The sequence below is a fragment of the Oncorhynchus kisutch genome, linkage group LG21 (genome assembly GCF_002021735.2).
Source record: "Oncorhynchus kisutch isolate 150728-3 linkage group LG21, Okis_V2, whole genome shotgun sequence".
Taxonomy (NCBI): domain Eukaryota; kingdom Metazoa; phylum Chordata; class Actinopteri; order Salmoniformes; family Salmonidae; genus Oncorhynchus; species Oncorhynchus kisutch.
In genome coordinates, this window is record NC_034194.2 from 7,258,828 (window position 1) to 7,378,763 (window position 119,936).

The 119,936-nt window shown below is 41.6% G+C and overlaps 3 protein-coding genes and 1 pseudogene across 7 annotated transcripts; 1 reads left to right on the forward strand and 3 right to left on the reverse strand.

The window, feature by feature from the left end:
* Nucleotides 1-1,141: 1,141 nt before the first annotated feature.
* On the forward strand, nucleotides 1,142-10,492 carry LOC109866163 (vitellogenin-like; annotated as a pseudogene).
* Nucleotides 10,493-24,606: 14,114 nt separating this feature from the next.
* On the reverse strand, nucleotides 24,607-54,372 carry LOC109866691 (afadin- and alpha-actinin-binding protein). 4 transcript variants are annotated; one of them, XM_020455482.2, is made up of 14 exons: nucleotides 54,244-54,372; nucleotides 49,936-50,074; nucleotides 37,165-37,337; nucleotides 36,811-37,014; nucleotides 36,490-36,600; nucleotides 36,237-36,372; nucleotides 36,021-36,096; nucleotides 32,460-32,640; nucleotides 29,776-29,920; nucleotides 29,146-29,276; nucleotides 26,188-26,358; nucleotides 25,965-26,082; nucleotides 25,551-25,734; nucleotides 24,607-25,292 (listed from the first exon to the last, which is right to left on the reverse strand). In XM_020455482.2, the coding sequence occupies exons 2-14, from the start codon at nucleotides 49,952-49,954 to the stop codon at nucleotides 25,157-25,159; spliced, it is 1,785 nt and encodes a 594-aa protein (XP_020311071.1). In that variant the 5' UTR covers nucleotides 49,955-50,074; nucleotides 54,244-54,372; the 3' UTR covers nucleotides 24,607-25,156. The 4 variants fall into 4 exon arrangements, with proteins under 4 accessions (XP_020311071.1, XP_020311070.1, XP_031656511.1 ...); XM_020455481.2 differs by having other exon boundaries at nucleotides 26,188-26,361; nucleotides 54,244-54,371; XM_031800651.1 differs by having other exon boundaries at nucleotides 25,584-25,734; nucleotides 54,244-54,370.
* Nucleotides 54,373-55,246: 874 nt separating this feature from the next.
* Nucleotides 55,247-81,723, reverse strand: LOC109866679 (atrial natriuretic peptide receptor 2). The gene is made up of 23 exons (XM_020455461.2): nucleotides 81,542-81,723; nucleotides 80,676-80,766; nucleotides 77,997-78,129; nucleotides 77,393-77,516; nucleotides 75,856-75,960; nucleotides 75,484-75,586; nucleotides 74,891-75,036; nucleotides 74,649-74,721; nucleotides 72,698-72,842; nucleotides 72,253-72,339; nucleotides 70,570-70,713; nucleotides 70,214-70,335; nucleotides 68,139-68,283; nucleotides 67,650-67,698; nucleotides 67,443-67,550; nucleotides 67,099-67,218; nucleotides 65,084-65,177; nucleotides 63,641-63,728; nucleotides 63,242-63,381; nucleotides 62,916-63,068; nucleotides 62,491-62,589; nucleotides 61,811-61,902; nucleotides 55,247-56,000 (listed from the first exon to the last, which is right to left on the reverse strand). Exons 1-23 carry the CDS (start codon nucleotides 81,704-81,706, stop codon nucleotides 55,890-55,892), a joined length of 2,637 nt encoding a protein of 878 aa, XP_020311050.2. The 5' UTR covers nucleotides 81,707-81,723; the 3' UTR covers nucleotides 55,247-55,889.
* Nucleotides 81,724-83,738: 2,015 nt separating this feature from the next.
* Nucleotides 83,739-99,525, reverse strand: lpar3 (lysophosphatidic acid receptor 3). Of its 2 annotated transcripts, none has more exons than XM_020454858.2 (3): nucleotides 99,323-99,525; nucleotides 97,708-98,465; nucleotides 83,739-86,975 (listed from the first exon to the last, which is right to left on the reverse strand). In XM_020454858.2, exons 2-3 carry the CDS (start codon nucleotides 98,447-98,449, stop codon nucleotides 86,635-86,637), a joined length of 1,083 nt encoding a protein of 360 aa, XP_020310447.1. In that variant the 5' UTR covers nucleotides 98,450-98,465; nucleotides 99,323-99,525; the 3' UTR covers nucleotides 83,739-86,634. The 2 variants fall into 2 exon arrangements, with proteins under 2 accessions (XP_020310447.1, XP_020310446.1); XM_020454857.2 differs by having other exon boundaries at nucleotides 97,708-98,462; nucleotides 99,323-99,524.
* Nucleotides 99,526-119,936: the final 20,411 nt, after the last annotated feature.

Sequence of the window (119,936 nt, forward strand, 5' to 3'; positions counted from 1 at the left end):
CTGCGTCACCATTCCCAGGGGAATGGTAGCCTCACTAATCAACCCGGACCCTAGTGGTCGACTGTCCAGAGCGTGAACTGGGAAAGGCCTAACCACTGGAACAATAGGGATCCCTAACCTATGGGCGAATGCTCTGTCGATAAAATTCCCAGCTGCACCTGAATCGACAAGCGCCTTATGCTGGGAATGCGGGGAAAACTCAGGAAAGTAAACATGCACAAACAGGTGTACAACAGAGGGCTCTGGATGAGAGTGGTGCAGGCTCACCTGGGGCGACGCCAGAGTGCCCTGTCTGCTGCCTCGACTCCTAAAGGAACCAACCCGGCACCGACCAGCAGTGTGACCTCTGCAGTCACAGATGGTACACGTGAAAGCCCCTCCTCCGGCCTCCCTGAGCCCAGCACCTCCCAGCTCTATAGGGCAGTGGTGCTGGGAGGGGGTATCGACAGAGCCCTCTCTGGACGTCCACGGGTGGCCAGCAGGTTATCCAACCGGATGGACAGGTCCACCAGCTGGTCGAAGGTGAGGGTGGTATCCCTGCAGGCCAACTCCCGATGGACATCCTCGCGCAGGCTGCAGCGGTAGTGGTCGATAAGGGCCCTGTCATTCCATCCCGCTCCTGCGACCAGACATTCCAGGGCGAACTTCTGGGCGCTCCTCGTCCCCTGCCTCAGGTGGAAGAGACGTTCACCCGCCGCTCTACCCTCGGGAGGGTGGTCGAAGACTGTCCGGAAGCGGCGGGTGAACTCCTCGAAGTGGCCCAACACCACATCTTCTTCTCCCCACACGGCGTTAGCCCACTCCAGAGCTCTCCCCGAGAGGCACGAGCCGAGGGCGGACACCCTCTCACTTCCCGAGGGAGCCGGGTAAACGGTGCCCAGGTATAAGTCCAGCTGTAGCAGGAAACCCTGGCACCGTGCCGCCGTCCCATCATACTCCCTGGGAAGGGCGAGACGCATCCCACTGGGACTGGATCCAGGAGGGACGAGTTGTGGTAACCCCTGTTGTGCTGGTGGAGGCGCCTGAACGACGTGGTCCATTGCGACGCCGAGATGTTGTAGCATCGCCGCGTGTTCTCTGACGGTGTTCTCTGACGCACTCCTCGACTCCTATAACCGGGGTACCTGCTCCTGCTGACTCCATGGTTAGGTGTGGAATTCTGTTAGGTATGCGTAACTGGCTATAAGGGAGTCAGGCGCAGGAGAGCAGAAGTTGGGTAGCCAAAGGAGCCTTTTATTTTCGGCTAACAAAACACAAGGCACTAAGAACACTAAACACAATATGGGTTGACATAACCCAGTCTAGCGTGCACATACATGAAACAACAAACAATTCCACACACAGACATGGGGGGGAACAGAGGGTTATATACACGTCTAATACTGAGGGAATTGAAACCAGGTGTGATGGAAAACAAGACAAGACAAATGGAAAAATTAAAGGTTGATCTGCGGTGGCTAGAAAACCGGTGACGTCGACCGCCGAACGCCGCCCGAACATGGAGAGGAACCGACTTCGGCGGAAGTCGTGACACATAGAGCCATGACTACATGGAACTCTATTCCACATCAAGTAACTGATGCAGCAGTAGAATCAGATAAAAAAACAGGTAAAAATACACCTTATGGAACAACGGGGACTGTGAAGAGACACACACAAAGGTACAGACATACGCATGCATTGTGATATTGTTGAATAGTGGTATCAAACATTTTGTATTGTATATCCGTATGTAGTAGTGTAATAATGTTGTATGATGTGCTGTTTATTCTTTTGATTTCATGTCATATTGTCACGCCCTGACCGTCGATTGCTTTGTATGTTTCTATTTTTTGTTTGGTCAGGGTGTGATGTGGGTGGGCATTCTATGTTTTTATGTCTAGGTTGTGTATTTCTATGTTTTGGCCGGGTATGGTTCTCAATCAGGGACAGCTGTCTTTCGTTGTCTCTGATTGAGAACCACACTTAAGTAGCCTGTTTTCCCACTGTTAGTTGTGGGTGGTTATTTTTTGTTTAGTGTTGGTTAAACCTTGCAGAACTGTTTCGGATATTCTTTTTTGTTATTTTGTATTCAGTGTTCAGTCAGTTAAGCTAATAAAGATGAACACGTACCCCGCTGCATTTTGGTCCAATAACTCTTCTTCCGACGAAAGCCGTGACACATAATGTAATTGCTTCAATATATTGTGCCCCAGGAAGAGTGGGGATCCCTAATAAATACAAATTATGCTGTTTTTACTGTACACTGAGAATACAAAACATTAAGAACATCTGACATGACAGTCTGACCATATGAATCCAGGTGAAGTATATGATCCCTTATTGAGGTCACTTGTTAAATCCACTTCAATCAGAGTAGATGAAGGGGAGGAGACAGGTTAAAAAAATATTAGTAAGCTTTCAGACAATTGAGACATGGATTGTGTATGTGTGCCATTCAATGTGAAATATTCATGTCAATGGAGTGCTAATGTTTAGAGGGTCTACACCAGAAGTTAATTAAGGGTTATAGGAGGACGGTATGTAGCATGTGCAACTAAGCTTGGAATGTGTTGAGTGTAGGAAAGCGATTTACATGTGGCAGACATTGATAAGGGGAGACGGGTGGAGATCTTAGACCCTAACAATGTCACTGAGGGAGAGGGGGGGAATGTATAACGTTTACATTATGTCAGGATATGTTATTGTTAGCCATCAGGGATCCTCTGAGAGAAGAGATACAGTCTGGTACCAATCACCATGACAGCCTTGAGTTGGGAAGGAGTGAGCACTTTGGGGTAGAGGTCAGGTTAGATGAAGTGAGGAAGAACAGATATCACTAAGGTTCTGTCGAACAACAGCGATGCATTGGCTGTTCAGATGTGGAGGAGAAGACTCAGCCTAGGAGAAAGGGATAAATATCAGTGTCGTTCCTCTGAATTACAGCTGTATCAACCCTTTGGGAAGAATTAAACATGGTTAAGCTTCTCTAGTGTCCATGAGTTATTTACTACGAATATTAGAACACTTTGAACAGGGTATGGTAGTAGGTGCCAGGCACACTGGTTGGTGTCAAGAACTGCAACGCTGCTGAGTTTTTCATGCTCAACAGCCGTGTGTATCAAGAATAGTCCACCACCCACAGGACATCTAGCCAACTTGACACAACGGTTTGAAGCATTGGAGTCAACATGTGCTAGCATCCCTGTCGAACGCTTTCGACACCTTGTAGAGTCCAAGCCCTGACGAATTGAGGCTGTTCTGAGGGCAACTTAATATTAGGAATGTGTTGCTAATGTTTGGTATACTCAGTGTATAAGTTGACCCTCAATAATCAAATGGATAGGTGTAAGCAATTATGTCCAGCTTCCCTTAGCTAGGTGTCTTACCTAGACAGGGAGAAAGTGAAAGGTAGAAGTTGAAAGAAAGAGGAATAAAGTGAGAGTGGATTAGAGGGATAGTTGGAGAGAGAGAATGGCAGAGTGAAAAGAAAGATAGCAGTGTAGATTTACTGTATTAAGAAAATATAAACTGTCTAAGAAAACCAACCAGCTCTGAAAATCTAGCTAAATGTGAGTTTGAGCTAATGAGGAAGACTTGAAGTATGGAACACTGACTGACGCTTGCTTATGTTTATTTTTTTTTACATTTTCTTTTATTTCACCTTTATCTTGGCGACCTGGCCAAAATAAAGCAAAGTAGTGCGACACAAACAACATAGTTCCACATGGAATAAATAAACATACAGTCAATATCACAATATAAAATTCTATATACAGTGTGTGCAAATGAGGTAAGATAAGGGAGGTAAGGCAATAAATAGGCCAGAGTGGCAAAATAATTACAATTTAGCAATTCAACACTGGAGTGATAGATGTGCAGAAGATGAATGTGCAAGTAGAGAAACTGGGGGCAAAGGAGCAAAAAAAATTATAATAGTGTGAGGTAGTTGGATGGGCTATTTACAGATGGGCTATGTACAGGTGCAGTGATCCGTGAGCTGCTCTGACAGCTGGTGCTTAACGTTAGAGAGGGAGATATGAGACTTCAGCTTCAGTTTTTTTTCTTTTTTTTTCTCCAATTCGTTGCAATCATTGGCAGCAGAGAACTGGAAGGAAAGGTGGCCAAAGCAGGAATTGGCTTTGGGGGTGACCAGTGAAATATACCTGCTGGAGCGCTTGCTACGGGTGGGTGCTGCTCTTGTGACCAGTGAGCTAAGGTGGGGCTTTACCTAGCGAAGACTTATAGATGACCTGGTGCCAGTGGGTTTGGCGACGAATATGAAGCGAGGGCCAGCCAACGAGAGCATACAGGTCGCAGTGGTGGGTAGTATATGTGGCTTTGGTGACAATGGGGCTTTGGTGACAGTGTTGGAGGCTATTTTGTAATTGACATTGCTGAAGTCAAGGATCGGTAGGATAGTCAGTTTTATGAGGGTACGTTTGGCAGCATGAGTGAAGGATGCTTTGTTGCGAAATAGGAAGCCAATTCTAGATTTAATTTTGGATTGGAGCTTAACATGAGTCTAGAAGGAGAGTTTACAGTCTAACCAGACACCCAGGTATTTGTAGTCAGAACTGTCCAGAGTGGTGATGCTGGACGGGAGGGCAGGTGCGGGCAGCAATCAGTTGAGCATGCATTTATTTTTACTTTCATTTAAGAGCAGTTAAATGGAGGCCACGGAAGGAGAGTTGTATGGCATTGAAGCTCGTCTGGAGGTTAGCTAACAGTGTCCAAAGAAGGGACAGAAGTATACAGAATCGTGTCTGCGTAGAGGTGGATCAGAGAATCACCAGCAGCAAGAGCAACAACATTGATGTATACAGAGAGAAGAGTCGGCCCGAGAATTGAACCCTGTGCACCCCCATAGAGACGTCCAGAGGTCCGGACAACAGGCTCTCTGATTTTACACACTGAACTCTGTCTGAAGTAGTTTGTGAACCAGGTGAGGCAGTCATTTGAGAAACCAAGGCTGTTGAGTCTGCCGATAAGAATGTGGCGATTGACCGAGTTGAAAACCTTGGTCAGGTTGAATACAGTATTGTCTCTTGACGATGGCGGTTGGGATATCGTTTAGGACCTTGAGCATGACTGAGGTGCACCAATGACCAGCTCAGAAACCAGATTGCATATCGGAGAAGGTACGATGGGATTCAATATGGTCGGTGATCTGTTTGTTAACTTGGTTTTCGAAGACCTTAGAAAGGCAGGGTAGGGTAGCTATAGGTCTGTAACAGTTTGGGTCTAGAGTGCCTCTCCCTTTGAAGAGGGGGATGACCGCGGCAGCTTTCCAATCTTTGGGGATCTCAGACGATATGAAAGAGGTTGAACAGGCTAGTAATAGGGGTTGCAACAATTGTGGCGGATAATTTGAAAGGGTCCAGATTGCCTTGCCCGGCTGATTTGCAGGGGTCCAGATTTTGCAGCTCTTTCAGAACATTGGCTATCTGGATTTGGGTGAAGGAGAAATGGGGGAGGCTTGGGCAAGTTGCTGTGGGGGCTACAGGGCTATTGACCGGGGTAGACAGGTGTAAAGAATGGCCAGCCGTAGAAAAATGCTCAATTATCATGGATTTATCGGTGGTGACAGTTTCCTAGCCTCAGTGCAGTGGGCAGCTGGGAGGAGGTGCTCTTATTCTCCATGGACTTTACAATGTCCCAGAACTGGTTGGAGTTTGTGCTACAGGGTGCAAATTTCTGTTTGAAAAAGCTAGCCTTTTCTTTCCTAACTGTCTGTGTATATTGGTTCCTAACTTCCCTGAAAAGTTTCATATCACGGGAGCTATTCGATGCTAATGCAGTACGCCACAGGATATTTTTGTGTTGATCAAGGGCAGTCAGGTCTAGAGTGAACCAAGGGCTATATCTGTTCCTGGTTCTACATTTTTTTGAATGGGGCATGCTTATTTAAGATGGTGAGGAAAGCACTTTTAAAGAATAACCAAGCATCATCTACTGACGGAATGAGGTCAATATCCTTCCAGGATACCCGGGCCAAGTCGATTAGAAAGGCCTGCTCGCTGAAGTGTTTTCGGGAGCGTTTGACAGTGACAGTGATGCAGGCAATGAGGCAGTGATCACTGAGATCCTGGTTGAAGACAGCAGAGGTGTATTTGGAGGACAGGTTGGTTAGGATAGTATCAATGAGGGTGCCCATGTTTACAGATTTGGGGTTGTACCTGGTAGGTTTATTGATCACTTGTGTGAGATTGAGGGCAATGTCCCACTTTATAGGTCCCCTAACAGTATGAGCTCTGACGATAGCTGGGGGGCAATCAATTTAACAATCTAACCCAACCGTATCAATCTAACCCAACCGTAGCAACAGAACATATGATGCAACAAATGCATCTAAACAGCATTGTCTGAAAAGCATCTAAACAATACTGCTGGGAAATAAAGGTCTTCACTTTTATTTATTCCTCAATTTCATCATCACTGAACACATCCACAGCCAAACTCATTCCATAAACCAGTCTAAATAACAGGTTGCACTGTCAAAATACAAGTTAGTGGCTAAACAGCTAGACTTGTTTACAATGTACCACATCTCTGGTGAGCATAAGGCAGTATATGTAATATTGTTTAGAAAAGAGACGTGTGTCAGCTAAGCTAACAGTACCTAAATTCATTACTCTAAATTCAGCCATGTTTGTTTGACAAGCGTGAACTCCCTAATCCCAGAATGCCATTCACTATAAGACGCACATAAACAAAGTCAGATGTCTGCGCCCATTGCCTGAAAAATGTTAACTTAGTTTGGCCACTTCAGCACATTACAAATCTTGTATACACTGTAATAAGTACATACAAGAACCGGGGCACATGACTTGACAAGTCGTTTACCATTTTTGACAAATCACGAAGCAAATAAAATGTTATCAGCTCACAGATCTTCACCCCAAATACAAGCCTACTGTTTAGCCTAACCATAGCACGAAAGCTAAACCTGGATGACTAAAGCAAACTGGATGAAATATGGGGAAAAATCCACCAAAATCTGTTTTAATCTTCAACATTGAAATGGTATCAAAAATAATTTAAGCATGTTTTCATTTGTCTCCTCCATATCCTCTAACTGAAGCTAATTGTATGCATTTCTTTTCTATTAATAATGTACAATTAACAGCAATACAAAGACTCACGTGAAGGTAATTACAGAGGATGAACTTCTTGACGCAATTGAAGCCTGTAAGTCTGGGACAACTCCAGGGCTGGATGGCATACCAAACACTTTTTGATATACTCAGAGGACCGTTATTAGCATGTTTTAACCACTCCTATCTAAATGGTAGATTATCAGACACTCAACAAGTAAGTCTGATTTCATTATTAATGAAACGGGATACCAGTGGGAAATATTACGATCCAGTCCGTTTAAAAAAATTGGAGTGTTGTGATGCAAAATGTATAGCGCATAGAATTAAAAGGTATTGTCGCGTATTATTAATTATAATCAGACAGGTTTTTTACATGGACGATACATTGGAGATAATATAAGGCATGTACTGGAAACAATAGAACACTAATGTAAAATCTGGGACACCAGGCATGCTTTTCATAGCTGACTTTGAAAAGGCTTTTGATAAGTACGACTGGAGTTTATATAGAAATGCATGGATCACTTCAATTTTGGATAATCTCTTATCAAATGGGTTACAGTTATGTATAGTAACCCTATGTGTAAAATAGTAAATAATGGCTAATTCTCAAAGTTTTAAAGTAAAACAAGGTTGTCCACTATTGGCATATTTATTATGGCTATTAAAATCAGCTCCAACAATATCAAGGGATTAGAAATGCAGGGCTTAAAAACAAAGGTGTCATTGTACGCTGATTAATGTTCTCTTTAAAATCCACAACTTGGATCCCTCCAGACCCTCATAGAGGATCTAGATCATTTGGTTGTAATCCAGAGGTTATAAAAATTATGATAAGTGATATTACGTATTGGATCACAAAAGTTTACTTTTGCATTACCATGTAGTTTACCAATGTTCTTATGGTTATGGAGATATACTTAGTATACATATCCCGAAATAAATAAATGATCTCACTCCAATAAATTAATAGAAAATCAGCAAAAATAGATATTACCCGCAAAACACCAGTCTCAACAGTGAAGACTCCGGGATGCTGGCCTTCTAGGCAGAGTTGTAAAAGAAAAAGCCTTAGCTCAGACTGGCCAATAAAAATATTAAGATGGGCAAAAGAACAGACACTGGTCAGTGAAGTTATGCCTAGAAGGCCAGCAGCCCGGAGTCTTCACTGTTGACATTGAGAACGGTGTTTTACGGGTACGATTTAATGAAGCTGCCAGTTGAGGACTAGTGTGGCATCTGTTTCTCAAACTAGACACACTAATGTACTTGTCCTCTTGTTCAGTTGTGCACCAGGGCCTCCCACTCTTTCTATTCATGTTAGAACCAGTTTGCGCTGTTCTGTGACGGGAGTAGTACACCACGTTGTAAGAGATGTTCCGTTTCTTGGTAATGTCTTGCATGGAATAGCCTTCATTTCTCAGAACAAGAATAGACTGAGTTTCAGAAAGTCTTTGTTTCTGGACATTTTGAGCCTGTAATTGAACCCACAAATGCTGATGCTCCAGATACTCAACTAGTCTAAAGAAGGCCCGTTTTATTGCTCCTTTAATCAGGACAACAGTTTTCAGCTGTGCTAACATAATTGCAAAAGGGTTTTCTTATGATCAATTAGCCATTTAAAATGATAAACTTTGCTTAGCTAACACAACACGTATTGGAACACAGGAGTGATGGTTGCTGGTAATGGGCCTGTGTAGATATTCCATTTAAAAAAATCAACCGTTTCCAGCTACAATAGTAATTTACAACATTAACAATGTCAACACTGTATTTCTGATCGATTTGATGTTATTTAATGGACAAAAACAAGGACATTTCTAAGTGAACCCAAACTTTTGACTGGGTGTGTATTTGAACTTTTGAATGGGGGATTGGAAGTGACTCAGACGATTACATTGAGGAAGCTACAATCGATCTGCAATATTAAAGCTGATCTAGTCCTAATAAAAGAAATGGGGATGAAACCATTTAGGGGGGTTTTATTTATTTATTTTACTCCATGGGAGGTTGAAATCGGCGACGGTATGATATTAGGAAATATTCCTATGATGGGGGATTTATCAATAAATGGGTTGCAAGTTTATACGCTAAATAAAATCCCTGGAAAGGAGGGGGGTCTGAGCTGACAACCCTGAGGTACCCTAGTTACAATCTGATGAAGGTTCAAAACAACCGGGAAATGGGAAGTCTTGGATGTCTTCATACTTGATCTGGAGAAACGTCTGGAGAAGTGCTGGGGCTCTTGTTGAAGTGAAGTTGTCTGGCTCAGTAAAGCCTTAAACATAAATTGTCCACAACAGTGAAATGGGCTACATATGTGAATTAATGAGGCGGAACACACCACAATTCAAACTTTTTTTAGTAAAACTTGTTAGAAAATCATTTGAACTTCACAATTTGAAACTACCTATAGATACCGGTACCCTCTGTATATAGCCTCACTGTTATGTAATTTTGTTACTTTAGTTTATATAGTAAATATTTTCTTAACTCTTTTTCTTGAACTGCATTAAATGTTTAGGGCTTTCACGGTTAGGTATACACATGTTGTATTCGGCGCGTGTGACAAATACAATTTGATTACTTTTTTGAAATCCAGTGTATTTTCCAAGTAGATTCCATGTCACATTACGTTGATTCAACCAGTGTGTTCCCAGTGGGAAGTGTTTTATAAAGGAGGGCCAACACATGAAATAGAGCCTGGCTAATTCCCTGTTTGATCCTTGGCACTCCTTGCCATCAACAATCAATCCAACAATCAACAATTCAAGTTGTGGACTAGATGAAGGGACAGATATGGGGAAGTCAGACAGGAATACCATACACCCAGTGGACGCCTGACCAATAGCCCAGTCAGCTTCGCCCATTCCTGTGTGCTTCCTTCCGAAAACTGCCGTGACAAGTCTTGTAAGTCTTAGCCTACTGCCTATGCTGCATCACTTTTACAAATGTCAGTTAATTTAGTTAACATATTACTGCACCTATCTACCCCAGAATGTCGCATGAAGATCGAGTCTGTAAAGCTGGAGAAGCAGGTGATTGTTGATGGCAAGGAGTCCAAATGCTACTGAGTATGTGATGCGCTGTCTGCCTGGCTGCCTCACAGTGAGGACCATCCCTGTCACAATTGGTTTCCACTGCCTCCCCACCGGTAAGTCTACAGAACTGTTTTACTGAAGATGTCAAACAGTATCTGATGTAGTCAATGAACACATCTGCAAATCCTAATTCCTCATTTTCTTTCCTATTCAAGATTTCAACTTGAATGGGTCTGAGCAACATCTATGATAAGTGTGGACCTGAGGGAGACTGCAAAAGACCATTTGGTTTGTCGCTGCACTGAACAGTGCTTAATCTCATTGTCATCTTTGCCACAAACACAGTTCTCTTTTATTTCACCAATATTCTGAATGACTGTTCCTAATATAAATTTGAATACATTTCAAGCAGCATTGCAAAACCCATTGTTTTCTTAAAATAATAAAAAAGAAATGGTGGGACTATATGAAACATAATAATTTAAGACTTCAGAAAGTATGTGCCTTCAGAAAGTATTCGCACCCCTTTGCTTTCTCCCGAATTCTGTGTTATGGCCTGAATGTAACATTTATTAAATTTAGATTTTGTCACTGATCTACACATGATACCGCATAATATCAAAGTGGAATTTTGTTTGTAGAACATTTTGCAGTAAAAAAAAAAAGCTGAAACGTCTTGAGTCGATGTATTCAACCCATTTGCTATGGCAAGCCTAAATAAGTTAAGGAGTAAAAATGTGCTTAACAAATCACATAAGATGCATGGACTCATTCCGTGTTCAACAATAGTGGTTAACGTGATAAAAAAAAAAAAAATACCCAATCTCTGTACCCCACACATACAGATAATTATGTGTGTGTGTATATATATATATATATATATACAGTGCCTTGCGAAAGTATTCGGCCCCCTTGAACTTTGCGACCTTTTGCCACATTTCAGGCTTCAAACATAAAGATATATGATACAGTCGCTTTTAATGGACCTCTGAGACTATCACAGTGCAGGTGCATTTATACGGAGACTTGATTACACACAGGTGGATTGTATTTATCATCATTAGTCATTTAGGTCAACATTGGATCATTCAGAGATCCTCACTGAACTTCTGGAGAGAGTTTGCTGCACTGAAAGTAAAGGGGCTGAATAATTTTGCACGCCCAATTTTTCAGTTTTTGATTTGTAAAAAAAAATATATCACACAATTATCTGTAAGGTCCCTCAATCGAGTATTGCATTTCAAGCAAAGATACAACCACAAAGCTCAGTGAGGTTTTTCAATGCTTCGCACCAAGGGCACAGTTTGGTAAAAAAGAAAAGAAAACGCTTAATATCCCTTTGAGCATGGTGACATTATCAATTAGGCTTTGGCTAGTGTATCAATACACTCAGTCACTAGAAAGATACAGGTGTCCTTCATAACTGTTGCCGGAGAGGAAGGAAACTACTCAGGGATTTCACCATGAGGCCAATGGTGATTTTAAAACAGTTTCAGAGTTTAATTGTTGTGATTTGAGGATGGATCAACAATGTAGTTACTCCACAATACTAACCTAAATGAAAGAGTGTAAAAAAGGAAGCTTGTATATAGTACAAATATTCCAAAACATGCATCCTGTTGGCAACAAGGCACTTAAGTAATACTGCAAAAAATGTGGTATGCTTGTCATCGGCAAGGACTAAGGAGTTTTTTTTCGGATAAAAACATGAAACACAGCTACAGTTGAGGTCGGAAGTTTACATACACCTTAGCCAACTACATTTAAACTCAGTTTTTCACAATTCCTGACATTTAATCCTAGTAAAAAAATCCCTGTTTTAGGTCAGTTAGGATCACCACTTCATTTTAAGAATGTGAAATGTCAGAATAATAGTAGTGATTAATTTCAGCTTTTATTTAATTGATCACATTCCCAGTGGGTCAGAAGTTTACATACAATCAATTAGTATTTGGTAGCATTGCCTTTTAAATTGTTTAACTTGGGTCAAATGTTTCGGGTAGCCTTCTTACAAGCTTCCCACAAGAAGTTGGGTGAATTTTGGCTCATTCCTGACAGAGCTGGTGTAACTGAGTCAGGTTTGTTGGCCTCCTTGCTCGCACACACTTTTTTAGTTCTGCCTACAAATGTTCTATAGGATTGAGGTCAGGGCTTTGTGATGGCCACTCCAATAACTTGACTTTGTTGTCCTTAAGCCATTTTGCCGCAACTTTGGAAGTATGCTTGGGGTCATTGTCCATTTGGAAGACCCATTTGCGACCAAGCTTTAACTTTTTGACTGATGTCTTGAGATGCTGCTTCAATTTATCCTTATGATGCCATCTAATTTGTGAAGTGCACCAGTCCCACCTGCAGCAAAGCACCCCCACAACATGATGCTGCGACCCTCGTGCCTCACGGTTGGTATGGTGTTCTTCGGCTTGCAAGCATCAAGCACCTTTTTTGTTTCATCAGACCAGAGGACATTTCTCCAAATAGTACGATTTTTCTACCCATGTGCAGTTGCAAACCGTAGTCTGGCTTTTTTTATGACGGTTTTGGAGCAGTGTATTCCTTGCTGAGCAGCCTTTCAGGTTACTTTTACCTTTTAACTAGGCAAGTCGGTTAATAAAAATTCTTATTTTCAATGGTGGCCTAGGAACAGTGGGTTAACTGCCTTGTTCAGGGGCAGAACAACAGATTTGGACCTTGTCAGCTTGGTGATTTGAACTTGCAACCTTTCGGTTACTAGTCCAACGCTCTAACCACTAGGCTACGCTGCCGACGTTATGTCGAGATAGGACTTGTTTTACTGTGGATATAGTTACTTTTGTACCCGTTTCCTCCAGCATCTTCATACGGTCCTTTGCTGCTGTTCTGGGATTGATTTGCAGTTTTTTGCGATTTAAAGTACTTCAACTCTAGGAGACAGAATGAGTCTCTGTCCTGAATGGTATTTTTTATCTGTTATTTTACCAGGTAAGTTGACTGAGAACAAGTAAGTTGACTGGGGATTGTTAGATGACCATGATGGTTTGAGAGCCAGGTTGAGAATTTAGGCAGGACACCGGGGTTAACACCCCTACTCTTACGATAAGTGCCATGGGATCTTTAATGACAGTCAGGACACCCATTTAACGTCCCATCCGGTATGATGGCTGTGTGGTCCCATGTTGTTTATACCTGCGTACTATTGTTTGTACAGCTAAATGTGGTACCTTCAGGCATTTTGAAATTGTTCCCAAGGATGAACCAGACTTGGAGTTTGACAATTTTTTTCTTAGGTCTTGGTTGATTTCTTTTGATTTTCCCATGATGTCAAGCAAAGAGGCACTGCGTTTTGAAGGTAGTCTTTGAAATACATCCACAGGTACACCTCCAATTGACTCAAATGATGTCAATTAGCCTCAGAAGCTTCTAAAGTCATGCCGCCATTTTCTGGAATCTTCCAAGCTGTTTATTTAAAGGCAAAGTCAACTTACAGTACTTAAACTTATGACCCACTAGGATAGTGATACAGTGAAATAATCTGTCTGTAAGCAATTTTTGGTAACATTACTTGTGTCATGCACAAAGTAGATGTCCTAACGGACTTGCCAAAACTATAGTTTGTTAACAAGAAATTTGTGGAGTGGTTGAAGAAAAAAGTCTTATTGACTCCAATCTAAGTGTATGTAACCTTCCGACTTCAACTGTATAAGCACAGGCAATTCCTAGAGGAAAACCTGGTTTCGTCTGCTTTCCATCCGACACTGAGACAAATTCACCTTTCAGCAGTACAATAACTTAAAACACAAAGCCAAGTCTACACTGAAGTTGCTTACCAAGACGACATTGAATGTGTTGCTTAGCCAGAACACATTAACTTAACACATTGGCTCCATAGTCGCCGTCCAAAAAGGTGAGCCTCTATGCACCTCCACATTTCAGGACAGTGACTGGGCATCTTATTTGCCCTGCAGTCTTTGACCTCACGTGGAGGGTGAGACCCCATCGGCCCCTCTACGCACGCATGGCCATGGCAGCCAGTAACAATGTAACCTGTTTGTTTTGTAACTAACAATTTCAAAGAAAATAAGTGAGGACATACTGTAAAACATTTTATTGTCAAGAATATTAAGATACAAGTAACAGGTAAATGGAAAGGTGAGCGACACACTTTTTTGTAGGTTGGACACTGATCATTTGAACACAGAGAAGCAGATATGAAAAGCTGGGTTAACCTAACCCTATGGGGTTGTGATCTCTCTCTCATCCTGTTCCTCAGTCAGATAGAGATTTCAGTTAGAAGCATAAATATCATACCCCCCAAAAATGCTAACCTCTGCTGATATTTACATTTTTCATTTAACCTTTATTTGACTAGGCAAGTCAGTTAAGAATACATTATTTTTTACAATGATGGCCTTGCTATGTTTGTGCTTCCGAGTGGCGCAGCGGTCTAAGGCACTGCATCTCAGTGCTAGAGGCATCACTACAGACCCTGGTTTGATTCCAGGCTGTATCACAACCGGCTGTAATTGGGATTACCATAGGGCAACGCATAATTGACCCAGTGTCGTTAGGGTTTGGCAGGGGTAGGCCTTCATTGTAAATAAGAATTTGTTCTTAACTGACTTGCCTAGTTAAATAAATAGATATCTTGTGGCAGTGTGGAAATTGTCACAAATGAATGCAGGAAATTATTTTTGATTGAAGTTGAATTGAACAGGAAAACAATCAGAATGGAGAAAGACCCATTGAAATCACTTAGAATGTTTGCGTTGCCACCCTAGGGTCACGCACTACTCACAAAACATAAAATGCTGTCAAACCGGCAATAAAAAAAAAAACGTGATATGATACTTTGGCCCAGCCCTATTTTAAACTCCCCCTGGCCCAGAGGAAGCTGCTGGTGTATCTGACCAGTGATGGTGGAAAAAAAAATCTATATTTTAAAAAAAAACAATTACTAACATTTGCTACTGTAGGTAGCGTTAGCTAGCGCTAGTCGGCTGTACCTGAGCCGAAACTCCAGTTTGTTTTATCCTATATCTTCTTTTTAAATAGTGAGCCAACATCTCTTCAGTACTTTTATTTCTCTGACTGATCAAAATTAGTTTTCTCTTCTCTCCGCAGCAGACAGTGCGCAATAGCGAATTGCAATACATATAAAATGGTGAGAATCGCAATAACTATCGTATCGGCATCTAAGGATCATGATAGTATCGCATCAGGAGGTCACCGGCAATTCCCAGCCCTACCAGTGACCATGGAACACACAATGAAAGTGCATCATTACTGGCCACAGGCCCAGTGTTGTTTGTCCCAACATAGTGCCACTGAACTAAACTAGGGCACATTTGTGTACATATGCACCCATCGAAAATAATGGACAACAGTTTGGTTTGTGGGGCGAAGCATTTCATTTTCACCCTAGTTCAACCCCTTGGCAGGGAGAAAAAAAGTGTTGACTGGCATGGCTTTACCTTTCTATATAGAGAGTAAGAGCTTGATGATAAGCTGCCAAGTTGAATCAGGTATGTTAGCGCTGAGGGGACAGTGGTTTTCAAACCTCTCCTCGGGGAACCCCCCCAGAGCTAGCACACCTGATTCAACTTGGCAACTTATCGTCATCAAGCCCTTAACTGGTGAATTGTAAAACATCTGGGGATCCCCGAGGAGAGGTTTAAGAACCACTATGCGTTCGGATGGGCCAGGTGGAGATACATTTACAGTTTAATGGGAGTAAATGGGGTAAAGGCCCTACCTGTCCCCCCAGCTGTTTCATGAGAGGTTGTAGTTCACTGAAGAGGTCGTAACCCTGGTGGAAGAAGGTCAGGTGGGCGTACATGAAGGACAGCATCTACGGACAGGAACGTACCAATCAGAGACGTCGTACACGAGGCAAAAGACATGGGAATAACAGTTAAGTTCATATGGTTATTTTCATAGAAAACGATATTTACCGATTTGAGGATTTCCGATCTTCTCTTAGACTGGAGTACATTGATCTGTGTGGGTAGAAGGAAAGGCTCACAGTTAGATTGGGTCACTACTGTGTGTAAGTGCGTGTGTGTGCGTGCGTGCGTGCGTGTGTATGAGAAAAACAGAGCACTGTACTAATGAAATGATCGAATCAAATACTCATCCCAGTTCACACCAATGAACTTCAAATGCATTTAAAGTCCATCGGTTCCCATTAAATGGGCATCATGAATAGTGTATAATTAAACAGAATTACATCACTGTAGATGTGGTAGGAACTGGATAGGTAGAAGCAGGCCGTAGGAATGGGATAGGTTTATTGCATCTACTCAATTCTATTATCCTCGCTTCTACTATGTTATTGCTTTTTCTTTCTTTCATACATCTGCAAAAGCTTAAGGGTTTGAGACTAGTGGAAGGTTCTAGCCTGCTGGTTGTTCTCAGACTGGGCAGTTGAGAGGACATTGAGCAATTTAAAAGAACTGTGCCTGTGTCCATTGGTAAACATCTAAATGTTCCACTATAGCTGCTAAGGAAGGTGATGTTGATGTAACAGTTTAACTTTAGTCCGTCCCCTCGCCGGGCTCGAACCAGGGACCCTCTGCACCCAGACAACAGCCACTCACAAAGCATCGTTACTCATTGCTCCTCAAAAGCCACGGCCCTTGCAGAGCAAGGGGAACCACTACTTCAAGGTCTCAGAGCGAGTGACGTCACCAATTGAAATGCTATTAGCGCGCACCACCGCTAACTAGCTAGCCATTTCACATCGGTTACATTGACATGCTGCTGACTCTCATGTGGAAAAGAACAACATATTAAAATGTGTACCTTCAATGGAATGCCCCTTTAAAATCAGCTTTGCCCTCCGGCTTATAGATTTTCGGAGAGCTTGATAGCAGGCGAGCTCGATACCGCTCGAAGGCTTTGATAAAGTATTGGTCAGCCCTTGCAGAATGCTGCTGTTATTGGAAAACGTGCGTGCTATTAAATGAAGTCCACTTCCCCATTCACAGCAACAATATGAAACCCAAGCTATAGCTAATGCTAAGCTGTCTGGCCCCATTATCCGCCGACATGGCCCATTCATCATCATTGCAGCAGCCCAGGAGAAGACCAGGCAATGAAGGCATGGCTGTATACATGACTGATTTTGGTAATGGTGAGAGATTAGCATGTCATAGGGGATCTTTGAGCCTCTAACTTTCTCATCAGAGAAGCTTTAACAAGTTTAGTCCTTCCCAAAGGTTCTGTACAGCTGTATTCAGACAACCCAACATTTGTCCCATCCAGATATTTACATCCCACTTAAGACACTCCCCCTTCTCTCCAATCCTTACATCTTATGCTCAACAGGAAGAAGGTAACCAGATACTAAACCCGGATTACTCCCTTAAGGGGATTAAGGGGAACTGACCTCACCTCCTGACCTCAACCGCTCCTTCCCGTAGTCCACAGATGTCCATCTGTCTCCCTTATCTCAACCGTTGCTCTACTTCTTCCCTATCATTTATTTAATATCTCAATGTTCAAAATGTAAAATCCAACAGTAGCATCCACAGACGTGTTCTATTCTTTTTTGACAATACATCTGTTTACATCATTAAACCTTTATGTGTGTGTTATGAATGACCAAAGGTGTCTGAATTTATAGTAAGTACAGCGTCATATGATACAATGCATTTATGTATGTGTTATACATGACAGAAGTGGTCTGATTTGAACTGTTAGGGAGTTGCAGCAATGAAACAAGATCGTAATCACAAAATTGGGAAGAAAAAGGGGGTAAAATTTACTTAAATAAAACAATAAGAAATGGATTGATGGATCTGCAAAGTTTGCATTTGTGTGGGTGTGTCAGAACCAAGATTATTTGGAGTTGTCCAACCTGAGACTTCCGCACCAGCTATTCCTCTTCTGTCCCCATGATGGAGACCAGGGTTGATTACAACCTGTTACATTGTGTCAAAGACCTGACTGGGCCGAGCACCGTGCGGTATGGCTGGTTTTTGTTGTGTGCATGTTTGTGTACTGAGGAACATGTAACTTGGTTCCAGAAGAAAGACACACTCAATTTCTCTAGGTTGGGGGCATTCATCAAGATAAGTGTTTCTTGGTGGAACATCATCTCCACACATGGCACATATAAGCCTGGGATATCAACCATTCAAAGTTGGCCTTAGTGGGAGTGACGACAGAATTCTATAGGAGTGACCTTACCAAGTAAAGTATTTGTCATCACTACTTAACACAGTCAAAAAGTCATAATTATTGCTAAACCCTGCCCATTTACACAATTTATCTTCTTAAATAGTCATGTTAAACCTAACCTTAACTAATGAAGGCCAGGTTTAATGTGTTGGTCCACCAGACCTTCTGCACATCTGAGCGAAAGTGTCTGGGAATGAGATTAGGTGTAATGTGACTAACATGACTTCACTTTAGGGGCGGCAGGGTAGCCTAGTGGTTAGAGCGTTGGACTAGTAACTGGAAGGTTGACAAGCTGACAAGGTACAAATCTGTCGTTCTGACCCTGAACAGGCAGTTAACCCACTGTTCCTAGGCCGTCATTGAAAATAAGAATTTGTTCTTAACTGACTTGCCTAGTTAAATATAGGTAAAATAAAAAATAAATTAGCTCTGACAAATTGAAAACCCCAGTCATTGGTGACTCCATTACCTGCAGTATTAGACTTGAAATGAATCATCCAGCGATCATACACTGTTTACCAGGGGGCAGGGCTACCGATGTTAAGGCTAATCTGAAGATGGTGCTGGCTAAAGCTAAAACTGGTGAGTGTAGAGAGATATTGTTATCCACGTTGGCACCAACAATGTTAGGATGAAACAGTCAGAGGTCACCAAGCGCAACATAGCTTCAGTGTGTAAATCAGCTTGAAAGATGTCGGCATCGAGTAATTGTCTCTGGCCCCCTCCCAATTTGGGGGAGTGATGAGCTCCACAGCAGAGTCTCACAACTCAATCTCTGGTTAAAAACTGTTTTCTACCCCTCCCAAAAGATAGAATTTGTAGATAATTGGACCAAGCCTGGCCTGTTGAGGAGTGATGGACTCCATCCTAGCTGGAGGGGTGCTCTCATCTTATCTACGAACATAGACAGGGCTTTAACTCCCCTAAACATGGCGGTGTCCACTTTAGCATTCTCACTAGAATAAAGACCTCCTCCATTCCTGCAATTATTGAAAGACATCACACATCTCAAAATAGGGCTACTTAATGTTAGATCCCTCACTTCCAAGGCAGTTATAGTCAATGAACTAATCACTGATCATAATCTTGATGTGATTGGCCTGACTGAAACATGGCTTAAGCCTGATGAATTTACTGTGTTAAATGAGGCCTCAACTCCTGGTTACACTAGTGACCATATCGCCGTGCATCCCGCAAAGGCGGAGGTGTTGCTAACATTTACGATAACAAATTTCAATTTACAAAAAAACCATAATGTTTTCATATTTTGAGCTTCTAGTCATGAAATCTATGCAGCCTACTCAATCACTTTTTATAGCTACTGTTTACAGGCCCCCTGGGCCATATACAGCGTTCCTCACTGAGTTCCTATCGGACCTTGTAGTCATAGCAGACAATATTCTAATTTTTGGTGACTAATATTCACATGGAAAAGCCCACAGACCCACTCCAAAAGGCTTTCGGAGCCATCAAAACCACTCAGTGGGTTTTGTCCAACATGTCTCCGGACCTACTCACTGCCACAGTCATACTCTGGACCTAGTTTTGTCTCATGGAATAAATGTTGTGGATCTTTTTCCTCATAATCCTGGACTATCGGACCACCATTTTATTACGTGGTTACGTGGACCAACAAATAATCTGCTCAGACCCCAACCAAGGATCATCAAAAGTCAGGCTATAAATTCTCAGACAACCCAAAGATTCCTTGATGCCCTTCCAGACTCCCTCTGCCTACCCAAGGACGTCAGAAGACAAAAATCAATTAACCACCTAACTGCGCAATACCCTAGAAGCAGTCTGACCTCTAAAAATGAAAAACATTTGTCATAAGAAACTAGCTCCCTGGTATACGAAAAAACCCGAGCTCTGAAGCAAGCTTCCAGAAAATTGGAACGGAAATGGCACCACACCAAACTGGAAGTCTTCCGTCTAGCTTGGAATGACAGTACCGTGCAGTATCAAAGAGCCATCACTGCTGCTCGATCATCCTATTTTTCCAACTTAACTGACGAAAATAAGAACAATCTGACATTTATTTCAGATACTGTCACAAAGCTTACTAAAAAGCAACATTCCCCAAGTGAGGATGGCTTTCAGTTCAGCAGTAATACATTCATGAACTTCTTTGAGGAAAAGCTCATGATCATTAGAAAGCAAATTCCGGACTCCTCTTTAAATCTGCGTATTCCTCCAAAGCTCAGGTTGTCCTGAGTCTGCACAACTCTGCCAGAACCTAGGATCAAGGGAGACACTCAAAAGTTTGAGTACTATATCTCTTGACACAATGATGAAAATAATCATGGCCTCTAAACCTTCAAGCTGCATATTGGACCCTACTCCAACTAAACTACTAAAAGAGCTGCTTCCTGTGCTTGGCCCTCCTATGTCGAACATAATAAACGGCTCTCTATCCACCGAAGGGAGGTGTACCAAACTCACTAAAAGTGGAAAGTAGTAAAGCCTCTCTTGAAAAAGCCAAACCTTTGTCCAGTGTCACAGCTTTCGTCAGAAGAAGAGTCATTGGACCAAAGTGCAGCGGGGTACGTGTTAATCTTTAATAGCTTAACTGACTGAACACTGAATACAAAATAACAAAAAATAATAGCCGAAACAGTTCTGCAAGGTGCAACCAACACTAAACAGAAAATAACCACCCACAACTAACAGTGGGAAAACAGGCTACCTAAGTATGGTTCTCGATCAGAGACAACGAAAGACAGCTGTCCCTGATTGAGAACCATACCCGGCAAATACATAGAAATACAAAACCTAGACATACAAACATAGAATGCCCACCCACATCAGACCCTGATCAAACAAAAAATAGAAACATACAAAGCAATCTACGATCAGGGCGTGACACCCAGAATTTTTTTTTTTTAACTATCGGCCTATATCGAATCACCCATTCCTCTCAAAAATGTTAGAAAAATATGTTGCGCAGCAACTCACTGCCTTCCTGAAGACAAACAATGTATATGAAATGCTTCAGTCTGGTTTTAGACCCCATCATAGCACTGAGACTGCACTTGTGAAGGTGGTAAATTACCTTTTAATGGCTACACACCGAGGCTCTGCATCTGTCCTCGTGCTCCTAGACCTAGGTGCTGCTTTTGATACCATCGATCACCACATTCTTTTGGAGAGATTGGAAACCCAAATTGGTCTACGCAGACAAGTTCTGGCCTGGTTTAGATCTTATCTGTAGGAAAGATATCAGTTTGTCTCTGTGGATGGTTTGATAAACAACTGGAAATGTCGGTGTTCCTCAAGGTTCAGTTTTAGGACCACTATTGTTTTCACTTTTTATTTTACCTCTTGGGGATGTCATTCGAAAACATAATGTTAACTTTCACTGTTATGTGGATGACACACAGCTGTACATTTCAATGAAACATGGTGAAGCCCTAAAATTGCCCTCGCTGGAAGCCTGTGTTTCAGACATAAGGAAGTGGATGGCTGCAAACTTTCTACTTTTAAACTCGGACAATACAGAGATGCTTGTTCTAGGTCCCAAGAAACAAAGAGATATTCTGTTGAATCTGACAATTAATCTTGATGGGTTGTATTGTCATCTCAAATAAAACTGTGAAGGACCTCGGCGTTACTCTGGACCCTGATCTCTCTTTTGACGAACATATCAAGACTGTTTCAAGGACAGCTTTTTTCCATCTACGTAACATTGCAAAAATCAGAAACTTTCTGTCCAGAAATAATGCAGAAATATTAATCAATGCTTTTGATACTTCTTGGTTAGACTACTGCAATGCTCTACTTTCTGGCTACCCAGACAAAGCACTCAAACTTCAGTTAGTGCTAAATAGAATGCTAGAATCTTGACTAGAACCCCAAAAAATATCATATTACTCCAGTAATACGCTATGGTCACAAGATGCAGGCCACCTAATTGTCCCTAGAATTTCTAAGCAAACAGCTGGAGGCAGGGCTTTCTCCTATAGAGCTAAATTTTTATGGAATGGTCTGCCTACTCATGTGAGAGACGCAGACTCGGTCTCACCCTTTAAGTCTTTATTGAAGACTCATCTCTTCAGTAGGTCCTATGATTGAGTGTAGTCTGGTCCAGGAGTGTGAAGGAGAACGGAAAGGCACTGGGGCAACGAACCGCCCTTGCTGTCTCTGCATGGCTGGTTCCCCTCTCTCCACTGGGATTCTCTGCCTCTAACCCTATTACAGGGGCTAAGTCACTGGCTTGCTGGTGCTCTTCCGTGCCGTCCTTAGGAGGGGTGCGTCACTTGAGTGGTTTGAGTCACTGATGTGGTCTTCCTGTCTGGGTTGGCGCTCCCCCGTGGGTTGTGCTGTGGCGGAGATCTTTGTGGGCTATACTCAGCCATGTCTCAGGATGGTAAGTTGGTTGTTGAAGATATCCCTCTAGTGGTGTGGGGGCTGTGCTTTGGCAAAGTGAGTGGGGTTATATCCTGCCTGTTTGGCCCGGTCCGGGGGTATCATTGGATGGGGCCACCTGACCCCTCCTGTCTCAGCCTCCAGTATTTATGCTGCAGTAGTTTATGTGTCGGGGGGCTAGGGTCAGTCTGTTATATCTGGAGTACTTATCCGGTGTCCTGTGTGAATTTAAGTATGCTCTCTCTAATTCTCTCTTTCTCTCTCTCTGTGGACCTGAGCCCTAGGACCATGCCTCAGGATTACCTGGCATGATGACCTCTAGCTGTTCCCAGTCCACCTGGCCGTGCTGCTGCTTCAGTTTCAACTGTTATGCCTGCGGCTATGGAACCCTGACCTGTTCACCGGATGTGCTACCTGTCGTAAACCTGCTGTTTTCAACTCTAGAGACAGCAGGAGTGGTTGAGATACTCTCAATGATCGGCTATGAAAAGTCAACTGACATTTACTCCTGAGGTGCTGACCTGTTGCACCCTCGACAACTACTGTGATTATTATTATTTGACCATGCTGGTCATTTATGAACATATGCACATCTTGCCCATGTTGTTAAAATCTCCACAGCCAGAGGAGGACTGGCCACCCCTCATAGCCTGGTTTCTATCTAGGTGTATTCCTAGGTTTTGGCCTTTCTAGGGAGTTTTTCTTAGCCACCGTGCTTCTACACATGCATTGCTTGCTGTTTGGGGTTTTAGGCTGGGTTTTTGTACAGCACTTTGAGATATCAGCTGATGTAAGAAGGGCTATATAAATACATTTAATTGCATGCAGATGTAGAAGCACGGTGGCTAGGAAAAACTCCATAGAAAGGAAGGAACCAAGGAAGAAACCTAGGATTCAAATGTGAAACTAAAACATCTCCGCCCCACGGCAAAATAGAATTGCAGAAAATTCACTTTAAAACTAGGTGAAGTGCCCCCCAACCAAATGTCACCAAAAGGTTAGTGCTTTTAAAGGGTACTAAAACATAAGCTAGAGAAGTTTTAAATTGCATGATTTTGGCACTCAGTTTCAAGTTGTGGACTGGATGAAGGGACAGACCTGTTGAATCTGTGGAAAGGCTGATGGGGAAGTCAGACAGGAGTACGGAACACCTAGTGGCCTCCAGAGCCCAATCAGCTTTTCCCATTCTTGGGTACTTTCTTCCGAGAACTGCCGATGTTGCATCACTTTAACAAATGTCAGTTCATTTAGTTAACATTATTACTGTACCTCTCTATCCCAGAATGTCACATGAATCCTGAGTCTGAAGCTGGAGAAGCAGGTGATTGTTGATGGCAAGAAGTCCAAATGCTACTGTTAAGCATGTCCTGCACTGTCTGCCTCCCAGTGAGGACCACCTACACAATTCCACTGCCTGGCAGTCTGTGAATCTAGAATGGACAACTGTTTCACTTAAGACACCATACTGTATGTGATGTATTAAAAAAATACTGATTTCTTACTTTCTTTCATATTACAGATTCCAACCTGAACCGCTCTGAAGGTCTGAGCAGCATCTATGATTAGAGTGTGGACCTGAGGGAGAAGGCAGAAGTCCATGTGGCCTGTTGCTGCTCTGAGCAGTGTGCTTAGAGTTCTGGTGGAGCAGATACTATGTAACCTTTCTAACAGAAAATACATAATTTCACATCACTGAGATCTTGACCATTCAAATTGTAATAAATCCAACTGTGCATTCAAAGATGGTCTCTGATACATTATAGCCCTCTAACAACAGCAATCTAATGGCAATCACTTTTCATGGTGAATTGTAAAATAAGAAATCAATGCAGAAAACACTTTCAAAGTGATATATGCAGTTATAAAGTGCATCCGCCTCGCTGTGACTGTTCCTTGCGCTGCATCAACAACAATAAACACAATAGCCTTGAGCAATATTGTTTTGTCATCATCACCACAATCACTTCAAGGGGAAAGACACAATTTAAATGTATTTATGAAATTGACAGAACTAATATATCTTATTGCCTTTGGTGTATCAGCAGCATTGAAATAAAAGTACATTCTAAGATGCTATCAAATATTTAAGGGGGAAACAATTGTGACCATTATAAATACATTACGCTGTCTTACAGAGTGCCTACGGATAAACATTCAACTTTATAAAACTACATGACCTTAACAAAAAGGTAATACAACAAAGACATTTGACATTAAATATATAAAAAACGACTTCTACAAACACCAATATTACATTAAAAACCACACTAATTTGTCCCTGCCATTTACAATGAGCCACTCAGCAGCCAAAATATTATGGCTCTATCAAAACACAGACAGGGGCCTCGTCTGTCCGGGTCCTTTTTGTCTAGTTAAATTATAGATTTTTATTTTATAAAGTTCTACAAACAAGAACTAAATATATTTTGTGTTTTGCGTTTCCATTTAAGTGTGTCTGACTACCTTTGATACTACACTTGATATTGAATAGTTTAAGAGCATGGACACCTGTGTTTAAATGGAGCCAATTCTATCTCCCGTGAATGTGTATGCTCTGCAATTTGCTCCTCCATTCACGTGTCGGAGCTGGGCAGGAACATCATCATTGCGAAGGATGCTGGAGTCTTGCTTTGGGTGGATTGTGCTTGGGCTGGAAAGAACATTTTATACAGCATTACGTCTTCATCCCCATTCGAGAGCAAAGTCTTGAATTCTTGACATTATAGTTATTTAGCTAGCAGTTCCTCTAAACCAGAGCAACAAACAGTCAGTGCATACAGAGGACATCAATCTACATATGTATGAGACGGTTGCTTCAATTGATTTAAGCTCTGCTTTGTTAGTTTCCTTTTGCAATTAGTTTGTTTTTGTTTTGCAATTGTGTTGAGTGCTGCACTGTAACGTGTACCTGTTATGAATATCTAAATCATGTGTAGGGTACCTTTTTTCTGGGATAAGGCGGTGTGTGCGATACAGATCTGCCGTGGATGGCGTCTTCGCTGGAGAGGCTCTGGATGTGGAGAAAGCCGTGTGGGATAGTGATTTATTTAACTTTGCTGGAGTCGACATGGGCCTAACCTCTGACTCAGCCCCTGGCAAAAGATATTAAATGAGTCATGATGTGTCAACAACCAGACAAAACAGTTTTCACCAATTCCACCAATGTGCCCTACAGTAGACTTTCTCTTTTGGGAATTTCGGTGCAGGTCGCTTTATGAAATGTTCAGAGACAAATGCTTTCTATTTGATTTGACTGATATGAAGGAAGAGCCATGTCCTCCAGCTTGGTGCTGATGGTATTCAGGAGGAGCTAATTACTTACATCCTGATAAGGCACTTTGAGACTTTGACATCTGTGGTTTCATTTGGTCTCCAAATGGAGTCAAGTTTAAAAACTGATGTTTGAGCCATGTGGCGCGGTCCTCTTCAAATGCTTTTCTCTGCAGGACAAATGTTTGAATATTAGCCTGAATAATTCACTTTGAAATAAAATAATTCATGAAATTGCAGGTAATCAAATTTCCAAGTTATCTGCCCTATTGTACCTCGTGGCTCAGTCTTATGGCTGCCTCTGTGAAGTTCCTCCTTTCCGCCTCAAAGTTCTTCCTTTTTTCTTCGAAGGACTTCCAATCCTCCTTGAGGCGCTCCTTCTCCTCCTGCATGTAGCAGTCGTTGAGCAGCGAGGCTGTCTCATCGTCACATGGGGAGTTCAGCTGCTGCTGTGAGAACAGAACACACAGAGTAGTGGAGACTGAGGATTAGGAGGGAGAATTACAGACAACTGATTATTACTGACAAGTGAGGTAGCAGTTCGTGACCTTGGGACTATAGTGTTCTATCGGTGCAAAGCAAAGTTCTGAGATATTAAAGCATCAATGTTTTCACATCCCAGATCTGTTTTGTAGTGGATTCTTCTTTCATAACCCATAAAGGTCCTAAAGTTGCAGAGTATAAAAATCCTGAGACTCACATTAAGCATCTCCAATCCAAAATTAAATCTAGAATCAGCTTCCTATTTCGCAACACGCTTCCTTCACTTACGCTGCTAAACATACCCTCGTAAAACTGACTATCCTACCGATCCTTGACTTCGGCGATGGCATTTACAAAACAGCCTCCAACACGCTACTCAGAAAATTGGATGTAGTCTATCACAGTGCCATCTGTGGTGTCACTAAAGCCCCATATACACCCCACCACTGCGTATGCACTGTATGCTCTTGTTGGCTGGCCCTCGCTTCATATTTGTCGCCAAACCCACTGGCCCCGCCTTATCTTAGCTCACTGGTCACAATAGCAGCACCCACCCATAGCACGTTCACCAGCAGGTACATTTCACTGGTCATCCCCAAAGCCAACTCCTGCTTTGGCCGCCTTTCCTTCCAGTTCTCTGCTGCCAATGACTGGAACAAACTACAAAAATCACTGAAGCTAGAGACTTATATCTCCCTCACTAACTTGAAGAATTAGCTTACCGATCATTGCACCTGTACACAGCCCATCTGTAAATAGCCCACCCAACTACCTCATCCCCATATTGTTATTTATTTTTGCTCTTTTGCACCACAGTATCTCTACTTAACCCTTCTTGGGTAGGGGGCAGTATTTTCACGTCCGGATCAAAAGTGTGTCCAAAGTAAACTGCTAGTTACTCAGGCCCAGAAGCTAGGATATGCATATAATTGGTAGATTTGGATAACACTCTAAAGTTTCTAAAACTGTCTGTGAGTATAACATATTCAAATTCAGCCTACCACTATTTTCAATGGCTGTCACTTTTATTATAAGGCGAAGTCCTCCCAGATTGCAGTTCCTATGGTTCCACTAGAACAGTCTTTAGAAAGAGTTTCAGGCTGTTTTTTGGAAAAATGAGCCAGAAATTGTAGTTTTTCTAGGTGGCTCCCATCTTGGCTGTAGTGTTTCCAAGTGCGTGAATGAGAGCGCGTTCTTTGGTATTTTCCTCCGGTAAAGACAATAACGATTCTCAGTCTTAAATTTGATTGTTTATTTAAGTATTAGGGTTTGATTATAAACTTTGTTTGACTTGATTGGAAAAGTTTATTAGTAACATTTGGGATTCATTTTGTATGCATTTTGATGGAGGGAAACTGGGTGGATCATTGACTGAAGCGCGCCAGCTAAACTGAGTTTTTATGGATATAAAGAAGGACATTATCGAACAAAAGGACCATTTATGATGTAATTGGGACCTTTTGGAGTGCCAACAGAAGAAGATCATCAAAGGTAAGGCATTTATTATATTGCTGTTTCGGACTTTCGTGTCGCACCTGCCTGGTTGAAATAGGTTTTTCATGGTTTTGTATGAAGGGGCGCTGTCCTCAGATAATCGCATGGTGTGCTTTCGCCGTAAAGCCTTTTGAAATCTGACACAGCGGCTAAATTAACAAGAAGTTAAGATTTATTTTTATGTTTTACACTTGTGATTTTATGAACATTTAATTTGTATAATTCTGTAGTTTGAATTTCGCGCTCTGCAATTTTACCGGAAGTTAAACATCATCATCTGTACATCTATCACTCCAGTGTTAATGCTAATTGTAATTATTTCGCCACTATGGCCTATTTATTGCCTTACCTCCCTAATCTTATTACATTTGCACACACTGTATATAGATTTTTTCTATTGTGTTATTGACTGTACGTTTGTTTATCCAATGTGTAACTCTGTGTTGTTTTTGTCGCACTGCTTTGCTTTATCTTGGCCAGGTCGCAGTTGTAAATGAGAACTTGTTCTCAACTGGTTAAACGAAGGTGAAAAAAATAATAATAATTTTGTTGGTTGCAATCGCAGTAGAACCTTACGCCTCTGAAATGTCCATTTGAGTTTAGCCATAAGGTTCTATCTGACACTTCTGAATTACACATGTTCAGTTAAGAAAACAAACTATTTAAATACGTAAATGATAGTCAGAACACATCAAATACAATAAACATTTCTGATCAAACGAATTACTGTCACCAGACAACATCATTTACTTTAAGATTTCTGACAAGTGTTTTTTTTTGCTTTCCGTGCCATTATTACTGACTAGACAAGACCATAATAGAAGGAGATAGCAAAGACGTGTTCTGATTGGTCCGTTTGAATTTGTTCAGGCTTGTGATTGGATTGCAGACAGAACCTCATAATTTTGTAGTTTGTCATTTTTTCCCACTTAAAATGCACTCTTTCTAAAATCTAACTTCACAGACATATGAACACATCTAAAAGATCAATTATATGTGAACTCATTTTTGACAAAAATGTAAAATAGAACCTTATAGTCCCAAGATCTCGAGTTGTTAATAAGTATTTTCCATTTACTTTAATGTCTATGCTGATAGATCAATCTATTGAGGCAATAGGTAGACAGATTTACAGGTCTGCTAGAATTAGGTAGATAAGACACTGTAGGTGTAATAGCCAGAATAATTCAAAACAAACAAGGCTGAATAAGTATTGAACTCAAGCAGCATCATAGAGAAGAGAGTTAAGTGTATACCTGCAGGAGCTGCTGCTGCGTGTGGATGAAGTCTTTATACTGCTGGATCTCCAGTTTCAGCCTGTCCATCTCCTCTTCATGGACCTCTTTGGGGATGGCGTTCATGTTGGCTCTCTCCCCTACCAAGGATGCTGGACAGGAATCACATCACAACATTACCAGTGATTCTGAGATGGTTTATTGTTTATGATTACGGTAATAATAGGTTTAACTAATGGATTTTAAAAAATCAAGGTCTGGGTTTGAAAAATATACAAATAAAAAACTGCTTCTCCTCAAAGAACCACTAGAGGTGTCTGTTGGTTCATGTTTCACAGACAGTGGCTACCACTTTTATTGGACTCTTTTCATTTGATTTGGCTGATAACAGAGTAAAGTGACCACCCATCTACTGACATTACTTATAACAAGCGATTTGTATCACTGTTCAGTTGAGCTTTAAGTGGACATTTAATCAACTCAAAGTCCGGTAGTCGTTCATGTTATTTATAACAAAACTATAATACCACAGACAATAAAACTGAGCATCCTGAGTGACCTCTTTCTCCGGTGGTAAGCAAACAAGGCTAACAAAACCTCACAAGTGGCTACCCTCTAGAGATGATGCGAGTAGTATGTGACAAAGAATACCTTGGCTGTCCAGTCTCTCCACGTGGCTCTTTAGTCTCCTCCACTGCTGGCGAATGCTATTGGTGAGCTGTTCCCTTGCATGCTCACAGGACAGCTCCAGGCTCTCTCTACTTGAGTCACACACCTCATCCTCTTCTGAGCTGGTCTGTTGCAGAAAGATGTCGTGACAACAGGCATAGACTATTAATTGGTTAATTTATTTAATTAAGCAGTCACCTTTATATAGTGTGCTATTTTTGTGTGCAGATGGTTTTAAAACTATGCCGGAGTAATTTCAGTTGTGAACTATTTTATACGACATACATGATTTTTTGTTAACTGGTAAATAGTAACCTACAGCAAAGTGTGTTTAAATCATTTCTAACTTGTTAACAATTTCTGCTAGTTAGTTTTTGCTACCATGTGGGTTTTTAGCTTGCTTGAGCCTATTAACTGAGGAGTGTTTATTCACATGTTTCCATACATGTTTCATTTAAAACATTTCTCTTACAAAGGAGTTGTTTATTCTAACTGCTTAACTATTTATCTGTACATGGAATTGTATTTGTTTGTTTTTTAAAACTAATTTTCTTCCAATTTTTACAGGAATTTGCAGCTAATGTAGAAGGAAAAGCTGTATACAAATACTGTGCCGAATCACATGTGAAGAATGCAACAAAGAAGCAGAATCATCTGGCCAAGTGCATAAAGTTCCCTAAGCGCTCACAACAAGCAATCTAGAATAGAAGTAGAGGGACTTTGGTCAGAGGTGAAAATTATGAATCAGACACCTTATCGATAGCAACAGCTCATGGTCCTCCTGGAATGAGAAGTTTTTTTGACTCAATGGAGGAACGTATTCAGAGAATGGCTGATGAATGTATTGGAAGAGATTTTTGAATGTTCTTCCCCCAGCACACACCACTCCAACCAGACATGCTTTATCTACTCATATGCTGGATGCAGATTTCAAGTGAAGGTCAAGCAAATCAAACCATCTCTGATGGGTGGTAAACTGTTCGAGGGCCAAAGATTAATTAACTACATCTCCATCCCTCAACCAGTATTCTACAAGAGCACAGACACAAGGGACAACAGACACACCGGTCTCTACATTGCAGAAGTTATTTGCACTGGTGACCGACAATGCGGCGAACATGAAGGCTGATTGGTCTAAAGTGGAGGAGTCCTACCCTTACATCACACCCATTGGCTGTGCTGCTCATGCATTGAATCTGCTCCTCAAGGACATCATGGCACTGAAAACAGTGGATACACTCTACAAGAGAGTCAAGGAAATGGTTAGGTTTGTGAAGGGTCATCAAGTTAGAGCAGCAATCTACCTCACCAAGCAAAGTGAGAAGAATAAGTGCAGCACATTGAAGCTGCCCAGCAACACCCATGGGGGGAGGGCGGGTTAACCCACTGTTCCTAGGCCGTGAAGACTTCTGCCTGAAGCCCATACACGCCGCAGCGTATATGTTGGACCCCAAGTATGCTGGCAGGAGCATCCTGTCTGGTGCAGAGATCAATGGTGTCATCACTACTGTGTCTCGCCGCCTGGATGAGCCCAAGGTTCTTTGCAGTCTGGTGAGGACTTTGGGATGGAAATGCAATATGGCAGTCGTGCCAACATATCTCATCAGCCACCTGGTGGAAGGGACTTTGTGGATCTGAGGCTCTTTTTCCTGTTGCCTCATCAGCCGCCTCAGAGCGCAACTGGTCCTTGTTTGGGAACACACACAAAACCACGCAACAGGCTGACCAATACAAGGGTTGAAAAATTGGTGGCCATCTGGGCAAATTTGAGCCTGACAACGAAAGTGACAGTGAAGACGAGGCCTCAGTATGATGTTCAAGAGGTGGACATTGAGGAGGTCCAGGGAGAAGACATGGAGGCCTGAGAGGAAGACAACCAAAGCTTTAGTTTCTAGACTATAATTTTACAGACGTATGATGAAAACGTTTTTGGGAGATATGATGGATCATTGGGGATCATTCAATATTCCCTTTCTTTTGTTGTTCAGTGAAATCATCCCATGCAAAGAGTCAACTTATTTAAATAAATTTCAATTCGTAACAATTATATATATTTTTTTCTATTGGAAGGATTTAATAATTTGCAATTATGTCTACTTATGATAAATATATCCAATGCAAAGAAATGCAAAAAAATCTACATTTAAATGGTATTAATATAAATTTGCATATATCCTTGTTAATTCCCATATATTCCCGTTAATTCCCACGGAAAGTTTCCACCCCTGAATATTCCCCAAAATGTGCAACCCTAGTCGCATCCTGTTTCCATTGGTCATCCTTGAGAGGTTTCTACAATTTGACATAACCCAAAACATAACAAAAACAAACTGCAAATGCATCCAACGAGTTTGTTGAGTCATAGTGAATTTGCCCAAATAGTTATGACTTCATATAGGGGGACTAGATACCTCATGTGCTTCATTTCGAAATGGTAAATCAGATGTGTGAAAATACCCTCAAATAAATAGGTGACATTCTGTACTGTTGCCTCAAATGAAACAAAATGCGGGAGTATAGAGCCAAATGAAAAATGTTAGCTTAGACCATTTAAAAATGTTAACCTCACTGTCCACACACATATGGAGGGGACAGTAGATACCAAATACACCATCCGGTACAGCATATTGGGTACCCTTGACAAAAGACAATACTACTAGACAAACCTGTTCTAGACTGTCATCATGTTTCTCGCCACTTTGGCTAGGTTTCCTGGGGCTCAAAATGGTGACCATATCCCTTTTCATCTGCTGTAATACTTTCTTTAACTCTGCGTTCTCCATCAATAGGTCCTTATGGCGACTGTCGTAGTCGTTCAGTAGAGTCTTATACATCTCTCCCTCATGTCTGAAAAATAAAGAAATTCACCTGTGTTTAGTCTTTTCTCAGTGCATGTGATGATGGGGGCTTCCAAGTGGCGCAGGGGTCTAAGGCATCACAACCAGACACCCTGGTTCGAATCCAAGCAATATCACAACCAGCCGTGATTGGGAGTCCCATAGGGAGGCGCACAATTGGCTCAGAGTCGTCTGGGTTTGGCCGGTGTAGGACGTCATTGCAAATACGAATTTGCTCTTAACTGACTTGCCTAGTTAAATAAAGGTTTAAAATATATATATATATATACATACAGTTGAAGTCGGAAGTTTACATACACTTAGGTTGGAGTCATTAAAACTCGTTTTTCAACCACCACAAATTTCTTGTTAACAAACAATAGTTTTGGCAAGTCGGTTAGGACATCTACTTTGTGCATGACACAAGTAATTTTTCCAACAATTGTTTACAGACAGATTATTTCACTTATAATACATTGTTTTACAATTCCAGTGGGTCAGAAGATTACATACATTAAGTTGACTGTGCCTTTAAACAGCTTGGAAAATTCCAGAAAATGACATCATGGCTTTAGAAGCTTCTGATAGGCTAACTGACATCACTTGAGTCAATTGGAGCTGTACTTGTGGATGTATTTCAAGGCCTACCTTCAAACTCAGTTCCTCTTTGCTTGACGTCATGGGAAAATCAAAAGAAATCAGCCAAGACCTTAGAAAAAAGTCTGGTTCATCCTTGGGAGCAATTTCCAAACACCTGAAGGGACCATGTTCATCTGTCCAAACAATAGTCTGCAAGTATAAACACCATGGGACCACGCAGCCATCATACCGCTCAGGAAGGAGACGCGTTCCGTCTCCTAGAGATGAACGTACTTTGGTGCAAAAAGTGCAAATCCATTCCAAAGCAACAGCAAAGGACCTTGTGAAGATGCTGGAGGACACAGGTACAAAAGTATCTTCATCCACAGTAAATGAGTCCTATATCGACAAAATTGCTTAAGGAAAATAAAGTCAAGGTATTGGAGTGGCCACTACAAAGTCCTGACCTAAATCCTTTAAAAAAATTGTGAGCTGAACTGAAAAAGTGTGTGCGAGCAAGGAGGCCTACAATCCTGATTCAGTTACACCAGCTCTGTCAGGAGGAATGTGCCAAAATCCACCCAACTTAGAAATGTTTGACCTAAGTTAAACAATTTAAAGGCAATGCTACCAAATACTAATTGAGTGTATGTAAACTTCTGACCCACTGGGAATGTGATGAAAGAAATAAAAGCTGAAATAAATTATTCTCTCTACTATTATTCTGACATTTTACATTCTTAAAATAAAGTGGTGATCGTAACTGACCTAAAACGGGGCATTTTTACTAGGATTGTAAAAAACTGAGTTTAAATGTATTTGAGGTGTATTTAAACTTCCGACTTCAACTCTATCTATCTATCTATCTATCTATCTATCTATCTATCTATCTATATATAGATGTATGGCAGTTTCAATAAGATTTACATCTTGAAGCATATTGAAGGTTTCTATACACTATCCCAGATCCTATGCTTAAAATGCTAAACAAGACAAGCTAACAATCACATACCAAGCAATAGTTTCTAAAGTATTGGGACAGCGACACATTTTTTGTTATTTTGGCACTGTACTCCAGCACTTTGGATTTGAAATGTTACAATGACTGAGGTTAAAGTGCAGACTATCAGCTTTAATTTGAGGTTATTTTCATCCAAATCGGGTGAACCGTTTAGAAATTACAGCACTTTTTGTGCATAGTCCCATCCCTTTTAGGGGACCAAAAGTATCATGACAAATTCACTTGTGTGTTTTAAAGTAGTAAAAAGTTAAGTATTTGCAATGACTACTAGAATGACGACTAGAAATAAATGGTAAATAATGGCGTGTGATTTTGCAGTCACTTTTATTGTAAATAAGAATAGAATATATTTCTAAACACTTCTACATTAATGATTACGGATAATCCTGAATGAGTCGTGAATAATGATGAGTGAGAAAGTTAGACACATGAATATTATACCCCCAAGACATACTTATCTCTCACCATTACAATAACAGTGGTTAGCATTTTGGGGAGGGTATGATATTTGTGCGTCTAACTTTCTCACTCATCATTATTCACGATTCATTCAGGATTATCCGTAATCATGGTAGCATCCACATGAATGTAGATGTGTTTAGAAACATAATCGACTCTTATTTACAATAAAGGTGACTCCAAAATGACAATACATTATTTACCATTCATTTCCATTGGGCACAAAAAATCTGGAACACATCCAAAGAAAACTGCAAACGCATCAAACAAATTTGTCAGTCACAAGCTTGATGCACTTTAATACACAAGTGAATTTGTCACAATACTTTTGGTCCCCTAAAATGTGTGTGTGGGGGGGGGGGCTACGTACAAAAAGCGCTAATTTGGTAGAAAATAACCTCAAATTAAAGCCGACAGTCTGCACTTTAACCTCATTGTCAAATCCAAAGTGCTGGAGTACAGAGCAAAAACAACAAACACTGTCCCTGTCCCAATACATTTGGAGCTCACTGTAGATGGAAGTAATTGGTAATGTCATGAGTGCCAGTATGAGACAAAAAAAACACAACATGTAAAGTATTTGTCCCATGTTTCATGAGCTGAAATAAAAGATCACAGAAATGTTCCATATGTACAAAAAGCGTATTTCTCTCATATTTTATGCACAAATGTATTTATATCCCTGTTAGTGAGCATTTCTCCTTTGCCAAGATAATCCATCCACCTGACAGGTGTGGCATATCAAGAAGCCGATTAAACAGCATGATCATTACACAGGTGCACCTTATGCTGGGGACAATAAAATGCCACTCTAAAATGGGCCATTTTGTCACATAACACAATGTCACAAATGTCTCAGGTTTTGAGGGAGTATGCAATTGGCATGCTGACTGCAGGAATGTCCCCAGAGTTGTTGCCAGAGAATGTTATGTTAATTTCTCTACTATAAGCCGCCTCCAACATTGTTTTAGAGAACTAGGCAGTACGTCCAACTTTGCTCACAACCGCAGACCATGTGTAACCATGTCAACCCAGGACCTCCACATCCGGCTTCTTCACCTGCAGGATCGTCTGAAACCAGTCACGCGGACAACTGATGAAACTGACATGCATTTCTGTCTGTAATAAAGCCCTTTTGTTGGAAAAAAACTTGTTTTGATTGGCTGGGCCTGGCTCCCAAGTGGGTGGGCCTATACCCTCCCAGGCTCACACATGGCTGCGCCCTTGCCCAGTCATGTAAAATTCATAGATTAGGGTCTAATTTATTTATTTAAATTGACTGATTTGAAATGATTACATAATTTATATTTTGGTTCAGTATACATAGTTACCTGGCCTCAGTCTTCCCAGTTTTCCAAAGGCTTCTCTTCCCATCCGATCTTCCCACGTAGTTCAATACTTCAAACGCTAGAATAGAGAAATTACACATAGGTCAACTTCCATCACAGTATCAACTGTATGATGCATAGCATTTGGTGAAAAGGAAAATATTAACGTATTAAATAAAAATGGGCGATCAGAGGATGAAGCATAACTTGAATGATTACTTTGTTTCTTATCCTTTTTGTCGATCAGAAGCTGATTCAGGCGCTCCTTTAGTTTGCCGAACTCCCTTTCTTTCCTCTTCATGTCATGATTGTACTGAGTGGCACGGCTTGCTATGATGCTTTGAAGTTTCTGTACCTGGCACGAAAACAATACAAGTAGGCTATTACATGATAATCCTTTCTAGGAATAAATAGACTGGTACTAGATATTCTAATCTTATCTCAAGTTTCCATATAAATCAACGAAGCGTACCTCTTCTTTTTCATTTTTCAGGCAGTTATGTAAGCTCTTCACTTTCAGCTGTAGCTGACGTTCTCTCTCAAGAAGTCCAGTGTTTTCCCTCTTGGAGAGTTCAAGTTGATCCTATAAGGATTCATATAAAAACAAATATATACAAAACTGTGGTTTTAATTACAAAGCTAGAATTCCTAATAAAACTACATGTCCATGCTTTACGTGTTTGCGTAAGGATAAATCACGTTTGAACAGCAATTGATGTGCAGACAGGACTAAGAGAATAAATAAAGGATAATAAACTAAGAAGGTTAGCGAGTGAGTAAGTCAAGGCCAAACCTTCAGTCTAGTGTTGCTGAGCTGCAGATAATCCATGTTGCTGTTGGACTTGACCTGCTCCACTTCAATGTCCTCCACTGTCTGCAGGCACCGGCGGTGCAGCTGGAGCAGGTTGTACACGTTATTCAGCACGGCCACCAGATTCAGTTCAGGACCGTTGTTAGACTCTGTGCAAAGCAATGGAAAGCCAAGAGAGGATACCTCCTGCAGAGGCAAATCAGGGATAGGATCAGACATGCAGCTTAGCGGTTAGCTACTGGCATCTAACACATGAAAGCAAGCATGAACCCAGCAGGCAACAAAGTGACATCATTGTGACATCTTTTATGAATTAAAACATTTGAGGTCTCTTACCCGATTGATGTATGAGATACATTCTGACACATTGTCCTCTGTACAGAAGGCACTTATTGTAGGCATGGTGTAGGGGTTTCTGGTCATTGGCAGAGGGAGCACTGATGATTGGCTGTACTGCCTCAGAGATGACATTCTGTATCTTGAAGAGCTGCAGGAAGTGTCCTTGATTTCTGTGCAGGAATAATAGAACAAAAGGATTGCCATTACTAGTTAGGTCAAAATCAATTCATTGCAAACTGTCTTTCAAAGTGGACAAAGAGAATAGAATCCTCATGTATGTGATTCAAAGAAGCGCAGCAATCTTGCTTTAGTGTTGAAATGAAATGTCCAATGAAAATTATTGGAGGTCAAGCCATCCAACCACAAAACGGTTAAGATACATTATGTTGGAGTGAATGGAGAATTTCACTATTTAGGACCCTAATCTGTATTTTTGATGTAAATGGCATGTTATAGAAGGGTGCAGAAATTTTGGGGGGAATTTCACTTGGTTTTGAAAAACTTACCCCACCAGCAATTGACATCCTCAGCCTCATTCTGGAGTTCCGGGGCATCCAAAAACATGAACAAATGCTCTATTGCTCCAGTATAGTCTTTAGATGTTGTACACATGAAATTATGTCATACCGAACATTATAATCCATTTAGTTGAATTCGAGCGATAATTTACAGCTCAAGCATATTCGCTACCATGCATGTACTTCTTCAATCCAATTCCTCTCGCTACTGCGAGTGTGTAAATAGGGGGCACGCTACTGGCACAGATACAGTACTAGGTACCTAGCTAGCTACGTTGATAGTCAGTCATGAGATCAGCCAGGCGATGAAAACGGGACAGAAGTAGTTTTTGTTAGGTTAATAGCTGAATATTGTTGAAAATGGTTTGCAGATGTGAAATCCCAACATGTGACAACGCAAAGACAAAACACAGTCCGATATCTTCTCACGGACTTCCTTTGGACCCAGATTTACTGAGGATTTGGTTAGTTGTCCTGCAAAGATGCATAAACACTCCCATCTAAAGACTGGATCTACGGTTTTGTAGTGAGCATTTCTCAGGTGACGACCTCTGAAAACCACAACCAACAAGAAAAATCATTGGTAAAAATATAAATATATATTTGAAGAAAACAACTATACTGTTAGGTTCTAATTTTCAGAGGAAATAACTCACGGACACTAGTGAAGCTTAAGCTAGTTTAATTCTTCCCAAAGGGTCGATACAGCTGTAAATCAGACACAGACATGGCTTCCCCTGTTGTGGGGGAAGCAAGAAAAAGCAAGAAATTACTTATAAATGAACAAAAAATGATAACGAAAATGAATAAATAAAAAATAAATAAAACATGATTATAAATGAACGAACAATGATTAAAAAAAACATTCACCACCGGGAGGCTTACAAACTCGGAGAGTTATGGCCTGGTCTATTATCACACCATACACAATCTTATTTCCATCTCTAATCACACAACAAAATGACATTTCAGCTGAATCCGCTGTCTTGTTCCATGTCAGTTGGAGCTGCTTTTTGTTTCTCCACTCTCTCCTTCTGTTACCTACGAGAGTTGGTAAGCAACAAAAACACACAAAACATAACAGTATTAACAATGTGATAAGCTATACATTATTATATATGCATGAAAACCAAAGACTGAGACCATGACAATTCCCACTCCCTCTTCACCTGACTCTATGTCTCCAGGATACTTTTCTGCTGGATTCCACAAAAATGAAATCCCTAAAAAGCCTCCTCATGCTTTCGCCCAGTCTTCCCCTTTCCGGCCCCAGGTTCCGAGAGGTGTTCCCAAGCCATGTCATTTTCACTTTGTTCCCAATTCTCCTCCATTGCAACAATCCTACATCCTCTTATTAAAGTAACTCAGTACTGTATATGCTTTCACATCAATGCCTTAAACATGTTGTTTAGAGTACAATTACACCAACATCTATCCTCTTTCATATGATGCATTAACCAATAAAGCAGCTAACCCAACCCAAACTATGATGCCCAGACCCAACCCATCTGCATGTCTTACAGTGGAATCTAGTCTCGCTCCCTCTCTTTCGCTCCATTTGCTCTGCCATGGTGTCTTCAAGCTCACCCATTATGCAGCTGGACCTCACTTCTCGTGAGAACAATGCACCCACCAAGGAGAGACATGACAATCTTTACTGCTGCAGGTGCTGTAAGGAGTACTGTGTGTGGACCAAACCAATGCTGTACCAACACCCCCTGGTGTATCTTGATGTACACTCATTCTCCAGAATTCAGCTATGCCCTTGGTTATCTCTGCTTTCACCTAAGGATATACACACTGCAACACATGGGTCATTTCCTGACAAGATAGACTCTCCTCTTATGGCACGATCACTAATTTGTGACATTTGAATAACAGCCTCCCCTGTACTCCCATCGGTCTCCCAGTTACCAAGCCATGTGACATTAGTCCTCATAAACTGATATCCCAACAATGCTACTAAAGTATCCCCTGCTACTACTAACATGGCCCATGCCTATAATCTCCTTCAATTTTACGCTACTGCTACTCTCTGTTCATCATATATGCATAGTCACTTTAACCATATCTACATGTACGTGCTACCTCAATCAGCCTGACTAACCGGTGTCTGTATGTAGCCTTGCTACTTTTATAGCCTCGCTACTGTATATAGCCGTCTTTTTACTGTTGTTTTATTTCTTCACCTACCTATTTTTCACATAATACCTTTTTTGCACTATTCGTTAGAGCCTGTAAGTAAGCATTTCACTGTAACCTGTCAAGTGTTCACCGGCTGTTAGAAATTGGGAAAAAGATCAATTAGTCGGGAAGAATATCCAACCTAACAAAACTGAGTCACTGTCACGGTCGTCCTCCTCTTCATCTGAAGAGGAGAGGCGAGAAGGATCGGACCAAAATGCGGCGTCGTAAGTGTCCATGGTAAATCTTTAATACCGAAAGTACTGACAGCTACAAAACAATAAACAAATGACGACCGTGAAGCTACAACATAGACAATCACCCACAAACAAACAGTGCAACCCAGGCTACCTAAGTATGATTCTCAATCAGAGACAACTAATGACACCTGCCTCGGCATGACACCATACTAGGCCGAAACATAGAAATACCCAAATCATAGAAAAACAAACATAGACTGCCCACCCAACTCACGCCCTGACCATACTAAATAAATACAAAACAAAGGAAATAAAGGTCAGAACGTGACAGTACCCCCCCCAAAAGGTGCGGACTCCGGCCGCAAAACCTTGACCTATAGGGGAGGGTCTGGGTGGGCGTCTGTCCGCGGTGGCGGCTCTGGCGCGGGACGCGGACCCCACTTAACCATTGTCTTTGTCCGCCTTATTGTCCGCCTCCGTGGCTTTCTAACCATGACCACCCCTCTCAATGACCCCACTGGACAGAGGGGTGGAAGCTCTGGACAGAGGGGCGGAAGCTCTGGACAGAGGGGCGGAAGCTCTGGCGCCTCTGGGCTGAGGGGCTCTGGCGCCGGAGACTCCGGCAGCAGCGCCGGACAGGCGGGAGACTCCGGCAGCAGCGCCGGACAGGCGGGAGACTCCGGCAGCAGCGCCGGACAGGCGGGAGGCTCCGGCAGCGGCGCCGGACAAGCGGGAGGCTCCGGACAGGCGGGAGGCTCCGGCAGCGGCGCCGGACAGGCAGGAGGCTCCGGCAGCAGCGCCGGACAGGCGGGAGACTCCGGCAGCAGCGCCGGACAGGCGGGAGACTCCGGACAGGCGGGAGGCTCCGGACAGGCGGGAGGCTCCGGCAGCGGCGCCGGACAGGCAGGAGGCTCCGGCAGCAGCGCCGGACAGGCGGGAGGCTCCGACAGCGGCGCCGGACAGGCGGGACCACCTGCAGGGAGGAGACAGAGAGACAGCCTGGTGCGTGGGGCTGCCACAGGAGCCACCAGGCTGGGGAGACCCTCAGGAGGCTTGGTGTTAGGAGGAGGCACCTGAAGGACCGGGCTGTGGGGGAGCACTGGAGCTCTGGTGCGCAACCTTGGCACCACTTCCCCAGGCTGGACAACTACTCTAGCCCGGACCCTCCAGAGTGCAGGCACAGCTTGAACCGGGCTGTGGGTAAGCACGGGAGATCTAGTGCTTACTACACGCACCTCTCCCTTAGGCTCCACTCCCACATTCGCCCGGCACGAGCGGAGCGCAGGCAGAGGACGCACTGCACCCTCCCAGCGCCCCGGAGACACAGCACGCAGAGCCGGCGCAGGATAACCTGGACCAAAACTGCGTACCGGCGACCAGACCCGCTGAGCAGGCACCATACACCCTGGCTCGATGCCCACACTCTCACGGCACTTTCGGGGGGCTGCCCTATAGCGCACCGGGCTATGGGCACGCACTGGCGACACAGTGCGCTTAACCGCATAACACGGTGCCTGACCAGTAATGCGCTGCTTATAATAAGCACGAGGAGTGAGCTCAGGTCTGCTACCTGGCTTACTACCACACCTCGTCTGCCCCCCCCAAAACATTTTTGGGGCTGCCTCTCGTACCTGTCGCACTGCCGTGCTGCCTCCTCATATCGCCGCCGCTCAGCTTTCGCTGCCTCCAGCTCTGCTTTGGGGCGGCGATATTCCCCAGCCTGTGCCCAGGGTCCTTTCCCGTCTAGAATCTCCTCCCATGTCCAGGAGTCCTGTGATGCTGGCCGCTGTTTTTGCTGTTGCTGCTGCTGTCGTCGCTGCTGTTTACCACGCCGCTTGGTCCTTGGTTGGTGGGTGATTCTGTCACGGTCGTCCTCCTCTTCATCTGAAGAGGAGAGGCGAGAAGGATCGGACCAAAATGCGGCGTCGTAAGTGTCCATGGTAAATCTTTAATACCGAAAGTACTGACACTGTATACAAAACAATAAACAAATGACGACCGTGAAGCTACAACATAGACAATCACCCACAAACAAACAGTGCAACCCAGGCTACCTAAGTATGATTCTCAATCAGAGACAACTAATGACACCTGCCTCTGATTGAGAACCATACTAGGCCGAAACATAGAAATACCCAAATCATAGAAAAACAAACATAGACTGCCCACCCAACTCACGCCCTGACCATACTAAATAAATACAAAACAAAGGAAATAAAGGTCAGAACGTGACAGTCACAGGTTTCTTGAACGCTTACCATAGTGTCTGAAATGCCACCACTATCTCTTCTACTCTCACCATGATCTGGGTATGTGTAATGTTCAATTAAATCCCCATATTGTGTACAGTTAGCTGTCCTCCCTCTCCTATGAGCTATCTCCTGTAACAATATACAGTCTCTGGGGATGATACTCCTCTATCATTCCATCTAACCCATAACACACTAGTTACTACTCCTAATGCATTTCTACAGTTATAAACATACTAAAACATTCCCAAATCATTAGTCAATATACATCAGTCCCTCCTCTGGAACAATGATCACTCTTATGTTCGAAGAAACCTAAAAACATAAATGAAAGTACATGTTTAATAACTTAGCACCACCCATTGATGCGATTTAACATAAACATTTTGACTACATGGTAACAAAACTTTCACGGTTGACACTTAGAAATAAGGTTTATGGAGCCTCCCTCGGTCAAATACATTTTAGTAATGGCCCCACGCTTCACCGTTCTGTAGCAACTCTCTCTCGCTGTGTCCAAATCATAACTAAAACATTCTATAAATCATTTAAACCAAATTTAAAATTACATTCCTTAGTGCTTACTTTAAGAATAGGACTTGAATCCCAGCTTCTCAACTTAGCACACATCATCCCTATTAGAATGTACATTTATAAACAAAACCTTTTTATTGCCAGTAATAACTGTTCTCATTAGATACCCCCACTTATAATGGATATCCCCACTTATCATTCTAGCGTGTCTTTTTCAGATATCGTTTACAGCTCATCTTCCCAGTGACACAAGTAACTCTTGCCTGTCTTGCCTCTGCTTTGTCTTCTTTCTTCAGCCGGTTAGGGGGGGTTTTGAGGTTCACATACACACACTGTTTGTGGTCAAATGATTCCTACCATCCATTAAGACACGTTCTGACGTCACCTTCCATGATAACTCCCTTATTCTACTGACGACCTCTCCGAAAAGTTACCAGATCACGAAGTTAGCACCCTAACCCCTCGAAGAATCCCACACTCCAGTATCCCAATCTGGTGAAATTTGTATTAGAACAAAAACACAAAATGAAATCAGCAATACACATATCACAATCCATTTGAAGTAACGGTCATCCCTTATTAACCTATATTTTCCCTTCTATATGCATCTTTACCCAAAGACCAGGACCTCAGGGAACTGGTCATTTTCCCATCTGAACATGTGACTCAAAAACAACATGTTAAATCAAAAGTAAACAAATTCAAATAACTAATCAACTTAGAATTACAACTCTTTTATAACTCCTTACAGAAATAATAATGATCTCATAAAGTAATGGCACAATTTGAATAGAGACTGGTGTTTCTCATTCATTTTATAATGGAATCCCCCTTGTTCTGATCATTTCTAGTGGAGATGATCAGGCATTTGACACCATTAAAATATTTCTTCTCCCTTTTCTTTCCCTGTCCTTCAGAATCCATTTAAATATCTTTCAAAACATTCCCATCCAACAACATACCCAATTTAAAACTTAATTGAAAAGACCCTATCCAAAATGAACCCCACAGTATACTTAAAACTGACCAATATCACTAACTGCCTGCCCAGAGTCTCTGGGGACCTTCCAACGAAAAATAATGAAACCCCCTCTTTTCGTTAGCATTCACTATGCTACATTTTAATCAGCAATCCAAAAGTATTAACTATACCTGATAATTGTAAATCCACTGTCCTTACTCCTATCATTAAATGTTTGTTTCAATCCACCACAATGTACATGAACTAACAAAAAAATAAATATTAAGTTAATTGTAGGTTTAGTACCTCCTTTGCTAATTCCTTGTTACCACCCTGTCATATATTCTAGAAATCTATTTCAGAATTAGACAACATAAAACATAAATCTATTTAAAAATAAAACCACATAAAATGTCTCATGATATCAACCCCCCCCCCCCCCAAGGCTTTCTGAGTTTACAAGGAGTGTTTGGCCATATAATTTACATTTGTTACCTTTAAAATCCATTCCCCTGGCATTTCGCCTAGATTCTTCAACCCAAAATATGTTTTCCTGTGGCAAATTTAGCAAATTTCTCATCGTAAGGAATCCGCAATATTTGATCTCTGGCCTCTACTAAAAAGTTTGGTAAAACGTGATCTCACACGTCTTCCTTCACATAGAAACTGTAATCTCTATGAACCACTATCGATCGAACTCAGGCTATACACCAACAATTCCTCTCCTTCTAATCTCAAAACGATTTGTTGTTGCTCTTTTGAAAAAGATGCAAACGCTTGTATTTCCTTCGAATGCAGCAGGTTCCAGTATCACCTTACACTCATTCTTCCAATGTCCGACAGTCCCACATTTAAAACAGGGAGCTATCCTTACACTTTGAAGTTTTTCCGCTACGTTTCTGTGTCTTACCTTGGCCATTGAAACTATCGTTAGTGATTTTCTCTAAGGCCCTATTAACCACTCCCACGTCTGCAAAGTGAGCAGAGTTATATTCCACTCTCAAAACATCCTTTTGAATAAAATCCACTACCCCCACAATTACCGTTTTTATCACAGGGTTCAAGCCTGCCATCAAAGCAGAAGAGCAAATTCTATCAATGCACTCTCATACCCAGTCTTTCTGTGGCAGTGTACTGGTACTCATTCCGGGTTTATCGTGATGCATTTTTTGTTGATAGTATGCTAACATCAAAACGCTGGTATATTGAGCTTTTGATTCTGGTTTTATGTCTTTGTGCAAATTGCCTCCCTGAATTCTTTATTTGATTTGAATTACTCAGGGACATGTTGTCCAATTTTATCCAGTTTGCTAAATTTTCCCATATTCGAGCCGAATTGTTAGAATGCTCGTGTTCTTCTTTCAGCACCTCCATGGCTTTATTAAAATCCTTTAGCTCCATATGACAGGGAGAATCGGGGCCGTTTGTCGCCATATCAATAGTTATTATTCCCTAACCTCTCCCGACGGTGTTAAGTGTGTTTTGGATTTCTTCACTCCCATCTAAAATACACAACTATTATTCGCGCTACACACTTCCCCGGACAACAATTAATAGGTCACGGCAATTAATACCTTGTTTTAGAACCGATACCATAGCGTCTGGAAATGTATTACTGGAGAACAAGGATGACTTAATGGATTTTTCCCGTATTCACTAATATTGAGCACTTCACAACAAAATTATTCACACTTGTCTTCCTATTTCCACATAATCTGCCATGGTTCACTACCCCAACAGGGCATAAAATGAACCTCTCTTTCACACACACACTCACACCCTGCGCTGTCACGGACACTGCGACTCCCTTCTTACGGGTCTGGACAATATACCGTTACACTAGGTTTTTACCCTCCACAGGTTACCCTATTCAGGACTTCCCCTCCACAGGCTTTCTGCTTGGGACTTTATTTATGAAATGTTACCCTCTACAGGAACTATCCTGCTTGGGACTTACACTCTTGAAAGCAATGAGACTTACCCTTCACAGGATCTATCCTGCTCAAGACTTACTCTCTTTAAAGGTATGAGACTTACCCTCCACAGGATCTATCCTGCTCAGGACTTTACGGTACTAGCATATACCACAAAGCTACAACCGGTCGTTACACTGGGCCTACCGAATTAAACTCAGGCTCTCCCATAATTTGTTCATCCTATGATTCTCATCTCCCCAAGATGTCAAAATGAGTGGAAACAGGTATAGGAACTTGCCTACCTTGCTTTTGCCAGCTCTGCTCCACTGATATGGACTCTTTGGTTTGACTATAAATTGTGGTGAATCCTGCCGACAACGCCAACTGTTAGGTTATAATTTTCAGAGTAAATTACTCACGGACACTAGAGAAGCTTAACCAAGTTTAACTATCCCCAAAGGGTCGATACAGCTGTAATTTAGACACAGACATGGCTTCCCCGTGGTGGTATTCATACACCACTTTAAGTGGAGTCTCCTCCTCATCTCTAAACATTGCATTATTCTTGCTAAGCAGGGAACTAAGTGATATGAGACTTTAACGGTTTCTCCCCTTATCAGTACTGTCACATGCGATTGTTTTCCCTGCATTCAGCCCCTCCCAAGCTTCATTATGGCACCCCTCATGTCTCTTTTGTAACTAATGTTCCTATACTTCTGAATATAACAATGTTCCAAGTTTAACCCCGAATCCAACAATATCAACCGTTGAAAGACGTTGCGGGGCCTGTCTAGGAGCAGCAGAAATTTAAATTGAGGTAAGAGATATGTTAGCTACCTACCTAATAAAGTAACATCACTGATGAAAGGTGAAACACTGAGTCTGCTCTTATTTACAGTGCATTTGGAAAGCATTCAGACCCCTTGACTTTTTCCACATTTTGTTATGTTACAGCCTTGCTCTAAAATTGATTAATTATTTTTTTCCCTCCATCCACACACACCATAATGACAAAGCGAAAACAGGTTTAAAGATATTTTTGCAAATATACTAAAAATAAAAAACGTAAATACCTTATTTACATAAGTATTCAGACCATTTGCTTTGAGACGTGAAATTGAGCTCAGGTGCATCCTGTTTCCATAATCATCCTTGAGATGTTTCTACAACTTGATTGGAGTCAGGCTCTGGTAAATTCTATTGATTGGAAAGGCACACCTGTCTATATAAGGTCCAGTGGTGTAAAGTGCTTAAGTAAAAATACTTTAAAGTACTTTTAAGTAGATTTTTGTGGCATCTCTACCTTAAGATTTATATTTTTACTTTTACTCCGCTACATTCCCTTGGAAAATAACGTACGTTTTACTCCATACATTTTCCCTGACACCCAAAAGTACTCGTTACATTTCGAATGCTTAGCAGGATAGGAAAATAGTTCAATTCACACACTTATCAAGAGAGAACCCCTGTTCATCCCTACTGCCTCAGAGCTCAGAGTTTGGAACCTCCTAAAGCTGGTCGCCCGGCCAAACTGAGCAATCAGGGGATAAGGGCCTTCGTCAGGGAGGTGTCCAAGAACCTGATGATCACTCTAACAGAGCTCCAGAGTTCCTCTGTGGAGATGGGAGAAACTTCCAGAAGGACAACCATCTCTGCAGCACTGCACCAATCAGGCCTTTATGTGGCCAGACGGAAGCCACTCCTCAGTAAAAAAAAAGGCACATGACAGCCCGCTTGGAGTTTGCCAAATGGCACCTAAAGGACTCCCAGACCATGAGAAACAAGATTCTCTGGTCTGATGAAACCAAGATTGAACACTTTGGCCTGAATGCCAAGCGTCACGTCTGGAGGAAACCTGACACCATCCCTACGGTGAAGCATGGTGGTGGCAGCATCATGCTTTGGGGATGTTTTTCCATCGGCAGGGATTGGGAGACAAGTCAGGATCGAGGGAAAGATGAATTTACCACAGGTGGAATACAATAAAGTTGAAAAAACATCTCAAGGATGTTCAATGGAACCAGGATGCACCTGGGCTCAATTTTGAGTCTCATAGCAAATGGTATGATACTTATGTAAATAGGTATCTGTTTTTTATTTTCAAAAAGGTCTAAAAAACTGTTTTCACTTTGTCATTATGGGGTATTGTTTGTAGATTGATGAGGGAAAACAATGATTTAATCAATTTTAGAATAAGGCTGTAATGTAGCAAGAAATGTGGAAAAAGTCAAGGGGTCTGAATACTTTCCGAATACACTAGTATAGAAGGGGAAAGGATATGAGCCATCGGTTGAAGATTGTGCAAAGGATTCTGAAGGCTTCACCTGCCTCCTTGAATCCAACGTAGACACCGGTGGGTGAAGGGTACTTGTTGCAGATGATTCTGACGATGCAACTGAGTAACACTCGTCTCTGGCCAACGCCAAGTCATTTGCTTTTCAATCCCCATTCCAAGACCACAAGTCTATATTGCCTAGAAAATTAATAAATATAAATATCTGTGTGAAAGCAGAATAACACTAGGTAGGCCTGCTGATGAGCATTTGGGTGAGGGATGACATTTGACGCAGCCTATGAATACTGTAATGCTGGGAAGTCTATTTATCACTTAAAACTACCGGTACTTACTTTATTGACAGGTGGACATTTGGTCCCCCTGGCCGAGGTCTCTTCTTCCAGCTTATTTTTCGCACATGGAAAAAGTTTCTACAACTGCCGGGTTAATGAGGGCTGGAAAGTTATTGTCACTGGTTACACAGAGTAGAGTGGGCTCGCGGGTCAACGTTCTCTCGTCGCCAGACACATCGATTTTCCAAGGGTGGCATAAGCAGGTCCCAATCTGGGCAGCAAAGACACTAGTTCTCAGTGGGCATCGCTTGGCATTGCCCTCAGGTACAGCACCAGTCCCCAGATGTCCTGAGTCGGGCCTCGGATGCTTGATGATTATAAGCCTGAGCTCCTGCCTGCTCTGTCTCTCTCCTTTCTCGGTCATCCTCCATCTGTTGAAGCTCCTCGTCTGTGTATTCCGGTTCAAAGAAATAAGGTACACCTGCAAATTCAATTTCATCCTCGTATTCATAGTCAGAAATGTTCGTGAGAGCTTTGCCGTTTGTAAAATTACGTATTCGGGTGTTTTTGAAGCCTTTGTTCATGTTTTGGATGCCCTGAACTCCAGAATGAGTTTGAGGAAGTCAATTGCTGACGGGGTAAGATTCAGGACCCTTCTTTAATATACATTAAAAATACAGATTAAAGCCCTAAATAGTCCAATTCTCCTTCAACATGGTTGAAACACCCAATAGGCTACAGTATAAAAACTGAGTGAAAATCCAGGGCTATTAGAAACACTTGAATTCCAACCTTATTGTCAGTCTAAATTTGAATCATTAGCATGAAATAAATACAAAATTCTGGGAACAGAAAACGACATTGAGTACAACAGTATGAGTCATAAAACCCAGAAAATGTTTCAATAGTTTTTTCACTATTACATTTTTCCATCTGTGATTTTAGAACTACTTCATGTAGGGTTACCCTGGCGCGACATTTTGATAACCGCAAAAATCTCTCTCGGACAAGGTAACTTATCAATAATTAGCATTGCACATTTTTTGGAGTAAATTGAGGTGAATATATTGATAGAACTCACATTGTTCGAGAGAGAATTACACAAATTACAAAACGTTGCGCCAAGGTAAGCCTGCACCAAACACACAATAAAAAAATATCTATGTTTTATTGCAATGTAAAAATTTTATGCAAAAAAATAAACACTAGAACCATTTCGGTGTTTTTCTGGGTATTATGGACGCGTCTACTGTGGTGGACTATTGGGAAGCAAAATAGTATGCATAGATAGTATAATATCTTCGCGATAACAGAAAGGCAATGAGGCATTCCTTTTACGAGTGAATTTTGGAATTGAGGTTACTATGGGCACACAACCTTAAAATAGCATTAATCTGCTATTTCTGTCAATTTAATCTTCTCCTTTACACATGAGGCTTTAGTTTATGTAGAGCACCAGAAAAATGAGACAGTAGCAGCCTAGCTACTCATCACTGCATCTTTAACTAAGTAGGCTAGCTCTATACTACTAGTGGAGTGACAAATGGAGAATCATAATCAAAATAAACAAAGCTGAAAAAGTGCATCACAATTTCAATGAAAACCACAAGCGGTACATAAGGTCAATGTAATACTCACCAAGTGAAGATTCTGGCATTGCTGCAGTCCTCCAGACTCCCTCAGGGCAGCGGTGCTTCAGAACACACCGAATGTGTCTGGATCATCCGCTACCTCCCAGGATACATGCAGCTCACGGAATGGCCAACGCAGACAGCTCCTGAAATAGAGGGGCAGATAATAGATTAGCAGTGCACATTCAACAAGTGGACGCGGGATTACTAGGGACGAAGGACGTCTACAAGGAGGGATGGAAACATGCAATAGCCTAAAGAACAGGGGAGTGTGGAGAGCTTATTAGGAAGGGACAAAGCCAAATCCTTTATCTCAGCAGGCACCAGTTCTACAGCAACACAGGCCGGGATTCATATCGTCATTGTAAGAATCCAAAGGTTGAATTGCAGTTTAAGGCACTGATGGTTTTTGCACATCAAATAAACCTACATATTAGTATTTTATATTAGCATGTTATAGCATATGATTTGTACAACTACAAATGTGGTTGAGGAAAGAAGGAACCACCAAGTCAGAGCAAAGAAACTCGGCAATACACAATTTTAACAATGAAGTTAAGCTATTAACAAATGGAATAGCTACATACTATCTCCTCATACTCTTATCACCAGCCTAATCCAAGAGACATCATATGGTATTTTATCTAAAGAAACAGACAGTCCCTTGTGCAATTAAAACAACCAATGGCTTGTAGGCTACCCTTTCAAAAACAGTTGACCAGACAAGCACTGAGGAAATGAATAATTGTAGGGTTAGCCTAGGGCTATAAAATGTAGGCTTTGTTAAATTTGAAATGGGTCAACAAAATGAAATTGAAGTAAACAAAATCACAATAACAAAACAAAAAATACAATTTTAGGAAGTGGGAAAACAATTTATGCATGTTGGGATTGTTTCAATAATTTATATTGCTTTACCACCCAAACCATTCAGGACCTTCTGGTGACACTTAATCTAATTGAATCTACTGGACAGATGGTGAACCTACCAAGCTTATTAAGGCTAGTCAGACACTTAATAAACTGACTGTTAATTAACTTGATAAATCCTGCCCACTGGGCACAGACTTCCGTTCAATGTCTAGTTTTGATTTACAATTGGTTGAGTTGTCAACTAACGTGGATTCAACGTCATTGGATTTAGGCCTAGGTTAAAAGTTGGGTGAAAAAAAAGTCTAAATGCCCTTATGTTGATGACTTCTTGCAAATCAAATTCATTTTTCACGTTGATTCAACGCCGTCACATATTTTGGGGTTTGAAATTACGTGGAAACACAGTTGATTCAATCAGGTTTTTGCCCAGTGGTTTAGGTATAACTGCACAGCCAAATTCCTTCCATCTGATTGAGTTATCCCACTGGGCACAAACTGGTTGAATTAATGTTGTGGCCGAATTCAAGTTTTCATAACAATCGGTATTCGGTATTTTTGGGCGCCGATTTTGCAGATGTAAAAAAAAATATGTTTTACATTTTTATTTGATTTTAGACCTTTATTTAACTGGGCAAGTCAGTTAAGAACACATTTTTATTTTCAATGATGGCCTAGGAACGATGGGTTAACTGCCTTGTCAGCTCGGGGGATCCAATCTTGCAACCTTAGTTAACTAGTCCAACGCACTAACCACCTGCCTCTCATTGCACTCCACGAGGAGCCTGCCTGTTACGCGAATGCAGTAGAAGCCAAGGTAAGTTGCTAGCTAGCATTAAACTTATCTTATAAAAAACAATCAATCATAATCACTAGTTATAACTACACATGGTTGATGATATTACTCGTTTATCTAGCGTGTCCTGCGTTGCATATAATTGATGCAACGCTGGGTGATGATTTAACAAAAGAGCATTTGTGAAAAAAGCACAATCGTTGGACGACTGTACCTAACCTTAAACACCAATGCCTTTCTTAAAATCAATACACAGAAGTATATATTTTTAAGCCTGCATATTTAGCTAAAATAAATCCAGGTTGGCAGGCAATATTAACCAGATGAAATTGTGTCACTTCTCTTGCGTTCATTGCACGCAGAGTCAGGGTATATGCAACAGTTTGGGCAGCCTGGCTCATTGCGAATTAATTTTCCAGAATTTTACATAATTATGATTAAGTTAAAGTAAGTGTTCATTCAGTATGGTTGTAATTGTCATTATTACAAATAAATAAAATTAAAATTGTCCGATTAATCGGTATCGGCCTTTTTGATCCTCCAATAATCTGTATTGGCGTTGAAAAATCATAATCCTTCGACCTCTATTTGTTTTAAAGTAATTTGTCCCTGCAGTGTTATTTGACGTGTCAAATCGTGTTGACAAGCAAAGACCCAAATGGCATTCCTAAGACCCAAACGGCAAGTCGGTTAGGACACCTACTTTGTGCATGACACCGTAAATGGTCACCGTGTCTAAACACATATAGGACACAATTTGAGGGATTTTAAATTATATTATTAGTAACCAATCAGATCAGTGAAGCTAAAAGCAGTGGCGCTATTACTGTGTAACTACGGTAGGGCAACATCTCAACAATAGCGCACTTGATAACGATAGTGTGTACCGGTGCTCGACCAGTCGCTAAGGCCAACATCACCCACGACAGAGAATGGTTGATTGTCAACAAGGGCAATGAATTCCATTGTCTTGGAGTTAATGGATTTCGCCTTTGAGTTGTCTCGCTGAAATGTTCTTACTCTTTCAAATGACTGCTCGAATCACACAGCAGACATTGTGGGCTGGGTTAAGAATGCTGTGTTGAACATGTAGCGCAAAAATGTACGTGGCGTCATTACTTCGTGTACCTATAGAGGCATGCACGTCAGCTTTGACATCGGTTTTTTACATCGGCTTTAAACTAGACACCAGGCAGATAACGGCGTTAGCATTTTTAGCTAATATCGTCTGATTCTGATATGTTCACCGATATATCGTGCATCCCTAGCTATTAGGCCTAGATTAAGCACAGAGATAAAACATTAAGTTGTTGTATAAATACAACACATCTGACATTGTATTCCCATTTGAACTTTGTTGTATCTTTTAAAAAAAATGAAAGTGCAGTGATAACACATTTAGATGGCAACTAAATCAACAATCTGACATTGTTTTTCCATTGGAATTTGATTGTGCTTTTAGATTGTTTAAAGTATAGTGATAACACACTGGGAATTTAACAAACGTTATGCAGTCTTTATGAGTGTGAATAAAGGTTGATATCAATATTACACATATGTCCACATTGAAATTACGTTGTGTGCCAGGTTGAATGTGTGATTAGAAATCCACTTCCAATACCAGATTAAGTTCATGATACAGTCTCACACTACCATCATCGAGTTTGAAACAGAGAGCCAGACTAAAAAAAAGTGGGACCAGTTGGTGAATGGTGGAAGGCTCGAGCTCCCCGAGGACTTGTTATTGATAGACTGGTTAGGGATAATTTAGCACATTATTGGACTAAAGGAGCCTAAAGTTACTCCTTAGTCCATGGACCTTACATGTTCTGTTCAAAGAGCGAATTGGCCCTGGAAGCCAAATACTCTATCTAAACGTGAATCGAGTCTCAATTGCCGTACGGTCCTAGAAACAATTCCCTTTACTTTCCTATCACATCAAAATAATAAAAAATAAAAAGCTAAATACACACTTACTATACATGTTTTAACAGTTGCAGCCGGCAGAATGTTTCTGTGACAACACGTTTGTGTCATTTACACACAGGCGTTCATTAACACAAGCAGTCCACTTTCTTCCGTCTGTTCTCCTAAAGAAACGCCGAAATATGGACATGTGGGAACCTTAACTCTATAAAGTTGTGTATTAATTTAACATTTTGTTTTAGGAAAATACAATTTCGCCAGTATGAAAGGTCTTCCAAAACCGTGGCGCAAGCGATGCGTGTATATTTAGACAGAGCGTCTAAATATACACAAACTCCTCACCACAAGACACCTGTGCTAAACATTTTAAAAAACATAGATATATTAAAAACTGTGCTAAACATATGGACGCGTCTTAACCAAACACAGATGCTTGTTTTCACCACCCCGTTGTAGAACAATGGGCAAGGGGTAGCTAGCAAGACAACAAGGTGGAGCACTCATATATAGCTCGTCTAACAGCGCAGTTAATATCGTTTGCAGGACAGATTTTAACGCTTCAGTAGCTAGCTCGCTAACGATGACTTGTTTGAATGGTCAAACCAGGTACAGTAGAGTTAACATGCTAGCTACTAACATAACGCCAATATCTAGACCAAGGGATATGCGAATGTCTCCTACATAGAACATTCTACAGGTGACGTGTAATAAAACTTAACCTACGTGTTATGTCATCATGAAGGTACCCTCGGAAAAAAACGCATAACCCGCCTGACGAGCTTGCTTGGCCTGTAGACTCCGGAGCTGACTCACCAAACACCTCAGGGATTGGCTACTGCGTTGTCAGGCAACCAACACCTTCTTACTCGATTGGTTGCAAACCTATAATATTTTCGACAAATTCCCAAACCACACTTTTAGCAAGCAATCGCATGTTTGAAGACGTTTGAAGCATGATTTCAAAAGGTTGCAATGACATGGCCTGCTTTTGCTCTTTCACTGAACCATATCACAACCCTGTTCCTGGAGAGCTACTTTCCTGTAGGACTTTGGAGTGAAAACCTATAGGACAGTAGCTCTCCAGGAACAGGGCTGGTGTAGAAACACATTTTCCATGAATTTACTAATACAAAAAATATCACTGCATGTGAATGGCAGGCTGTTGAAGCTAGATTAGTGCAATGCTTTTCACTGAGAGTGAGGGTGCATAGTGGTGCATCACCACTATTGTATCTGCAATGTCGCAACAGTTCATCACACAGGCAATGTCTGTTTTTTTTTGTTCTGGGTCAAGCAGGCATGTAGCTGCCATCAGGAGAGAAACCTTAAATGTAATGGGTCAAGTTTCAATTGTAGTAACATTGTAAATAACACATACTTTTGTCATATATTTTGAATGGTTTATTTAAGCAATAAGTCATGAGGGGTTGTGGTATATGGCTAATATACCACGACTAAGGGTTGTTCTTAGATACAGCCCTTAGCCCTGGTATATTGGCCATATACCCCAACCCCCGAGGTGCCTTATTGCTATTATAAACTGGTTACCAACGTAATTAGAGCAGTAAAAATAAACGTTTTGTCATACCTGTGGTATACGATCGGATGTACCACAGCTGTCAGCCAATCAGCATTCAGGGCTCAAACTACCCAGTTTATAATGCCAAATTATGTATTATTTGTGTTTGCACCAGATGAGAAACATGTTATAAAGAAGTGAAGAAACTCAGAAGGATCACAGTTTAATTCTTATTTTGGTAGCAATGAGGTGTGTGGGAAATGCAGCAGAAAACACAACCTCCCTACCAACAAAAGGCGCTACATAGCAATACAGAACAATAACGTGCTTACAGTATTTTACACATGGAATCAAATCAGGTAAAGATAATATCAGAATATATTATATGCTACAACACTGTGCATTTCAATTCATCATATTGGACTATGTGGACAATTAGACCACCTCTCTGCAATGGATTATTTTCCAGATATCCTATGGCATTTAGGGTGTGATTCTGGTGGTCATTAGACTTGTTGGTGGCAATGTTAGAGACGCAAGAAAAAAATCATGTGACTTGTGGTTTGAATTCCACACTGGCTAATCTAATTTTGTGCTTATTCCTTCTCCCCCATCCATCTCCATTACAATATATAATATGAGTGCACATATCAAGTATATATCCACCATATGGATATGAATAAATACAATAACTGCCAGAACATAAAATCACTGTACAAAGTCACAATACAGCTCCAAGACTCTCGGGCAGTATAGAAATATATTTGATATCAATTGCACAATACAGCTGTTAAACACAAACTGTGGTCCATATATTATGCAGACAGAGACTATGAAGGCTAGTAGTTGGCTAGTTGCTAACTGGCACAGGGACTCCTCTGAACTCGGTGGATCTGAGGAGTGGGTCAGAGGATTCTTCTTTCTTTGCTTCCAGCCACCAAGTCGTCATTTCACCTTTTCCCTTTACAAACAAAGAGCAGTATCGTTGATACAAAGAAATGGAGGCTAAACTTGTAGGTCATACACCATCCAAAAGCAGCATACTGTATGTCTGACATGTCTGACAGCCTATCAAGACCAATGAATGTTTTGCTTTTCTCTCTCCTGAGAAAGGGGCTGTATTTGGGGAGCATGTGTGTGTCATTGTAAATACTAAATGAGGGCCATTAGGGCAGCTGAGGCCGCTCCCTTATGGAGACATGCAGTCTTTCAATGAGTATGAAGGTTGGGCCCCATCCACTTGCCCCCCCCCCCTCTCTGTCCACCCTCTAATAACCCCCTCCCTTCAAATCAAAGGTCTTCGTGACTGCATGTGTAACAGGGTTATATTGGTGATTCCCCTTGCCACTTTATTGTTAAGCCAATGGGTTTTTGGTTTGAGTTTGTCTTGCCTTCACCTACTCAACATGGCATCTTATTGGCTGGTTTGCGTAGCTTGCTTACGAGGGGGGATGTTCCAGTTAGAATCGTCCCAGTGAACAAGCACCAAACCAGCGGTAAGTTGTTGGTTGCAAAGCACTGTACATCAAAAGTGATTTTTATACTCTCAAGTGATGATTTAAATGTACAATTTATATCAAATTGTTTGTAAATGTTATTCGAACATCACACATAAGATGCAGTGGTTTTTGGAGAATATTTGTTGTGCATTTTGTTGTAGAGAATTCACGCCAGTACTAGCTAGCAACTTACCGTGTCTGGTGGGGGGGGTTTCATATATTTTGTACAGTGCGTGAGTGCAGAGTTGGATGGTGAGACGTGCATTGCATGACGTGCAATTTTGTGTCGTTCTTATCAGGTACATTGTTAACGATATTATATTGTAATTGTATTATTTTAGTAACTTCCCAGTGAACAAGCACCAAACCAGCGTGCGTGAGTGCAGAGTTGGATGGTGAGACGTGCATTGCATGACGTGCAATTTTGTGTCGTTCTTATCAGAATAAAGCTACATGACTGGTGCTACATGTTGGAGTTCCGTGTCGATGACTGATTGTACACAACGCAAGACGAGTACTGTTACAATCTTTATGAGGATGATGCTAAACATCTTTGGGGATCAGAACTTTCTTAGCCTGCTGTGTTACCTTGACGATGTCTTGGTCTATGCGCCCACTGAAGATCTGGCTATACAGCGCCTGGAAATGGTTTTTGAGCATCTCAAGGCTCACAACCTGAAGTTGGCGCCAAAAAAGTGTAACTTTCTGCAGACGTCTGTGAAGTTTCTGGGGCATATCATTAGTGCGGATGGTGTAGCTACAGACCCTGAGAAGGTGAGGGCCATTACAGGAGTAACAGAAGCTGATCTGATAAAAGATGGCACTGACATTCCATCTCAGAAGAAATTGAGGTCATTCCTTGGGATGGTGGTGTATTATCAACAGTTCATTGAAGGTTGTTCGACCATTGCAAAGCCTCTCTTTGGATTGACTACTGGACACAAGGCTCCACGCTGGAAAAAGAAGCGAAGCTCACCTGTCAGGAAGTTGACGGCTGCCGACTGGACAACAGAATGCAGACAGGCCTTATTCCAGCTAAAGCAAGCCTTACTGGACCAGGTTTTGTTGGCCCACCCCAACTTCGAAAAACCCTTTCTACTCTCGGTGGATGCATCCAGCAATGGCTTAGGTGCTGTGCTATCTCAGGTGCAGGAACTGGGAGCTACAGCGAGACCTATAGCCTTCGCGAGCAAGTCCCTCAGTTATGCACAGTCGAGGTATCCTGCGCACAGGCTCGAGTTCTTTGCCATGAAATGGGCTATCTGTGACAAGTTCCACCACTGGCTACGGGGTCAGCAGTTCACGGTATGGACGGATAATAATCCCTTGACATACATTCTGACCAAAGCAAAGCTTGATGCTTGTGAACAGAGATGGGTCGCCAAGCTGGCACCGTACGAGTTTGACATTAAGTACATCCCTGGAAAAATGAATGTTGTTGCAGATGCTTTGAGCAGAGAGCCCTTCGTACGACCCAGTGCACTCCATCGCCTGACAAGGGTCCCGTACGAGATCTTACTAGCTGAAGCCGACGCTGTGCGCACAGACAGAGTGCAAGATGTGTTTCGCTGGTCCAGCCACCCCTTTGACAAAGCCTCTGACTCCAACGAAGTGGTCATTAGCTGTCAGGCTACTGTTGACCCCCCATCTGGTGCTTTATCAAGACATGAAGTTGCAGCTGTTCTTCATTCACACAGGTGCTGGGTGGGTGAAGTGGGCTCACATGCACTGCTGTTGCCACAGCTCCCACAGGCTGTTATGCCATCAGAGCAGACCGATGTCGATGTTCTGCCACACGACCTACTGATGAGTAAGCAGCGTGATGACAACGTGAGCAGCAAAGTCATCTTCTTTGTGGAGAGGGGGAGAAGACCATCCCGGAGAGAGCGTGCCCATGAAAGTGTTGAGGTTTTGTGTCTTCTCAGAAGTTGGGACAAGTTGACTATGAAGATGGGTGTACTGTATCGTGTTTCGAAGAATGTGGTTACAAAGAGGAAAATGTATCTGTATGTGGTTCCAGCCTCCATGAAAGCAATGGTGTTGAAGGGTGTCCATGATGAAGCTGGCCACCAGGGCCAACAGAGGACAGTCTACCTGACAAGACAGAGGTTTTTCTGGCATGGCCTGGAGAGGGAGGTAAAAGCTTATGTGAAGTGCTGCAGGAGATGCGTGGTGAGCAAGACTCCTGATCCGGAAGCAAGAGCTCCTCTTGAGAGCATAATAACGACTGAGCCTCTTGAACTTCAAACTGAGCCTCTCAAACAAATCCTTGGATGTGCTCGTTGTTACTGACCATTTTACCAAATTGGCTCATGCCTTCTTGTGTCCGAACCAGTCTGCTAAGTCAGTAGCTCATCAGTTGTGGAATAACTATTTCTGTGTCTACGGGATGCCTCGCCGTATACACTCAGATCGGGGAGCCAACTTTGAGAGCTCTTTAATAGCCGAACTGTTGAGTGTTGCAGGCGTTCAGAAGTCTCACACCACGCCGTACCATCCGATGGGGAACGGGTCCTGTGAAAGGATGAATAGGACTTTGGGAAACATGATCCGGGCCCTGCCAACGAGAGCAAAGCACAGATGGCCTCAGGCGCTGAAGTCCCTTACGTTTGCATACAATTGTACAATCCACGAGACCACAGGCTTTGCCCCGTTCCTGCTAATGTTTGGGAGGACGCCAAGACTGCCTGTTGACATAGTCTTTGGCTCTGTCATAGAGAACCCAGAAGTTGTCGACTATGACCAGTTTGTTCAGTCTTTGAGGAGAGATCTGAAAGAAGCCATGAATGCAGCACAGGCATCTGCAGCGAAGCAGTTGAAGAGGCATGCTGACCTTTATGACAGAAGAGTCAGAGGAGCACCAGTGGAGATTGGGGATCGAGTATTGCTGGCTAACAAGGGGGAGCGGGGAAAGCGGAAGCTCGCTGACCGTTGGGAGGATACTGTCTACCTTGTCACTGGATTGAATGCTGACAGTCACACTTTTAAGATTCAGAACAGCTCCACTGGACGGGAGAAGACGGTACATCGCAACCTGATAATGCCAGTCAACTTTCTTCCTCTTCCCCATGCTGCGGTTGAGGAGGGAACAGACATGTCTGGATTAACAGAGTCTGAGGACATGAATGACAGCCTTGTGGTCTCAGCTGCCATGGACACTGCAGTAAATGATGGTGCTGAGTACAGAACCAGAGTGTGGGTGTCAGAGTTGTCTTCTGAAGGAACAGGTGACACAAGCCTGGAGGGTGATGTGCGATCCTTGGATGCTCAGGATATTCCACCTTTGGATTCCGTGGATGATATACTGCAGTTGGAAGGTCTGCCTCAATCAGAGAGTCTTCAAGAATCTGACCGAGACTGTAACAGTGTAGTGAGTGAGCTAATTGACCAGTCTGCTTACGATATCCGTACTGACCTACCAAATGCGGACCATTCCTTACCTGATCAGTTACGTACTGACTGTGTTGACGGACACACTATTGCAACAGTACACAACACTGTTACCCCTTATGCAGTTGAAGGTAGTCGGGGTCATATTAGGTCAAGGGCAGGAAGGCTAGTTAAACCAGTGTCAAGACTGATTGAGATTATGAATCAGCAGAAAGTTAGCTCTTGAAGGTTAAATATGTGAATAGAGGGTCAATGGTATTGACATCTTTTATTTGTTTTGCTTTTACATCACTGTGACCGTGATTAGAGGTTGCAGGATGGTAATGTGACATATGATAAAGTCTCTTATGGTGGTTTATTTTATTACTTGGATGTTTTAAAGTCACCGAGTGTACATAACATGTGACAGGCATGTTTACCTATGAGGGCTAAGGGGATTGATCAATCGCTTTTCACTCTAATTCTCAAGGAGAATAGTCTAATGACTGGAATATTTAGTGACTGATTTAAAGCAGGGTCTGCATCCTTGATATACACAGCTTTACCTTTTAGTTCTCTCTATTAGGTAGTATATATATATATTTTTTTCTCTGGATTATTCTGTACATATGTTGAGTGTCTCTGTATCTGGTATGTTTGCACAGTGCCGTTTTGTATTTTGTTATTTTTCTTGGCAAGTGGAATTCAGTAGGGGGGAGTGTAACAGGGTTATATTGGTGATTCCCCTTGCCACTTTATTGTTAAGCCAATGGGTTTTTGGTTTGAGTTTGTCTTGCCTTCACCTACTCAACATGGCATCTTATTGGCTGGTTTGCGTAGCTTGCTTACGAGGGGGGATGTTCCAGTTAGAATCGTCCCAGTGAACAAGCACCAAACCAGCGGTAAGTTGTTGGTTGCAAAGCACTGTACATCAAAAGTGATTTTTATACTCTCAAGTGATGATTTAAATGTACAATTTATATCAAATTGTTTGTAAATGTTATTCGAACATCACACATAAGATGCAGTGGTTTTTGGAGAATATTTGTTGTGCATTTTGTTGTAGAGAATTCCCGCCAGTACTAGCTAGCAACTTACCGTGTCTGGTGGGGGGGGTTTCATATATTTTGTACAGTGCGTGAGTGCAGAGTTGGATGGTGAGACGTGCATTGCATGACGTGCAATTTTGTGTCGTTCTTATCAGGTACATTGTTAACGATATTATATTGTAATTGTATTATTTTTGTAACTTCCCAGTGAACAAGCACCAAACCAGCGTGCGTGAGTGCAGAGTTGGATGGTGAGACGTGCATTGCATGACGTGCAATTTTGTGTCGTTCTTATCAGAATTAAGCTACATGACTGGTGCTACATGTTGGAGTTCCGTGTCGATGACTGATTGTACACAACGCAAGACGAGTACTGTTACACATGAATACCAGCCCATGAGACGGAGGGGGTGAATATAATACATTTTTGTTTTTGGCAAGATTTCTACAGCAACCACCATGGCCAAGTCAAAAAAGGTCCTTAACATAGCACACCACTTTTTTTTTAAACCAACAATAGCAGTTCACAGAACAGACAGATAATACTATATTGTAAATTTGCTAATTAGGAGCAGTCTTAAATTAGGTCAAACTAGTAGTGTGAGAAGGTGATATGACAACATTATTGTTGGATACAGTTTGTATTTCATAGGCCGTCTTGCATATGGCCACTGTCTTTCCCAAACAACGACCATAGGAGTTGTCAAAAACATATTTTTTGGGCAAAGACAATGACCAGGAGTTGACAAGACAGCACAAACAGATCTGGGACCAGGCTAGATTTTCTCCTCATTAACCCTTGGCAACTGTGTCCTTATCGATACTAATGAGTGGGAAATGGCTGATTATCTTACCTTGACGTTTAGTGATCCTCGGCAGATCAGAGTGTAACCTCCCAGTGTGTTTAGCAGGTCAGCAGTGGCTCCACTGACCTGGATCTTCAGAGCTATGGACAGAATCACACTTTGTTTTATACTAGCTGGATTATAAATGACAATCTACAAAAGGCAAATACAGTGTTAGAAAAGTAACATTGTACAACAAGTAATTCAGTACTACAAAAGTAATGTTGTGCATCCTGCCCTATCACATGAGAAATAATATATTTTCATGTAGTAGCCTAAAAGCCACTGTTTCACGTTTTAAAATCACTGCCGCACGAGGGTCACTGTTTTCTACCCTCATTGTCTTTTTTTGCTTGGTTCCGAGGATTATAAGAGCTCAGTGAGGAGAACGGCTCTCTCTCGTGATGTAACCCCTCTGCAGGGTGCTGAAGAGCACAGACAGAGAAAATCCAGCTTGGCATAAAGGCAGAGGGGCTAAATCGTTGCCCCACCAATGGCAACCTCAGCTGCCACCCAGCCCATGAACAATATGCTCAACCTTAGCCAGGCTGAGTGGTCTGTAGAGTCAGTTGGCCTGTTAAAGACCCTGAATCAGATAAAGAATCTGAATATTTCACTGTTACTTTGGCCTACAAACTGCACTGAGTTTAAATGTATATACTCAAGGGTTGTATTTGATCTTTGAGTACCTTCGCTTGTTGATTCCATCCGCGATGCTGTGTTCACTGTATCACCGAATAAGCAATACCGTGGCATTTTGGTTCCTACGACACCAGCAACTACGGGTCCTGTGGGGATGTATTTGTATTTGATTTATTATGGATCCCCATTAGCCGCTGCCAAGGCAAAAAACATTACAATACATTCATAACAGATTTCACATCATATTTTTTTATTTCCGATTGAATACATAGCGCAAAATAAATGTACATTCCGTTAGCAAAACTGCCTAACATTTCAACAAGGGCAGACCAGATGCAATTGAGTTAGATATTTTGACCATTATTACCAATTATTACAACTATTCCACACAAACAGTGAGACATCACAAGGTTTATATTCAGTAGGCACAACTGTGTGCCCTAATGAACATAGCCCAGTTGGACTTGTTTACCTGAGTGTATGCCAGCTCGTATCCTCAACTGCGTGGTGGGTTTGTGTGGGATTTTAAAGGCATGGCAAACATTGACCAGACCCAGAGCCATACTGGCGATCTCCCCCGCATGGTTTATGCCATTCTCATTGGGAACACCAGAGACCACCATGTCTGGAGGGGCAGACACATTTAGATCAATCTTGATAACAATGCCCAAACACACTCACATGGATGGGTGGACAGACAAACTAACAGACAGAAGGATGAACAGATTGATGGAGACAGACAGGCAGTCACAAACAGATGGATGGAAGCAGTGACAGATTCTTTGCCATCATACTTACAAGCGTCTCCTATAGTCTCCACCTTGTAGACATCATAATTATCAATGATGTCATCAAACGTGGTGTAGAGCTGATTTAGAAAGTCCACCACCTGGTGAGGAGTGCTTGAGCCAGAGAGCTCTGTGAAACCCACAATGTCACTGCCAACAAGGAGAAAGAAATGTTACTCATCTCTAAATCGTTAACTTGAAAAGGTAGACAGTGGCAGCTGGGAGGGAATCTGGATAGAACTCTCTTAATGTATAAATAAAAACCGAATTCAACACCTCCATAGGACACAATACATAAACTAATGTGGATGTACCACAATACTGCACTCTCTTATGACTAGAGCCAAGAGTTTTTCCAGATCACGTGACCTGATTAGGAAAAACTCTTGGCCCTACAAATGACACCTGCCTGAAGTAGACTGTGGCATTGGAGTAGCTCTGAGCCTCTGCTGTGCGACCCTGACGAAGGTCATCGGCCACCGGCTTTGGTAACATACCTGGTGACAAGAAGTAACTTAAGATTCAAAACATTTTCCTGCCTTTCAAACTGTTTCATTCAGGAATTTTGTTGAATGTAGATTTGCTGGTCATTGGTGTAACCAATGACTTTGTATTCAAACAACTCTTTCTCTTCAAAACGTTAAAAACAGTATATAGCAACATCCAAATGTATTTTGGGAGCATTTATGTTGTCATTGTGGTACATTCTACTTCTTTACCACTAGATGACAGTGGAGGCAACACCACACATAATAAACTAAATGATCAAAAGTATGTGGACGCCAGCTCATCAAACATCTCATTACAAAATCATGGGCATTAATTTGGAGTTGGTTCGCTTTTGCGCTATAAAAGACTCCACTCTTCCGGGAAGGCTTTCCACTAGATGTTGGAACATTGCTGTGGGGATTAGCTTCCATTCAGCTCCGAGCATTAGTGAGGTCAGGCACTGATGTTGGGCGATTAGGTATGTCTCGCAGTCGGTGTTCCAATTCATCCCAAAGGTGTTCGATGGGGTTGAAGTCAGGACTGTGCAGAGCAGACCATTTCTTCCACACCGATCTCGACAAACCATTTCTGTATGGACCTCGCTTTGTGTATTGTCATACTAGCCCAAACCTTGAAAACAGACCCAGACCAATATTCCTCATCCACCAGACTTTACAGTTGGCACTATGCATTGGGGCAGGTAGCGTTCTCCTGCCATCTGCCAAACCCAGATTCGTTTGTCAGACTGCCAGATGGTGAAGCGTGATTCATCACTTCAGAGAACGGGTTTCCTCTGCTCTAGAGTCCAATGGCGGTGAACTTTACACCACTCCAGCTGATGCTTGGCATTGCACATGGTGATCTTAAGCTTGTGTGTGGTGCTGTAGTTGCATCCAGAGGCAGTTTGGTACTTGGTGGTGAGTGTTGCAACCGAGGACAGACGATTTTTACGCGATACGCACTTTAGCACTAAAGCGGTCACGTTCTGAGAGATTGTGTGGCCTACCACTTTGAGTCTGAGCTGTTGTTTGTCCTAGAAGTTTCTACTTCACAATACCAGCACTTAAAGTTGACCGGGGCAGCTCTAGCATGGCAGAAATTTGACCAACTGACTTGTTGGAAAGGTGGCATCCTATGACGGTGCCACGTTGAAAATCTCTGAGCTCTTCAGTAAGGCCATTCTACTGTCATTGTTTATGTCATTGTCATGTCTATGGAGATTGCATGGCTGCATGCTCAATTCTATACACCCTTTAGCAACAGGTGTGTCTAAAATAGCAGAATACAGTAATTTGAAGGGGTGTCCACATACTTTTAGTGTAAGAAGCCATATCGTGGACCATTTGTGGTTTCATGTACTTACTGTATAGCAAACAGTCTGTCTTTTGTTTCTCTTGGAGAAGATCCTGTGTTCTCTCCGCTACAATGGCCTCTAAATGCTTACTGTACTTTTCCATCTAGAATTGTAACAGACATCATGTTATACGTACGTATAAGAAAATATACTGTATGTTGCTAACAATGAAAGCAGTTCCAGAGATCCATACACAACAGATCTCCATTTTGATCTAAAGTCCAAATTATTTTATATTACAGATTTGTGATATTCATGACATGTATTGTGATAAACATAATAATCAGTCTGCTGATTTTCTTTCTCCAAATATATAACATTTTGATTTAAAGGTTCAGTAAGGGCTCTATTCAATCTGTATGGAGGAAGGTCAGCATTACAGCGTGATAGAAATTTAAAGGAAATGTCTCCACGTTAACGGAGACTGCATTCACGGTAAATGCTGCATAAGTCGGCTCAATCGGAAATTACCTTTACATTTCTATCACACAATCAGTAACGCTTCAGCAATGCAGATTGACTAGAGCCATAAATTAGAATTTTGTCCACAAATGTACCAACGTTTCTGTTATATGTTAATAAAACGGGGGGGTCCAATCCGTAATGCTGGTGAAAAGCGCATTCCAGACAGTGTCTATTCCACAAGTTGCTACCGGCTAAATCTATGACGTAAAAATACCCGTTTACTTTGTTCCATCTGACTGCGCAATCCACTCTCGCCCCCATTGCAATGAACGAGTCGGGACGAAACAGACAAATAGGCAGCGTTTCTCAGTAAGTCTAAATCATGAATCAGCTGGCATCATTTTTATGGATATATACAAAGAAACGTAATTTGAAAAAAGGTCAAACGAAATGAAGTGCAGCAACTGTAGTTTGCAGTCTTTCCAGCGTCAATTTGAAGTGATTGTGTTAGCTGTGGTGTTGGCTAACTCCTCCTACAAATGCAAATTAAGCTACTTTTCTGTTATTCTGGCTGTACTTTTTAGCCATAGTTGGTCAGCTAGCAACCAAGGGATAAGAACATTGCTAGCCAGTAAAATGGAACATTTAGAATGAACGACTGGGTCCATAGATACTGAACAACACCAGCCGGCTTGGGTAGCAACACTAGAATTGTGTCTGGACTATATCTGGTGGAAGGATGAAATAATATGAATAAATTAATCAAAATAACGTTTCTAATGAGAATATGTCAATCATTATTTGAATATGTTAGTAACCCGTTGTAAATAAAAAAGTGATAATGCCCTTGAAGCCCGTGTTTCGAGGATATATTGGCATGGTTTGACCTCGACTTCGTCTCAGGCCTAACATTGCCCATGCCAATATATCCTCCAAACACCGGCTTCGAGGGCATTATCACTTTAAAATGATTTATAATTAGTGAATGCCTAATGTAGTTATTTTCTTAGATAGGCCTACTTCTCCCGATTAGCTGAAATCGTATTTTTCAAAGCCATTTTAGCTGTTACGCTAAACCAGGGGAGAACCAGGGGAGAATGACTGCCCCCCTCATTGAATACACGAATTTCAAGGCGGACCGGGTACTTCAAGCATTGTTTGCAGAAAACAGGATCCCCCATTATAGTGAAGGAGAAAAGGGCAATCTAGAAAGAAAAGGAATTCACATGTACAGTATATGGTAGGGATGAACCATGGCCAGGAAATGAAAAGGAAAGGAAGTTAGGAAAGGAATCTCCCTCAGAAAGGGGGATAGGAAAGGGAGCGCAAGCTGCTTCGGGGCTGTACCTGGATGCATCTCCAGGGAGGCCCCGGCTAAACCCAGTGTGAGAAACTTGCTAGCAAGTGTTTGTGCTATGAAACTAAATAAATACTGCACTCTGACCCACAAAACTTGTTTGCTAGATTAAGGATTGTGTATTAAGAAAAAGTAAGGAAAGTGAACTTCAAAACAATGTAGTTTTATTGAGATTTGCAGCTGTTGGTAAGTAATGAATTTGTTAGCTACTGAAATAACTTACTCATCCTTTAAGTGGCCAAATGTTATATCATAGCATTACCAGATTCATCATCATGTCCACAGGGCTGACTTTGTGTGGGTTCATTTTATCCAGCATCTTCTTCACCTGCTCAAAAGTCGGCCTCAATGTGACATTTTGAGACCAGCACTTCTTGATCAGCTGTTGAAGTATTAGAGTAGAGATACAAAAATACAAACATTGCATCTTTAGCACACTTACAGTACAACTAAAGGATTTTACCCCAAAACTTGAATGGGGCATAAACATGAACAAAGAAAAATGTAAAATGCTCCTTAAAGTGCTTAAATGAATACATCTGAATCATTGGACAAAGTATATTAAATAATAAGCCACGGCAAATGTCAGTGGATTTTGTCACAGACCTCACAGTAATCTCCCCGGTCAGGACAATCAGTATCCGCTTTCCCAGCTTTCAGTTCAGGCAGGGAAGGACGCCACATGATATCCAACTTCACACCCTCTGTTTGGTCCTGTCGGAGAGGTGTTCATAGAAAAAAATGTTAAACAAAAACCTAAGCGTGCCTGGTCAAAGGTCATTATCATTAGTATTATCTTTGTATCATACTTACTGAAAGGAGGTCAGAGCGAGTGGCAATCTCAACTAGGATGATAGAGTAGCTGGGGAGGAGAAGACAGAAACCATTGAACACATCTAATAACACCAGATCATACAGATGGTATCACCATATCCCAGATTTTTCATGCATGCTCTTTTATAGCCTACATGTCTGAGACTCAATTTAGCATAGCATAAAACTACTGACATAGTAAATCACTTTGCATGAAAAACTTGCAGGTACTGTTGTGCTGATTTAAACAACATGTCCATGGTCTAGTATTTAAGTCATTACCATACCAGCATAATAATATTACATACAGTAAATACAATTGTTATCACCAGGGTCGGGCTTAATTCCATTTCAACTGTAAATTCACGAAGTCAAATTTGAATTCCCCTCATTACTTTTCAACTGACTGAATTGAAATGGAATTAGTCCCAAACATCGTTATCCCCATGGTGCAACTATATAATAGCTTTCGCAGTTGGGCTACAGTACCTGTAAATGTCAGCAGCTGGAGTGACATTAGAGCTGCTTCCGAGGAGGACCTCAGGGGCATAGTATATACGGTAGGTATCCTCACAGTGGAACCCATTACTGACTACCTCAAAGTCATCCTTTCTGTAGGCTGTCAGGCCATAGTCTGAAACAACACAGGATAAATTCAATTTTCAAATGTTTTCTTTTGCTTTTTTACTGGTCCGGTGTACTCACTAATGTAAACCAAACATAATAAGCTATAATACAATAACATTTTAATTGTCCTTTGTGAAATAAATGTTGCCTTTTCTTTCTTATGTTGTTCCAAATCTCTGAAGTTTATATACACCATAGCCAAATAAATTTGAACTCAGTTTTTCACAATTCCTGACAATTAATCCTAGTAATAATTCATTGTCTTAGGTCAGTTAGGATCACCTCTTTATTTTAAGAATGTGAAATGTCAGAATAATAGTAGAGAAAATTATTTATTTCAGCATTTATTTCTTTCATCACTTTCCCAGTGGGTCAGAAGTTTACATACACTCAATTAGTATTTGGTAGCATTGCCTTTAAATAGTTTAACTTGGGTCAAACATTTCGGGTAGCCTTTCTCAAGCTTCTCACAATAAGTTGGGTGAATTTTGCCCAATTCCTACTGACAGGGCTGGTGTAACTGAGTCAGGTTTGTAGGCCTCCTTGCTCGCACATGCTTTTTCAGTTCTGCCAACACATTTTCTATAGGACTGAGGTCAGGGCTTTGTGATGGCCACTCTAATACCTTGACTTTGTTGTCCTTAAGCCATTTTGTCACAACTTTGGAAGTATGCTTGTGGTCATTGTCCATTTGGAAGACCCATTTGAGACCAAGCTTTAACTTCCTCACTGATGTCTTGAGATGTTGCTTCAATATATCCACATAATTTTGCTCTCTCATGATGCCATCTATTTTGTGAAGTGCACCAGTCCCTCCTGCAACAAAGCAGCCCCACAACATGATGCTGCCACCCCCGTGTTTCACAGTTGGGATGTTGTTCTTTGGCTTGCAAGCCTCCCCCTTTTTCCTCAAAACATAAAGATGGTCATTATGGCCAAACAGTTCTATTTTTGTTTCATCAGACCAGAGACCAGACATTTCTCCAAAAAAGTATGATCTTTGTCCCCATGTGCAGTTGCAAACCGTAGTCTGGCTTTTTTATGGCGGTTTTGGAGAAGTGGCTTCTTCCCTGCTGAGTGGCCTTTCAGGTTATGTCGATATAGGACTTGTTTTACTGTTGATATAAATACTTTTTTACCTGTTTCCTCCAGCATCTTCACAAGGTCCTTTGCTGTTGTTCTGGGATTGATTTTCACTTTTCGCACCAAAGTGCGTTCATCTCTAGGAGACAGAACGCGTCTCCTTCCTGAGTGGTATGATGCCTGTGTGGTCTCATGGTGTTTATACTTGCATACTTTTGTTTGTACAGATGAACATGGTATCTTCAGGCATTTGGAAATTGCTCCCAAGGATAAACCAGACTACAATTTTATTCTGAGGTCTTGGCTGATTTCTTTAGATTTTTCCAGGCACTGAATTTGAAGGCAGGCCTTGAAATACATCCACAGGTATACCTCCAGTTGACTCAAATGATGTCAATTAGCCTATTTTCTGTAATTTTCCAAGCTGTTTAAAGGCACAGTCAACTTAGTGTATGTAAACTTCTGACCCACTGGAATTGTTATACAGTGAATAATAAGTGAAGTAATCTGTCTGTAAACAATTGTTGGGAAAATTACTTGTGTCATGCACAAAGTAGATGTCCTAACCGACTTGCCAAAACTATAGCTTGTCAACAAGAAATTTGTGGAGTGGTTGAAAAACGAGTTTTAATGACTCCAACCTAAGTGTATGTAAACTTCCGACTTCAATTGTATATACTCACACGAGAGGCTTGAAACAACATAGTGTCAGCTGCAGAGGAGTTCCTCTGGAGCAGGTTAGGGGTTAAGTGCCTTGCTCAAGGACACAACAGTAGAAGATATGTTGAGATATGCATGTTGAGATATGGTGCCTGCCTACACACTCCTACAGAGGGAAGTCTTAATTGTATCACCTGAGATTTTGCAAACCCAGCGGTCGTCAATGACGCAATTCCTTGAGTGAAGTCTGCCATGAAACATCTTGTGTTGGTGGAGATAAGCCATTCCACGGGCTATGTCAGTAGCAAAGGACAACCTGTGTGCCAGCATAAATTAAGAACACAAAGAACATAAATGAAGAACACACAAAAAAAATGGTTCTATTACATCACGGTCCCGACACATATTGAGCCTAGTTCTAGACTAAGAAGCATGTTTAATGGAAATGCTTTTAGTGCAGGACTAGGTTAATGTCCAGGAAACCGCCCTACATAGTGCAGTATTCTCTCTTCAGACAGATGGTAGAAAAAGCTGATGTCTTGACATTCACCTGAACCCCCAGTTGATTGGCACATCCTCATTCAGGAGGACATCAGCCAGGCTTCCTTTGGGGCAGTACTCAGTGATGATACTGACGTAGGGGACCTCAATGGAACCACCAATAAACTTGGAGAGATTTGGGTGATCCAGTTCCCTAAGGAAAAGCAATGTCATATCTAGAAATTAACTAGTGGTGTAAATGTGTCACATGCAATCAGACCGGACGTCAACAACAAATCAACATCCAATTTGAGTTGACGTTGAGTTGTCAACTAAGGTGAATTTATTTGAAATAAACCTTGAAATCACCCTGCCGTTGATATGTTGTTGAAATCTAGGTTGAAATTAGACAAAAACTGTACGTTCAACATTGAATTGTGATGTTAAGAGAATGTTGACATAGAAACGGGGTTGACATGGAAACACCGGATTTTCGTCAGTCTTTATTCCTTGTGAAAAATATTAATAACCATCCACAAATGGAGCCAAAGAGGGTGCTTTTGGTCATTGACTGCAGGAAAGGTCTACATAGGATTATGTGTTTACGTGCTGCTGTGCGTTTTGTTGCCAAACTTACTTTGCTACCTGACAACTTCATGTTTTGTACTTTTTAATTAACGTTTATATTTTTTGTTTTTCCCTCACTCAACTTTTTTTCATTCAACTTTTTCACTCCAGACGTTTTATGTGGACATGGTTCGTCAGGACTTCCAACAGCCGAAGCTAAGTAGTAACATTAACATGATGCCTTCTAATTGCAGTCGCTGTACTCATAATATACAGGAGAATGATCGCCTTACAGCAAGGGTAGCTGTGCTGCTAGCCCAGCTTCAGACGCAATCGTTAGGCAAGGGTAATTTCAGTTTAGAAAAGGATGAAACAGCGTCTGTGCCACCAGTAAGTACAGATGGTAACGTTAGAAGTATAAATCCCCTCGCACGGTCCCCGCAGCCAGACAACTTTCTCATAGCTTCTGGAGGGAAATGCTGTAGGAATGCTCAACCGGTGTCACTCATTCAGCCGACAGAAACTTTCAACCGGTTCTCCTCATTAAGTAGCAAGTCGGAGTCAGAGGCCGAGCCTTCTCTGGTCTCTACTCCTGCAATACATACCTACACGTACGCTACGGTCACAAGACGCAGGCCTCCTAATTGTCCCTAGAATTTCTAAGCAAACAGCTGGAGGCAGGGCTTTCTCCTATAGAGCCTCATTTTTATGGAATGGACTGCCTACCCATGTGACAGACGCAGACTCAGTCTCAACCTTTAAGTCTTTACTGAAGACTCATCTCTGTGTGTAGTCTGGCCCGGGAGTGTGAAGGTGAACGGAAAGGCTCTGAAGCAACGAACTGCCTTTGCTGTCTCAGCATGGCCGGTTCCCCTCTCTCCAATGGGATTCTCTGCCTCTAACCCTATTACATGGGCTGAGTCACTGGCTTTCCGGTGCTCTTCCATGCCGTCCCTAGGAGGGGTGCATCACTTGAGTGGGTTGAGTCGCTGACGTGGTCTTCCTGTCTGGGTTGGCTCCAGGTTTGATGTTAATTCAACATGCTTTTGCCTGATGGGATACTACTATGTGACTTTTATCAGATCTTCAGTAAGTGATGAAAATGTTGCATGAGATCAATCAAAATATATACTCTAGGTAATTGTGTCTGTGTATGGGGTTTTAGGAGTACACATGTTGTACTCACCTCACTTCTTTCACCTCCCTCCTGATAGTTTTGGAGAGGGTGAAGTGTTTATTCTGTATGTGTTTCACTGCTACAGTCCTTCCATCACTAACCAATAGAAAATAATGACTTTTTTTTAGTTATCAAGAAAAACAGCAAACTTACTACACGTTGACAGATGCAAAGCAACAGGTGTTAAAATAAACATGTTCCTCATACAATAATTGTCTGAGAATATAGTTGACGACTGATAGGTGCACATTGGATAAGTGCATGTACTCCGTTTAAGTGCATTGCAGTGCACTAGTTCTGAATCAAATACATTATTATCAATAGCCTTGAATATCTCTGCATGCTCCACTTTACAGCAGTCCCAGGCCGCAGTACTTTCCCCCTTCAACTGTGTAATAAATACCATGCCTTAGACATGTGTTATGCAGTACAGTGTTTAAGTAAGACGTCTTACTAAATGGCAGGTTGGATGAAGCTCTGTTTGAAGGTGGTGTTGACCACAGTGCAGACAGTCACGTCTGTAGTTCGGCTCACACTGGAGTTACTCTTCACCGGCTGGAGACTGGTCGTACTGCAGAAGCCCATGTAACACACTTTACCTGCGTATGCCAAAAAAAAGGAAACTATTAGGTATAGAAATTTATGTAAAAGACTCCATTCCCCGGGTGGCAATTTGTGTGCAGCATTGAAGAAAACATGTTTGGATGCGTGACATGCTCTTTCACATGAATTAATTTGCTATATTGTGCGAGATATGTTAAAGAAACAAAAAAATAATCCTGCAAATTACGATTGTGAATGCTACAAATTACCATCCCTGGACAATAAAACCAGTGGCAAGAAAAAGTATATTAACTCTTTGGAATTATCTGGATTTCTGCATAAATTGGTCATAAAATAGATCTGATCTTCATCTAAGTCACAACAACAGACAAACACAGTGTGCTTAAACTTAATAACACACAAATGATTGTATTTTTCTTGTCTATATTGAAAACATAATTTAAACATTCACAGTGTAGGTTGGAAAAAGTATGTACCCCTAGGCTAATGACTTCTCCAAAAGCTAATTGGAGTCAGGAGTCAGCTAACCTGGAGTACAGACATTGAGACGAGATTGGAGATGTTGGTTAGAGCTGCCCTGCCCTATAAAAAACACTCACAAAATTAGAGTTTGTAATTCACAAGAAGCATTGCCTGATGTGAACCATGCCTCGAACAAAAGAGATCTCAGAAGACCCAAGATTAAGAATTGTTGACTTGCATAAAGCTGGAAAGGGTTACAAAAGTATCTCTAAAAGCCTTGATGTTCACCAGTCCACGGTAAGACAAATTGTCTATAAATTGAGAAAGTTCAGCACTGTTGCTACTCTCCCTAGGAGTGGCCGTCATGCAAAGATGACTGCAAGAGCACAGCGTAGAATACTTCATGAGGTTAAGAAGAATCCTAGAGTGTCAGCTAAAGACTTACAGAAATCTCTGGAACGTGTTGACATCTCTGTTGACGAGTCTACGACACGTAAAACACTAAGCAAGATTGGTGTTCATGGGAGGACACAACAAAAGAAGCCACTGCTGTCCAAAAAACAAACATTGCTGCACGTCTCAAGTTCGCCAAAAGAGCACCTGGATGTTCCACAGCTTTACTGGCAAAATATTCTGTGGACAGATGAAACTAAAGTTGAGTTGTTTGGAAGAAACATACAACACTATGTGTGGGGGGAAAAAAGGCGCAAAAATGAAAAATGAATTCCCAAGTTTATCAATACATTTTGCAGGAGAAGCTCAACAGGAGTTGGGTGATGCAACAGGACAACGGCCCAAAACACTGCTTCAACAGAAGAAAATACGCCTTCTGGAGTGGCCCAGTCAGAGTCCTGACCTCAACCCGATTGAGATGCTGTGGCATGACTTCAATAAAGCAGTCCATACCAGACATCCCAAGAATATTGCTGAACTGAAACAGTTTTGTAAAGAAGAACGGTCCAAAATTCCTCCTGACCGTTGTACAGGTCTGATCCGCAACTATAGAAAATGTTTGGTTGAGATTATTGCTGCCAAAGGAGGGTCAACCAGTTATTAAATCCAAGGGTTCACATACTTTTCCACCCTGCTCTGTGAATGTTTACATGTTGTGTTCAATAAAGACATGAAAACATAGAATTGTTTGTGTGTTATTAGTTTAAGCAGATTGTGTTTGCCTATTGTTGTGACCTAGATCAGATGAAATTTTATGACCAATTTCTGCAGAAGTCCAGATAATTCCAAAGGGTTCACATACTTTTTCTTGCCACTGTATGTATTGAACTGCATTGCATAAGCAAGCAAGCAAAAGAGTTCACCTGTTTGCTTTTTTCACTTAGTTTCTCTTTTATAAATTCATCTCAGATGACATCTCATCTTACCAAACATTATATTTTTATAGTTGATAATCCAGCTTTCGTCCCAAAACATCTTCTGTTTCTGGTACTGGAACCACTATAGAGAAAGAGAGAAGACATCTATCAAAAACATCTGCATTGGATGAGAATGATTTGCCTGGTCATGACCAAACTCTGAAGTGAGTTTGTTTTGTGCCTGGTCTGGATGCAAGAGAATATAAAAAAAGTAGTATTGTTTGGTTTATATGTTTTGTTTGGTGCCTCACCACCATGGTTAAGATGAAGCCACCGAAGAAGAGTGTGACGGGCAGTCCGATGGCCACCTTGATCGTGATGGACATGGGGCAGGCACCACAGTCCGCCGGGCACGTGAGACAGTTCTCCTCCAGCTCGCAGACGTCATCCCCACACACTGAGATGCACACAGACGCACACACACACACACACACACACAGACACACAAAAACACACACACACACACACACACACACACACACACACACACACACACACACACACACACACACACACACACACACACACAGATGCACACTCACACACAAAATCCCATGTAACTATTATGGCACAAGAGTGCCTTGAAATAACTACTGGGAACCTGGGAAACCAGCTGGCTCATAACATTAGCGTGTCAATCTAAGCACCAAGAAGAAAAGATTACCACTACGACCCAGGCTAGAGTTGAACACTTCTGTGCAGCAACAACATCCTAATGTCTGTATTTTTCCGCAACAAATAAAGAACAAAGTTTGGTGCTCACCACAGGGGTGAGCCTTGAGTAGCAATAGCAGTTTTGCATAATAACAAATTGATACACTACTGGTGTTAGCAGCACACTGACCTTGAGCACTGACAACCAGCACCTTGGACTCCAGAGCTGCATGCATATGTCCAATTTTGATATGTGCAATGACTGAGGTCACTCCTACATGAATCAGAACCACCTGGATGGGACCGTGATTAAAAAGTCAATTGTCAGATAGCTACCAAAGCACATAAAGACAACATGAGCACTATTGTTTACTAGTACCCTTAACACAGTATCGTGCCCATACTGGCTTGGATATTTCTTTTCACATTGTCCTTTTCCGCCCAATTCCAAAAACAATGCTGGATGCTTAACCAGGCCAGAGCAGTACAGCTTGGTTTGGTTCAGCTCGGTCCGGCTCAGTTGTGTGAATAGCCCTTACATTTACTTTGCAGTGGTAGGTACCTTTGATGTCCAGAACTTCTTGCTCATCTTTCCTGCTTTGGACACGGTGTGTGTCACAATCTTCCCGTCATCAGGGATCCACGGGCCACAAATACCGCCGTGCCTCTGTGGGGGCGACATGATTGGGTTAGCATCATAATCAAAACCAATCTAAATCCTTCAATCTTCCGCAATGTTATACCATTGTACTCAACAAACAGTGATTGGTGGGTGGGGGAGAGAGAATGAGTGCTAACAAGCAGAGATAGACAATTTTGACATTTGTTTTACTCTGGGCTGAACTACACTCCAATGGATTTTGTAACAAGGTACTTTTGAGAGCTGTAATTTGTATTTTCAAAATACATGTGTATACCATTTTTATATTGGATCACGATTTTGTGGCTCTCTTTCACACACTACATTGGTATCAGAAGTCTTATGACACTATTGTGTGAAAGAGTGTCTGTTAAATTAACTAAATGTAAATGTACATGGTACATGGTAAATGGTATGTTTATTTTCACACATACTGTACATTTAGCAGACATTCTTATCCAGAGTGACTTACAGTCATGTCACAGTCAAAGCAAGTAAAAGGTTTCTGTAACTGTTACTGAGAATGTTGTTGCTGTACGGGCCGGCTATTTGCAAATGTATTTCTTTATTTTAAAATGCAAAATACATGTATTTTAATGAAATACATTTCAAAATACAAGTATTTTGTAGTTTATTTAGATGCATTGATCTTCAATGTATTTTGTAATTCTTTACCATCCCTGCTAACAATACATTCAGGCCTCTGATGAGACATACTTGATGCCTTTAGGTCCTTTGCACATAAATCAAATGTTTTAATGTCAGCAGCAAGATAATGGGCTGGCCTCAGGCCTCAGTGTATCTGTAAGGCTCTCAGCTGCAAATGTAAAATAGGGCAGCTTTTCCTCACACACAAAAGCAATTCGAAGGGACTCCAAATGCTACTGTTGCTACCATTATCTTTTTTATCTTTACGTTTTTCTAGCCCAAAACGTTCCTTAAAGTCAACCCCTATAGCCCCTACCCTGGCCACTTGAGTAGACCTAAAAGTATTGCATAAAATAATAGAATAGCATTATTGTCCATTTGGTTAGACAAGAAATGTATCTTCTGTCTATTTCCTGACAACTTCATACATACACATGTTGAGAGCTATGCCCCTGGATAGGTGTTATAATATGATACATACCATTCAATCAGAAGGCAAAGTGGAGGCACAATATTACTATTGCTCACACTTATCTAATCCTCTTACATCTATCAAGTAGCCTAGCCTGCATCTGTCTTCCCCCTCAGTGTACTTTCATCAGACGGGCAGCGACCCAATACAGACAGGGAAGCCCAGGATCATGTTCATTAAGCCATGAAACAGAAAACATTTTAAAACGTTCTGAAATTGAAAACAAAAATGAACATTTCTTATTAGACAAGTCCGTTTAGTCTCTCCCTGTTTCAGTCCGTTTTCTTACGTTTAGTGCCCAATGAACACAACCCAGATTTTTAGGGTGACAGTACTGACCATGAGAGCCAGAGGGCAGGAGTGAATGTTGGCATGGTAAATGCAACAGTTGATCTCGTTGGCGCTGTTCCAATTTGCGGGACAGTCGTGCTTGTCACAGAACCTTTTGGCTTCGGAGGCGTTGCTGGAGAGTGGTGGGTAGATAGACAGATAGATCTTTACAGTCTGTTTAAACAGCAATTATGTACAGTATCTAAAGGCATCCAGATATGAGGCTAAAGTAAAACACAGGAGATTCACGGGTAATATTTAAAAGGTCCTATAGGATATACTTGGTTACCTCAACAACTTTTTACACAAATGTTGACTGAGTAATGTAATGTAAATTATATTTTTACACTAGATTGCGAAGATATGCCTCAAACATTTGCATTATAGATTGGACTTTTCAGTGTACACAGTAGATGGCAATCTACTAGATTGGATGCACAGTAGATCTACTGTGTACACTGTAAGGTTCAATCTATAAAGTAAATGTTTGAGTATCTTTCTCGGCATTCCCATTCCCAGTACATTTTTAATCTTCCTCATGTTGTGGTCATCAAATGTACGGACGGATAGGCAGATAGGTTTGGCAGGGAGTGAATTACAGACATTGGCTTACCTGAACGGGAATATTTTGTTTTTGACTGCATACTCGTAGAAGTCGTCTGATGCCGTGATGGTGTAGGTGACATTGAACTCCTCCCCGTCCGTCACTTTCTCCGGTGGCCGCAGCACCCATGACATCTCCAGCCCTAGACAGACAGACAGACAGACAGACAGACAGACAGACAGACAGACAGACAGACAGACAGACAGACGACAGACAGACAGACAGACAGACAGACAGACAGACAGACAGACAGACAGACAGACAGACAGACAGACAGACAGACAGACAGACAGACAGACAGACAGACAGACAGACAGACAGACAGACAGACAGACAGACAGACAGACAGACAGACAGACAGACAGACAGACAGACAGACAGACAGACAGACAGACAGACAGACAGACAGACAGACAGACAGACAGACAGACAGACAGACAGACAGACAGGACAGACAGACAGACAGAACAGACAGACAGACAGACAGACAGACAGACAGACAGACAGACAGACAGACAGACAGACAGACAGACAGACAGACAGGACAGACAGACAGACAGACAGACAGACAGACAGACAGACAGACAGACAGACAGACAGACAGACAGACAGGACAGACAGACAGACAGACAGACAGGACAGACAGACAGACAGACAGACAGACAGACAGACAGACAGACAGACAGACAGACAGACAGACAGACAGACAGGACAGACAGACAGACAGACAGACAGACAGACAGACAGACAGACAGACAGACAGACAGACAGACAGACAGACAGACAGACAGACAGACAGACAGACAGACAGACAGACAGACAGACAGACAGACAGACAGACAGACAGACAGACAGACAGACAGACAGACAGACAGACAGACAGACAGACAGACAGACAGACAGACAGACAGACAGACAGACAGACAGACAGACAGACAGACAGACAGACAGACAGACAGACAGACAGACAGACAGACAGACAGACAGACAGACAGACAGACAGACAGACAGACAGACAGACAGACAGACAGACAGACAGACAGACAGACAGACAGACAGACAGACAGACAGACAGACAGACAGACAGACAGACAGACAGACAGACAGACAGACAGAGACAGACAGACAGACAGACAGACAGACAGACAGACAGACAGACAGACAGACAGACAGACAGACAGACAGACAGACAGACAGACAGACAGACAGACAGACAGACAGACAGACAGACAGACAGACAGACAGACAGACAGACAGACAGACAGACAGACAGACAGACAGACAGACAGACAGACAGACAGACAGACAGACAGACAGACAGACAGACAGACAGACAGACAGACAGACAGACAGACAGACAGACAGACAGACAGACAGACAGACAGACAGACAGACAGACAGACAGACAGACAGACAGACAGACAGACAGACAGACAGACAGACAGACAGACAGACAGACAGACAGACAGACAGACAGACAGACAGACAGACAGACAGACAGACAGACAGACAGACAGACAGACAGACAGACAGACAGACAGACAGACAGACAGACAGACAGACAGACAGACAGACAGACAGACAGACAGACAGACAGACAGACAGACAGACAGACAGACAGACAGACAGACAGACAGACAGACAGACAGACAGACAGACAGACAGACAGACAGACAGACAGACAGACAGACAGACAGACAGACAGACAGACAGACAGACAGACAGACAGACAGACAGACAGACAGACAGACAGACAGACAGACAGACAGACAGACAGACAGACAGACAGACAGACAGACAGACAGACAGACAGACAGACAGACAGACAGACAGACAGACAGAAGACAGACAGACAGACAGACAGACAGACAGACAGACAGACAGACAGACAGACAGACAGACAGACAGACAGACAGACAGACAGACAGACAGACAGACAGACAGACAGACAGACAGACAGACAGACAGACAGACAGACAGACAGACAGACAGACAGACAGACAGACAGACAGACAGACAGACAGACAGACAGACAGACAGACAGACAGACAGACAGACAGACAGACAGACAGACAGACAGACAGACAGACAGACAGACAGACAGACAGACAGACAGACAGACAGACAGACAGACAGACAGACAGACAGACAGACAGACAGACAGACAGACAGACAGACAGACAGACAGACAGACAGACAGACAGACAGACAGACAGACAGACAGACAGACAGACAGACAGACAGACAGACAGACAGACAGACAGACAGACAGACAGACAGACAGACAGACAGACAGACAGACAGACAGACAGACAGACAGACAGACAGACAGACAGACAGACAGACAGACAGACAGACAGACAGACAGACAGACAGACAGACAGACAGACAGACAGACAGACAGACAGACAGACAGACAGACAGACAGACAGGACAGACAGACAGACAGACAGACAGACAGACAGACAGACAGACAGACAGACAGACAGACAGACAGACAGACAGACAGACAGACAGACAGACAGACAGACAGACAGACAGACAGACAGACAGACAGACAGACAGACAGACAGACAGACAGACAGACAGACAGACAGACAGACAGACAGACAGACAGACAGCACTACAACAACAGCCCGCCTTCCCTCCTTTAAGTCAATTCCACACAATGAATGGGGTTGGACTTACCTCCACAGTTGATCATGTTGTAATCATTAGGGCTATCTAATGGCCAACAGTCATACTCGGTGTTATCCAGATCATGCCAGCAATCGACAACCTACGTGCAACAGATTAATCCATCAAAAAGCTTAAACAAAGTATAGTATATAAAGTAAATAAATAAAACAATAAAATAAAAAGTAACATTTTTGGCCCACCATCGGATTTAATGTGACCTCACATGTGCGCTCAGACTCAACACTAGCCTGTTTGGTAATCTGTTGGCAAAATCAAAATTCAAAGAAAAGCAGTGAATTCATAATAAAATGCTATTTAGGTAAGTGAGGCAGCACTCACTGAGAAAATCACCCTCTGATGTAATTACCCCATATAACAAGCAGTCACCACAGATAGAGAACATCAGAGCAGGTGACAAATGTACTGACTAAGGATATTGTAGAAAATGTACCTTACAAATCTTAACCAGACTCAGACATATGCTGAGCAGCCCTGTTTGCAGACAGACACTTCTAGCCAGAGTGCAATCTACATTTGCCTGGTGAAATGACGCAGGTCATGTCTGCAGCCACAAGTGTTTCTGACACGACAACAAAAGCAAGGGTGTTCCCTCAACAATAATGAGCATATTATTTTTGTGAACAAAATCCAAATGACATTCGCCATGGTGTGGACGTCTGTATGCACTAAGATGCTCAGACTATGGAACAGCTACATTGAGATAAATTCAATCACACCAAACGTACCTCCAACACTCTGGTCATAGATATGGTGGCACTGCCACCTAGTCACAGGCACCATCACAACAGCTTGGTTACCTGCACATACAATGTACACTCTACAGACAACATCCACAGTTTGTGTTGTGCACTTACCAAGAAGAGGGATAGGTATAGGGCTATCCATAAAGCCATGAGGTCTGTTTCTGTGAATGGCAAGCTCCAGAATGACTGACTAACTGACCGACCAACTATGTGTGTGAGCGAGTGAGTGTGTATGAGTGTGTGTGTGTGTGTGTGTGAGAGAGAGTGTGGGAGCATGTGTGTGTGTGTGTGTGCCCAGATTGCCCTCTACTCTCAACGGAGGTACTGAAGCCCCCTTAATTGTTCAATCAGTAAAAATAGTCTCTCCAATCAGAGATTGGGGATTGGCTCTCTGGAGCTGTGGCTCACCTTCACCTAACCTTCACCAACACCAACAGGAAACAACCAACAGAACCAAGTATTTGGGCATGAAGTTGCCCCTCTCTTTTTTAAGCCTCCATTGAGTTAAAAAAAACTAATTGGTTGTTATTGTTGTGTATGTAGTCTGTGAAACGAGTATGTAGTGGTGTTACATTTAACAGTCTCTGAGTTAAATGTACACAAGTGCATTTGCTGTGTACCTTTCACACACAACTGTTTCCTGGAATATTATATCAAGTGTAAGTATCTACTGTACATGGACAATGGACCATTTCCGAGAAGTAATAGAAAAAAGGTAGAAACTGGCCCATTGCATGCACTTACAGTATACAACACTCACAATTGCGATGAGATTAACAACCCAGGGATCTACCACCTCTCAGACTTGCGTTCAATGAGAATGAAAGAGCTATAACGCAGATTTCTATGGTCCCATGTGGCTCAGTTGGTAGAGCACGGCGGGTTCAATTCCCACAGGGTACCAGTATAGAAAAAGTATGAAAATGTATGCACTACCTATTGTAAGTCGCTTTGGATAAGAGCTTCTGTTAAAATGTACACTGGGGTTGCCCAAAAAGTTAAATATTGCAGCTTTAATTTGCATTACAAGAGAATAACAGTAAAGCAGTAGAAATGAGACCACTGGATGACGTTTACAGTCCATGTCTGAGAGAATATAAAGGCAGAACAGTGAGCAACAGTAACATTAGGTTTAGGGTGGGCTAGCTTTCTGATTAATTCAGGGTACGTTTTTGAGTAAGTCAAAGTTGTACACTCTTTTGAAAGAGGCAGTCTGAGATGTCCTATTTGAAGCCCAAATATATCATACCTTGACTAAAATTAAGACTTGATTTGCCTAATGATAATGTACCTTACACAACATGAAATGTCACTAACAGATTTAATTTGACAACAGACTGTGAAATAGCTGTTTGATGATGTAATCTTGCCATCAGTAGGCTTACGTTGAGTTTCAACCAATAAACCGTGATAGGTTCTCAGTCAGTCAAGAAAATCAGAGTTAAGGAACTAAAATTTGTCTGAAATAGTAAACTGTTGAAAGCAGTTTATTTTATAAAGGTCAAATGTACCTCCTTTCTAACTGTCCAACGATTTTCTGTTGCACTTTAACCAATTACTTAATTGAACCCATAGCAACCAAGGGTCATCCATTAGTCCAGCAAAACAGAGTAAATCACCCTGAAGCACCTCTACTTGAGCACAAGGAATCTAGGGCAGTGTTTCTCCACCCATGCTACTCTATCTGGTGTTCAGTAGGTAGACATTTTTTGAAATAGAGTGAAACAGGAAGGTGCTACCTGATAGTGTCAAATAAGAGCACAAATTTTCGTGTTCTTATTGGACACGTTCAGTTAGATAGCACTTCCCCCATTTCAATCCATTTCAAAATGTTTTCTCCTTGAACACAACCAAGGTCCAATGTGAGAAAGCTGACATCACTATTTTCATTCAAATTGCATGCTGGTCACTGATACATCAAAGTTTGAGAAACACTGAGTAAAAGGGACTTTTTGACCTAGCCATGTGGGTTTGGAGAAAAACCTAGATAATGTTTATGAGGCACCAAGCAGAAGAAAAAGATCTAGGCGCAGTGAAACGGGGAGGAACTATCTGTACTTGTCCTATAAGAAATGTTCATTGTTTTGCTACGGTGTGTCCTAAAGAACACTACCCTGTTGAGGCCACAGCACGCATACCTTTCCTGTTTATAGCACCGCTCAACAACCCCCCCCCCCCGACTCTGTAACCGATGAGGTCTCCTGTTTTTTTTTGCGTTTATATCATTGGACTACAGAGTTATCACAATGCTTTCATCATCCTGTTTACATGTACGACATTCCAACACGTCCGACTGAATCAAACAAAGTTAGAGGAAAAATGTGTTTTAATGAAGCTTTTCCTTTTACACAAAGAGTGGTTTAACCACATAAATAGTGTACAGCAGGTAAAGAGTTTCAATGACCCAGTAAATGATTAATCATTGGTCTCCTGTGGAAGGAAGGGGTTCTCCAGTCATATCCTTGTCAGTTCCCTGCAGGCATATCTACTGCAGGAATCCAGTGTGTCGCAATGTTTACAAGCCTGGGCCTTGCTCTCAGGTGAGCAAGCAGCTGTTTTGTCAACATGAGGTGGCGATCGCCATTACGAGTTGCATGAAAGGATGTGCAAAAATTCCACATTTTTTGATGTTGACAGCGCTGCAGGCTTTTCTTTTTCTTCTCAGCTTGGACATTGACTGTGTGTTGATATACAGTGCCTTCATATGTATTCACACCCCTTGACTTTTTACACCTTTTATTGTGTTACAGCCTGAATTTGAAATGTATTAAATGTTTTTTATACTGGCCTACACACAATACCCCATAATGTCATAGTGGAATTATGTTTTATGTATTTATGTATTAAAAATGAAAAGCTGAAATGTTTTGATTCAATAAGTATTCAACCCCTTTGTTATGGCAAGCCTAAATAAGTTAAGGAGTAAACATTTACTTAACAAGTCACATAATAAGTTAAATGACGACCTCATCTCTGTACCCCATACATACAATAATCTGTAAGGTCTCTCAGCCGAGCAGTGAATATCAAAAACAGATTAAACCACAAAGACCAGGTAGGTTTTCCAATGCCTCACAAAGAAGAGCACCTATTGGTAGATGGGTAACAATGAAAAAAGCAGACATTGAATATCCCTTTGAGCATGATGAAGTAATTAATTATACTTTGGATGGTGTATCAATACACCCAGTTACTACAAAGATACAGACGTCCTTCACGCAGTTGCCAGAGAGGAAGATAACCACTCAGGGATTTCACCATGAGGCCAATTGTGAATTTTAAACATTTACAGAGTCTAATGGCTTTGATAGGAGAAAACTGAGGATGGATCAACAACATTGTAGTTACTCCACAACTAATTGACAGAGTGAAAAGAAGGAATCCTGTACAGAATAAAAAAAATGTCCAAAACATGCATCCTGGCACTAAACCCATAACACTCATCTCTGGACCTCGATGCCAGTTGCACTGAATATTTCATTATTGCCCTCTAATCAGGGATTGATTTAGACCTGGGACACCAGGTAGGTGCAATTAATGATCAGGTAGAACAGAAAAACAGCAGACCCCGTAGGGTAAGAGTTGAAGCAATACTGCAAAACATGGTGAAGCAATACATTTTCTTTCCGAATACAAAGTGTTATGTTTTCGGGCCAATCCAATAGAACACATTACTGAGCACCACTCCCCATATGTTCAAGCATAGTGGTGGCTGCATCATGTTATGGGTATGCTTGTAATCGGACTAGGGAGTGGAGATAAGCACAGGCAAAATCCTAGAGGAAAACCTAGTTTTGTTGCACAATCCAGGTGTGAGATTTACCCAGAAAAACTCACAGCTGTAATCGCAGCCAACGGTGATTCTAACATGTATTGGCTAAGGGGGTTGAATACTTATCTAATGAAGATATATTAGTGTTTTATTTTTCATTAACTTTTTTACAAAATGTTAGAATTTTTCTTCCACTTTGACATTAGAGTATTTTGTGTATATTGACAACAAAAAAAGACAATTAAATCCAGTTTGTAACAAAACAAACAAAACAAAACAAAAGGTGTAAAATTCTAGGGGTGTGAATACATTCTGAAAGCCCTGAACTCGTGTTTAATTTTCCATTAATATTTTCTTTTTGTGTAGATCATTGAAAAATAAAGACTATGAAATTAACTCCACTTTGTATCAACAAAATTTGAAAAAAGTCAATGCACTGTACATGTAGTAGTGTTAAAGGGAGTGACAGCTGTACTGATGATGCATCTGGCAAAATAAATGACTTCCTTTTGGGGTACTGCATGGACCACTAACTGTCAAAGCAAGGTGGATTTAATGGTCTTCCTTTAAAATGACAGTTGTGCCAATAGCCATATACTGTGTATCTAGGGCAGTTTGACATTAGAAAAGTTTGACATGTTTCCAAATAATCGTCCCTCATTAACCCATTGGCCCGAATCCTTCGATGTTAGCAGATTGTAAGGCACACAAAATGGTGGACGCTCCACCACTACACTGACACTTCAGATCTGCAAACATTTTAAGGTAAGGGACAAGAGCAAGGGGAAGGGAGCAAATTGGGACTAGTGCTATCTATTCTAGTTGAGAGACACACATTTTCCTTCCATTAGAAAGGAATTTGTCAATTCATTAACACAACATTCAGGGATGTTAGCAGCCAAATACAGTAGATTATGATTCCCTGTGTGTATCAAAAATAGGAACAATGAGAATTGAAAACCAAGAACAATGCTATTTCGTCAAGTACAGTACTTTGTTTTCAAAAGGAAATAAGGGCAAGATTAATACCCTGATGAAAAAAATCCATGAGTTTTAAAGGTTATACGGTGGAAAAGGCATCAGTTACTCTTTTCAAGATCATAAAAAAACTATTGAGGTAAAAACAGGAAATGTACCGTTACACCACTGTCTACTTCATATCACAACATCTTTCTTCAGCCATTTGGATATACTGTTGTCGCCCCCTTAGTTTGCAGGCTAATATCCCATATTGGGCAGAGTAGGGATGGCCCTTCACTCCTCTAGGAATCCTCCACTAAGGTCCAGACCCAGTTTGAGCTGCCCTTTAAACCAGTCAGCTACACTGAAGACAACATTGGACCATAGAAGACCCATCTGTGTCTTTATATGTCTCTTTACATCCACTTGTAGTGACACTCCCACAACGGCCTTGCTTGCCTCAGGTCTTGGTTCAGGCCTTGAGCATCTCCTGGGCGTCCGAGTCCTTGGTGGTCTCCTTCTCCTCAGAGGTCTGCGGCGTGGTGCCCGTCTCCTGGGCTGAGCTGAGGGGCCGGGCGTTGGCCCTGGACGAGCGCTGGCGCCGGGTGCCATTGCCCACGCAGCGAAGCAGGTTCTTGAAGGTGGTCCACATCTCGTCATCCTTGTAGGAGTAGATGACAGGGTTCATGACCGAGTTGAGTACTGCCAGCAGGAGGAGCCAGCGCTTAAAGAGCATCACCTCGCACTGCTGGCAATGGAGGCCGTCTAGCAGCAGCACCACCAGGCCCGGCGTCCAGCAGATCACAAACGCCCCTGTAATGAAAGACAATAATTAAAGATGATAAAATATTTTATATTATTTCAAAATATTTGAGATATATCCAAAAGCATTAGAGATTAGATCAAAAGAGATATCTCTTTTGAAGATCTGTTTACTTTATTTCAACAGGTCAGGTGACTGAAAACTCATTCTCATTCAGTGTCATACAGTGGACTTGAGCAACAGCTTATCGTACTGAAGACGGCTGTTGAACTTGGGTGCATAGATTGAAAGAGATAATTAATGCTTGATTCAAGTTAGAAAATAGGCAATGAGGGATAGGATGCTACACCACCTCAGCCTCTAGGTGTGTCCCAATAATATCTCCTTTCTCCTGAGGTGTGCACTCATTCACTACTTCTCACAAATCTAAAAGTATTAGAGTGGTGGAGGCATGGGCTAGTGGATGTTTCTACCGTATTTCTTATACCAGTCATTTTCTATTCAAATCACTGAAGGGAAGTGAACAAGTGCACACTTTGGGAAGAAGGAGAGATAATTGAGACATCGCTTCTGTCACTACACTGGAGACAAAAGCAAGAGCTTCCTAAGTTATGATGGCTTGCCAATGAATACCGTCTGAGGAAAGCAGGTATAAGTTAGAGGAAAACCGACGGACCAAAGAATAAATGATCATTTTCAATCTTTGTGTCTCAGACACTACACTCAATGTTTGTCTGAATTTTCATTCGACGTGAAATCCCAACCAGTATCTAGGCTAGTCACTGACAGCAGAGCGTGTTGCGGCAAGATTAAGGGATTTCAGGGAGCTTTTCTAGGACATGTAGCAGCTTGTCCGTTCTGCCAATACCTCTCCAGAACCCTGCTTCAGCTCAGTAGAACAAAAACAACAATTGTGTTCTCCACAAGAGAGAAGAGAGGGAGGGAATATGAACCACACCTTCTCTCTCTAAAATACAAGGTCACCAACTAAAATACTAGGAGCAGGCAGAAAGAAATGGTGGGGTTCCATGGGTGTTTCATATGAAATATTTAAAAAACAAAACAAACATCTGGGTTGGGAAGCGGGCATGTTTCTAGCACATGTGAGCTTTCAGTTGAGCAGCATTCATTAACCTCTGAAATATATGGCAGGTTATACATCAAGGGAAGCAGAATGAGACCTGCAGTTCTGTTTGCTTCAGTCTAAATCAATAAATGGTCCCACATATTACAGTGAAATGGCTATCATGAATGTTAGCCTTCTTCCTTTCCACAGAAACACAAGGATGATGAATCAAAGCATAGGGATTGAGTTTATGCACGTATCCCCCATCTAACCTAATGCTCCTCAAAATCTTTAGTCAAATATCACATATTGTGTATGCCACCTGGCTAGCTGTTTATATCTGTCATGAGAGATGACTGTAACCATAACAGTGTAGAAAACACTTCAAATCATTTCTGGGTAACAATTAAGTACCTCACTGTGATTGTTTTCAATTAAATGGTCAAAATGAAATAACTGTAAAACTCCAGCCAACATGTTTAACAAGGTCAAAGGTGATGCCAAATCTGCATTCTCCTTGCACCATTTCCTAAATAATAGATGTTAGTGAAGGTACTTGTGAAGGTGGTAAATGACTATTTAATGGCATCGGACCGAGGCTCTGCATCTGTCCTCGTGCTCCTAGACCTTAGTGCTGCTTTTGATACCATCGATCACCACATTCTTTTGGAGAGATTGGAAACCCAAATTGGTCTACACGGACAAGTTCTGGCCTGGTTTAGATCTTATCTGTCGGAAAGATATCAGTTTGTCTCTGTGAATGGTTTGTCCTCTGACAAATCAACTGTACATTTCGGTGTTCCTCAAGGTTCCGTTTTAGGACCACTATTGTTTTCACTATATATTTTACCTCTTGGGGATGTTATTCGAAAACATAATGTTAACTTTCACTGCTATGCGGATGACACACAGCTGTACATTTCAATGAAACATGGTGAAGCCCCAAAATTGCCTTCGCTAAAGCATGTGTTTCAGACATAAGGAAGTGGATGGCTAGCCACCGTGCTTCTACACCTGCATTGCTTGCTGTTTGGGGTTTTAGGCTGGGTTTCTGTACAGCACTTTGAGATATCAGCTGATGTACGAAGGGCTATATAAATAAATTTGATTTGATTTGATTTGGTGATATTGGAGATATACAGTGCCTTCAACAAGTATTCACACCTCTTGACTTTTTGTTGTTGTTGTGTTACAGCCTGAATTTAAAATTGCTTACATTTAGATTTGTTGTCACTTGCATACACACAATATCCCATAATGTCAAAGGGAATTATGTTTTTAATATTTTTTTTTACAAATTCAATAGTCAATAAGTATTCAACTCCTTTGTTATGGCATGCCTAAATACATTCAGGAGTAAAAATGTGCTTAACATGTCACATAATACGTTACATGGACTATGTGCAATAATAGCGTTTAACATGATTTTTTTATGACTACCTCGTCACACATACAACTCTGTAAGGTTCCTCAGTTTCAAACACAGATTCAACCACAAAGACCATGGAAGTTTTGCAATGCCTCACAAAGAAGAGCACATATGGTGCATATAGAATGTATTGACTCAGGGGTGTGAATACTAATGTAAATTAGACATTTCTGTATTTCATATTCAATACATTTGCAAAAACAAAAATACAAAAACATGCTTTCACTTTGTCATCGGTGAGAATAAAAATAAAAAAACATTTTGAATTCAAGCTGTAACCCAACAAATATGGAATAAGTTAAGTGGTATGAATACTTTATGAAGGCACTGTATCTCTTCGAGATGAATTTACTTTATTTCAAAAGGTCAGTTTTTACACACTTCATATGTATGGTAGTCAAGGCTCATCCTATATAACTACTGCTATACACACCTTTCCTATTCATATGCCATTCATATTTTATATTTGAGATTTGTCAAAATAGCCACCCTTTGCCTTGACAGCTTTGCACACTCTTTGCATTATCTCAACCAGCTTCATGAGGTAGTCACATGGAATGCATTTCAATTAACAAGTGTGCCTTGTTAAAAGTTAATTTGTGGAATTTCTTTCCTTCTTAATGTGTTTGAGACAATCAGTTGTGTTGTGACAAGGTAGGGATGGTATACAGAAGACAGCCCAATTTGGTAAAAGATCAAGTCCATATTACGGCAAGAACAACTCAAATAAGCAAATGACAGTCCATCAGAGTTCATCATTATATACTGACATGAAGGTCAGTATATCCGTAAAATGTCAATATCTTCAAACGTTTTTTCAAGTGTAGTCGCAAAAACCATCAAGCGCTATGATGAAACTGGCTCTCATGAGGACCGCCACAGGAAAGAAAGACCCAGAGTTACCTCTGCTGCAGAGGATAAGTTCATTAGAGTTACCAGCCTCAGAAATTGCAGCCCAAATAAATGCTTCAAAGAGTACTTCAACTAACAGATACATCTCAACATCAACTTTTCAGAGGAGACTGTGTGAATCAAGCCTTCATGTTCGAATTGCTGCAAAGAAACCACTACTAAAGGACACCAATAAAAATAAGATACTTGCTTGGGCCAAGAAACACAAGCAATGGACATTAGATCGGCTGAAATCTGTCCAAAGTTGAGATTTTTGGATCCAACAGCCGTGTCATTGTAAAATGCACAGTAGGTGAACAGATGATCTCTGCATGTGTGGCTCACACCGTGAAGCATGGAGGAGGTGGTGTGGGGGTGCTTTGCTGGTGACACTGTCAGTGATTTATTTAGAATTCATGGCACACTTAACCAGAACGGCTACCACAGCATTCTGCAGCGATATGCCATCCCATCTGGTTTGCGCTTAGTGGGACTATAATTTGTTTTTCAACAGGACAATGACCCAAAACACACCTCCAGGCTGTGTATGGGCTATTTTAACAAGAAGGAGAGTGATGGAGTGCTGCATCAGATGACCTGGCCTCTACAATCACCTGACCTCAACCCAATTGAGATGGTTTGGGATGAGTTGGACCGCAGAGTGAAAGAAAAGCAGCCAACAAGTGCTCAGCATATGTGGGAACTCTTTTAAGACTGTTGGAAAAGCATTCCGCATGAAGCTGGTTGAGAGAATGCCAAGAGTGTGCAAATCTGTCATCATGGCAAATGGTGGCTCAAATATTAAATATATTTGTATCTGTTAAACACTTTTTTGGAGACAACATGATCCACGTATGTTATTTCATAGTTTTGATGTCTTCACTATTATTATACAATGTACAACATAGGAGAAAAAAAAGGGAATTAGTACATGTGTCCAAACATTTGACTGGTACTGTGTATAATACATTTGAAGTCGGAAGTTTACATACACTTAGGTTGTTGTTATTAAAACTCATTTTTCAACCATGCCACCAATTTCTTGTTAACAAACTATGGTTTTGGCAAGTCAGTTAGGACATCTACTTTGAACATGACACAATTAATTTTTCCAACAATTGTTTACAGACAGATTATTTCACTTATCACTATCACTTATCACTGTATCACTATTCCAGTGGGTCAGAAGTTTACATATACTAAGTTGACTGTGCCTTTAAACAGCTTGGAAAATTCCAGAAAATTACATCATGGCTTTAGATAGGCTAATTGACTAAATTTGAGTCAATTGGAGGTGTACTTCTGGATGTATTTCAAGGCCTACCTTCAAACTCAGTGCCCCTTTGCTTGACATCATGGCTGAAGGCTTGCAAGCCGAAGAACACCATCCCTACCCTACCGTGAACCACGGGGGTGGCAGCATCATGTTGTGGGGCTGCTTTGCTGCAGGAGGGACTGGTGCACTTCACAAAATAGATGGCATCACGAGGTAGGAAAATTATGTGGATATATTGAAACAACATCTCAAGACATCAGTCAGGAAGTTAAAGTTTGGTGGCAAAAGGGTCTCCCAAATGGACAATGACCACAAGCATACTTCCAAAGGTGTTGCAAACTGGCTGAAGGACAACAAAGTCAAGGTATTGGAGTGGCCATCATAAAGCCCTGACCTCAGTCCTATATAAAATGTATTGGCAGAACTGAAAAATCATGTGCGAGCAAGTAGGCCTACAACCTGACTCAGTTACACCAGCTCTGTCAGGAGGAATGGGCCAACATTATCCCAACTTATTGTGGAAAGGTTGTGGAAGGCTACCCTAAATATTTGACCCAAGTTAAACAATTTAAAGGCAATGATACCAAATACTAACTGATTGTATGTAAACCTCTGACCCACTGGGAATGTGATGAAAGAAATAAAAGCTGAAATAAATCATTCTCTCTACTATTATTCTGACATTTCACATTCTTAAAATAAAGTGGTGATCCTAACTGACCTAAAACAGGGAATTTTTACTAGGATTAAATATCAGGAACTGTGAAAAACTGAGTTTAAATGTATTGAACTAAGGTGTATGTAAACTTCCGGCCTCAACTGTATATATATATATAGTGCATTTGAAATTATTCCGACCACTTGAATTTTCCCACATTTTGTTACATTAGTCTTTTTCTAAAATTGATTAAATTGTTTATGGCAATTAACCGAAAGGTATGGCAATTAACCGAAAGGTTGCTGCATCGAATCCCAGAGCTGACAAGGTAAGAATCTTTCGTTCTGCCCCTGAACAAGGCAGTGTTATTTTTTACTTAAAATTGTCTTGAAGACAAATGGCAAAACCTAAATTGTTCTCTAGCAATGATCAAGATCCAATTAGACAGAACTTGCAGAATTTTGAAAAGAATAATGGGCAAATGTTGCACAATCCAGGTGTGGAAAGCTCTTACAGAGTTATCCAGAAAGACTCACAGCTGTAATTACTGCCAAAGGTGATTCTAACATGCATTGACTCAGGGGGTTGAATACTTATCTAATCAAGATAAGATTCACATTTTTCCCCAAAATGTTTTACCACTTTGACATTACAGAGTATTTTGTGTAGATTGTTGACAAAAATGACGATTTAATCCCACTTTGTAACAACAAAATGTGGAAAACGTAAAGGGTTGTGAATACTTTCTGAAGGTACTGTATGTGTGAATTGATATCTAGATGGTTATCAATATAAGTTATTTATTGTATAGGCTGCTATCCTACTTGAAATAAAATCATGTGGGTGATTTTTTGTTGTTGTTGTCAAGTTAGCTACTGCCGGCGACACAACTGTGGTACATCTGCCCAGTAGGAAGCACCTGGCGTAGCGGTCTAAGGCACTGCATCTCAGTGCTAGCGGCATCACTACAGATCCTGGTTCAATCCCAGGCTGTATCACAACCGGCCATGATCGGGAGTCCCATAGGGCAGCGCACAATTGGCCCAGCGTTGTCCTGGTTAGGGGAGGGTTTGGCTGTCATTGTAAAATAAGAATTTGTTCTTAACTGACTTGCCTAGTTAAATAACAATAAATAAAGGTCGGCAGGCACGCCAATACAACACTGGTGTGCTAGTCGCTGGCTTATCGACTCGTCGTCCAAGTCCAATCAGCCATGCAAAACGGCCTTGAGTGGCAACATAAGTATGCCCAGTTTGCGGATTTGCTTTCGTACACCCACTCTTTTCGACACACCCCACCGCCCCTGGGGCCTCATTTATAAACATTGAGTACAAAATATACTCCAAAACATGCATGCATCAGATTTCAGGCAAAAGTTGGCATTTATAACCAAACTCTATGTGAGAATTTGTTTAGCTACTTGCAAACTTCAGTTCCCGCAAAAGTTCAGACCATGCATAAACAGTTTCTATTGGTTGAAGTATTGCATACAAGCAGGCAAGTAGCCTAGTTTTTTGTGCAAATTAGGGATATGATGACACACTTATTCATAACAAAAGGTAAATATAATAACAAGATGCAATCATTTGCCGTTAGTGAGAAGAGAAAATATTGTTTTTTGCATCTTTGCGTCTTTGAAATAGTTAGAAATAGGCATACATTTCCTATTTAATTTCCATGACAGAATACATTCATCACCCTTACTGACTGTGATGGCTTCATATTTTCAAAGTAGCCTTAGGCCTACAATGTCCCATCTCTCATTTCATTGGACCCATTTTACAGTTGTAAATATTTGAACAATTTCAAGTATTTTTCTCTATGCGGTTCACCTTTTCCATTTCATTTTTTTAGACTACTTTACTTCTGAATAGCCTACTGTCATTACAAATGTCTCAAGTAAACAATATTTAATTTATAAACATAATAGGCCTACATAATACATCTTTTTTTACAACCATTGCAGAATAAATTCGTCACCACCCTTTCTGACATTGATGGGTTCATATTCCTGAAGAAGCTTTAGCCTACAAATAATTGCCTTTTGCATCTCTCATTGAATTGTGCCTACTGCCTAAAATACTTGAAATAATAGCCCCTCTATCCGAATGGGAGTGTGGTTTATAATATACAGTATACATTTTACAGATGAACAGGCAGTTGATCTTTTGCTTTGAAGTGTGTAGGCTACCACTGCAAGTAGGCCTACTGTTTTTTTAAATATTTTTTTTATACAGTAGACATACTAACAATACAATGTTTCAGAATTCGCAGGCAGTGCAGCATATTTAGGTTCGGTGAAAAAGTAAATGCAAATCATTATTGAATTCAAACCATCTGTTTTCAGGTCCACAACAATTTGTAATAGTTTTTTTCTTTCAGAAACTGTCAGACATAGCATATGTCCCTGTAAAAGTTTTAAACATTCTGCCAACACCTCCAGACATTTTTATCAAGTTCACAATTGCTATTTCCTTTAGAAACTGCCTTGGCCTAATTCTAATACTTCCAAAGTATACAGCAAATAAGGGCATTATTGTCACCATAAAAGGTGAATGATGGGCGTTTTTCAGGTGGAGTTTTCACCATGGATCTGATTGATTACAGGAAACATGCTTATTTATTATTTAAATTTATAGACATCAATATTTTTGTACGTGCGCACACAATATTTAGTGTGAAATGTATGCAGCGGTTATAAATGAGGCCCCAGAAAAAGTCTGGACAGGTTTATCCAGTCACTAATTCAGTGTTAGTCAACACAAAAGAACAGATTTCTATTCACCTGAAACATGAGCTAACAAGAGCTGTTTTCTTCCTCGTACAGCAACAGTAATATGCTTGAGTACTTGTTTCTTAAACTCCCATTCCTTTCCTCACTTTCTCTCATACTTCTCCCATGTTCTTATCTTTGTCACATAGGATAATGCTTTCACATGAACATTTTAGGCATATTTAGAAGCTTGTTACGTTTTTTCTACCAGTTTGCTGCCTACTGTATTCCCAACTGAGATACTGACAATAGAGTTTTTATTTTTCAATCTTGAGTTGACTTTCTGCTTCACAATGTTATCGAACAACAATTCACAGATGGAATGTGGAGAATTGCATCAATTCTTCCAAATTGCTCTAGGATAGAGACAATTGTATCATGTCAAAAGTGATTGGGTAACACACAACGTCAAATGACCCATGCCTATAATGTGGGAAAATTCCAGAAGGCTCAAAATAATACAATGAGACACCCTCCCTAGCGTCTCGAGAATAACGTAACGGTAGGCTTGACTTGAAACTTGAAGGCATAAGAGCACAACAGCTAGTTTAATGGGGACAATTGCATCTGAAAGCAATTGCACGCTGCCTGAAAACCCCCTGAAAGTATAGGTTCTTTTTGGGGGTTCTTCTGAGAAAGCCGCAGACCGTGCAGTCTTGGGCGGTTTCGGCTGAGATGCCTGGCAGCCTAACCAGTGTGTGACTGTGTGTGTCCTTGTGCGAGAGATAATTACATAGAGCAGTCTTGAAGACACACTGTACAGAGAGCGAGTCAGCTTCCTCCACGCCTATCTGGGGGGCGATTAATCTGGCAGGAGGACATCATATAAGAAAACACTCCTTCTAGCACAACATAGAGCTGTAAATATGCTATCTGGAACATACAAAAAGTTGATGTTTAGAAAATTCAGCAGCACCTACTGGCCGAGTTGATAACAATCAAACTCGTCTGACCTGTACTGAGGAGCCATGCTAAGGAGAGGGTGGGTGTGCTCAACTATTGTCTTAAGTGCAACATATCCTGTTCCGACACACCTACCAGCAGAGGCCCGCATTATCTTATCTGGGATGTGCATGCTCATGTGCAAATGTGTATGTTTAGGACCGCACATTTATGGTATGTTTGCTATTCACACACATGTTGAAAACAAGCCCTTGTAGACTGATCTGCATTTTTTTGAGGTCATTCAGTTCAGAATATATTTTTTACAGGGGAGACCTGGGCCCTGATTCACAAGAGCATCTTAAGGCTAAGTTCATTGTTGGAACCTTCGTAGGAGCTTTGTTAACAACTAAGTGCATCGTTAGATGCTTTTTGCCCTCCCGCGTCACTTTATAGAGAAGATCTCCGCTATATATGTATATCGTTGTATGTCATTGTATTTTACATTTGTGTGACTGGTCTTGTCTATCAGTGTTACTTGTCGTGTTTTATGTTTTTGTGTGGACCCCTGGAAGAATATATGCTGCTTCGGCAAAAGCTATTGGGGATCCGAATAAACTAAACTTAACTTAGAATCAAGATGTTTGTCCATCTGTCTGTGACCACCGATAACTACAAAATCAAAGTTGGGAATGTCTTTGCAATTGTTACAAACAAGCAAAGGATAAAAATACGCCTGAAATTAAAACTGAGATGACTGCATTAAAAGATAAATACAGTATAGACTACATATACCTATATATTTAAATCATACTGAAATACATTATGTTCAATCAATTTAGTTATATTTCGCTAATAGGCTACGGTAATATTTCATTATGTGGGTAAGCATTAGAATAAGCCGACTCAATATTTGCAGCCACATAGGTGGTAATATCACTCTAGGAGTTGATCCGTCATCAGTATTTTGAATAATTATAATGTTAAGGTAAGATTTGACTAGAGAAAGCTGATTAGAGAGCAGCTCTGCCTTTCTTTCGACCCTAACAGTATCGACACATGCTCTAATAATGTTAGTTGAAATGACTTTTCTTTGTTAGTGATTTAGACACGTGCACAGATGAGTGATCCTAAGTGGAGAACCATGTTATTAAGCAGAGACAGATCAGAGCAAATAATATGTTTCTGTGCTGAATAAAGTGTTAAGTAACTGCAGCCCAAGTTGAAGACACACAACTGCACAGCAAACTTTGAGGTTCATGGTACAACCGTCCACTTTTTAAACCAACACCCAGGTCAAACAAAGATTACTTAAAAATTGATGTCAATATCAGCCAAATTATCTCACAATGTGGGATATATTGAAGTGTTTTTTTAAAGGCTTGACCATAACATTTTGCTCAAACCTCAATTGAGTTAATTTAATCAGGATTTTCCCCACTATCTTGGAAATGTAGATTACAATCCACTGTTGTCAGCAACAATGCTTTCCATACCTTTCTCCATACTCAACCAGCTAAATAACCTTTGAGACAAGCTTATGAGTGTGTCTAACTGCTTATGAGGAAAGTCCTTTAAGAACCAATGAAATGATCAAATGTTCTGCTACTTAGTAGTAGTGCACAGAGTACTAGTGCTACTCAGACATTAGGAAGGACTACATTTCCCAACAGTGAAATTCTGATGGGTCCAATCAAGGACTTTTTAAAAATGTAGTCCTTCATAAAGGGCTCAGTACTACTCAGAAACACATTTGAAGTTCCCACATTGACACAATGTGAGAGGAATCCGATGGCCTCAAGCCTACCTAACACAGTCATGACTGTCTTGATGAGCTTGATGGGTGTCCTCTTGCGGTTGATGGAGCCGCTGGTGTGCGGGCTGAGCACCGCCGTTTTCCTCTTGACGTAGGTGTAAATCCGCAGGTAGATGGACACCATGACCAGGAACAAAACCAGGTTGGACACGGACCAGAAAATCAGGTAGCTCCGGCTGAAGATGGGCGCCAGCTGGGAGCAGTCCTGAAGGTTGCAGATGCAGTTCCACCCCAGGCTGGGCACGGTGCCCATGAAGATAGAGATGGCCCACACCAGCACGATGAGCAGGGTCACCCGCCGCTTGGTCAAGTTACTGTGGACCTTCCAGTTCATCACAGAGATGTAGCGCTCCAAGGCGATCACTAGCAAGTTCGCCAGAGAGGCTGAGAGGCTGGTGTCCAGAAGTCCTTGACGAATGAAATAGCCCCTCACGGTTAGTTTCCTGGACACCGTCCCGGTGTTGAACATGAGGTATACGTAGGCTATTCCAGCGAGGAAGTCTGAAGCGGCCAGGTTGGCAAGGAGATAGTAGAACGGGTAGTGGAACCTCTTGTTGGTGATGATGGCGGCAATGACCATGGCGTTGGACACCAGGATAAAGCAGCAGAAGAGGGAGCCTACAACTTGGACCAGAATGAGCTGTGTGGAGTTCCAGTCGTCTTTGGTCTGGTTGCTGTTGTTGTAGAAGAAGCTCATTGGCTCATCATGGTAGCATTTGTTCTGGCTGGCCATCTTGAGTGAAAGGCTGCTGACGAGAGTTGACAAGAGATATAAAGAGAGAAAAAAATAAACATTATTTATTGGTTTCTCTTTAACATTCTAACAAATATCAACCTTTTGGAATTCATGGTAGGTCTACACAGTATAACTATATGGGCTAATTTAGTGCAAGGACGGTAATGAGAACTCCAGACCAAAAATTCTAATAAACCCATTATTTGTACCGTGCCAATTTTCCCAAGGCCAAATAACTCCTGAACTAAGAACGATTAAATTACCCAACTTTAAAGGGCAATCAACATGTCAAACACCCATTTTACTGGAAACAGCTGCATAAATCACTGGTTAATCACACATTTTCTCATTACAGAGGTATAGTGAGATAAGGATAAAGACATTCTGAGCTTCAACTATGAAGATATTTTCCAACAGTATAGGCTATGGACTCTGCCAAAACCAATTAGGTATGACTTTTACAGATATCATGGATACAATCTCTTCCATATAACAACTTAAAGGAACAGACTGTATTCCCATGATTTTCTAATGACTATGTATCATGCAATTTGTGAAACAACCAATTTTACTATAACAGAAAGCTTCAGAATAAAATACCAAAGTACAATCAAGAGAAATGTTTTGCCATGTAATTCAACGTTCCTATGGAATGTCTAGTTATTTATAAAAAAAATATAAAAATAGTGTAGCCATAAATGCTTCGTCTTTCAACACTTAAAATGTAGACCTCTCTGGTTACGATAAGGAATTTCCAAATGCAAAAAAAAGTCGTATTATTTGCGGTTGAAAGACAGTAAGTCTTATAGATCATGCCGGAAATGATATGCAAATGTACGCTAAACATAACATTTAAGAAAACTGACTTACCAGGTGAAGTTTACCTGTGCAAATATTTTCTATCGAATCCTTTGTGTAAACGGAATTTCTCATTCGTTCTACTACTCATTTCAAGAATGTCCTCCTTCATTCTACCGGGGCAACTTTACAGGAGAAGGTGACAGCCGTGAGTGAAGGGAATGAGGGAGAAAAGTTTGAGGCAAGAGTAGTCTGACGTAGAGGGTGTGTGACACAGCACAGCTTCTCATATCTCGACTCCACTGGCTGCAGTAAAAATAATTCCTTTGTATGTGCGTGGTTCACCACATGGGGCCATGAGCTAAAACAATTCTCCTACATGCCTACCATTCCACTTATATGTTAGAAAATGATATTCAATGGTGAAGGTCTGGGTTAAAAAGTACATGTTAAAAAAGACTAATAAAAAATCTATAGCTAGAATACCTGTTGGTGGTTGGTTTAGTTAGTGTATTCTCAAAACCTCAAAACCATCCAGAGGATATCTACATTCCAGTTGGAAAAACACTGAATAGATTACACATCAGTAATAGTGTGTTACGTATAAACACCACCCCCACCTCAGGGCAAATGCCACTGCCAAATACTAACCAGCCACTCATGAGGCAACACAACCACTAAAACAACAGTCATAAGAATAAGGAAATAAGATAAAGGTAATTGAAGGTTGGTATTTCACTTCAACATTGTGTATTATGTATATTTCACTACAGACCACCTAAGGAAAATGATTCATTTGATTCTTCTCTTTTTACTGACTCTTGACATATACTCCCTGATGAGCTTTCCTGAAGTGCCAAAGACGGTTGTGTTCCAGCTTGTTCCTACAACATCCTGTCAAAGCAGATTGTGTGATGACAAGGCTCATTGCCAACATTACATCGCATTCGTCATAATAGTCGGACTCATCTTATTCAGTCATAAAAATCCCCATATGAATCACACACTTTGTCAGACTTAGTCATCTGACCAATAACTTTGAGATACTCTGGCAACATAAGATCGCATTTTGAGTGAATGTATAGCAGATATAAAATACTTAATACCAAAACGGTAATGATTTACTTTGACTACATATCCATAAATGCATTATTTACACATTCACAAGCATTTCATGAACGTGTTATAACATGTCCCAAACGCATTATTAAAAGTTAATGAGATATATCCATAGTATATCTATAGCACATTCATGTCATGCATTAAAATAGCTCATATTTAGGTATCTTAATAAATGCATTATTTCAATGACAGCATGGTGTCAATCATTATGGCTGTTCTCAAAAGTGTGCTTCTGCCATACCAGTGTTAGTGAATATGCCAAAAGGCCAAACCATGTTTTGAAAATTATGCTGATACTGTATATAGCCGGCAAGTAACAGCCCCATTTCCCCCATTGGCCAGTATAGGCCTGTACCTTACCTCCTTCTCACTAAGGTCAATGGTGCATGAAGATCCCAACAGGGGATCATGTTATAGCTCATTAATAATTTATTTGGGACTGGGGGGCAGTATTGAGTAGCTAGGATGAATAAGGTGCCCAGAGTAAACTGCCTGCTACTCAGGCCCAAAAGTTAGAATATGCATATAATTAGACGATTTGGATAGAAAACAGTCTGAAGTTTCTAAAACGGTTTGAATGATATCTGTGAGTATAACAGAACTCATATGGCAAGCAAAAACCTGAGAACCAAATCCAACCATGAAGTGGGAAATCTGAGGTTTGTAGGTTTTCAAGTCTTTGCCTATCCAATATACAGTGTCTATGGGGTCATATTGCACTTCCTAAGGCTTCCACTCAACAGTCTTTAGAACCTTGTTTCAGGCTTCTACTGTGAAGGGGGAGCGAATAAGAGCTGTTTGACTAAGTCAGGCGCGCGGCCGCGAGAGCGAGCTGCGTTCCTTTTCATTTCTAAAGACAAAGGAATTGTCCGGTTGAAACATTATTGAAGATTTATGATTTATGATAAAAACATCCTAAAGATTGATTCTATACATCGTTTGACATGTTTGTACAAACTGTAATAGACCTTTTTGACTTTTCTTCTGAACTAATTGCTCGCACATTGTGCATTTGGATTACTGGGCTAAACGAGTGAACAAAAAGGAGGTATTTGGACATAAATGATGGACTTTATCGAACAAAACAAACATTTATTGTGGAACTGGGATTCCTGGGAGTGCATTCTGATGAAGACCATCAAAGGTAAGTAAATAATGCTATTTCTGAGTTATGTGACACCTCTCCTTATTTGGAAAATGGCTGTATGTTTTTCTGTGACTTGGCGCTGACCAAACATAATCGCAAGGTGTGCTTTCGCCGTAAAGCCTTTTTGAAATCTGACACTGTGGCTGGATTAACGAGAAGTTTGTCTTTAAAATGACGTATAATACTTGTATGTTTGAGGAATTTTAATGATGAGATTTCTGTTGTTTTGAATTTTGCGCCCTGCAATTTCACTGGCTGTTGGCGAGAGAGGTTTTAACAGCCCTCCTCTACATCATAAATAAGTTGGTCATACTGGTCTATAATGTACACATGAAATGTATATGCATAAATTCTATGCAGTCAAAGTAAAGTAATCTATTTTCCCATTCAAAAAGCATTAATAGCTAAGCACTTCATGGAAATTAACTCTACAGTTTGCAACTATTATCTATAACACCAACATTAAAGGTCAATGTTTTAATTCTATGCAGTCAATTTTCCCATTCATAAAACACTTAAAGTATTTATAAACATGCCTCACTTATCAAAAACAACACGACACAGCATTGTAATGGAGATATGAACATTTTATTGACATTTTCCAGATATAGCTAGCACATCGCCGAAGAATCTTACTATTGACATTTTTCAGTTAGACTGATAACGTCAGATAACAAGCAATACACGACTAAATATACATGTTCTACATATAGTTACAAAGATACACTTCTTCTTAATGCAACTGCTGTGTTACATTTATTTTTAACGTTACAGAATTCGTTCACTAGGCTATAATATGAGGCGGCCGTCAGATATTAGCTGTATGTCTCCTCTACGTTTGGAGAGCACAGAAACCCAAAATGAACCACATAAATATTCCCTTACCTTTGATGTTCTTCGATCAGAAGACGTGGAAGGAGTTATACTTGCCCAATACATCGTTTGGTTTCAAGTTGTGTGTCTCTGTATTAGCATATGCTAAGCTTCAGCTGAAATGCACCCAAAATGACTTCTGGTCCCGCACTCTTGCGCATCAAAACTTCAAAATTACATATTATATGTCGACTAAACTGGTCAAACTAAGTGCAGAATCGAGCATTAGGATGTTTTAATCGTGTAAAACAAAGATCAGCGCTAACAGACAAACCAAAGTCAATTGGTGCTTCATGGAAAAAGTGGCCGACTCGCGCAATAGAGTGCATGTATTTTCGCATGACCCGAATGTTTTCGCCCGCCAAAGGACGGGGGCGCGTTAGATTCTAACAAAGAACGCGTCATTTGAAAGCAGACATCGCGCTGAACACATAGAAACTGTTCCTGGATCCGTAGCTGGTTGGGAAGGGTGGGGGCGATGACATCAAAGTTGTCCCAACTTTTCTTTTGAGAAGAGGGTGTTTGGAAGAAAGGCTGCCCTGGGAGTTCTGCTTTACATACAGACATAATTTAAACGGTTTTAGAAACTTTAGAGTGTTTTCTATTCAATAATTATTATTATATGCATATATTAGCAATTTTGGAAAAAAATATTTTCAGTTTACTATGGGCACGCACTTCCTCCAAAGGGGGCAGTATTCAGCCCTAGGATCAACTGGTTAAAACCTGTTGGGGCAAGGAGTTCCCCTCAGGGAACTCCATCCCCCCGTTCAGCTGAAAAGGTGTCGCAGGGAATTCAGAAATATTCTTTAGAAATATTAACAAGTCCAATACCTCAAATCAAAGATAAAAACCTTGTTCATCTACCCATCATGTCAGATTTTTTAAATGTTTTACAGCGAAAACACAACGTATATTTATGTTAGACCACCACCAAACCAAAGAAAAAACGCAGCCATTTTTTCCAGCCAAAGATAAAATCACAAAAGCAAGATAAGAAATAAAATGAATCACTAACCTCTTGAAAATCTTCATCAGATGACAGTCATATGACATGTTACACAGTACATTTATGTTTTGTTTGATACTATGCATTTTTATATCCACAAATCTCGGTTTACATTAACGCCGTGTTCAGAAATTCCTCCAAAATATCCAGAGGAATTATAGAAAACTATGCCAGATAACAGAAATACTCATCATAAACTTTGACTAAAGATACATGTTCTACATATAATTAAAGATACACTGGTTCTTAAACCAATCAAAATATATTTTATATTTGAGATTCTTCAAAAAGCCACCCTTTGCCTTAATGACAGCTTTGCACACTCTTGGCATTCTTTCAACAAGCTTCACCTGGTATGCTTCTCCATCAGCCTTGAAAGAGTTCCCACATATGCTGAGCACTTGTTGGCTGCTTTTCCCTGCCAACTCATCCCAAACCATCTCAATTTAGTTGAAGTCGGGGGATTGTGAAGGCCAGGTGATCTGATGCAGCACTCTCCTTCTTGGTAAAATAGCCCTTACATAGCCTGGAGGTGTGTTTTGGGTCATTGTCCTGTTGAAAAACAATTATAGTCCCACTAAGCGCAAACCAGATAGGATTGCGTATCGCTGCAGAATGCTGCGGTAGCCATGCTGGTTAAGTGTGCCTTGAATTCTAAATAAATCACAGACAGCGGCACCAGAAAAGCAGCCCACACCATAACGCCATGCTTTACAGTGGGAAATACACATGCAGAGATCATCCGTTCATCCACACCGTGTCACAAAGACATGGTGGTTGGAACCAAAAATCTAAAATTTGGACTCATCAGACCAAAAGACAAATTTTCACAGATCAAATGTCCATTGCTTGTGTTTCTTGGCCCAAGCAAGTCTCTTCTTCTTGTTGGTGTCCTTTAGTAGTGGTTTCTTTGCAGCAATTCGACCATGAAGGCCTGATTCACACATTCTCCTCTGAACAGTTGATGTTGAGATGCGTCTGTTACTTAAACTTTGTGACGCATTTATCAATCCACAGAAAATCCGACCAGAATTGTTTTTTCTTCCGCTCCCAGGCTTATTATGGAAACCTATTGCTTCTATATATGTCTGTCACCGAAATTGAAATTCCTATTGCTTCCACTAGATGTCAACAGCCTTTATTCAAGGTTTCAGACTTCTTTTTTTAAAAACAAACAAGTATTTAGAGTTTTTGTAATAGGACCACCTGAATCAAATCAGTCTTTTGGCGCGCAAGGGAGAAGGCGCATGCTTACAAATTTTCGTTTCCTATTGAACGTAGTACTTTCCATGTGAAATATTATAGTTTACCTGAGGATTAAATAGAAATGTTGTTTGACTTGTTTGTCTACCAGTAGCTTTTTGGACTCCTTTGTCTGCATGTTGAACGAGTGGATTACTGAAATCAATGGCGCCAACTAAACAGACTTTTTGGGATATAAAGAAGGATTTCATTGAACAAAACGACCATTCATGTTGTAGCTGGGACCCTTGGGATTGCAAACAGAGGAAGATCTTCAAAAGGTAAGTGATTTATTTAATCGCTATTTGTGATTTTGTGAAGCCTGTGCCGGTTCAAAACATGTTGATGAGGGGAGCTGACCTCAGATAATCGCATGGTATGCTTTCACTGTAAATCCTTTTTGAAACCCGACAATTTGTATTTTATTTTTTTATTTTATTTCACCTTTATTTAACCAGATAGGCAAGTTGAGAACAAGTTCTCATTTACAATTACGACCTGGCCAAGATAAAGCAAAGCAGTTCGACTCATACAACAGAGTTACACATGGAGTAAAACAAACATGCAGTCAATAATACAGTAGAAAAATTATTATTTAATGTGTAGGGTATTGGAGGCTATTTTGTAAATTACGTCGCCGAAGTCGAGGATCGTTGGATGGTCAGTTTTACAAGGGTATGTTTGGCCGCATGAGTGAAAGATGCTTTGTTACGGAATAGGAAGCCATTCTAGATTTAACTTTGGATTGGAGATGTTTGATGTGAGTCTGGAAGGAGAGTTTACAGTCTAACCAGACACCTAGGTATTTGTAGTTGTCCACATATTCTAAGTCAGAACCGTCCTGAGTAGTAATGCTGGATGTCCAGGCAGCAATGCATTTGGTTTTACTTGTATTTAAGAGCAGTTGGAGGCCACGGAAGGAGAGTTGTATGGCATTGAAGCTCATCTGGAGGTAAGTTAACACAGTGTCCAAAGAAGGGCCAGAAGTATACAGAATGGTGTCATCTGCGTAGAGGTGGATCAGAGACTCACCAGCAGCAAGAGCGACATCATTGATGTATACAGAGAAGAGAGTAGGCCCAAGAATTGAACCCTGTGGCATCCCCATAGAGACTACCAGAGGCCCGGAAAACAGGCCCTCCGATTTGACACACTGAACTCTTATGAGATAATTAGTTGGTGAACCAGGCAAGGCAATCATTTGATAAACCAAGGCTATCGAGTCTACCGATGAGGATGTGGTGATTGACAGAGTCAAAAGCCTTGGCCAGGTCAATGAATACGGTTGCACAGTATTGTTTGTTATCGATGGCAGTTAAGATATCGTTTAGGACCTTGAGCGTGGCTGAGGTGCACCCATGACCAGCTCTGAAACCAGATTGCATAGCGGAGAAGGTGCGGTGGGATTCGAAATGGTTGGTAATCTGTTTGTTGACTTGGATTTTGAAGACCTTAGAAAGGCAGGGTAGGATAGATATAGTTCTGTAGCAGTTTGGGTCAAGAGTGTCCCCCCCTTTGAAGAGGGGGATGACCGCAGCTGCTTTCCAATCTTTGGGAATCGCAGACGACACGAAAGAGGGGTTGAACAGGCTAGTAATAGGACTTGCAACAATTTTGGCAGATCGTTTTAGAAAGAAAGGGTCCAGATTGTCTAGCCCGGCTGATTTGTAGGGGTCCAGATTTTGCAGCTCTTTCAATACATCAGCTGACTGTATTTGGGAGAAGGAGAAATGGGGAACGCTTGGGCGAGTTGCTGTGGAGGGTACAGTGCTGTTGACCGGGGTAGGGGTAGCCAGGTGGAAAGCATGGCCAGCCGTAGAAAAATGCTTATTGAAATTCTCAATTATAGTGGATTTATTGGTGGTGGTGGAGTTTCCAATCCTCAGTGCAGTGGGCAGCTGGGAGGAGGTGTTCTTATTCTCCATGGACTTTACGGTGTCCCAGAATTTTTTTGAGTTTGTGTTGCAGGATGCAAATTTCTGCTTGAAAAAGCTAGCCTTGGCTTTTGTAACTGCCTGTGTATATTGGTTTCTAACTTCCCTGAAAAGTTGCATATCACGGGGGCTGTTCGATGCTAATGTAGAACGCCATAGGATGTTTTGTGTTGGTTAAGGGCAGTCAGGTATGGAGAGAACGAAGGGCTATACCTGTTCCTGGATCTAAATTTCTTGAATGGGGCATGCTTATTTAAGATGGTGAGGAAGGCATTTTTTTTTTTAATAACCAGGCATCCTCTACTGACGGGATGAGATGAATATCCTTCCAGGATACCCGGGCCAGGTCGATTAGAAAGGCCTGCTCGCTGAAGTGTTTCAGGGAGCGTTTGACAGTGACAATGCAGTTGGATTAACAAGAAGGTAAGCTTTTAAATTATATAAGACACATGAATGTTTAATATTACGAATATTTATTTCAATTGCGTGCCCTGCAATTTCACCGGATGTTGTCGGAACACCTAGCAGAACACCTAGCCATATTAAGGAAAGAAATAGCACAAATGACCTTTAGAAGCACACCTGTTAATTGAAATGCATTATATGTGACTACCTCATGAAGCTGGTTGAGAGAATGCCAACAGTGTGCAAAGCTGTCATCAAAGTCAAGGGGGGCTATTTGAAGAATCTCGAATATAAAATATATTTTGAATTGTTTAACCCTTTTTTGGTTACTACATCATTCCATATGTGTTATTTCATAGTTTTGATGTCTTCACTATTATTCTACCATGTAGAAAATAGTAAAACATTTAGAAAAAGCCTTGAATGAGTGTTCTAAAACCTTTGAACGGTAGTATACATTGTATTTTTTGCACATTACCAAACTTTAACAAGAGAAATTAAGAGACAGAATCATCACAACGTTCTTTCCATTTTGTTAGGATGAAACTGAGGTCACCAACCACAACTTAGCTTCAGCGTGTAAATAAGCTATAAAGATGTTTCAGCATCGAGTAATTGTCTCTGGCTCCCTCCCAGTTAGGGGGAGTGATGAGCTCTACAGCAGTCTCACAACTCAATCGCTGGTTGAAAACTGTTTTCTGCCCCTCCCAAAAGATAGAATTTGTAGATAATTGGCCCTCGTTCTGGGACTCACCCACAAACAGGACCAAGTCTGGTGTGTTGAGGAGCGACGGACTCCATCCTAGCTGGAGGAGTGCTCTCATCTTATCTAAGAACATCGACAGGGCTCTAACTCCTCTAGCTCCACAATGAGATAGTCTGCCACTAGCACAGTGAGTGTAGTCAGCTCTGCTATCCTCATTGAGACTGTGTCACATAACATTTATGACATTCAATTTACATTAAAAAAAAACTAGATTTTGTTTTTTGAGATTCTAGTCATGAAATCTATGCAGCCTACTCAATCACTTTTATATCTACTGTTTACAGGCCTCCTTGGCCATATACAGCATTCCTCACTGACTTCCCTGAATTCCTATCAGACCTTGTAGTCATGGCAGATAATATTCAAATTTTTGGTGACTTTAATATTCACCTGGAAAAGTCCATAGACCCACTCCAAAAGGCTTTCGGAGCCATCATGGACTCAGTGGGTCTTGTCTAACATGTCTCCGGACCTACTCACTGCCACAGTCATACTCTGGACCTAGTTTTGTCCCTTGAAATAAAATGTTGTGGATCTTAATGTTTTCCTCATAATCCTGGGCTATCGGACCACCATTTTATTACATTCGCAATCACAACAAATAATCTGCTCAAACCCCAACCAAGGATCATCAAAAGTCGTGCTATAAATTCTCAGACAACCCAAAGATTCGTAGATGCCCTTCCAGACTCCCTCTGCCTACCCAAGGACGTCAGGGTACAGAAATCAGTTAACCACCTAACTGAGGAACTCAAATTAACCTCGCACAATACCCTAGATGCAGTCGCACCCCTAAAAACTAAAAACATTTGTCATAAGAAACTAGCTCCCTGGTCTACAGAAAATACCAGAGCTCTGAAGCAAGCTTCCAGAAAATTGGAACAGAAATGGTGCCACACTAAACTGGAAGTTTTCCGACTAGCTTGAAAAGACAGTTGTGTGCAGTATCGAAGATCCCTCACTGCTGCTCGATCATCCTATTTTTCAAACTTAATTTAGGAAAATAATTTGTTTTTGATACTGTCGCAAAGCTAACTGAAAAGCAGCATTCCCCAAGAGAGGATGGCTTTCACTTCAGCAGTGATAAATTCATGAAACTCTGAGTAAAAGATCATGATCATTAGAAAGAAATGACGGACTCCTCTTTAAATTTGCGTATTCCTCCAAAGCTCAGTTGTCCTGAGTCTGCACAACTCTGCCAGGACCTAGGATCAAGGGAGATACTCAAGTGTTTTAGTACTATATCTTTTGACACATTGATGAAAATAATCATGGCTTCTAAACCTACAAGCTGCATACTGGACCCTATTCCAACTAAACTACTGAAAGAGCTGCTTCCTGTGCTTGGCCCTCCTATGTTGAACATAATAAATGTCTCTCTATCCACCGGATGTGTACCAAACTCACTAAAAGTGGCAGTAAATAAAGCCTCTTGTGAAAAAGCCAAACCTTGAAGTAGAAAATATTTTTAAAAACAATCGGCCTATATAGAATCTCCGATTCCTCTCCAAGAATTTTGAAAAAGCTGTTGCGCAACATCTCACTGCCTTCCCGAAGACAAACAATGTATATGAAACCTTTCAGTCTGGTTTTAGACCCCATCATAGCACTGAGAATGCACTTGGGAAGGTGGTAAATTATCTTTTAATGGCGTCAGACCGAGGCTCTGCATCTGTCCTCGTGCTCCTAGACCTTTGTGCTGCTTTTGATACCATCGATCACCACATTCTTTTGGAGAGATTGGAAACCCAAATCGGTCTACACAGACAAGTTCTGGCCTGGTTAAGATCTTACAGTGCCTTGCGAAAGTATTCGGCCCCATTGAACTTTGCGACCTTTTGCCACATTTCAGGCTTCAAACATAAAGATATAAAACTGTATTTTTTTTGTGAAGAATCAACAACAAGTGGGACACAATCATGAAGTGGAACGACATTTATATGATATTTCAAACTTTTTTAACAAATCAAAAACTGAAAAATTGGGCGTGCAAAATTATTCAGCCCCCTTAAGTTAATACTTTGTAGCGCCACCTTTTGCTGCGATTACAGCTGTAAGTCGCTTGGGGTATGCCTCTATCAGTTTTGCACATCGAGAGACTGACATTTTTTCCCATTCCTCCTTGCAAAACAGCTCGAGCTCAGTGAGGTTGGATGGAGAGCATTTGTGAACAGCAGTTCAGTTATTTCCACAGATTCTCGATTGGATTCAGGTCTGGACTTTGACTTGGCCATTCTAACACCTGGATATGTTTATTTTTGAACCATTCCATTGTAGATTTTGCTTTATGTTTTGGATCATTGTCTTGTTGGAAGACAAATCTCCGTCCCAGTCTCAGGTCTTTTGCAGACTCCATCAGGTTTTCTTCCAGAATGGTCCTGTATTTGGCTCCATCCATCTTCCCATCAATTTTAACCATCTTCCCTGTCCCTGCTGAAGAAAAGCAGGCCCAAACCATGATGCTGCCACCACCATGTTTGACAGTGGGGATGGTGTGTTGCTTTTACGCCAAACATAACGTTTTGCATTGTTGCCAAAAAGTTCAATTTTGGTTTCGTCTGACCAGAGCACCTTCTTCCACATGTTTGGTGTGTCTCCCAGGTGGCTTGTGGCAAACTTTAAACGACACTTTTTATGGATATCTTTAAGAAATGGCTTTCTTCTTGCCACTCTTCCATAAAGGCCAGATTTGTGCAATATATGACTGATTGTTGTCCTATGGACAGAGTCTCCCACCTCAGCTGTAGATCTCTGCAGTTCATCCAGAGTGATCATGGGCCTCTTGGCTGCATCTCTGACCAGTCTTCTCCTTGTATGAGCTGAATGTTTAGAGGGACGGTCAGGTCTTGGTAGATTTGCAGTGGTCTGATACTCCTTCCATTTCAATATTATCGCTTGCACAGTGCTCCTTGGGATGTTTAAAGCTTGGGAAGTCTTTTTGTATCCAAATCCGTCTTTAAACTTCTTCACAACAGTATCTCGGACCTGCCTGGTGTGTTCCTTGTTCTTCATGATGCTCTCTGCGCTTTTAACGGACCTCTGAGACTATCACAGTGCAGGTGCATTTATACGGAGACTTGATTACACACAGGTGGATTGTATTTATCATCATTAGTCATTTAGGTCAACATTGGATCATTCAGAGATCCTCACTGAACTTCTGGAGAGAGTTTGCTGCACTGAAAGTAAAGGGGCTGAATAATTTTGCACACCCAATTTTTCAGTTTTTGATTTGTTAAAAAAGTTAATATCCAATAAATGTCGTTCCACTTCATGATTGTGTCCCACTTGTTGTTGATTCTTCCCAAAGAAATACCGTTTTATATCTTTATGTTTGAAGCCTGAAATGTGGCAAAAGGTCGCAAAGTTCAAGGGGGCCGAATACTTTCGCAAGGCACTGTATCTGTTAGAAAGATATCAGTTTGTCTCTATTGATGGTTTGTCCTCTGACAAATCAACTGTACATTTCGGTGTTCCTCAAGGCTCCATTTTAGGACCACTATTGTTTACACTATATATTTTACATCTTTATGATGTCATTCGGAAACATAATGTTAACTTTCACTGCTATGCTGATGACACAGCTGTACATTTCGATGAAACATGGTGAAGTCCCAAAATTGCCCTCCTTGGAAGCCTGTTTCAGGCATAAGGAAGTGGATGGCGAGAAATATTCTACTTTTAAACTCGGACAAAACAGAGACGCTTGTTCTAGGTCCCAAGAAACAAAAGATCCTCTGTTGAATCTGACAATTAGTCGTCTCAAATAAAACTGTGAAGGACCTCGACATTACTCTGGACCCTGATCTCTCTTTTGACGAACATATCAAGAGTGTTTCAAGGAAAGCTTTTTCCATCTATGTAACATTGCAAAAATCTGAAACTTTCAGTCTAAAAATTCATCCATGCTTTTGTCACTTCTAGGTTAGACTACTGCAATGCCCTACAGTCGTGGCCAAAAGTTTTGAGAATGATGCAAATATACATTTTCACAAAGTTTGCTGCTTCAGTGTCTGTAGATATTTCTGTCAGATGTTACTATGGAATACTGAAGTATAATTACAAGCATTTCATAAGTGTCAAAGGCTTTTATTGACAATTACATGAAGTTGATGCAAAGAGTCATTATTTGCAGTGTTGACCCTTCTTTTGCAAGACCTCTGCAATCCCCCCTGGCATGCTGTCAATTAACTTCTGAGCCACATCCTGACTGATGGCAGCCCATTCTTGCATAATCATTGCTTGGAGTTTGTCAGAATTTGTGGGTTTTTGTTTGTCCACCCGCCGTCGACAACATCCGCTGAAATGGCAGAGCGTGAAATTCAAAAAAATATTTCCTTCAATATTTAACTTTCATACATTCACAAGTGCAATACACCAAAGCTTAACTTCTTGTTAATCTAGCCATTGTCTCCGATTATGAAAAGGCTTTCCAGCGATAGCACACCATTCGATTATGTTAGGTCAGCAACTCGTCACAGAAAAACATGCAGCCATTTTCCAGCCAAAGAGAGGAGTCACAAAAAGCAGAAATAGAGATAGAATTAATCACTAACCTTTGATGATCTTCATCAGATGGCACTTGTCGGACTTCATGTTACACAATACATGTTGGTTTTGTTCGATAAAGTTCATATTTATATCCAAAAATCTCAGTTTACATTGACGCGTTGTTCAGTAATGTGCCACGAAAACAACCGGCGAATTTGCAGAGAGCCACATCAATTTACAAAAATAGTCATCATAAACTTTGATATGAGATACCAGTGTTATGCATAGAATTAAAGATATACTTCTCCTTAATGCAACCGCTGTGTCAGATTTCAAAAAAGCTTTACGGAAAAAGCACACCATGCAATAATCTGAGTACAGCGCTAAACCACAATAACAAGCCATACAGATACTCGCCATGTTGTGTCAGTGGCGAGTCAGTAAAAGTCAGAAATAGCATTATAAATATTAACTTACCTTTAATGATCTTGATCAGAATGCACTTCCAGGAATCCCAGTTCCACAATAGATTTTATTTTTGTTCGATAAAGTTCATCTTTATGTCCAAATCCCTCCTTTTTGTTAGCGCGTTTAGTTCACCAATTGAAAGTCACAAGGTGCGGTCAAGTCCAGACGAAAAGTCAAAAAAGTTATATTACAGTTCGTAGAAACATGTCAAACGATGTATAGAATCAATCTTTAGGTTGTTTTTATCATAAATCTTCAATAATGTTTCAACCGGACAATTCCTTTGTCTTTAGAAATGAAAAGGAACGCAGCTCGCGCTCACGGCCGCGTGCGAGACTTAGCTCATGGCATTCTGCCAGACCCCTTAGTCAAACAGCTCTTATTCGCTCCCCCTTCATAGTAGAAGCCTGCAACAAGGTTCTAAAGACTGTTGACATCTAGTGGAAGCCTTAGGAAGTGCAATATGACCCCATAGGCAATGACTTGAAAAACTACAAACCTCAGATTTCCCACTTCCTGGTTGGAATTTTCTCAGGTTTTTGCCTGCCATATGAGTTCTGTTATACTCACAGACATCATTCAAACAGTTTTAGAAAATTCAGAATGTTTTGTATCCAAATATACTAATTATATCCATATCCTAGCTAATATGCATATATTAGCTTCTGGTCCTGAGTAGCAGGCGGTTTACTCTGGGCACGCTTTTCAACTGAACGTGAAAATGCTGCCCCCTATCCCAAACAGGTTCAGGTTTGACCACAAGTTCTCAATGAGATTAAGGTCTAGGGAGTTTCTTGGCCATGGACCCAAAATAGCATCTGTTCCCTGGGCCACTTAGTTATCACTTTTGCCTTATGGCAAGGTGCTCCATCATGCTGGAAAAGGCATTGCTTGTCACCCAACTGTTCCTGGATGGTTGGGAAAAGTTGCCCTCGGAGGATGTGTTGGTACTATTCTTTATTCATGGCTGTGTTCTTAGGCAAAATTGTGAGTGAGCCCACTTCTTTGGCTGAGATGCAACCCCGCACATGATTGGTCTCAGGATGCTTTACTGTTGGCATGACACAGGACTGATGATAGCGCTCACCTTGTCTTCTCCGGACAAGCTTTTTTCCAGATGGCCCAAACAATCGGAAAGGGGATTCATCAGAGAAAATGACTATACCCCAGTCCTCAGCAGTCCAAACCCTGTACCAGAATATCAGTCTGTCCCTGATGTTTTCGCTGGAGAGAAGTGGCTTCTTTGCTGCCCTTCTTGACACCAGTCCATCCTCCAAAAGTCTTCTCCTCGCTATGCATGCAGATGCACTCACACCTGCCTGCTGCCATTCCTGAGCAAGCTCTGTACTGTTGGTGCCGCAATCCCGCAGCTGAATCAACTTTAGGAGACGGTCCTGGTGCTTGCTGGACTTTCTTGGGCGCCCTGAAGCGTTCTGCAGAAATGCAGTGCAAATGTTTTTGGGGTGATTCAGTTCATTTGCATGGCAAAGAGGGACTTTGCAATTAATTGCAATTCATCTGATCACTCTTCATAACATTCTGGAGTATATGCAAATTGCCATCATACAAACTGAGGCAGCAGACTTTGTGAAAATTAATATTTGTGTCATTCTCAAAACTTTTGGCCACAACTGTACTTTCTACCTGGATATAGCACTAAATAAACTTCAGTTAGTGCTAAACACAGCTGCTAAAATCCTGACTGGAACCAAAACATTTGATCATATTACTCCAGTGCTAGCCTCTCTACACTGGCTTCCTGTCAAAGCAAGGGCTGATTTCAAGATTTAACTGCTAATCTACAAAGCATTACATGGGCTTGCTCCTTCCTATCTTTCCGATTTGGTCCTGCCGTACATACCTACACGCACGCTACGGTCACAAGACACAGGCCTCCTTACTGTCCCTAGAATTTCTAAGCAAACAGCTGGAGGCAGGGCTTTCTCCTATAGAGCTCAATTTTTATGGAATGGTCTGCCTATCCATGTTAGACATACCGACTCAGTCTCCTTTAAGTCTTTATTGAAGACCCATCTCTTCAGTAGGTCCTATGGTAAGTTGGTGGTTGAAGATATCCTTCTAGTGGTATGGGGGCTGTGCTTTGGCAAAGTGGGTGGGGTTATATGCTGCCTGTTTGGCCCTGTCCGGGGTATCGTAGGATGGGGCCACAGTATCTCCTGACCCCTCCTGTCTGAGCTTCCAGTATTTCTGCTGCAGTAGTTTATGTGTTGGGAGACTAGGGTCAGTCTGTTATATCTGGAGTATTTCTCCTATCGTATCCGGTGTCCTGTGTGAATTTAAGTATGCTCTCTCTAATTCTCTCACTTTCTCTCTCTCTCTCTCTCCCTGTCTTTCTTTCTCTCTCTTGGAGGACGTGAGCCCTAGGCCCATGCCTCAGGACAACCTGGCCATTTTTATTTTATTTGTATGTTTATTTCACCTTCATTTAACCAGGTAGGCTAGCTGAGAACAAGTTCCCATTTCCAACTGCGACCTAGCCAAGATAAAGCAAAGCATTGTGACACAGACAACATCACAGGGTTACACGTGGAATAAACAATAAACAAGCCAATTACACAATAAACAAGTCAATGACAGTAGAAAAAGAAAAGTCTATATACAGTGGGTGCAAAAGGCATGAGGAGGTAGGCAATAAATAGGCCATAGGAGCGAATAATTACAATTTAGCAGATTAACACTGGAGTGATAAATGAGCAGATGATGATGTGCAAGTAGAGGTACTGGTGTCAAAAGAGCAGAAAAGTAAATACAAACAATATGGGGATGAGGTATGTAGATTGGGTGAACTATTTATAGATGGACTATGTACAGCTGCAGCGATCGGTTAGCTGCTCAGATACCTGATGTTTAAAGTTGGTGAGGGAAATAAGTTTCCAACTACAGCGATTTTTGCAATTCGTTCCAGTCACTGGCAGCAGAGAACTGGAAGGAAAGGCGGCCAAATGAGGTGTTGGCTTTGGGGATGATCAGTGAGATATACCTGCTGGAACGTGTGCTGGAACGTGTGCTACGGGTGGGTGTTGTTATCGTGAACAGTGAACTGAGATAAGGCGGAGCTTTACCTAGCTTAGACTTATAGATGACCTGGATCCGGTGGGTCTGGAAACGAATATTTAGCGAGGGCCAGCTGACTAGAGCATACAGGTCGCAGTGGTGGGTGGTAAAAGGTGATTTGGTAAAAAACGGATGGCACTGTGATAGACTGCATACAGTTTGCTGAGTAGAGTATTGATCAGTTTAACGAGGGTATGTTTGGTGGCGTGAGTGAAGGAAGCTTTGTTGCGAAAACGAAAGACGATTTTAGATTTGATTTTGGATTGGAGATGTTTAATATGAGTCTGAAAGGAGAGTTTACAGTCTAACCAGACACCTAGGTATTTATAGTTGTCCACATATTCAAGGTCGGAACCGAAAATTGAACCCTGTGGCACCCCCATAGAGACTGCCAGAGGTCCGGACAACATGCCCTCCAATTTGACACACTGAACTCTGTCTGCAAAGTAGTTGGTGAACCAGGCGAGGCAGTCATTAGAAAAAGCAAGGCTATTGAGACTGCCGATAAGAATACGGTGATTGACAAATTCGAAAGCCTTGGCCAGGTCGATGAAGATGGCTGCACAGTACTGTCTTTTATCGATGGCGGTTATGATATCGTTCAGTACCTTGAGCGTGGCTGAGATGCACCCGTGACCGGCTCGGTAACCGGATTGCACAGTGGAGAAGGTACGGTGGGATTCGAAATGGTCAGTGATCTGTTTATTAACTTGGCTTTGAAGACTTTAGATAGGCAGGGCAGGATGGATATACGTCTGTAACAGTTTGGGTCTAAGGTGTCACCCCCTTTGAAGAGGGGGATGACCGCGGCAGCTTTTCAATCTTTAGGGATCTCGGACGATATGAAAGAGAGGTTGAACAGGCTGGAAATAGGGGTTGCAACAATGGCTGATTTGTACGGGTCAAGGTTTTGCAGCTTTTTCAGAACATCTGCTATCTGGATTTGGGTGAAGGAGAAGCTGGGGAGGGTGAGTAGCTGCGGGGGGAGCCGAGCTGTTGGCTGGGGTTGGAGAGCCAGGAGGAAGGATGGCCAGCCGTTGAGAAATGCTTATTGAAATGTTCGATTATCATGGATTTATCGTGGTGACCGTGTTACCTAGCCTCAGTGCAGTGGGCAGCTGGAAGGAGGTGCTCTTCTTCTCCATGGACTTTACAAAACTTTTTTACAAAACTTTTTGGAGGTCGAGCTACAGGATGCAAATTTCTGCTTGAAAAAGATAGCTTTTTTAAAGTATTGGTTCCTGACTTCCCTGAACAGTTTATATCGTGGGGCCTATTCGATGCTATTGCAGTCCGCCACAAGATGTTTTTGTGCTGGTCAAGGGCAGTCAGGTCTGGAGTGAACCAAGGGCTATATCTGTTCTTAGTTCTGCATTTTTTGAACGAGGCATGCTTATCTAAGATGGTGAGGAAATTACTTTTTAAGAATGACCAGGCATCCTCGACTGACGGGATGAGGTCAGTATCCTTCCAGGATATCCGGGCCAGTTCGATTAGAAAGGCCTGCTTGCAGAAGTGTTTTAGGGAGCGTTTGATAGTGATGAGGGGTGGTCATTTGACCGTGGACCCATAGCGGATGCAGGCAATGAGGCAGTGATCGCTGAGATCCTGATTGAAAACAGCGGAGGTGTATTTGGAGGGCAAGTTGGTCAGGATAATGTCTATGAGGGTGCCCATGTTTACAGATTTAGGGTTGTACCTGGTAGGATCCTTGATGATTTGTGTGAGATTGAGGGCATCTAGCTTAGATTGTAGGACTGCCGGGGTGTTAAGCATATCCCAGTTTAGGTCACCTAACAGAACAAACTTTGAAGCTAGATGGGGGGCGATCAAATCACAAATGTGATTTGTGTCCAGGGCACAGCTGGGAGCAGAGGGGGGTCGATAGCAGGCGGCAACAGTACCCAAACATACCCAAACAGTTTGAACTGTTTGGGTATAGACCTGGAAAGTATGACAGAACTTTGCAGGCTAACTCCTCCCCCTTTGGCAGTTCTATCTTGATGGAAAGTGTTGTAGTTAGGTATGGAAATCTCAGAATTTTTGGTGGCCTTCCTAAGCCAGGATTCAGACACGGCAAGGACATCAGGGTTGGCGGAGTGTGCTAAAGCAGTGAGTAAAACAAAGTTAGGGAAGAGGCTTCTGATGTTAACATGCCTGAAACCAAGGCTTTTTAGATCACAGAAGTCAACAAATGAGGGTAGCTGGGGACACGCAGGGCCTGGGTTTACCTCCACATCACCCAAGGAACAGAGGAGGAGTAGGATGAGGGTATGGCTAAAGGCTATCAAAACTGGTCGCCTAGAGCATTGGGGACAAAGAATAAAAGGAGCAGATTTCTGGGCGTGGTAGAATAGATTCAGGGCATAATGTGCAGACAGGGGTATGGTGGGGTGTGGGTACAGCGGAGGTAAGCCCAGGCACTGAGTGATGTGTCACGAACCGGCTCAAAGCCCGTAACAAAAAGGGAGACAACGTGGAGATAAGGCGTAACAAAATATATATTTATTAACTAAAGCAACTAAGGAAAATATATAATGGTGTGTGTAATCAGTAAATCAGTAGTGTAAGTGAGTGTTTTGCATGCATGAATGTGATAAAGCAGGGTGTTGAAAAGATGCTAAAGCAAACAACTCAAAAACCACCAAGAAACACAACAAAATCCATAAAGGTGTCTGCATGGAGAGAGTCTCATCCATGAATGGGGAAGTGGTGTATTTATCCTGGGAGACACCGGGCCCAGGTGTTTCCCATGTAGCTGACGACCCTCCCAACTCCGCCCACCGACATCCTAATAAGGAAACAACAAAGAGAGAATACGGCAGACAGAGTGGGAGGGTCGTCACAGATGATAGGAGAGGTTGTATCTCTGGACATGCTGGTTATAATGGGTGAGGTCACCGCATTTGTGGGAGGTGGGACAAAGGAGGCATCAGAGGTATGATGAGTGGAACTAGGGGCTCCATTGTAAAGTAAAACAATAACTAACCTAAATAACAGTATACAAGGCATATTGACATTTGAGAGAGACATACAGCGAGGCATAAATTAATCACAGGTGTTGATTGGGAGAGCTAGCTAAGACAACAACAGCTAATCAGCTAAAACAACAACAACAGGTAAAATGGGGATGAATGGGCAGGGAAGGTCGGTTAACTACACACAGAGCCTGAGTTCGTGTCTGGGGCCGACAGATAAACAAAAAATAAACAAAATGGAGTACTGTGATTAATAGACAGACAGTCCAACAGGCATCAGCTATGTAGTCAATTGATCATAGGGTCCAGGGGGCAGCAATAGATGGAACAGGGAAGCCGCGGAGTAGTCGCTACTACGCTAGCACGCGGGCGACACAGCGTTTAAAGTTAGTAGTCCGGGGCTAGAAGAAGCGTCTGCTCCGACGTCCGACGGAGGCCGGTTGAAGGCATAGCGGATCGAGTATTCGTCGGCAGACCAGTCGTGGTGATGCGGTGGGGCGCCGTGTCAACTAGGGATCCAAGCCAGATGGCGAAAGAGGTATTGTAGTTGTAGTAATTTAGTTTGCTAGCCGGGAGATGCACCTGGCTCACGGCTAACTGGTGCTAGCTTCAGGGCAGGGGCATTAGCCACTATATCCACTCGGTAGTAGCGGTGATCCGGTGCCAAGGTCCAGAGCTTACGGCAAGGATCCGGTGGAGTAGTGGGTTCTAGCCATGTTTAGGTGGAGTCCGGGTGAACAAATGAGTAGGCCAGGAGGTGGGCCTCAGGGATAGCTTTGGTACTGGGTAACTCGGTGGGTGCTAGCTGTGAAGATCAGTAGTAATGGTCCAGGGATTACGGCAGGAATCCGGCGTTGTAGTGGAGAGACAGTCCGATACTGGCATATGCAACAGTTTGGGCAGCCTGGCTCATTGTGAACTAATTTGCCAGAATTTTTCATAATTATGACATAACATTGAAGGTTTTACAATGTAACAGGAATATTTAGACTTAGGGATGCCACCCGTTAGATAAAATACCGAACGGTTCCGTATTTCACTGAAATAATAATAAAGGTTTTGTTTTCGAAATTATAGTTTCCGGATTCGACCATATTAATGACCAAAGGCTCGTTTTTCTGTGTGTTATTATGTTATAGTTAAGTCTATGATTTGATATTTGATAGAGCAGTCTGA

Bases quoted from the DNA above. Each gene is read 5' to 3' on its own strand.
- lpar3 (XM_020454858.2), bottom strand. From the start codon at position 98,449: ATGGCCAGCCAGAACAAATGCTACCATGATGAGCCAATGAGCTTCTTC. The intron at 86,976-97,707 runs GTAGGCTTGAGG...CTTTCATTACAG, and splicing joins GACAGTCATGACTGTGTTAG to GGGCGTTTGTGATCTGCTGG.
- LOC109866679 (XM_020455461.2), bottom strand. From the start codon at position 81,706: ATGCTCCCACACTCTCTCTCACACACACACACACACACACTCATACAC. The intron at 70,336-70,569 runs GTGAATGTCAAG...GCTGGCACACAG, and splicing joins CCAATCAACTGGGGGTTCAG to GTTGTCCTTTGCTACTGACA. The intron at 63,069-63,241 runs GTAAGTATGATG...CTGCCCCTCCAG, and splicing joins GGAGACTATAGGAGACGCTT to ACATGGTGGTCTCTGGTGTT.
- LOC109866691 (XM_020455481.2), bottom strand. The intron at 29,277-29,775 runs GTATTCTTTGTC...ATTCCTGTCCAG, and splicing joins GGAGAGACTGGACAGCCAAG to CATCCTTGGTAGGGGAGAGA. The intron at 26,362-29,145 runs GTATACACTTAA...CTGTTCTCACAG, and splicing joins CGCAGCAGCAGCTCCTGCAG to CAGCAGCTGAACTCCCCATG.